Source organism: Haemorhous mexicanus, chromosome Z, assembly GCF_027477595.1.
Source record: "Haemorhous mexicanus isolate bHaeMex1 chromosome Z, bHaeMex1.pri, whole genome shotgun sequence".
NCBI classification, from domain to species: domain Eukaryota; kingdom Metazoa; phylum Chordata; class Aves; order Passeriformes; family Fringillidae; genus Haemorhous; species Haemorhous mexicanus.
The window spans coordinates 27,686,378-27,830,556 of record NC_082381.1 but is presented as its reverse complement, the minus strand read 5'-3'; the positions used below and the strand labels follow the sequence as shown (position 1 = coordinate 27,830,556).

The window sequence follows — 144,179 nt, the reverse complement described above, 5'->3', positions numbered from 1 at the left end:
ATTTATACACCTGCTAGCATTCAGCAAAATACTAACTGCTTCTGGAAACTTACATCATTTTCAGTCTTTACTAAAGAAATGGAACCTGCTTAATGTTCACATTGTCTGGCAAATGCTGTGTTAATTCTGATACACAACATCAAAAATTCCTTATGTGTTCTTTGCTTAGATCTGCTTCCCTGTGCCTAAGCAGGGCCACACACAGTAGGATTTTGGTTGTGATGGCAGAATCTCAAAGCCATCATATAATGTATGTAATATTCATTAAGTTAAAATTTTATCCCAAGTGTAGTCAAAGTCCAGAATGCATACTGCACGTAAGAAGACAGCAGAATTGCTCAAAACAATGGGCTGGGAAAGGGAAGAGCCAGACCTTCAAAAGCACAAAGCTTCCAACAACTGCTGAATTCTTTTCTGAAAACACCTAATCTTTAAATAGCTGCAGTTTGTAAGAGCTGTGCTCAAACACTTCAGAATGTTTTTGGAATGTTTGTGTTAGGAAAAACAATTGAAGTACAGCAAACACCATGGTTCATGATTCACCAAAATGCAGTCCTGAAGTAATCAAGGCTTGTAATGAAATAAAAGGACTTTTTTGTAGGCAGCAAATAAAAAGAAAAAAGAAAAGAAAAAAATATAACCCACCAAATGTTACAAGGTCCATTCACATTAACCCTTCATTGAGTATTAAAATATGCAACGCATCCTTTGTTCCGTATTTTCCTTCTTACAAGTGTCATGTTCTGAATGACTCACACCTGCATTTCCCAGAGCATTACTCAATCAAGCATAAACCTGCAAATCTATAAATTCCTGCTCTCAGATGAAGAGCTAATGGCTTCAGTCCAACATATCCATATTCTGGATGGGGATATTCCCTTACATGGGCAGCCTTGGTGGCAAATTAATGAAACTGTCATGAATCCAGGTTTATGGAATATGTGTAGAGAAGATTTGGGAAGATTGGGGTAAATTTTAGGAAAGAAACAACAGCTCATACATGGTGCAGCCTTTGTAACAGTGAGGTGTGGGCTGGGATGGATGCTGGGGATTTCTGACAGCCCTGCTAAGACTTCCAGAGCTCTCAGAAAGACTGGTCCCACTCTGTGGGGCTCCTGCTATCCACCACCCTCACTGGATTATTAAGGAATCAGCCAGCAAGATTAGAGCTAAGTATCAGCCCTGGTAAATATAGTTCCACCTGCTGCATTTCTCCCCAGATGCATTTCTCACTGGGCAATCTATTTTTTTTTCTGAAACTACCTATTTATTACCAGACTTTAAATTTTAATGGCACAAAGAACTTTGTTCCTCTTGTTATAAGTAGGTGAGCACTGGAATTAAAACAAAAAAAGCTGAAAAATGAAGCTTTGCTTTTCAGCAAGTGTAATTTTGATTAGCCCCACTGGCCATGTGCTAATGGTGAATGGGGCACAAAGAGAAGTCTGTGTCTCAGTACACACCCTCTGCAGGCCCTCCATGGATTAGGTACACCTGATGCTTGGACTCCACAATGTCTCTAATAAAAACATTCTCAAGATGTTTGGTCAGGATAACAGCTAGCAGTGATACAAAAAATGGTCCAGGGACTTTTCAGTTGCTTTTGGTGGGTTCTGCTGTGCACAAATACTTTTCACCAATCGAGCTAGGTAATGTAAAACACCCTAGGAATAATTTCTACATCACTAGGACTTTGGTTAGATTAGGATTATTTTATTTCAACCTAGATGCATTACTTCCTTTTGCAATTGACAGTTAATTTCTCTGCATATAAAGGGTTTAAAATACTCACCATTCAGCCTAAAATTAACTAACTGTAAGAAAATCAGGGGAAGTAAATATCCAAGTAGCCTTGTAGCAGAGATGTTGGTGTGCAGGAGTACACCACTCCCTCACATCAGCTGACCCTGCTGTAGCACATCCATCACCCTGGCAGGGGACACAGATTTCTACTGCTTTGGTTAAGCCCAAGGTCAGGTCTGCTATCACAATTTTCGAGGGATTTAGTGGAGTAAAACTGGATAAGAAGAAAATATCCTGAGCTTTCCACTGTGACCAGACAGGAAATACATTCTCATCCTACTTCAATCGTTGTGCCTGAAACTCCCTTTGCACCCAGGCTCAACATTTCCTCCTGAAACTGCTCCCAGAAAGGCAGTTATGGTGAGGGATAAGGATGCCAATGTCTAAATATTTTGTTTAACTCTTTTCAGCTAAGTGAAACAATATCTTAAAAAAAAAAAAGAAAGAAAGAAACCAAAAAAAAACCAAACCACAGAAATAGCCACCTGGACACTCTGAAAACAATTGCAATTATACCCCTGCTACACCACAGACTTCCTAAGTTAAAATCCATGGTTTTCTCTTTGCCAAGCCATCTGTGATGTTCCATTTTTTTTTAGTGGTTTTCATCTGAAAGTGATGGCCTCTGGAAGAGGACAGAAAAGAGAGCTGAAGGAAGAAACCTCTTAATTTCCTGCTGCAAATCTGTGGGAAATCTTCTCTTAGAGTCCTTGAAGACTTCTGCATTGTGATGAGAACTCACCTAGTGAATCAACATAGCCTGAAAGGAAGGACTGCTCTTTCTCCCCTGGGAAGGTTTCACTTCCTGGTAATATTCAGAAATGCCTTATTTCAAATCTACCTCAGCAAAAAACTACCTACACTGACCTGGTCTTGGTCCCCTCACAGCAGGCAGCCCTGTCCTGACCTGATGTAATATTTCAGTCAGTTTTAACTCTTCTTCTCAATAAATTTTCTACTCTTCAGTTCTGAGGAGAGCAGCCAGGAACATACCAAGCACCAGACCATGACAAATTCAATCAGTGCTGAACTGCTGTTCTGGCCTATCTGTGAGGGCAAGTCATCCTTTTCACATGCGGTCAAGCCTGGCAATTACCTTAACAAGGGCAGCACAGGAAAACCATGAAGAGCTGCATACCAGCAGGATCTAAGCTTATCAGGGACTAATTCAGCACAGCATGCTGAATAACTCCTCTGATTAAACCTTGTGACATCAGAGATGGACTTGGCTCACGGCAAAGAAAAAAGAAATGAAAAAAAAAAAAAAAGAAAAGAGGAAGAGATACTCAGAAATCACTAGGGTAATTCAGCACTTGATACAGGAACACTTTCTCTGGCAAACAAAAATGATCCCAATGTTTTGAAGTGCATCTAGACACATTGCATATGCCAATTTAGAAGTCGTATATAGGGCAATACTTTCAAAGGCAAATATGAAACCAGTGACCAAGTTTAAATTGGGAAAAAGGGTTGCATGAAATAGCAGCAAATAAGTCCACTAGAATTCCTTGCAATTATTCTCATGCCATGTCTCACTCCATTTCCTAGCTCTTTAGAGCTATTTCCTACAAGACAGAATTTCCACAGAAGTCTTTAGAAAATACCTGTTTGCCTCAAATGCTTTTTTCCCACAGAAATCTGCAATGATGCATTGGTTAACTTTCATTTTCTCACTTCTATGAAGAGATACCATATGTAAGATTAAAGAATTTATGTTCTCCTTGCATTTTTATCAAATTTAGAGCTACCTTAAGGTGCTGGGATGGAAGATTCTTGTCACCCAGGTATCTGCAGGCAGAAAAAAGAGATACAGCAAAGGCAACAAAACTGGCAAGATTTCACTCTTTTTTGTGTACAGCAACAAGGTTTAAAATTCTTCAGCTGACAGCCATGCAGAAAAGATGCTGAGATGTCACATTTTTATCTTTCATATTCTCTGATCTTTCACATGGATGTACAGAAGCAATTATATTCTTTATTTCCAAGTCATTAACATAGTTCTATTTATGACAACACATATGTTCCTTACAGGCAAAGTGCTTGGCAAACGCAAACAAATTTTTTGGAGATACACAATGCAAAATCTATTGCACTTGTATGAGTAAAAATATGGTAAAAATAATGGACTGATGCACATCAATGTGCAGGCCTTCCAATAATTGTGTGAAGGCATTAGTTGTCTTAAGTCACTTAAATATTTTTACTTCCAATTTGATTAATATTTTTTTTCAGAAATAAAAAACACTCAGGTGAAAAAGAAAATTTTTTAAATATTTAAGAAGTAAAGGACCAGATTTATAAAATCAGAGAAGGATGGCATAACTCTACAACACTGATTTTTAGACTAATATGTAAAATAAAGAAACCAAGTCCTGTAAGTTGCTACAAAAGCAAAGAGCTTTCCTTGCATTTTTTTTGCAGCCTCCAAGAAGAGTAAGATTATAAACCAAATTTACAGTTCTCTGCAAATTACTCGTTTCAGTTTGTCCTGCTGAAGTGTTACACACCTGCTGGACCTGAAACTGAAAAAATAACTCAGCCTCCAGTAGGACTCTCCATGAGAATGGAAAAACTAGTTTGCAATTATACTTTCAATGTCTGTTTGACCTATCCTGGAACAGCCCTGCCCTGAGATTTTTGGAAAGTTTTGCTCCATAGCTCTTCACATTCTGCTTAAGGCAGTCACTAATGATGTGTGACACTTCTGAGCCAGCTCTGCTGAATCAGGCAAAAGAGGATTTGTTCCAAGACTCCCATATCCCAGGGGAGCGTGTACCTGTTATGCTGTGACACTTCTGCCTCTGCTCTAAAGGAGGTCACTTGAGCAGCTCAGTGTTCATTTGGATCAGTGATGCACTTACTGCCCCTAACTGCACAGATGATTGCTTGTCTGAATCCTGTATAAGCCATTCACCAGAATATTTTCCATGTCTTAGTTTCAATAAAATTAAGAATCAAGACATTTACTGGGAGGACCCTAATGCTATCTGATATTGATGTTATGTCAAATAAGTGAATGGGAAGTGCAAGATCAGCCTGAGGTACCCAGCTGGAGTTCTGCAGTATTTGTAAATCTCAGAGGCACAGCAGAGTACCAGAGTCACGCTCTTAATAAAATATTCTGGATGGTAAATTTTCCTGGCTAAATATTAAAACAAAAACCTAAAATGGGGATAGGCAACAAATCAATACTGTGTCTATCACGAATATAGACAAAATGTGACTGTCTTCAGCCTTAAAATAAGAGTTTGGTTCTCTTTTCCTAAACACATGTGTTTATTTCTGTCACTGAGCATTTGGCTATGTACAAATTTTCCAAACAGGTAAGCTCCATTTACTGTTATTTACTGCAATTCAACAGCCATTTCAAGATATCATCTGCAACAAGGGCTTTGTTAACAGCCCTCCAGGTACAAACAGCTGCTAAAGTGAGAAATCAGAAACGTGTGTTTGAGCAAGTAGGACAGAGCCCTGAGGGCAAACAACCACTGCAGCTTCTAAGCCCTGTATTGAACCCACAAGCCACAGGTTTGTCTTATTAAAAGTTAAAATTGCTTGGCATTTTTCCAGTCCTTCTGTGGCCAGAAGGCAATGCAGCTGGCACCAGCGGTGACATGCTGTGCACACAGCTGTTCTCCTCCCAGGTCATTGCAGGAAGACCCACTGTCAAACCAGTGAGAACCTGCACTTGGGTGAGGCAGAGAATACACAGAGCCAGGGAGAAACTGCCCTGGAATTGTCACAAACATAAAGGGTGCATCAGTGCAGAGACCTGCACATCAGCAGAGACACCAGTATGGTGAGCAGTAAATAAAAGGAGGGAGGCCTCTCTTCCTCAAATATTTAGGTAGTCTACAGTCCTCTTATATTCTTGACCCAGACTGTGATGGAGATTCTCAACCACATCCATGAAACAATGAAGAAAGGGGTAGCACACATAAAAACTGCTTCTCCTGTACTCATGAGCAGAATGGAGCCCACTGCCTCTGCATTTTAAAGGTTAAAACTAAATTAAGATTAAAGAATGAATGCAAGACAACAGTTGAAATCATGTACTCTTTTTCCAAGCCAAAGGTGCTAAAATATGGCCCCTGCACCACACATCATAATGTGTTGTACACAAGACCCATAGGTGTGATATATGTGAGCAGAGTGAGATGAGAGTGCGAAGAGCAGGAAGTGGAAAAGACTCCCCAGAAGCATATTAAATACATCACCTTGCAGGGAAACCACAGAAGGAACTCATGTCCACAAACTGTGGATTGAGATAACAATACCTTAATAACTGGGGGGTGGGAAATAAGAATATGGTGGTAAAAAAAAAATAAATAAAAACAACCACAATAATAATAATATCAATTAAAAATTGATTAAATAAATAAACAAATAAAAGGTGGGGAGAAAGGGAACGAGAGAGGGAGACAAAACCCAAGAGAAAAAAGTGATGCACAATAAAATTGCTCACCACCCACTAACCAATGCCCAGAAAATCTTCAAGCAGTGATCAGCAGCTCCCGGCCAACTCCCTCCAGTTTGTATCCTGAACATGACATTCTGTGGTGTGCAATATCCCTATGGCAAATTCAGCCCTCCTGGCCACATTCCCTCCCAGTTTTCTGTGCACTTCTTCACTGGCAGGGCAGGGAAACTGAAATGATTCTGACTTAAGGTGAGCACTTCTTAGCAACAACCAAAACAGCAGTGTGTTATCAACACTATTCCTGTATGAAATCCAACACCAGCATTGCACCAGGTACTAATAAGAAAATTAACTCTATCCCAGACAGAACCATGACACCATCTATTCTGAGGGTGTCACCATGGCACTGCTGATTTCTGTGTGATTAATCTGGTATTCATTGATGGTGGATCGGGTTCAAAGAACCAAATGGATTCAAAGAAAAGCTTCAGTTGGGAAGGGAGATTCAAAATTCACCTGAGAAATAAGTTCTAATGAAGAAATAGAAAAGTGGCATGAAAATGAAGTACCCATTACACCAGCAATGTTGTCCACTGTTCCCGAAATACAAAATGGAGAAAGTCCAAATCCAGCTTTTGAAGAGGCACTAGTTTCTCTAAGAGAAAACCTACCACAGTACTTACAAGAACTGGATTTGATCTATTGATTATTGAAACATCTGATAATGCAAGAAATAAAGGGAGGAGGGGAAAAGTGGCAAAGGAGGCAAGGAGGGAGGGAGGCAGGAGGAGGAGAAGGATGTAGGAATAAAAGAAGGAAGGAATAAAGAGCCAGCATCAAGGTAAAGAGATGAGGGCCTTTGCAAATCAAAAGCACTTTGCAACAGAGACGTTTCTCAAGCCAGACCAGATTATCTACACAAGGAAAGATTGACTTTACCATGTGCAAAAACAGCATTGTTTGTGGAGGTTGAAAACCAACCCTGTTAAAAGATATCTCACATCACATTTTCTCATAGTTTTACTTTCATGATCTGCAAGTTTGGTTTCCTGGTCTTAATCAGGAAAGCAGGAAAGGCTGTTATTTCAGAATATGCCTGAAAACTCTAAAAGAGGGAGAGCTTACCCACCTGTACATAGTGTGGGAAAGTCTGTCTCACTAAGGATACCACTCTGAGTCCGGTTTCCTCCAGTGGGGAGGAAACCTTGTGCAAGAACAGAATCTTAAGTACAGCTCTGCTTCTACACCAAAACCAGAGAAATAACCCCACAGGTAAAAAAGCCCTGTACCCTTCTCCCTTCCTTTCATTATGCAGATGGTGAAACATCTGACTGTCCATACAACGATCAGACTCTTCAAGTAAAAAGGAAAGAATTAAGACAAAGAAGCCATCATGGAAAAACTCTATTTCTTCCGCTTCAAGGACTGTGATTTGAAATGAGTCATAGCTCTCTGCCACTGGGTATGTAGAGCAAGACAGCAATTTCACTGCCTGCATACAGAGGGAAAGACAGCAGCCTCATCTCTTCAAACCATTTCTCCCCCAGCACAAGGAGAAAAGGCACAGATCTCCTCCCAGCACCACCAGCAGCACCAGGAGAAGGATGAGCTGGGGCTCACAGACACGCTGAGTAGTTCAGTGGACTCAGTGCCACAGCTGGATCACAGTGGGGTGAGGAGAGCAGCCAGCACCAGCAGAGTGAGTCCCACAAGCACTCACTCCTCAGACCCCTGCTCAGCTGGCACCTCTCTACAGCATGACATTTGGCAGAGATATCATGTGCCCCTCCAGAGCACTCAGAGTGCCCTCCCTTCCTCACCCTCCTTTGGCTTTCAAGAGCCATTATGCAGCTCAAAGTGTTTTGTGAATGCAGCTTCCTTTCCATCTGCTGGTGTTGCAAAAACATCAACATCACCACAAAATCCTTTCTCGTGCAGATTGCAGCAGCAGCAGCCAGAAACTGTTTCACCCTGCCAGAGCAAGGAGCATTTCTAAGATGCACCACAAACAGTAGCAAAAGAAATCCGTTTGGATGGGAGGAGAGTATAAGGGAATGAAAATAAGGACTTGATTGTCCCAAGGACAAAGATAAGCTTCACTTAGGAAAAGCAAGCAGGTTGTTAGGAACAAAGGATTTTGAAATGTTGGGGGTTAAGTTCCCACGATAAAGTCATAGCTTAACTTTTACTTAATTACTTGTAAAAATATCTAGTGTGTTCTTACATCTATTGGAGGTAACTAGCGCCTTGCAGATACTGAATGATATCTTGCAAATCATCAAATATCTGACGAATCCTCTGTTCCTCTCCCTCTGTGAAAAGAGGAGAGTTTTCTCTTTTGAGAAAAGATATCTCCTCTTTGGTCTATACAGAGAGAAAATTGACATTTTTAAACCTTAGTAAAAGAGGAAAAAAGCATTGTATAAAAATGCCCTTGAAAAGAAGCATAAAAAGGCATAACAACAAATTCTGTGAGCTAAGTTGTGCAAGTGAAAATAGATATGGCCTGTGAGAATAAGTAACATGAAGGAGTCTTCATCCTGTGAAGTCTGTAGGTGAGTGCTGGATAACTTTCTGCTTCAAAGCAACAGAAACATGATGACACTGCAACCAATTATCTGGAAAAAAAAAAAAAGGAGAAATAAAAAATTTCAACAGTTATTGCATTTTGCAATTGTGTTAGCTGGACAACTTTATTCTTCTACACTTGATAGGCAGAGCATACCAGATGTCTAATAAGACTTTTGAAAGGTCAAGAGCAAATGAAAGATTGTTTGTGTTTCAGTTCTTAACATCTGGAAACTATAACTCCAGAAACATGAATGTTAAAAGTCCTTCTGTGTACCTTGAAAAGATTGCAATTTAGTATAGGTAGGAGAGCAACTTCATCATTTACTCAGCTTAATGTTCTGTTCATGACTTTCAAACCATCTTCAATCTCCAGGTTGGTTCTGTAAAACATATTTGTCACCATCTCAATACTGCGGCAGAAATGACACACTGGAGCCTCACTTTCCTGAATCCCAGTCACCCTGCTGCAGGTTTCAGCAAAGCAGAGGTGGGGCGGACTTCAGAGCTGTGACACCAGAGGATGCTGCAGGTCCAAGTGACCCTGGATGCTGCTCAGGCTCCTGAAGATGCCCTCCCACCACAGTGATGACTCCACATTCTGGCACATTGCCCCATAACACAGGAAGATGTCACTGCAGTTTTTAACCCTCTCCTGTTTTTACCAGGGAAATCTAATTTTAATCACTGGACCAAAAGTAACTTAATAATTACCTGGAACAGAGTGGGGCTGCTTGATGGGGAAGTCCTTATAGCCAGTTAGGCTTTGGGGCATGAGTTTCTCAAGCAATTTCAAGCTGAGGCTGCTCTGCAAATCCTCTGCAGAGTTTTCTTTTCAGTGTCATTATTCCTCATTACTTTGAAGGCAGATTAGACAAAATCCAGCTCATCTGTTATCTCACCCTTTTGATGGTATGAGACTAATGGCTGTGATAATAGCCTACAGTGCATGTCAAAGTAAGGAACTTTGGAGAGCTCACTCTCTTCCATAAATCCACATATGGCTGGTTTTTTGTAATGAATGCAAAGGCTGAACACCAGGATGAAGTTGCAGTGTCCTTGGGGACCCATCCATCCCCAGCCTGCAGCTGAGAGGGTGGAACCAGCAGGAGATCAGTAGGTGAGGATCAGGTGCCTCCCCAAAGTGCTGGGATAAGGAGCTGTAAACCCTTTGGTGAGGGAAGGAGAGGGCTGGAGAAAGGTTCCATTTTCAGCTCTGACCAGGTCACCCCTCACAGCATGCAAACCAGCAGCATGTCTTGGTTCTGCACAAACAAGACAGTAATATTCAGGACAGTCAGAGCACTTTGGTACCCAGTCACACTGAATTTTAATCCAGTTCTAAAGCACTGCTTTGTGGAATTATTCAGAAGATCTCTCCAAGAGGAACTGATCAGGAGGTCCGATGCTTCCTCCTCACCTGTGTCCCTCCATAGAACACTCTGGTTTATATTATTTTTGAGACTTAGATAGAAAAATAATTGTTGCTTTAATGTGCTGAAGAAACACATATGGCACTCATACATTGTGTTTTCACATAGTGCTTTGTTCTTTGTTCTTGTCTAAAGATGGTACAGTGGTCAGGAAAACGAGCTATTACCTTAAAAGCAGTTGAATTTGAATTATCACGCTGTTTTGCCATGTCTTCCAAGTACAGTATGCAGCTTACTCAGATTAATCACAAAGAGTCTCAAATATTCAAGCACACTGCCTCTGACACCAAAACAACAGCAAAAAGAATATAAACAAAGAAAACTCTATAAACAGTGCATCAATTACAATGTCAGAATTAATAGCTCCATCTACCTAGAAGGTTTAAACTATTAATGCTAATTCCCTTTTTTTCTTCAGTCATGTTCTCTTATCATTTTCAAGTCGCAAAAGTAATATTATTTCCTTATTTTCAGCCCCTGACCTCAAGCCTTTTACCATATTTTAAGAGGCTAAACCACATAGCATACATAAAGTGGGGATGATTATTCCCAGCAGCAGTTTGGCAAAGACAGGTTACAAAATGTTCAGTCTGGATTTATCCATTTATTCAATTAGACAGGTAAACAGACTATGAAAATTCTATTATACATGCCTATTCTAGTAATTTGGTATATTAGCTCTTTTGACATCTGCGTAAAACAAAGAGCAGTTTCTACACATTAGAGCCCTGGGGAAGGCTCATTTATGATTATTATGGATTGTTTTTTTATGTTTTTTATGCTTCTCACACAGAAGGAAATAAATGTGTCAAATTTGTGCCCTTCAAGGCTGGTGGGGCCCACTGGATTACATGTGTGACAAAACTCCTATCTGTATGGACTGGTAAAACTAATCTTACAAATATAAGGTTATACCTTTTGAGATGGAAAAAACAAGTGGGTTTTGTTTGCTTGGTTCAAAAAACAGCAGCTGTGAAGTGAAGGAAAGAACAGGAAGATAGGAACAGGAAGGCAGATACCTTGTCCATCATGAATCTTAATACCTATTGATTTAAATGTGTTTGTCCATGAAAATTCAAGGGGTCATGGAAAGACTATAATTAGTCTCCTAATTGGTCCCTAGGACACCTCAGGCCAGCAGCTATTGTTAAAAAATCAGGCCCCAGGCAGGTGTCCTTATTTTCCCTCAATTAGGTGCAGCATTCCATAGCAAACTGATTACAGGACATTCTGTATGCACAGCTTCAGTCCTAAATTTGGGAAATAACAGTTACTTCATCTTTCAGGCATGCCACTTATCTTCTTGCTTTCACATGGGTGCTTCATTCCACAAAAGAAATGAAATCAGAATGAAACCATAAACCACCACTAAATCTGGTATCTCAATGTGTCACAAAAACTCGGGAAGAAAACAAAAAACCCTGCAAGACTGTATTTGAAGTGATAGAGAGCCAGGCATTAAATTATTCTGGCCAGGATGTGCCACTGAAAACACTCCATACGCACATAAGTTTTACTAGATTTTTTCCAAACTTTATTTTGTCATAGAAAGTCATTGGTTTTACGTTCATTGGTCCCAAGCTGAGTATTTCTTTGTGTTTGGTTTCCTGTTGGACCCGGATTTCTTCAACTCTGATATTAATTAGTTCACACTCCTTGATTTCCTTATCAGCCTTTTCCAGACCAGGTGCCTCCAGGTGTGCCAGGGGGCAGTGTAGATGGGGTAGCTATTCATTGATGTTTTCTGAAAGTCCTTGATGTTTTGTTGATTGTCGTTGTCTTTTTTGGTATCTATTGGGCTATTTCCAGTCTGTTGAGATGTTAAGGTCATCTTCGTTGAGTGGTGCAATATTCTCTCCCCAAGGCAAAGGCAAATCAAGCCTGAGAAATAAAATTTAAATTTTTTAAAGTTATATTACTTCCAACAAAAGGATGAGATTATAGTCCTCTAATTAAGTCAGCTACGGCTGGATTTTATCTTGACAGGGGTTTGGATGCCAGGGCAGGAGCGTCTGGGCTCCTGAGAGGCCTTTAATCTTTTCTGAAGGTCACTGCCAGGGCTGAAGTTCTTCCAGCTGTACCTGCTGGTGTCACTGACACAGCTGCTTTGGGAGCTGGTGGCTCCTGGACTTGACAGGAAAACTCCATTTGTGTTTGTGCTGCCTTTGGGCTGGCAGCAGTGCCCTGGGATTCACTGCAGTGCCCAGAATTCCTGTGAGGAGAGCCACAGCTGCTGCTTGCACTCCAAGAGAGTGGAAGAAACACCATTAATTGCAGGAATTCTTTAGCATCTTGCTAATATTGTCAGCAGACCCTTTATGCTCCTTCGAGGATATCTTTTGGGAAAGCCCCAGCTTTTTTTTTTTTTCTTTTTTTCCTTTGTGGCAGATCAGTGGCCTACTTGTCTAATAATCCCTGTCTCAGCAGAATTCACTCATAATTTCCTGAACACAGGTAGATCACGGATATCTTTAAAGTTCTTTACAAGCCAATAAAGGGACCGATTCCTTTCATTATTATGGTACAGATTTATGGCACTTGATTCTCCAAAAAGGATATCTAGCATAAAAAGAGGGATGTGAAATTCCATTACTGATTTATGAGAATAACAAAATAGCCAGATTTATTTCTGTGCATATTAAAGAAAGAACAGGAGTGTACTCCTTTTTCTCTCTTAAGCATGGATGCATGGTCAGACCAGACATTCATTTTGTCTTACTACTTTCTACCTCACATGATGCCTTCATAACAGCAGCTAAAGAGGAATTTTCCCTTTTAAATGCACCTTTCAAATTTTATTGATTTAACCTTCTAATCCAATGTTAGCTGCAGTGTCAGTGTGTGAATGCTACTTTGCTGGGCCTATTATTATCAGGCATTATGCTAATTTATATCCAGCACTTGCTGTAGTAAAGTTCAGCTAGGAGAAAAATCAGAAATCAGACCAAAAGAAGCAAAACATTTCCCTTTATTAAAAGACCATTTTGAATTGAATTTTCTGTTGTATTTCCTTCATTGTCACAATCAGAAAAAATTTTCTCACAGTTGCATCTTTGGATTTATGTTTTCAGTATTTTTTTAATTTTAGGTTTTCAGGGTAGAATGTATGAACTTAATACCATTCTTTTCTTCATCCAAAGTATATTTGGGGCAGATGAAGGTCTAACTGCTGAATTTTTAGCTGATGCTTCTTTTTGCTGTCACACTTCAATTACTCAACCGCCCCCCACATACCCACTATTTAAACAACTGAAGAAACATTTACCTTTTATTAAAACTGTCAAGAAAAGTGCTTGATGTTCTTAAAAACATTAAGAGATTGATGGGATAAGGCAAACTTACTTTTTTGCTTTGTCTGACAATGAACCAGAAAAAACAGTCTTTTGACTAAAGCTTCGTGACATGCAAGTATAAAAAACAAACAAGCAAACAAACAAAAAACAGGGGAAAATAGCTAAAAACTGTAAAGAAAAAAAATGCTACTACAGATCATCCGTAAGTGAACTACAGAAAAAAATGAATTTGTTACTAATTTATTTTTGTCTTTCCCATCCTTCTTAAACACGACTTCTAAGATTCCTGCATCTCTTGCCACAGTCCCTTGCTCTATTAATGAATGTTTCTGCACGACCTTGTAAATAGAATAACTTATGAATATGTGTTTCTCTGTTACTCAGCTACTCAACAACCCACTTCCTCAGTCTGAGCCCTAATAGCAAAGATTGGAATTAATAAATCCTGTTCCTGAGCTCTATTTTACCTTTTAAGAGCCTGCTGTGCAGACACAGCTATGACTGAATTTTTTGCAAATAGAGGAGTTTGTTACTTTTAATTATGTAATTAGATTTGCTTTGGCCTGGCTGGGATTGAGGATAGTAACTCAGGAAGATAAGGAAGCGCTCTGGGTCTTGGCACATCATAAAGCAGAGAATACAAAAAAAAACCCCAAATTCTTCTCTGTGGCAGGTGGAAGGTGTCAGGTCAGGGTTATGAGCTGCAGGAGTGACTGCTGGGCACAGACATCCTTTGACAAAGGTGAAAACCTCTTATTATCCCCCCAGACAACTCTGTTCTGAGCTGCTTGATGGAGCTGTGCCCTTCCTACAGCCAGGCTGCGCCACAGGCAAAGCTTCTCTGTCGGTGAGAACCTGCAAGACCCACAAGGGGGAGGAAAGCATCAAAGAGTGATCCACAAAATTACCATAAAATAACAAATCCATACACTCCTGCTAACATAAGCGAGCAGGCAGATTGTGGGGAAATAATTTCAGGGATTTTATCTCCATTTTTCTTTGTTTAGAAAGAACAAACATCTTTGCACACCACACCAATCACTCATTTTGTCCTAAAATAAAAATACGATGATCCAAGGATTTCAAAAGATAAAAAAACTTGTCTGCTAAAATAAAAAAAGAGGATTGGTATAATTAGTAGTAAATAAATTGAATTATCTTTTTTTCATATAAGTCCCTATGCTAAGGGGACCATCCATATAAAAATGTCCATCCAAAACTTTCCATGATGACTTGCACAATTATCTGAGTCTGCAGAGGATCTCTGGTTAGGAAAAAGGTGCAGAGAACAGCGAGATAATTTCACTTTCTCTAGACATCACCACTTTCCTGTCAGTATTCCAGGTACTCCCCCAGAAAGGTGTGGATTTACCACCACAATCATTTCCTGTTGTATAGGAAAGTGTAAAAGTCCATGAGCTCCTCCCTGCCCGAAAGTGTAGGATAGGCTACTTAATTCCATGAAAGGAACACAAAAGGTCATTGTTTTCAAGGAGGTTGCCAAGAGATGAAATTTCTCTTTTTCACAGCTCTTTCCTATTTAACAAAAAGAAGATCTTTTAAATCTGCCTTTAGAAGAAGATGAAAAGGTCTGATTTAACTAATAGAAGATCAAATGTTTCCTCTGCCAGCCTGGTAGAAATCTGGAGTTCTTCTGAAATTAGAGCTTTTGCCTGGAAAGTTCACAGAGGAAATTCAGCTTACAAAAAAAAGCAGAGCAGAAACTATTTCTGACACCTTGTCTTTTCACTGTCACTACCAAGTTAAATAAGAAAATTTAACAACTGTACATTTAAAGAGATCCAAAAATGTAATTTTTTTTAAAACTAATTCAACCGTTACACTCTTCTACTGAAAGAGGAGCCCTACATGGAAGTAGTGCTCGAGGAATTAATGTTGTTTACTCCTTCTGATTAACAGTTAATAACTTTTCGAAAAAGGAAAACATAAAAGGTTCAGTGAAAACTGGAGTCTCCAGCCCCCTATGTGTCCTGAGGCACTGTTGCAGAAGTAATTTTCCTCTCCCCTATAATGTAAACCTTAATTGTGTTGCTTTACTTTCTCCTGTCACCTTTCTTTTATTTTATCTTTTTTTTTTTTTGTTTTTCTTTTTTGACGAGGGAGTTGTAATCAGAAGAAAAGCAACATTTCCCCTGTCTTTTTCTCTATTTAAGCCTAAAATCCCACCATGTTGAACATGGAAATACCAATACATCTCTACTGTAAACCACATGCTCAGGAATATTCTCTGAATTTCTTATGTTTGAATCATGAAAAGATAAACATAGAATCAGTGAAAAAGTAGGGCTGGAAGGGATTTCAGTGAAGTTATCCAACTGCAACCCTTTGCCTCAAGCCAAGAACATCTTTCAGGGTTTAAAAATCCATATTTTAATTGTGATCTATTAAAGCAGACTTGTAAACCACCAAAAGGGAAAAGTAAAGCTTTTTCTGCATGAAAATATTGCAGATAATGCAGAGAATGGAAGAGCACAGCTGCCAAAAGATTGAATACATCTTATTTGGACAAGTCTTTGGTGAAGAAATGCAAGAATATAAAAAATGTGATGGATAGAAACTGCCTTTTACAGGCTGTCTTGCTACTACCCTCATTGTAAACATCAGCAATTTCCTAATGAAAAAGAAAATAATTGACTTTTAAAGCTGTATCTATCATGTTTATCTGTCGACATTTTCATTACTTTATTACTTCTGAACACCTCTACTACATGTTTCTGGCCACCTGAATTCTCACTTAATACAGGAAAATATTCCTTAGCACGTAACTGATGCACTCTGTCTCCAGAAAAGCTAGAAGACCTGTTGAAATGCAAAAGTTCTTTCAGAAGGACAGAGGCTATGGATCTGTACACTCAGCTTCTAGTTCCCTGATCCCTAGATTTCTGCAGGAGAGGATTACTATTTCCAGGTAGTCCCTTCTCACTCTCTCCTGAGGTATAATTTGGTAATTTTAGACTCTAAGTATCTACAAAATATTACTCTTATTTCTCCTTAAAACATCCAGAAAAATATATTTCTTAACTTTCCTAGGTAGCTCCTTTTATTGATCACCCGTCCTTAGCATAAAAAAATTCACCCAGCCTCTTACTTGATTTTTTTTTTTCTTTTAAGCTGGAAGATTCTTTTCACTTTCCCCAAGCAGAGGTCATGCAGAATGGTTTATTGCTGTCCCTTATGTGAATATTTTAGTTCTAAAAAACAGCTACTCTTCATCTCCCTTCAGCCTTATATTGCTAAGGTGAACAGAGCTAATTCATTCAACCTTCCCCCACAGGCCCTGTTCCATAAATCTGTCCTCACTCCTTGTGTTCCCTCCTCCAGTCTGCAAAAACCATCCCTGCACTCCTGAGCCTATGCTGGGACACAGAGCCTGGCCCTGGCCTCACTGGTGCCCAGGCATTATTTCCTTCTCCATCCAACGTTTGATCTTCCTTTGAGGAGATATTTAAATTAAAAGTGCCTTCCCCTCCTCCATCCTCTCCAACAGCACAGCTGACACAGACTCAGTCTGTGATCTCTGCATCTCTGTCACCCAAATTTTCTTTGTTCACTTTTTTTTTTCTTTTAATTTAGAATAGTACATTGCATTTGCTCTTACTAGATTTCATCTTGCTGATACCATGCACTTTCTGCAATTAATCAAAATCATATTTAATTTTAAACCCATTACCCATCATGCTCGCAGACCTTCCCAGCCCCACACCATCTGGATAGGCACAACATTTCCATTTTATCATTTCAGTCTTTAAACAAGACATTATCTCCCTGCTACAATTGACCCTCATGACATCACTTGCAGCACCTTTCCAGAATAAGACAGCAAATAGATTGACATGCCCTAATTTTGCATCAGGCTCCACGGTGCAGTTCATGTGAATGCCCCACAGCACTGTGTCAGGAATCAATCACATTTTCTTTTCTCTTGCACACAGCAAACTGAGTACCCTGTCAGGAAAAAGCTTTAAATTAGACCTGGTCTTATCATTTATGGAGCAACTTTAGGGCTTCAGCCACAGCCCATGGAAGGCTGCAGAGAGTTTAGGAATGATCAAACTAGCAGGGCCTGAAGTTGGTTTGGTCTCTGGAGTGGTTTAGGTTTATTTGGTTCATTGTGGCTCCTGTATGCTCAGCTCCAATTTTTTTTTTTTTTTTTTTTTGCAGTTGAATTCAGAAAACTGAAACATTCTTTGCACCTGAGACTCAAAAGGAAAGCTCAAGACAGAACTTCAGGCAGGTTCCCCAGGAGCAGGAATTTCAGTCCTTATAGGACATCTCTCTTTCTCCTTACTCTTCAAAATCCCACTGAAGCTGTCAATACCAACTTGTAGTTCATGTCGTTGCTATGCTGAGCTCAGCTCTACTTTTCTATCTTCTGCTCACACATCCTTCCCACTGGATGGCAATGCAAACCTCAGCCACCTGCATGGGAGTGTACACACAGACACACAAGCAGATCCAGAGAGTGAAGACAAATTTGAGAGGGAGGAAATGATCAAAGATGTCATTTACCAGGCCAGCTTCCTGAGGTGTACTACTAAGAGTAAACATTACTTTCCAGCCATTGCATCTGAAACACTCTCAGGGTTCTAAATTCTCCTAGCAATTCTCCTAGGGCCTGGATTTAAAAAGCCACAGCACCAGAGTAATGATGTCCTGATCTTCCACCACCAAAACCAGCAAGAGAAGTGTCTGGAGTACATTGTGTGGGTTGATACTGTCCCTTTCAGAGACAGGTACCCAAACACTCATCCTGCAGCCTCTCTGTGCTGCACAAAGTGCAGGACAAAAAGGTAAATAAATGTCCAATCTAAAAACAAGCAGGAATCGGTGATTTTTTTTACACTGCGAGTGCTCCTGTGCTACTGAAGCAGAAGGACGCTTGGTCTCTGTCCCACACCTGCATGAAAATTCTGTGTTCATCCCTGTCTTCTGATTTTCCTCATCCCAGTCGCCTTAACACAGACCCCAGACTCAGCAGCCTGTCACAAAATTGTGTATCTCTACTTCCCCATGGCCCCCAGCACTTTGATCCAATTACACTTCGGTGCACAGATAGGAAGCATCAGCAGGAATTGGTTTCTAATTCTGTCATTTGTGACAGAACTGCTATTTACTGCATTGTGTGCAGCAAGCAGCCTTGCTTTGTTGCAGCTCCTTTTTATGACAATCTAAAGGAGCTTTATCAACAGAACAACTAAATTTCTGTTCTGTGGCCTTTCTTCATGATCTGAAAGAAAATTGGCACTTGATATATCTAAAATAAGTTCCATAATGGCAGCAAAACTGCCATTCACATTCAGTGTGCTGAAAATATCAGATAAATGGCAGGCTTGGCTCATGTTAACAAGCTTTGCACTTCTTGTGTTCGTTTCATCTGTGGCAAAATTCAGCACTTAGAAGCCATTAAGGCTGCATTGTGCAAGTCAGAAATGCAGACAGATATTCTGAGAGAATTTTAATCATGTAATCACTGTACAAGACATTCAGATATTATATGTCCAGATTTATTTATTTATTTATTTATTATCCTCCTTACAAAACACATACATAGACAAAATAACTAAATCTAAGAGACCAGCTTTTATTTATGCTCCTTGAAAGAGCTGTTTTGAAGGTGGCAGAATTGATGATGCTATCAGGGACCACACCGAGCCAAAAGGTCATATCCTAAAGCAGAGATGAAAAGACATGTTCTGATGGGATATTTTCAAGCTCCAGAAATTTACAAATGGTGCCAGAGGCCTTTGGAGCAGCAGGAGCCTGCACAAGCTGTCCCTGGATAAGTCACTCTAATTGATGATACTCAGAACAAAGCCTGCCTGAAGTGAACGTGGCCATTGTCCCCTCTTGCTTTTATTGTTCCTGTTTATCTGTTCAGTGTGGTGATAGGAAGCACCAGCACTTCCTTTCCATGAACCTGGGAATGGGGCAGTAGTTCAACATGTCAGAGCATTTCACGGGAGAACAACAAAGCAGAGCCTTTAAAACTGCTCACAGAGCCAAAATACAGGGAAAGCAGCAGAGGGGCAGCTGCAGGAGGTCAGGAGGAGCTACACACAAGGTTGCTCAGCACATCTCAGCCTCTCAGCTGCCTGCCCCTCTGTGAAGTCTTCAGCTCTTTAATACTGTGTCCACAAAAACCATGGGAAGGGGAAAAGGAGTGCAAGGTGAGTAGAAAAATGCTTTGTCTCCTGCCATCCATCTCCAGTCCTGGAAAACTTTACCTTTACAAAGAGCAAGGCTTCTCTTCTGTTTTAACCTGTCTGTCACCATACAGAACACATGGAGGTGACATCCTCAGGTGCATGATGAAGGGATGAAAATTAAAGAAGAAGGGTTCATGGCTTCCTGCTGGTTTCGCTTCTGCCACTTCAAGTTTTCTGTGGGTTTCTGGTCCTGCCAGTTCAAGGCAAAGTTATTGCTGAGAGTTTGATTTCTGAAAGACAGAAACAAAAGGAGTACTTTTTTCATGGTATCCATATTTGAAATTCAAAGCAAACAGAAACTACATTTAGGCTTGGTGAAACGTAAGAGAAAAAGAGAGAATCTTTCACACCATCTGCATTTTCATACTGCAGAAACTGGAAAGACTAAACCCTCTCAAAAAGTTCTCAAAATCCACAGCTACGCTTTTTCTCAATAAGCAAAAAAAAACCCCAAAACAAGCAAAACAAAACAAAACAAAACAAAACAAAAAAAACCAAGCCAACACTAGAAAGCTCACAAATTAGGCTACTTTTCATATCCTTTTCATTTCAACAAAAAAATGTAAGTAAGCTTCAGAAAAATCTTGGTTTTCAGTGCTCTCAATCTCCTACCCCTAAGGAAGGAGCCCCAATACCAAAATAATTCTCAGAGAATGGGTAACTTCCAGCTTTTATTCAAAGCCTTTAAAAGGCCAGCCACTGTATCTATTTTGAGAGCAGAGCTCCTCAGAAAGGCTTTCTAGCAAAGCTTTGGCTGCTTGCTGAGCTAAAATGGGTGGGCTTAACAACCTGCAGCTGCAACAAAAGCAAGAGTAACCTTGTGTTATCAAAATGACATTTATGAGACAAATTCCTGCTAGGGATCAGACGGTCAGAAAAGCAGAAGTGGACCCCTGTTCTGGTGGTGAGTTTATTTGGCTTTTCATCCTGAGGTCTGAGTATTTATCAGCCTTAACTGATCATTACAACCATACTACATCCCAATACTATGACAGGGAAATATTATGAGACTGAAACATCAAAGGTGAAGCCGAAGTGATGAGAAATTCCTTTTCTCCTATGATTTCAGAAGTTATCTTTGGTTCCTGGGTTGATATGAGCAGTAAGACAGAGACATATTATGTCTGTTGTGGGAGTGTATATATTTTTTTTTATTCCTGTCAGAGCACTGCAGAATTTCCTCATAGGACTGCATTTAGCCAATGGCATGGGTTATAGCAGGTGTTAGTTCCGTCTTCATTTTCTTTAAACTGGATGATTTTTTACCATAAGGATTCCTAAGAAGTCTGTTCACATTATGACAAATGTCAGTGAACATCCATGAGTCACTGCTCATTTCTCAGGCCAGTGGCCTCTGGCTGTCTCAGCTCCTGACATATTAGCCACATGAAAATATGTGTTCCCATTCCTAGTGCATTTCTAGAAACACATCTTTGCCTGACTCTTGTGGTTAACAATCCCACATCTCATTCAGGAGCTTCATGAAAATCATGGGAATTGAAGAAGATTTTTCACGTGGAAGGTGTATCTCAACTCTTCCACTTTAGTCCAGAAAAAAGTCCAAAGAAAGACAAATCTAGCCAAAATCTACAAAAAGCATATCTGAAATGAACAGTATGAGGGTTTTTTGTGTCTATAGCCAAAAGGGTAAGGAAATAAAGGCAGTAAAGGGTAAGGAAATAAAGGCAGTGAATCTGTGTATTCACTTAAAATCCCATTCATGAGGCTGGGAGCTCTGAAACAAGGGCAACAAGCTGCACCACATTTTTTAGTTTTCATTTTGCCTGAAAATCCTGCCTGAAGGATCAGGCTGAAAGAATACAGGAAGTTCTATCTTGCATGAAAAACTGTGCTGTAAATTCACAGTCCAGCTTTTCCACTTAAGCCACACATGTGCAGGGTGTTTACTTAAATAGACTTTAAAAATGAGATGCTTCTATTGTGTCTTTGCCTCAGCATGAAATCTGAATGAAGCAGCACATCAGTGGTCAGAAGTTGGTAAGCTTAACCAAGGCATATGCTGTGGAAAGCTTCCAGTAAATACCACCAGAAAGCTCCCTAAACCACCATGGCCTTAGTTAGCTTTACCAGAATATCAGCTGAATCACAATCTTTCCTTTCCTTGAGTCTTCAGAGTCTTCAATTTGCAATCCATAAAAACATATGGTCACACTCTCTTCTTGGTTTCCTTCAAACAACACCAGTCTCTGTCTTGTGCCCAGTCTGGCATTTGACCTTTCGCAGCACAGAGAAGGTGACAAATAATTTCCACTGTTTTCTCTCTGAATGTCAGAATTTGATGTTTTATTTATTTTGTGTATTCTGGTTTATTCTTTCATGTATTGCCATCACACTTTGTTACACCTGCTCATGACTGAGTATGTACTGCATTGCTGTTTTCCCGTTTGATTTGTTATGAACACAGAAGAGTTTTCTTCAGTCCAGGTACACTTGATATATTAGGTATAGGAAAGCATTTTAAAGTGTAAGAAAGGCATTTGATTCTAATAACAGATGTCTCAAAGAACCAGGATTTATTGTTTAGCTTCATTTTACTTGGTTGTCTATGAAGGAAATAGGGCAGGGAAACAGCAGACACAAAATTTAGGTCCAAATCTGGATGTGAATTGAGGTTCCTTTTTAACTTTTGCTGTGATTTCTGATTCCTAAGTAAAACTCTGACACAAAAGCTGAAACCATATGCTTTCAATTGCTCATAGCAAGCTGGACCCAGAATTACCCACACAGGCATGATGTGCAACATTTCCACCAGTTTAGATACTGCCATGGAACTTCAAACAAGTCGCATTTAATTTGCATTAGAGTATATTTTCCAAGCAGATCCTGGATTTACCCTCCCCCACAAATGGAGATGTTTGATTGGCAAGCAGAGTGGCAGAGCTCACTTTCCTACCAGCCTGGATCACGTGGTGGAGCAGGATCATGACAGGAGAGGCAGGGAAACAAAAGAGGTTCCCTGTCACACCGCAGGGAAGTACACAGCTCTCATTTCCAAATCCTTACAGCTGCCCAAGTCAGATCAAGAGCCTAAAGGAAGTAACGAGACCTCAGCACTGTGGCAATTTTTTTGTAGTCAAAGAAGGAAAGATAGATCCATCTGGCTAAAATACTGTATAGGAACTAGATTTCACATGTAGATGCTGTATAGGAACCAGATTTCACTGCTTTATTGTGAGGAATTCATTTATTTTCTAACCATGATGTTCTCAGCCAGTTCGGACACCAGGAAAAAATATGTAACTGGTTATTTCATGCCCCACTTATTTAGATTTTACTAAAATTGATCAGGACAATGGTATGCTATTCAAGCAAGGAGGAAAAGAAATCCACCTTTCTACTTTAATAGTAAAGCTGGTTTGTCCCTGGATCTGTGCAAGATGCAAAAACAATATTGAATTACTGCACATCCAGATAAATACTTTTTCTGGGAGGGAAAATGGAATTATTAGGTTAGCTACATTATTCAAGAATGAAAAAGAAACAAGAAAAGTAAAACTGGAATTGTAGGCAAATTTTCAAAACTTCTGTTTTTTTAGTATTGCAAAGTGTCACATAACAAGAGAAGTCAGGTTTTCCTGGCATGGATGGTGTGCCAGCTGTATGAGGCATCAGTTAAACCAGAGCAGTGTGGCAGCCACCTACAGATCTGTTATTTCATGTTTTCCTTAACCTGCTGAGGGTGTTCACAGGGTTACAAGACCTGAAATACCTCTTTGCTTTCCCATTCAGGGATCTGTATGGATCTGCTAGGAATAGTCTCAGACTAATTAGTCCTCACTAATGCCAGTTTTGATCCTTTTGTTTCCTTTAATTGGCCTGCCCAGATCCACTGACCACCTGGGACCTGGGGAAGCTCCACCACCTGTGAGAGCCTCCTGCTCATCACACAAGTGAAACAAACTTTCCTGCACACAGCCCTTCCTGCTCGTCTGTGCTGCATGGCAGCTGCAATTTGAACCACAGAGAGCTCTGAGAACTCTGAGAATCCCGGAGTCACTGGGGTTGGAAATGACCTTTCAGATCACTGAGTCCAACTGTGAATTCAGCAATGCCCAGCCTTCCACTAAACCATGCCCCCAAGGGTCACATCCACCCGTCTTTTAAATCCCTCCAGGATATTTAAAGCCCTCCCCAGGACTCCATTCATTTTGGTCTCACCTTCTCCAGGTGCCAGCATCAAAGCTGGGGTTTATGCAGTTCAGTTCTTCATCCTTCTCACCTGCAGCCTCTTCCTACACTTGGCACAGCACAAGGCTGCAGCACTAACAAGGACCCATGTTTGCATGTGGTTCTGCTTTTCTCATCTCAAAAACCCTTCCTGGGTGTGCTTCAGAGAAAGCACCTTATCAGTGAGAATCATTCTATTTATCTTAAACCTTACTCTTAAAGCCCACTGCTTGCTAAGAGCTGAACAGACACAAATGTTTGACACTGAAAAGCTGCACTCAAAGACAGCATAGATTTTTCTTGCGTGTACTAGTTTTTGTCTGCTTTGCAAATCAGCATCCTGGCAATTGTGCCTAGGCAAGGACAGGAATATTTAGTAGCAATGTTACTGAGCCTTGAGTACCTGATATGGTTTAAAATATATTTGGCTGGCTGTTGGCTGTCTTGTCCAACCAGCAGCTCAGGAAAAATGGTAGTGCATCATCACACAAGTCAGTGTATTTAGATGCATCTTATTCTTTAATGTCCCTGCCTGTTTAACTAAGGACTAACTAAGGGATTTCAGTCTTTTGCTATAAAAAAATGTGTGGAATTGTCCCATTACATTCCAAGAAAGTTAAATTATTATTATTATTAATCGCATCTCCATCTCCAAACTATGAGGCCTTCCATAAATTGCTACAATTCACTAATCGTCACACAATCTGAATACTCTGGCTTTTGGAGGCACAATCTGGGTCCAGGCAGCACTGACTCGTCATGGAGGGCTCCTGCAGCCAGAGCTTTCAGCATGCTGCCCACTGCCCACCTTTGTGGGGTGATGAGAGAAACCCTTCATTTGGCCCAGAAAGCCACCCTGTCCTCCAGTGCTCAAGTGACAAAGAGCAGGAAACCTGTGCCAGGGAGAAAGTGCAGAAGTGGAACATCCTCTTAAAAATAAACTCATGGCACCAGGCAGTGCTGGAAGATTAGGAGGGAGGCAAAGAGAACCCATTGTGATAACTTACTGTTCATTTTTAGTACAGGAACTGCTAATTTAAAAGATATTTTGTCCTCTGGAACAAGTCCCTCCTAATCTGAACATGTTATAGTAGCCTTTACTACCATATTAGTAATACTTTCAAGCCCCTTTTCCTATCATTGTTTAAACATCTTAATCCTCTTGAATATCAAGCTAAGCACAAAACATCCAGCATCCTTCATGAAATATCCCTGTAATGGATTGGAAGAGAGGAAAAAAAACCTCAAGACAATTGTAGGGGAAACATTATGAGCCTGAGTTTCACCACATTCTAACCAATCAAGGAAGAATAAATGGTCAGTAGAGAAACAACAACAAAACCTCTCAAAGGAAAGAGGGCAAACTGTGAGTTCATGTGAACTGCAGCTTCATTAAAGTCAGTGTATCCAGGCCTGTGTACACCAGGAGAAAATATGGCTCTGGATCTCTGTTTCTTCTGGTGGGGACCATATGGCAAACCTTCACATGACTGAGCTCTCTTCATAAATGAACGCCTGTGTCAAGCTGACTTTTTACACGAGTTTCCTGTTTGTGACTTGAGTAACAGCCATGAATAATTCATGATGGAAAAATACAGATTTACAGTGCTTTTCCATCATTTTGCCACCAGGCTTGTGCTCAGCACACTCAGGCAGTACCACTTCTGGGGATTTTAGTAGGCAAGGCAGCATGCTTCTTGTGGAAGGAGTACTAGTTTGGGTAACACCTGATGTCTGCAATGCCTTTCTCACATAATTCCATGAATTATGGCAACACAGTAAAGGACAAAACACTGAGAATGAAGACAAGGATGTCAGACCATTAAATGTACTGTGGGGGCGTTTTGATTTACAAGCAGTTTTTAGCATGGTGAATGCAACAGGTCATCATCCTCTAAATTATCTGAGAGTTGTTTTTCACCTGCTGTCTCACATTCAAGATCACCTATGGCACAGGGCAAACCTCAGCACTGCCCAGAGGGCTTCCCCTTTGCCACAGAACCACTTATTTCACTCAGTTAATCACAGCAGACAGAGCAATCCTCAGTCCTCGACTCTGAACAAAAAAGCAGGAGTGCCCGCCCTGCCTCTCCAGTTGCAGAGCATGCCATTCCCCTGGTGTCCATCCCTTTTGCACTGCTAGCACAGGCAAGCAGTCAACCCCATTTCTGGCTACAAAAACTCCCCATGCTTATTCTGAATTTTTAAACTTGTGCTTGACTGTTTGCAAAAAAAGAAAAAAATAATTTAAAAAATCTAGATGTGTCAGTGTGCTATACAATGGGAAAGTTCAAATCTTATTTTTCTTTTTTCTTTTCTTTTTTTCTTTTTTCATTTTTTTCTTTTTTTTATTTTTTGCTTTTGCTTTTTTTTGGGGTTTGTGCGGTTTTGGATGCTTATGGTTTTGTTTGTTTGGGGTTTTTTTTCTTGGTTTGTGTGGTTTTAGGGCTTTTTTGGGGTATGAGGTTTTTTTATTTGATGGTTTAGTTTGGATTTTTGGGTTTGGGTTTGTTTCACTTGGTTTGGTTTGGGGTTTTGGGGGGTTTTGGGGTTTTTTTTTTTTGTTTGTTTAGTTTGGGGTGGTTTTTTGGTTTTATTTTTTGGGGGGGTGTCAGTTGGTTTGATGTGGGGTTTTTCTTGGTTGGATTTTGTTGGTTTTTTTAGGCCCTAAGACGCTGGCCTTTTCAGCAAAGATCCAGTTCTTCAAAATCAATTAGTAATTTTGAACTCTCCATTTTAGTATGTCCCACATCAGATGCATCAATATTACCTCATTTTCTGAAATAGCTCAGTATTCAGACTTGGAAAATTGGACCTTCAGGTTAACCAGTCACTAATCCTCAGTTCTTATTTTACTCCCTAGCCCCTCAGCCACAAATCTCTTTTTCGATGAGAGAGAGAGAGACTGGGTTTGTTTCTTCACTGATATACTCATTTACTCATCAAAGGAAAAAACGTGGCAAATCAAGACACAAGAGAAAAAGCCAAGAAGCAGCGATGAACCATGAGTCAGACTTGAGTCTGCAAGGAATGACTGTCTGGAGTTAGGGCTCCACTAAATCCAACCCATCACAGATTGATGAAGAACACCCTCATCCATTGCCTACAGGAATTTTTCTAAAAGGATTTCAATGCAAAATTCAGTTTTGAGAAGGAAAAGGAAGCTGGTGAGTCATAGGGTTGTAATGCATCAACTTTTGCTGTGTATTTGCAGGATGATCCTCCTTTCTCTTGCTGTGGATTAATGAAAGGAACTGAGCTATCCTTGACAACAGCATGTCAGGATGTTGTCACTTTTTTCACCTTCAAAAACTACCTTAAAGTTATCTTTAAATAATGCTTTGCATTATTTAGACAAATTAAACTAACATAGACTATTAAAAAAAAAAAACACAAAAAACCCACTAAAACCTTTCAGAGCCTATTTTATGTCCTGCTCTGTATCCTGAAACATGATCCATCATGAAGAGCAAAAGTGCCTGAGTACGACCTTCAGGGAAGAGCTGATGCTCAGAGATCAGCATCCTTTCCCTCCATTTGCCAATGTTCCACGAGGCAAAACATCAGAGAAAAAACCAGATTACTTGAGACACATGGATATTAGAAGAATTCTGTGCAGTGGCCGTTAGGATTTCCTCCCCAAGAACAGACCTGGGAAATCACCACCTGGCAGATCCTCCCCAGAGGAAGCAGTAGAGAGCTACCAGAGTGTTTGAAGAACTCGATCTGAGTATTAATAGGCAGACTCCTCCTGCAGTGCCAAATCCAGACCCAGCGTGCAGGAAAGAAGGGTGGGAAGAAGAATCTGAGATGAGACCTTCTTAGAACAGGGCAGGATATGGAGGAAATGGAAAATACTGAAAAGTGAACGAGATTTGGGGTTTGTCCTACAAGCTGGAGCTGTTGCAAAAACAAGGAATTAGAATTTTCTTTAGAATTCTCAAGAAGAAGGAAAATTATAGTGATTACCTCTGAAGGCATTATAACAGATTATGGACCAAAACTCATGGTGAATATTATATTCTCTAAACACTTTCTGATTCTCTTTGAAGACCCTGGTGTCTCTCAGACACAATCATTATCATACTTCTTCAAAAGGTTAATGCCATTGATAAGAGTTCTAAAAGAGCCTCATGTTTATGAAATCCACAAAAGCACAGTTAAATGAGCCTCACATTTTGTTTGCATCTGTTGCAAGTGAGTGGTTCGAGTGACTTAAAGAAGGACAAGCAAGGGATCAGCAGTAGGAGGTTTAAAATAATTTGCAAAAGCACAAAAAACTTGGATGGCAAAGTTCACTCTGTTACTTAATATATATGGAGCCCACAAAGAAAAACTGGAATGAAAGACATCTACAATTATTTATGTGGATGCAACACTACGAGAAGTTAGTGTCAGGAGACCCAAATAAAATTAGATCTTCAGGTAATTACCACAGACCCTGCTAAGTACCTTTTTTTCACTATGAGCATTCTAAGCTGCAAACTTCACCCTTAAAACAAATTCAGTTCTTCCCACAAAAGTGTTTCTCTCAACAGATTAAAAGGACTCCATGCAAAGAAGCATAAACCATTTTCCCTTATTCAGAGAGTTCTATTCAGAAGGAAGCCCTGTTCAGAATCTCTTTATTTGTTACAAACAAATAAAACCAGTTTATTAGTTTCTGTCATCTGATGGTTAATAGTGTTGAACTCGCAGAAGCTAAAGGATCATGATGATTTCCACACCTACAGATGGAAGGAATTACTACCTTTTATCATCCCTGTTGACAAAAGGAAATAGGAATCCATATCCCGTTCATTCACAATTCCCAAGAGAACAGAGTTCAGATAAAGGCCAAGTAGTTAATTAAAGCTCAATGCAAATTACAACATAATAAATTTCCAAACTTCCTTGTTTTGTTGTTTAGAAGAGAATAATTCAGCAATCGTCACATATTATTAAAAAAAAAAAAAGAGAGAAATAAAAATCAACAAAATTATATGAGTGTCTCTTTAAAAGTTCACCTGAAACTGGAAAAGAAATCCCGCTTCATAATGCATTATCATGATGATTAAAATAGCTGAAAAAATTTTATAAGGGGATAAAACCCTATACCCTATACGGAGGATTAGGCTACAGTTCAAAACTCAAGGTTTTGAAAACCCTTCCTCTGCACACCTCCTCCCTTGGGGCGGGATTAGAGGGTGATTGAAGCCCACAGGACTACTCATTTTCCAACTTGTGACAAGGATAATCACCTGAGCGAGCTGAGGCTTCAGGTCCAAGCCATGATCAAATCAGCTTTGATGGTATTTCTTGCCTACGAAATAGACATAATCCTCTCCATTTCAGGCTCTGTAAGAGCTAAATTTACTCAAATAACAAAGGTGAACCTAACTCTCAAAAAGCCCTAAACTTATACAAGGAGTATATTTAGAAGATTCCCGACTCCAGTCAGATTCTGAGCAAATCTAATCTACCCATCAAACTTGAATTCTGCCAGCAGTGCCTGTGCAGGTGGTTAGAGAAGGACTAAAGCATATAGGTTGGACAGGAGTAGGACATAAGACAAATCCAAACAAAAAAATGAAACCCCAGACAAACAAAAAACCCAAACCAACCAAAACATATCTTGGGGATTTGCAAGTTTTCTGTTTTTTCTCAGAAGTTGAATGATTTTGCCCTCCTTTCACTCCTCTAGCTCCAGGAGCTAAAACTCCTGGTCTTCACATGGTCACTGTGCCCTTCACCAGTACTTGTTTCCTTCCTAAAGTCAGAAATGCAGCATCTGCTGCTCTTTCCTTGTCACTAGAACCAAATACCTCAGCTGAAAAAAAGGAATCAGGGTTGTCTAGATAAAATTGCTTTGCATTTCATAGTTTTCTGTTGCCCACAAGTATCTGTTGTCTTCAAGCTTAGGGTAAAAAATATCAGCTTATTGTAACTTTCTCAACTGGTTATATTCTCACCTTTTTTTCTCACTCTGTTTTTTTTTTTTATTTCATTCCTCTTTTGATTACAAACTTATGTTTTCTCAGTGTTCCACCTTGATTCTTGAACTCCTTGGGGGGATTCCCCTTTTTAGATTAGAGGCTGAATGTTATCCCTTAGCTACGCTGACACTAAACTCGAAGACAGGAAAGTGAAATTATCAGGTCTGGAACATAAAAAGGTAAAAATAAAGTATTGTAATATGAATCCACTGCAAACCTTTCATAACTGGGAAATCCTTCCACAAAGTGCCATAAATTAAATAGAAAACATTTTAGTTAAAAAAAAAAAAAGCCAACCCAAAACCCCCAAACTAAAAATCTCAAATCTTCAGTGTACTAAATCCCAGAAGCTCTGATGTTCTGATGTTTTAAAACATTTTTCTGTTACGAAATTCCAGACATTAATATTGACATTTTTTCATCTGAGTGTCTGAAAGCTGACTTTTAAGTAAAAATCTTTTAGCAGTTGGAAAAGGTTCTATCCAATTCAGAAGCTATTGTGAAAAGATGTGAAGTTTTCTAAGGGTTTATGTACTTAACAGTAAATTCAAAGTGTTGCCTCGTCAAACTCCCAGGTGTGTAAATTCTGATTGTAATCTCTTGGCTCAAGGCTTTCTGTTCTCATGACAAACCCTACACTCACAAAGTGCAATGTCTAATGTTAGCATTTGCAGCTCTTTTCTTGCTACTAAAGTACAAACCTTATAAGTCATATTCCTGCAGAGTCATTATTCCTCTAATTAATTTACCGATTAAATAGGCCTGCTCCTATTAAATAACCCAATATCCACTATTGCCTCTCTATAATGAAGGAAAATATCTTCATCACCCCAATACTGACAACCATCAGTCATCGGTTTTTGTCATGAAAATGAGGGAAAAAATGTCTTCTGGGGACACTAGAAAGCTGGTTTTGAGACTCTAATTTCAGTCCTAGCAATCATGACTAGGTGACAGTCTCTGGGGATGTAAGAGCTGCACAAGTAACTCGAGGCACCTTGGGGAATGTGATCCTCAGTCCCTTGAATAACCCAGCACAAGGAATACACTCTCAAGCAGTTTCTGCTTGAAAATAAGGAGTGGGAGAAATACATTCAAGGCATGCAATTTTCCCATTGGTTTCTATGTTGTGAAGATCATTAAATAAAAAGAGAAGCAGTGAGGCAAAGGAAAAGTACTGGAGTTTTAAAGAAGACTCTGAGATAGCATGGGGAAAATTGCTTAGATAAGCCTAACCAGGTCCCAGTATAGGCTGGAAATAAATAATATTTACATCAGGAATCCAATCTTTTGCCATTTTGTGAGGCAATAAGCTTGGGATCGATTTTGCTCATATATCTTTTATGGCTAACACAATGTGTTAGTAGACTGCAAATATAATTTGTGTGGTGTATTTCAGACAAAGAAATACTCCAGAACTTTTCAGGCGTACCTCACAGAGCTGCAAAATTCCACTGTGCACATACTCATCTGTGCAACTTCACTCTCATGTCACTTGGAGTAGGATTACTAGCTCGCTCAAGGCTTGCCGCGTGCTAGAAAATGGATGTATGAATTACAGAAAGGACAGAAAAAGAAACATTACTGTCTGAGGGGTGACTGCTGATGGTGCTTGGAGGGGGCAGAAAGTTTTTAGACAAAGTGCTGAAAGATCTCAGGGTGTGGAGATCTAGACAGTGAAAGAACAAGGCAAGAGAGAGAAAGAAACAAGGAAAGGACACAACTGTCTGACAAGCTCAGCTGCAGGAAGCCTCTACTGTGCTTTGACTGCTTTGACATACTTTCTATTAAGTGAGAAGATAATTGCCCACCACCAGGGAGTTACTGAGTTACCTGAGGTGGGGTAAAAACAAGGCAATATCCTGAAATGCCTGTGAAACCAGTGATTGATTGATTGATTGATTGATTGGCTCATTCACTCATTCGCTCATACCCCTGTTCTTATTTCCATTGCTGAACTGCAAACTCTACATGTCACGTTCAGACATCTAGATGCAAAAAACTGTCAACAGAGAAGAATTATGGAAGAGTTTGGGCTGGAAGGGACTTTTAATGGTCATCTCATCCAAGCCCTCCGCCATGGGTAAGCACATCTACAAGTAGACCAGGTTTCTCAGACCCCTGTCCAAGCAGACCCAGAAGGTTTCCAGGCATGGAATCAGCTCTTTGGGCAACTTGTGCCACTGTTTCTCCATTCTCTTCATAAACAATCTCGCCTGGCTTAGATCAAAAACATTAGCTCTTGTCCTAGCACCACAGGCCCTACTAAAAAGTCAGCTTCCACCTTTCTTGCAGGTCCCCTTAAGGCATCAAATGGCCTCAAAAAGCCTCTCTGGAGCTCTCTTCTCCTGCAGGACTTAGCAGCAGGAGACAAAGGCATAACCACCAGCAGGGAGAAAAACTATCTATTCTACTTCTGTGTGAAGAAAAACAGACTAGGGGATGAGTACATTTTTTTACTCTTTCAGATTTGTGGGATTTTTCACCTGACCTTTCTTTGAGCCACATGGGCACACATCGAAACATCAGGCTGACTAAATCAGAACGCTGTGCATTTACCAGGAACTCCATGGCCCTTCCTCAAGGAAGCCATTCCAATTAGAAAAGGGATGACCTAAGAGCAACTTTTCCTTTAATTTGCCAGCATAGGCTTGGTTCAAGGTCATCATGGTTTGCAGCATTTGCAAACTCTCGCCCTTTAAAATCTTTATGCCTGTCACTGTGAGTTTTCAAGTGCAACAGCAGCCCCCAGCAGAGTCAAAGAGCCTCTCCCCAAAATGCCACCTGTTTCCAGTGATGTAGGAAAACCTGCAGTCTTTTGGAAGCAAGCTACTTCTAAAGCTTTTGAGAACCTTCTGAATCCCTAATAAAAGTTTATCTCTTCTAAACTCCTGATCCTCACGTGGACATAAAAATAAATCTCCACCTTATTTATAATTGTTGATTGAGTTAGAAAGCTGCTCCTTATCTAATAAAAAGAAAAATGGTATTTAAAGCACTTCTAATTCATTTGGCTTTCTGTTCATTCATTAGCTGAATACACTTTTCACCTGTATTTTTCATTATTCACAGTAAGTCTATTTTTAGAAGAGTATTTTGACAACTTTTTAGCAGCAAATGCTCACTGATTTTATGGCAGTCCTCTGCAGAATGTTCTACATTATATGCTTCCCTGGCATGGTACCAGCAGAACTCAATGTTTGCTCTTCCTTCTTAATTCAGTGTATGAATACCATTTGGAGGGTTCTAATATTTAAAACTACCCAGTCCCCAGCAGATGCCATGAATCTGTAGGATCACATGGACCACAGGAGAGCAGCAAATAAGCCATCATGGACTCTCCCCACTTTGCCTAATTCTTCCAGGACCCTGCTGCTAGTACGAGTTATGTGGTTGGATGACAAGGCCTTCAGCTGAGATAATTTAATGTGTTCAGTGTGATTAAAGCATTACTACACTCATATGCTTATTCCTCCCACAGCTGATGACTTCTTGCTGGAACAGTCAAAGGGAGCCTGGTTTCTACTGAATGCTTATTGGCTTTGTATTCAAAAACTCATTTAGGTCTAGTATTCCATTAACATATGATTCATCTGTATCCAAGCTAACTTTAAACACACAGAATAAGCTCAGTCACACTCTTTGCTTTCCTTGACTCTTCAGTATTCAATTTGCAGCTCACAAAGACACAATGGTCACACTCTCTTCTTGGTTTCCTTTGAGTAACACCTTTTACAGCAATCTCTGGCTCATGACCAGCCTAGAATTTGACCTTTTTCCACACAGAAAATGCAATATATAACTTCTCTGAAAAATGTAGTTCTGTGTTTTTTTAAAATGCTGTCATTGTGGCCATTTTCATCACAACCTCAAGTATTGTGGATTAGCTCACAAAAGAATATAAGCATTGAACAAGGAACAAATAGCACTGTTTTAAACAAAAATGTGATTTTCTTTCTCCCTAAAGGACATATTGAAGCCAGTCTGGAGCACTGCATAGAAGCATTCATATTTTAGTGTGAAGAGTGCTTATTTTGGATTATGATTGTTTCCGTGGGTGTTTGGCACCACTGTAACTAACAATTCCTATATCAGGCTAAAGAGATTCAACTTCTTCCTGTAGACAGGTTCAGCTCCTTGAGAAGCTTGCAGGGCTCCTTATCAGCTGTGGGCTGCTAGCAAGGCAGGGACAGCACATCCAGACAAATAATTCTGAGGGTTTTAAAATATTATTAGTCATCAGTGAATAACTCATGGCAGCCTCAGTGAATCTTGTTTATTTTATCTTCTGCAATCGGCTTATGTTTCTTTCTGGAATATTTGTTGTTGCCCAAAAAAGTTTGTCAGAGGCAGTCTCAGCTTGAAAATCTAACAAAAGGAGCTTCTTGTAAGTAGCTGCTGGACAGAATTCAAATTCATGGTAGGTTTCATCAGGCACACAGGGCTCAGGACAACTTTCTTATTCTATTAATTGCAAAACTATGACTGGAAGACACGGATTTGAGTTAGAACTTATTCATTTAATTAACCAGGGGGGAATTTAGCAGGGAGACTAAGGGAATGTTAGCTTCTTCTTCCCACTCTAAGAACACAGGACACAATTGTGCAGTTTCCAACTAATCAATATTGTTTAGGACTCTGATCACATCTGAACCGATGAAATACTTACTTTTTAAAAATGTATTCAAAGAAGCCTAGTGTCCTTATGGAATTTTTTCTTCTTGATTTGGTAGGATATCTGAAGAACAAAGCAAACCCAAGACAAATAAACTTACATTTGTAAGTAATTTCAGAGGACAAAATGCACATAATTCACTCAGTTTGGAGTACAAGAACTCTGCTACACACAACTGAATCCACGCTTGTAAACAAACCAGTATCTTAGTTAAAAAATAAAAAAAAACAAAACAAAAACCAAACCAAAACAAATGTTTTCTCAAAATACTAGCTGCAGAAACCACCTGTTATTTTTGGTAGACTCAGATCCTGTCAATTTGTCTTGAGGCTGTTGAATATTGGATTTCCTGTGCTCACTTTTCTCCACCCCAAAATACTTATGATTCCTCATCAGATGGATATTTTATCCAAGTCACATCAGATACTCCTTTTTTAATTATTATTTCTTTAGTAGGTAAATTCCTGCATTTGTCTTTTCCCTTACTTCGACTCCTAGCCAAATCAAGCAGCTGTGTACTCCCAGCTTACAGATCCATAAGAGATATTCCCAACAGCTGGGGACTTTGGGACATTTAACTAATGTGTGTGGCTATATTATAGCTGTGCTGTCATCCTTAGATATTTATTCAGGTTCAGTTCATGAACAACTTGTGTGCATGTGGGAAATAATTCAGCTTGCAATTAAAGATGCCTCCTCCACGGCAAAAATGCCTCTAAGAATCTAGAACATCTTTCCCATTCATATTGAAATTCAGCAGCTAAAATAATATCTCCCCAAGTGATGTTCCCAAGGAGTTTCCTGCTGCCTGCAGAAAAACTCTGAGGTAGGAAACCCTGAGCACTTAAAAATTATCTGCAATCTGAACAGACTCCAAAATTTTTCTTTCACTTCAGCCTTTGTCAGCTATAAAAATGTTTCTGCCAATAATTTAGGAGCCAATGCCCAGGTGGCCGGCTGTTAATGTCACTGACAGACTGCTTGCTCCTGTTGAGTGGTGCCTCACTCCACCCCTGCTCCCACTGAGGTCAATTTGCTGGGGGCAAGCAGTGCACAAATTCAGCAGGATTGGCCTTTGTTGGGAGTCTGAATTTTTTTATGAAAACTGAGTAAAGGACTCTGCTGGTTTCCTGCCCAGTCAAAACTTTTATGTAACGTAGAAAGGGATAAAGTTCCTGCAGCACACATTAAAAATATGCTGGGGAAAGCAGCCTGGGTTATTCCTGCCTCAGGCAAAGACAAACCCATCTGTGAGACTGATTTTGCACAGGGACCTGGCTGTACTTGGTGGGTAATTGGGGAGGACAGGGAACCCTGGTGTCTGCCTCAGTGGGGTTGATTCTGGGTGAGAATTGTCTTCCTGCACCAGCTGTACATCCATCACCAGACTGGCACCTGGCAGTGCCCATCTCTGCCACTCCACAGCTGGGGACCTGAGCCCAACCACGCTGATGGGGAAGGAGCTGTGGCCAAACTGGACAAGTGCTGCAGCAATGGCGCTGGGGCTGACTTCAGCAGGTGACAATCCACCAGCACACACCACCTCTCCTGCCCTGAAAGCCGGCTGGACCTTCCCAAGGGCGAGGTCTAAACCACAGCCTGTTCTGAGTTAGAAGGGACCCACGGGGATCAGTGGGGCCAGCCCTTCAGGGAATCCCCCACACAGGGATCAAACCTTGGTGTTACCAGCACATGAGCCTATCTCAAATCGTTTGCTTCCTTCCTGAGTAAAATAATTCTTATTTCTTGCTCTAACAGCCCCAGCCAGAAGCAACAGCCTAAAAGGTGCATGGGGGAGGGCTGACTGTGTGAAATGTTTCTATCTCTGAAATTAAGTGCTGGTTACATTGAGACCACAGGCAGTTTTAAAATGCCCTTTGCAGGCATATTTTGAACATTCTGGGGTTTCAGGTTGTTTTTCCTATAATTGTGGAGATGGAGGTGACTCAGAACTGCACTAATGGGATGTTTGCATTTACCTTCCCCACTCTGGATCCTGGTTGCCTTTGCATGCTCCAACTCTTCCTGTGACCCCCAAGTGCTACTCAAAATCAGCCTTCTCCCACACGCTGCTGGCACTTGTTGGGTCACAATCTGGCCAAGAGAACCCCAGGTCTGGGGTTTTGTATGTGTTTTGTGAGTCTCTCTGCAGGTACACACATTTTTAAATTAATTTTAAATTAAATTAAATGCCAAGTATGGTTCAACTTAAATTGGAAAACACGGAGCAGCCTAGCCTTGCCTCCTATAATTTTTTTTACTTTTTTTTTTTTTTTTTGTCACTGTACTGCAGCAAAAATCCTGGGATTTTTAATTTTGAAACCAAAATAAGCAGTGCATTCATAACCTTTGTGCTCGGGGAATATCACAGAAATGGGCACTAGTAGATTTGAGGGTTGTTGAAGATGAGAAGGATTTAACAACTACACCAAGTGAAGTATTAAAGTACTGGGGGGTTTTTACAGTGCTTTATTTATTGTGCCTATGTGATTGTCATGCTAAACCTGCACACTGCTGTGGGCATAAAGGAGGATTTTAAAAATAATTGGAAAGTTGTATAATTTCATTGCTGTGGCTGATAAGAGTCGTGAAAGTGTTGCCTTAGCCTGAAAAGCTAAAAATTTTGTCCAAGCTTCATATTGCATATATTTAAACCCTGATGTTTGTCACTTTTCCCATGATTTACTGCGGTTCGGACTGGTTTTCAGCCTGAAAATTACAAGCTGTTGCATTCAGTCTGCCAAAGCTAGACTTACCTTAATCTGAAATAAGTGTGCTAAGTGTGAATTCTGCTTTGTGTAAAATAGCATTAAATGTGCTACAAACACAAGTTTACACAGGAATAACATCAAACTGGGGCCACTAAGAGAAAAAAGAAGCCCCTGATTATCCACTTACTGTACAAACTCTGCACCTTAATCTTGGATTTTCAGGATGGAATGGCAATATTTTAATTACAGTAGATTAAATAAACTTGAGTAGGAATTAAATATTCTGGGCATTTTAAAAATAAAATCAGTGGATTTTTATAGACTAATGGAAAGATAGCTGTGAGAAAATCTATCAAAAGATCAAAAAGTTAACAGTGCAATATGAAGTGTGAGACCTGGCGTGACCTAAATGGTGCATAAGGGGTGGGAACTGTCCTGGTTTCAATTATTAAACAGCTCTCATCTCAGTCCATGAGGTGTTGGGGGATTTCCCTACCCTGACTCTCCTCCCCATCCAACAGGGCTGGGAGTGAGCAAGGAGCTGTGCGGCTGTGGCTGCCAGCTGGGGATAAAACACACCAAGGACTGACCATAATTTTGCTTCTCTAGAAGTGAGAGAAGCAGCTAAGCTCATGGTACCAGTAGTCTGCAATCTCTTTATTCCTGGAGGCATGTAGCTGATTCACTCTCAGCTCAGATACAGAAGCAGCTCTGCTGCAGAAACGACCAGGAAAACTGCTTTCTTCTGGAGGTCTGGCATCTAAACTGCCCATGGTCTTACCCACCCAACCAAATTCTCACATAAAAGTCCTTTTAAAATACAGAAGACAAAAGGGTGAGCTCACTGAGGAGCCTTATTTAATAATTACAGAACCACAGATTAGTTTGGGTTGGAAAGGACCTTTAAATGTCATGTGGTTCAATCTCCCTGCAATGAGCAGGGACTGCTTTATCTTCCTATTCAGAACCTCTAATGAAAACCAAAAATGCAGGTTTTTTCCATAGCCCTTTGTCAAGGGGTAGGGACACCCAAGCTTCTCATAAACACACAAAAAATCTAAGTTCAATATGTTATGATTATGCCTTATTTCTGACGCTCTGGGGGTGTTTCTGGAGATTCACACATTAGCATCTCCATCTATGAGCTACAGCTGACATTTAGCTTTTCTTCAGGTTTGCAAACAAGAGAGAAAAACCTTGACTTCCTTCCTCTTCATCACAGAGCTCCTGGGTGCTTAAAGCAAATTTCCAAGAGGATGTTGGCTTCAAGATTCTCTGGCGCTGCAAAAGTGGTGATCTTTTTTCTCAGATGTGTTTGATTCCCAGTGACACCGATGTGCCTCCCTGTGATGGGCCAGAGGAGTGCTGGGCTCTGCGTTTGACAGCAAGAAATGGAAACTCAGAAAGGACCCACAGAGTGTATAAGAGAGCTGGAAAGCACTCTCACAATTTCAAAGCCCAGGATTGCATCATAAATCCATACCCATCCTCTGCTATCCAGCACCACTTTAAAAACACCAGAGCTTGCTCCGAGAGAGCACATTTGCACAACAGGAATAATCTGACACCAGTATTTGTGCTTGGAAATTCTGTGAGTGTGTTGTTAAAGGGGACTTGTGTTTTCCAAAACAGACTTTATAGAGATCAGGCTCTGTTTTCATTGGGCAGCTTCTGTAAATTCTTCAGTTCTCAGGTTTCTTCTGGAGTATGACAGAAACGATTTGTCATATTTACATGTCTGGTTGCTTCTCCTGCACCACCTTACCAAGAGAGCATCTAGCCTCACATTATTTAAAGGCTCCTTGGAACAAAAGCCACATATCCAGTTCATTTATTTCCTCCTAAAACCACAACCTTGGGTGAGTGCCATTCTCACTTGTACTTTATCTCATGTGTCAGCATTTTACACATTTTCCTTCTGCCAGCATAATCTCCTATGTGAGCCTAATCCTGCCAAACTTCAGAACTATTTGCCCTTCTAAGACATTTTCTTTGTCACGTATGCTTTTCTGATACCACCTTGAAGGGGATTTAGTTGTAATCTAGACCACAGCAGACAAAGCAAGTTATTGAAGAGATCAGCAGCCTGCTCCTCAACATCATAACCATATAGGACTCAATCCACATTTGGCTGGAGGCTAGAATGGACACGCTGGATTCAAGGGGGTGTTTTCTGCTGTTGGGAGGCTGGGAGAGAGCTCTGCACGAGGTTCAGATCCTCACAGGGACACACATTTCTTTGCAGGTGGCACCCCTGGCAAGCTGCATTTTCTGCTGCACAGCTCCAGACAGTGCCCAGAGGCACAAGAGAGCCCACAGACTTCCAAGAATGGGGCTGACTCCTGCCCAAATCCATTTTTTGCTTGTACCAGAAATCTTCATTAAAGCCAGTAATTTAGGTAAAGTCACTCCAGGTGTTTTGAGGAAGGGTTGACAAAGTCAGTTTCTAAAGCAGCAAACAGAAGGGTTAAGCCCACGTTGCCTCTATGCATCTGCGAGGAGATGAAGCAATTTGCCAATTTTGCAGCCCTCAGTACACTTGACAGAATTATTAAGCTGGACAAATTGGGTAAATTATTTCTTAAATACGTGCTGTTGTGGCCTTTCCCTTAGCTTGCTTGTTCCATCTTTTCCTGTTTTTTTCCACCACTCTTATATTTCAACTTTGATAAGCCCTTGTGATTTTTTACTATTCCCCCGCCTCGTTTACCCCCACCTCTAAGACAGAGGGAGCAGAAGGGGACAAACAGTAAGAAGCCTGTGATCCTGCCAGAGTGATGCAGCAGTGGGGTGCCCTCCCAGCCTTGTGTAAATTGAAGCCTTTCCCTGAAAGTTAAACAGTCTTTATTCATCTTTACTGAGTGTTTACACCAAGTGGCCTTTTGAAGACAACCAGAGCAGTGCAAGGGTTGCACACAGCCTATAACAATTTTATATTTGCCACAGATTTTGGAGCAGGGGGGAGATATAATGCAGAGGCACCATGGTGACAGCAAAACAGCATTGATATTTTTTTCAAAATTCTGTGTTTGCTCTGTCAGGTACTTGTCTGACCTCACTACTCAAATGACATTGATGCTGGTAACAATTTTGACACTGACTTCAAACAGATTTTTTATTTTTCTCTTCCCACCTCCCTGAATTTTCACAAGCACTAAAACTGTCATCTTGAAATAACGAAGGAAAAACATACAGGGAAAGCTCCATTAAATCCAGTCTGCTCCTGGAATGGCATCCTGTTTTCATGGTCCTGAGCAGGGCCATGATATGGGATCTCCTACTGGAAAAAAAAAATTCGGGGAAGTGATCTTTTTTTTGTGAGCCTGCCTGCTGAAAAAAATTCAGGTAAAAAAATTGATGTGCTCACAGCAAAGACACAACCACATGAGCACACCACTCCAGGAACCAGTTCCATGCCCTGGGCCAGGGCATGCCAGCTCAGGGAATGAGCAGTGGGGATGACTTTCCTTCTTAAACAGCTCACGATGGATATTGGGGATAGCACCTTTCTGGCATAGAGCTGGTTCTTCCTCGGCAGGGCTCTGGCCTGGTCTTTGCTTTACCTTCAGGTCTGGAATATCTGGACAGCTCTTTCCTGTACAGTTGGTTCCACAAGACTTCAAGACCCAAGAGAGAGCCTTTATATGCAAGCATCTCCTGGGTTCCCAGATCACCATCTGCCTAAGACCAGGACCTTCTAAAGACTCTCTGTGCCACCCACCACGATGCTGTAAACCTTGCTGTGACCAATCCTATCTACTGGAGTTGCTTCCATCACTGTCACATGAATAATCAAGACAGAAGATATGACAGAATGGAATAGATTCAAAAGTAAAAACAACTAAAGGCACAGACAGAAACTTCACACAGAGGATCAAGGTACTAAGCCAGATGCTTACTAATCAATCAAGTCACTATAGTGGCTTCTCTTCCAGTTTTTCCTCTGGCTGGGATTAATGTATCTCCAAGATGAGAGCAACAGGGAGTATTAAAAACGACTAGCAAGGAGGAAAACATGACTAAGCGTCAAACTCAAAACACACAGCATGAACAAAATATGTGGCAAGTGGGGATCTCAAGAGGGTTTTACAGCTAGTTGTTTAGAAAAATATACACTGCCAACTCAGAGAGCAATAAAAACAATCGACTGGATCACTCACACTGACAGAGAGAACGGTGCCGTCACGTGCAGCTGAACACTTCCTCCCTCATCCTGGCAGTGGAAACAGGGCTCACAGAGTATATTTCTGTCTCCTTTAGGCATCTTCAGTCAGTCCCAGTGGTAGAATGAAGCTGTGACTGAGTACTAGTGACATTCAGAGTTTTGGGGTTTTTTGTTTTGAGGTTTTTTTGTTTTGGTTTGGTTTTTTTTGGTTTTGCTTTGTTTTTTTTTAACTTATGGGTACTTGGAATGTATGGAGGTCTTTCCATGGTACCATTAGATTTAGAGAGGAGACTATCAAAGCCAGAAGGGGTGGTGAGCTCTGTGTCACTTCCTGTCAATGTTACAAGGTTCCCTGCTGCTCTTCCAGCCAAAAGGGACCACAGAGACAATGTGGTTGACTGCCTGCTTTCCTCACTCACTTCTTGAGCATCGTCTTACAGGATCAGTCTGTCTGGATTTATACTGCCAAAAGAAACAAAGTGGAAGTTTTGTTCAGGTAGCAAGAACTGTCTCACCCTCTCTTGCAAGGCAGTAAAGCTGCACACAGCCCCCACTGGTGAAAATCCATTTGACTTCAAAGCAGTTGCTTGGATTTGACACCAGGCCTGCCCACAGAAGGATATTTACAGGCATTAAGTGTTAAGCGTATGAATTTTGGCAGAAAATAAACCCTCTTGCAGATCAGTGGGGCTGGGTGTGCCTGGGCTTCAGTTCTGGTTAAAAGCAATTCTGCACACTCAGCCTGGTCACGTTCAGTAGGAACAGTCACGATCACCGATTCACAAATAGTGCAGTTTATTGAAAGAACTGAAGCAGCAGATTCAGAATTGCCATGGATGAACATCCCAGCTGTGAGAGAACTCTAATAAGAACCATAATACCATATTAACCTGGCTATTAGTAACCCTACACAGAAGCTTACCAAGAAGGTGTCCTCCCCTGAGAGAAGGGAGAGCAGAGTAACCATCATCTGCCTCCATCTGGTTTGTTTTGGGGCTCCCTCCTGGCTAGGTGAAATTTCTACCCTCCTGATTACAGCCCAAACTTAACCCCCTCCTCCATCTTACAAACAGCAGGATCAGGGTGGACAGCTGAGCAGTTTACTCACATATCTGGTAGCACTTAGCTCAGAGAGATTATTAGCGTATGCAGGGATGAGAACTTTAAAAGACAGGCAAAAGTCACTTTTTGGCTGTGCTGTCCTTCAAATTTTCAGTAGCACAGCCTTGTTCTGTTCTTCACATCTTATCTTCACAGGACGTCCCCCCACAGCCAGCTCAGCCTTTGGTGATGTCAGCCATGCAGATCTCCATCTGCAGAGATAACACAGAATGAGCACAGCATGTGCTGCACGCAGTAAGCCTCAGCCCTTCCCTGACTCCTTCAGGGATCAGCATCCATCCCACAGGAAGGCTGGAGCAGTCAGTGCACTGATGATCCACCACAGCAACGTGAAGGTTTTCAAATATAACACTCAATTTCCTTAATGCAGTTTTAGATATCTGAAAGTGTTTGCAAATTTATTTTTCCTGGCTGGTGGAAGAGTGTAGAGGACAGAAAGTAAGGAACATCTAGATTATTATTTTTTTCCCTTCCAGTGGCAATTCAAATGAAAAACATACCATTTTGAAATCTTGGAAACTGCATTTAGATAAATTGGAACATCTAAATAGAAACAAAACACACCATTCCTAGTAAATGAAATGATTAACTTTATTTGAACAGTTTATTTTTCCCTCTCATTTTCTAACTATGATTATGAAAAGGGGTGGGGGGGAATCATTCCAGGCTGACCCAAAATAAGTCTCTCACCCACTCCAAGGCTAAAGAGACAGTGTGAGGTGTCCTGCATCTCAACTTGTGACTTGGGCCTTTTAGAAGACCTGAGCCACCAAAAAAGAGGCAGATGAACATGAATTTAAATAATATCATGCTCTGCAAGGTCTTGGGTTTTTTTTTTTTCAGCAAAAAGCAGGAGAACACAGAGCTGGACAGAAGGACTGTGATAACCTATTTCCAAACAAGCCCAGTTACTCAGAGGAAAAAAGCTTTGTAGAAGGTCGCTGTGATACACACAGGACAAATGTTCTGCAGCCCAGAAAGCAAACAAACCAACCCTACTTCAAAGAAATGACAGTGAGCCAAGCAAGCGGAAAGAGCAGCAAGAGAAATACGAGTGGTGATTTTAATCACATTTCCCTGCTGCATTTTTTGCTGCTGAAGGGCTTTCACCAGCTCCAACTGTGATGCTCAGACACAGATCAAGGATGGATAAACTCTGTGGCCGCTGTTCTCCAGCAATCAATGCCACCAGCACTGCTCTGCTCATGGTTACACAGGGTGACAACCAGCTCAGAGGAGGTGAATCCACTTGCCTGAGTCTGCCTGGTCTTGTTTCAGTAGAATAACTAACAGTAAAAAAAAAAACAACTAAAAAAAAAAAAAAAAACCAAAAAGAGCAGAATGGACATTTCTGTGACAGCAACCACTGTAAGAAGGCAAAAATGAGGGAGGAGTATTGAAGGCAGCCAATCCTCAGCATGAAGCTGAAAAAAGTCAACAACTCTGTCAAAAATTATATTCTGTATTTCATTTGGCCCTGGAAGAGGGACTGCAGTACTTCTAAAAAGCCGGGTGCAACTGATAGCAGTCTCCAACTATTTTATTAGACTAAAACAATTGTGCTCTTTTGCCCATGAATATTTATGAAAAAAAAAAAAAAAAGCCGAAAAAATAATGACACGACTTCTCAAATATATAACTTTGGTGGCATTTATATCCTTTCTCAGGGCGCTTTCTGGAAATATTCCAGCCTCTCACACAGCAGTACTTAAGGAGTACTTAATGTCTTCTGAAAAACAAAGCCTGTGTTCAAGCACTTTGTTATATCAGGCACATTGCAAAGTATTTTATTAACAGAACTATTTGATCAAAGAGTAAAAATAAACACTAATGTCAGAGAAAACAAATCCATAATTTATTTATTGCTATAAATAATCAAGCTGAAAAGATACTTTGAAGATGTAGAGCCATTTGAGTCACAACCATTACAAACAAAAGTTTGACCACTCTCTACTGTTCAGGTTTCTAACAGTGACAACTTGCTATGACTTGCTCAAAACTGAATCCAGAGCAAAAATTCTTCACAGCCATAATCCCCAGAGCAGCACTGATGACCAGAAAAAATTATAACACATTCTGGTCATAAATTATCCACAAATGAAAAACAAACAAGAAAAAAAAAAACAAACCAATAAAACAAAACAAAACTTAAAATAAAAACTCACTAGAAAAATGGCAAGCAAACAAGAAAAATATATACACTGAATGGTTTCACTTTATTAATTGATTTCTAGTGTAATTTTCAGAGTTCTTTCAATAATAAGGCTGATTACCTTTCCTGAAGCATGTGCTTTTTTAAATTAGTGTCACCTGTGCCCAAAAGCCAGAAAAAGATTTCCTCATATAATGAAGCTTTAAATGAATGACAATTTAGGACACAGAAGAGTCACCATTTCTTATAAAAATTATTCTCACATGAAAACTAGTAATTATCTAGCTACACAGCAGAAAATTTATGTGCTTACCGGTTATTTTTTTTCCAACCTGACAAGCAGGATGCAGATAAAGACAACACCTCTGGAGCTGTACAAATCTCAAATGATCTCTTTCTCACTACCTGAAAGGTAACTACTGTAGCTCAGGAAAAAAGACAAGTTTTCTACACACTGCTTGAGATTTACTACACCCGAAGACAATTCTCCCAGCCAATAATTCCTCATTGCTAACAGAGGAGACTTGGAACACCTGTGTTAACACAATCCCTCCATTCCTTCAAAGAAAACGAGGAAAAGTGACAGGAAGAAGCCAGGCTGACCAGACAAGAAATAAAAATGTGATTACAAGACTAGAAGAAAAAAAAAAGGAAAAAGAAAAGGGGAAATAGGAAATTGTCGCTAACTATTAGACACTATCAGCTCACCTCTACAGGTGGAACATGGTGCACTCTCAGCCTGCAGACCACCATGCTGCCATCTGTATTTTCCATGCTGGGAACCGATTTTGCAACCTTGTAGCAATTTAGAGAGAGCAGTGTGAGAGAAGCACTAAGCTTCGCAGGGCGCTGGGAAGGTAACAGCAGGCAGGTGTGATGTCAGTGCCCTGGGGATAAGGACATGATGGGGAAAAGGACAAAGACTAAGACACAGCAGCACGACTGCCCAAGACCTAGGTAAGACCTTGGTTTGAAGACTTTGTACACCTCTGGTGACTCCCACTCAAGAAAGATGACTTTAAATCAGAAAACACACAGTTCAGGCATACTGGGGGGCAGTGACCTCCTCTTTTATGCAGCATGATAGGAAGTGTTTATTTCTATCCAGATTTTGTGTACACCAATGGAAGAAAAACCAGGGGAGGACAACAGAGTTTTTCAGCAAGGGTAGTAAAACATTTTCAGAAGTCATCCAGAGATGTGGTAACTACTCCATCCCTGGGAACACAAGGTCAGGCTGAACGGGGCTTTGAGCAGCCCAATCTACTTGAAGATGTTCCCCTTGTGCCAGGACGGTTTGAGTAGACAGCCTTTAAAGGTCCTTTACAACCCCAACCACTCTGTGATTCTATTATTTTCTTTTTCTTCATAAATGTCTCTGAAGATAAATCTCAAAGAAAGGGGAAAGAAAGTTAATATTCAGAGAAGGTCTTAAGTTAAAACACTAGGTCAGGGTAAACTGCTGGAGGAGCTGCCAAAAGACTTCTAAACACTCCAGGAGTAAATGTCCCAAACCACCCTCTCATGCAGGACAGCAGGACAGCAGGACACTGCACTGCACCTAGCACTCAAACAGGGAAAGAAGACAGGAGTCCCACGGGTAGAAAATACATCCAGGTGTACTCAAGCCGGCAGCCACGCCTCGCTGCCGAGGAGACCCGTGAGATGATTTCCCGCGACGGCCAGGGGGGCTGCGGAGAGGGCTTCCTCTGAGATCCTGGCGGTCCACCACAGGAGTGGAAAGCGTTAATGCCCCAAGCAGAGTATTAGAATCTCAGACCTGGGGTCAGCACGGCTCCGACAGCCCATGATTAAACCCATCTACCAGAACTAAGACAAGGACGGGGATTTCCCCAGATCCTTTCAAACGCGCACACAAACGCCCATCTCAGCTCTGCTCTGTTTTTTTCTTAGGACTAGGGTGTTCTGTCCTAAAAGCCATGTTAGGCAGTGCCCCATGTTTGCCGAATCAGGATCTCGGGTCCCACGTGTCGGAAAAGCGTTCCCTTTGAAGCAGCAACGCACGGGAAGGCACCGGGCACTGCCAGCGCTGCTTTCCACAAGCGGCAGCGGTAGACACGGCTCCCCCTCCACCCGAGGGGGAACCGAAGCCCCACCTTCGGTTCGCAGCCCTTGGGTCACGGAAAACTGCTCCGCCGCTCGGGCGGGTTGAGGAGGGTGGGGCGGAGGGTGACGGCGGCAGCACCGGACCGAGGGCTCCGTGGGGGCCGTCCCGGGACGCTCTCCCGGCGGTGCAAAGGGGCGGCCCCCCCAAGCCCCTTCCTCCCCTGGGCGGCCCGGGGAGGAGCCGAGCGGGGCCGACGCTCGCCGTCCCTCCCGGCGGGAGCGCAGCGCAGCCCAGCGACCGCCCGCAGCCGCACCGGCAACTTTGCCCGGCTCCGGAGCCGGAGGGGAGCGCTCCGAGGGCTGCGGGGGGACAAGGGCAGGGGGCTGGCGCAGGGAGCCGAGTCGGGATTACAGGGTGGAGACGCTGCGAGGCGGGGATCGGAGCAGGGAGCGCGGAGCAGCGGCGGGGAGCCGGGCAGGGACGCGCCGGCGGGCTCGGAGCGGGGAGCGCGGAACTGAACCGCGTAGAGCCCGCCCGGGCTGCGGAGGAGCGGCCGGGCAGGGGGAGCCGGGCAGGGCAGCATCTCACTGCCGGCGGGGCGAGCGGTGGGGGTCGGGTGCGTCCCCGGCCCCGCGGAACCGAGGGGGGCGGTCCAGGGGCTGAGCCTCCCCGCAGTCCCGGGGCGGGGGCGAGGCGGCGGCGGCCCCATGGGCGGCGGCGGGGGCGGCTCTGCGCGGGGCTCGCCCGCCGCGGCTGATGCCGCTGTCGCCCGCCCGCGGGGCGCTTGATGCGGGCGGCGGGGCCGGGGGAGGCGGCGGCGGGGGGCTCCCGGCCATGTGTCGGCCGGGGGTGCGCGGGGTCCTGGGCCGGGCGTGCCTGCTGCTGCTGCCGCCCTTCGCCCTGGTGCTGGCGGCGGTGCCCGGCTCCGCGTCCCACCCGCAGCCCTGCCAGATCCTGCGGCGCATCGGGCACACGGTGCGAGTGGGGGCCACCCACCTGCAGCCCCGGTCCGGCCCCCCCGCCGCCGCCTGGCCCGGGGAGGCGTCGGGCGGGCGCCCCGAGGGGCCGCGGGGCCGGCGGGCGGGGGGCGGCGGGGGACAGCGGCGGCCGCCCCCCTCGCCGCGGGACGCGCTGCTGCTGGCCGTGGCCAACCTGAACGGGATGCCCGGGCTGCTGCCCTACAACCTGTCCCTGGAGGTGGTGATGGCGATCGAGGCCGGGCTGGGCGACCTGCCCCTCTTCCCCTTCTCTTCAGCCAGCGCCTCGTGGAGCAACGACCCCGTCTCCTTCCTGCAGAGTCTCTGCCACACCGTGGTGGTGCAGGGGGTCTCAGCCATCCTCGCCTTCCCGCAGAGCCGTGGGGAGATGCTGGAGCTGGACTTCATCTCGGCGGCGCTGCGCATCCCGGTGGTCAGCATCGTGCTGGGCGAGTTCCCCCGGCGGAGCCTGGTAAGGCGCTGGGGACACGGCGAGAAGGCGGAGGGCAGGGCAGCGCCCCGGGGACGCTGCGGGGAAGGGTCGGGGGCCGGGCGTCGGAGCCGGGCAGGGGTCTCAGCAGGAAGATTCTGACCGAGGGAGAAGCGCTCGGACCCCGGGGCCGCCGGCGTCGCTCTTCGGACCTTCCCTCCTTTAGCCTCGGGGTGGCCGGAGAGAAGCGTCCTCTCTGTGGAAAGGCAGACAAGAGCTCGGTGGCACAAGCGAAGTTATTAGCCCGAAGCCATATACTGCGATAAGTCGCAGAGCCGAGAGCAGGAGAGGGGTCCAGGACATGCTTGTTAAGGGGGAAAGAAAGAAAAAAGGCAAAGAGGAAAAACCCCTAATGGCTTTCAGAGTGTTTGTTTTGTGTCTTAATGCTGTGGTCCGTGTATGGGCACTGCAGATTGGGCACCAGGTGACACTTCTCGGGGAAGTTGTTCAGTGTAACTTGACTTTGCATCGAGCTGAGCTAAAGCGCCAGGATTTTCTGTAGCTCAGTTTCACTTGTAGTTCATGCGTTGGTACTAGATCAGATTTTTTGCTAATTCGAGTTGCGTAACTAAAGCAGTGGAAACTGAAGCCCATCCTGTTCACTTGATTGTGTAGCTAAAATAGTAGAAATGGAATTCTTTATGTTTGGCAAAACTCTTAGGCATAAGCAGAAGTAGCATCAGGAGCTAAACTTTCTGTCACACAAAGATGTGTAACAGTGTTACACACTCTGGAGGAAGGTGATAGGTGCAGTATTTTGAAACTGTGTTTGGTGTCAGGAATCATCTTCAGGTAAAAGAGCTGGAAGAAAATGCTGTATTCTGTAAACCCTGCGCGAGGGAAGAATAAGTAAAATGGTACAGCTGCCTTTTAAGTACAGGATAAATAGTTGTTTTATGTAAAAAGAGGTAGCTCAACTTTGCTTTCAAAATGTAATTAGAAAAAAAAAATGCCTAGTGAATTTGCTTTGTAAAAACAAGTACAGACCACAGCTTGGATCTAATTTCTGTGTGTCTGGGGTTTTTTTTTCCAGTTTTTTTGTGTTTGAATTGTGACAGAAAAGGTAGAAAAAGTCTGTGTCAGGTAGTTCCTAGTCTGTAACTGAAGATGTGACTGCTGTATCCTGGTCTGAATCACAGAATGGTTTGTGTCAGAAGGGACCTTGAAGACGATCTCATTCCACCCCTTTCCACACCTTCTACCAGACCAGGCTGCTCCAAGCCTCATCCAGCATGGCCTTGAGCATTTGCAGGGATGGGGCAGCCACAGCCTCTCTGGGTAACCTGTGCCAGGGCTTCATCACTCTCACAGTCAAGGATTTCCTCCCAATATCCCATCCAGCCCTCCCTCTGGTATTTTGAAGCTTCTGCCCCACCACCTGTCATTCTATGTCCTTGTCAAAATCCCCTCTCCAGCTCTTTTGTAGGTCCTTTAATTCAGCTAGGCTTCTCTACCTCAGCAAAACCCATGTAACTCAGGTCTCTCTAGGTTTAAGCCAAAACTCAGGGGTAATCAGTGCTGCTGAATTCTGCTATTGATGGTGCCAGTAGCATCCCAGTTTGCTGTTACATCTACCAGCCTTGCAGCTGCAGTCACAATGGTGCTGGAGGCAACAGCCAAAGCCCCCTGAGGGCCAAATCCTGAACCCAGGATTTGCTCTGGCTGTTAGTATTATTTTATCTTCCATCTCAGAGAAGGGTCTAAGTTCACCCAAAGCTGCCTGAGTTCACAAGATATGTTCAACACATGCGGCACAGGGTTAGAATTCATGGCTGCTTTCCACGGACATCAAAGCTCCTGCTTAACTTTCAATTTGTTCTCAGCAGGGAGCCCAGAGGATGAGTCTGTCCAAATCAGGACTTTGTTCTTAGGCAGACTTTAACTGGCATTGTCTTCAGTGACAGTGAATCCAATGCCTGGCGCTGCACCTGTGCTGAACAGACTCAGTTTTTCCTTTGGGCCGAGTTTTAAAAAAATTACTTTTCAAGGATATGTGGATTTAAAAAAACAACTCAGACTTACTCAAAGGCCATCAGGCACTTACCTGTATTCAGATGTGTTAGTCTATCAAGGCTGTCTTGGAAGGGCTGACATCTTTCTGAACACTGGTTTTTTCATCTTTTCACTCACTACATACCATTTTTAGGCTAATGCTGGAGGCAGTGCTACAGCAGCCTTGCCTTGCATACTTGTAGAGTTACAGGATTTCCAAGAGCATATTGGACCCAGGAGTCCCTGGAGTTGTTGGCAAACTCTGTTGCAGGCAGGGATTTTGTGTTGCTCACAGTCCCATAGCAGCACTGACATGAAATGAACACGCCACAGACCTGTCACCTTCCTGTCTCTATAGACCTGGAGCTGCAGATTGGCTTCTTCTACCAGCTGGCCATCCTAGAGGAGGCAGTTGTAAATGACATCGTTGTAGACAAGGCGGATTTTACTGATAGGCCCAGCATGCAGGTATCCAGAGAAGAAAAGACTGATTTCTAACCCTGCTTTTGAATTGGCACCCTTGGTGTCACCCCTCCTGCTGATGCTTGGACAGAGCATCTTCCCTCCCACAAAACCACTGCAGCATGCCCTTAGGAGTGCCTGCAGGTATCTTTCTTCCACACAGGCACAGAAGCAGACCCAAAATTTGTTTTGCCCTTGGAGAGCATTTTGTACTGCGTACATGTGAAGACCATGGCAAGCATAACAAGCCCAGTATTCACTAGATGCTGTGTCATAGTGCTTCTCCTCAATATTGAAAGCTTTTATTAGGGTGATCTTAAGGTAGTAATGTCTAGCAAAGTCTCATTTTCCACACTTCAACAGAACAGGAACATAGACCTGTAATGTCTTGTGCTGCTGCTGAATGTCATTATTTCGTGCAGAAGTTTATAACAGGCAAATGTTCACTGTAATTGAAAAGCATGTTGATCTTGGAGCAAATCTCCTCTAACATGGAAAAAAGCAATGCTTAGAATAAAAGGGAAGGTAAAGATCCAGAAATTAAATACATTTCAATAATACTGCCTGTTGTCTCTGTAGTGTTTGATGACAGTAATGCTTCAGACGTCTAAGATGAGAGGAAATATACAGCACCACAGATGGTCAGCTGCAGTCATGTAAGATACCTAGACATTGTTTTTAAAAGTTCTGTGGTTGTTCAAACGTATTTAAAAATCAGTTTCTCATTAAATTCTACCACCCTGAGGATAAAAAAAAGAGAGCAAAGTCTTTCCCCATGCCATGAGCGATCGCAAGACAACAGCCATCACAAGGTGTGGTACTACACTCGTTCTCCCACAAAGCAACAGCTTATTCTGGAGGTTCAGGAGTGTGTTGATTTCAAGGGAGGCTACAGAGAGTAAAGTGTGACACACTTTCTCATTTTATATCTGTGATTTAATTGTTAATGTACACTAACAGTATATCCAAGTGCTGTTGTGACTTGAAAAAATGCTGTTTGCTTTTCCCACTTTACTGTCATTTCAGTAAATTTTCACACTCAGTAAGCAAAAGTAACAATTTAACACTGTCATTCAGGAAGGCAAAAAACCCAAACCACTGGATTTCTTCACTACTAACACGAATGCAAATTGCAGTGAAGCTTTGACAGCTCATTATTTTGGAGGAAGCATCTTCACAAGCACTGATGCCACTGAGGCAAGGCTTGTCACCTTATGTATGTTTGTTTCAAGAGAAGCACTTTATCTTTTGTTTCCAAGATTGCCAACGTCATTAATAATTTTCCCATGGATGGAACAGGGAAAAGATCCAGGGAACATGAAGCATAAATAAATACAGTGATATTGCTTCTAGTAGTACAGCTCAGAGCTGAGTCTGGGAAGAATAGCCCGTAATATCCATTTTGTTGGTGATAGTGATAGTATCAGAAACACAGGGGAGGTCATGTTTGCAGCAGTGTTCTCTGAATTCAAAGGAGATTTTATAGTGAGTTTCAGATAAATCAGGACCTCTGATGTCTGTTAACATGAAAAGGAATCTTCGCAGAGTAACTAAACTGAACAAAGTAATTGCAAATCATCAGTCCCTGCCAGTCTGTTCTTTCCCTAGTTTCTTTAAGGAACTGAAACTGTAGTGCTACTGATTACTGCTGTGACTTCAGAAGGGGTCAAAAGAATAAATAAACCAAATCAAAGTTCCAGATTAAACTGAATTTTCCGGTGAAAAGCAAGCTCAGCCTCAGAACAGCTGTAAAATAAACTGCCTATAAACATTTTTTATTTTGTTTTTAAAGGAATTATGCACTTTTTTTTTAACAGCTTCCTAATTTATAGATATTTCAGACCAGCCTGGGTGAGGAATTACAGGTCTTTTTGGAAATAGACAGGAATACCACTGTGAACACCGTGTCCTCAGAAGTCATACTGACGTGCAAGACACAGACTATGCATTGCACCAGTGAGGGCACGCAGAAATTACAGCAAGGGATGGAGATGTAGGAAAGCTTCTGCCCAGCTAAATGACCAGAGACACTTTTTTCTTTCCTCCTCAGAGACAGGATCTCATTTTTGCAGAAGAGCGGGTTTGATTTTGGAGAAAGTTTTAATAATTCCATTTTCCAGGGAGGGAATGCAACACACACGTTTGGCTGCAGGCTCTGGTCATTCAAGCTGCCACAGCTAATCTGTCTTAGTCCAGATATTGGAAGCTTGTGCTAGTGTCTGTGTAGATGAGGAATATGTGTTCAGTCTTTCCCTGTGGCCAGCGACCCTCCTCACCTGACACTGAGTAAAGAGTGTGTAGCACTTGCCTTTTGTCTGCTTCAGGAGGGTTTATGAGAGGGGTCTTGGGAGGAATCGAGGACAGAAATTGAGAGGATGTGCAAACAAATGCCCAGTTGCTTCTCTTTCAGCCAGAGAACCCAGTGATATTTCCTCTATCAAAAATCTTGGCGTGGAACAAAGAAAGGGGGGAAAAAACCCAAACTAGTCTTTTTATTGGAGTTAAAGAGTTTAAGGAAGATCCAGTTATCAACCCTGTAGAAAATCCCTTTTCAGAATGCAGGAAAGTGGTGGGAATGTTTAACTTCTCTTCTCCTCTGGGTCTTTAATTTTAAAGTCCCTTGGAGACAGAAAGAGCCAGAAGTCTGCTGGGATAGCACTCATTCAGAACTGGCCAGTAACAATTCCTTATCTCATGCCGATTCTTTGATGCAGAAAAGATGAGTTAACATCAAATTCAGTGCCATACATGATGTTTATTTTGGGTTTGGCTCTTTTTTTCTATTCTGGGTGTTCACAAAACAATGTCTTCCTTGCTGCTAGGTCTTTCATAACGCACTGCATAAACTCCTGTCAGTGATGAGTGATTAAAATATGACAGCGTTAAATCATTGATTATTACTTTGCTGAAGGACAGGCATTATCAGAAGAACCATCAAAGAATACTTGGCTTAATCCTCTAAGTAAAAATTATAATTTTGCCTAGAATAGGCAAATTTGAAGACAACCTGTTGTCAGATTCTATATGAGTACATAAGTTACTGTACTGAACAGATTGTTAACAAAGAAAAATAAGAGTATTGGAGTATTCAGTATATTTTTCCCCAAAAATTTGTCCATGAAAGCCAGTGGAAGTAGAGCTCTAGAAACTAGAAATCAATAAAAGATCTTGCGATGTGTTATTCAATTTATTTATTGTGATTAAATTCACATACTACCTAAAAACGTTCTCATTTAGGGTATGTATAATAAATTGTTTATTCTTTAAACTCATGAAATAATGAAAAGACATTGTTTTAGGACTTAAGACTGTGCTGGATCTAGTTAGAGTTTTAAGATCTTAAATAAAGTGTTTATATCATGTTCTATTATTTTCCTCTCTGGATTTCCAATCAATTTTAAAATGTTAAAGAAAACCAGGCATAACATGTCTAGAATTTACATATTTACTGTAATCAGCAGAAAACTGGAAAAAGCAGTTTCTTTTAAAAAACCTAAATTTGCCTTCCAACAAAGATTCAGACTGTAAACCCATGTTTCTGTAGGTCTCACTGACGAGCTTTTACAGAGTGGAAGGGTTGTCTTCTCAATTTGATGGAATGATAGAGTGCACCAGATCTCACTGCAATACAAATAGCTGTGCATTGCAGAGTTTGTTCTGAGGAGCTGAAAACAGCCAGAGAAAAGAGGAGGAAGAAACAAGAAAAGGAAGCAAGAAAACTGGAAACATCACCTGTCACTGACACAGGGGAAGAGAAGGAGAAAATAAGCAGAACTGAGAAGAGAAAGAAGAGGTGCCCTTCCCTATGTCTTTACTTTTTGTAAAGGTTCTAGCAGCACAAAGGAAGGGAACTGAATTTTGTAGGAAAGCACTGGACAAAGAGCTGGAATCACCAAGCACAGAGAAGAATGGCTTGCCCAAATGAGGGTTGAATTCACAGGGCTGTCTTGATCCTTGGCTAAGAATAGTTACTTCCAGTGAGTAATGCTTGCCTAAAAAAGCATTCCCCCCCACTACCCCACCACCCCAAAATGCATTGTCTTTCCTGCAGACTTCTCAGGAAACTGATTAAGCCGGGATCTAGGATGCAGTGATGGGAACAGGGATTAATGTGAAAGGTAGATAATGGTTTATTGCTGTTGCCAGAGGGATGTCTTGCAAAGGGTGTGAGGCCTTGGTGTATTTAGGTGTGATTAATGGAAGCATTTTTGCAAACTTCATACTGAGAGTTATGATTGGAGTCCCTCATGATGGTTTGGGACCCAGGGTGAGACTGGTTGGGACTTCAGAGCACCAGGTTACTGGGATGCACGCGGCATCATACCAATAGGTACCCAAAAGGGATTTCCTAGTAAATGGGAGCTGGTTCAGGCACAGAGACCTGAGGATTGGAGCTTTGGACATTAGTGACTATACTTTACTTCTGGCCCTGAAAGACTCCACATTTTCCCCAAAACCCTGTCAGTCAGCCAAATTGATTCTCACCACCACAGGGAAAGGATGTGCAGATGGAGGAAGTAGCAGGAGAACTGGGAGAAGGATTTAAGCTCGAGTAGGCAGCGCTGATAGATGATTCATTTATTAAGGGAGTCACACTTGAGCAAAGCTGCTTGTTCAAGGGGCTCCTCATCAGTGTGACTCAGAAGTTCACAGCCTGGCCCCAAGTGCTTCGCAGCTGTCACAGCAAGCTGATAACACTGCTCTTGGTAATGTTCTTCATGAAGAACTGAGACAGGCATACCACAGCCATTGTAACATTACATGCTGCCCTTGTGGGGCATTGCAACCAAAAGTTTGTGTGCAGCTGGCCTTGAGTCTTGGATTTGGCTGCAGACAGAGCTCCAGAGCATCTCTCTGTTCAGGCTTGATGTTCACCCCTCAGACCTGAGCTCTGTGTGTCATTTCTCTGCAGTGTAGGTCCATGCAGGCACTGATGAGCATCCTTCATCCCTGGAGCACAGGAATACCCTGCTGGTACAAGCAGAAAGCAGGGGCCACCCCCATGCCAGGCTGCCATCCTGTGCCTCTGTAAGCTCTGAGTGCCTTGTCAGTGAGAGGGGAGATGATGCTGAACCTCTCAAATGCTCCCTGCTGCAGGAATGGTGAGCTGGGAGAGCCCTCAGAAGCTGATGGGAAGGTTTCCAGTTGGCAGCGGTTTGGAAAGGTCTGGTGTGCAGTTTAGTGCTGGGTAATTAACTTTTATCTGAAATGCTCTGGCCGGGTGGCTGCAGGCTGCAGATGGGGGGTGGAGGAGGAGGGCACAGGTGGGCACAGGTGCCCCCTCAGCTGACACTGAACCACAGCAAAAAGGGAAATTACTGTGATCGTTTGATTCTTATTATTATACAGGAAAAATCAGATGTTGGGGAGCTCAGAAGAAGCAGCCACCATTTTTTTCTCTTCTTTCTACGGTATTTTTATTACTCTTTTTTCACTCGCTTTCATCTATGATGATCGTTTCCGAAGCCTGTTTTACAATGTGGAAAGTATTTGAAGTGGATTATAAAAATCTATGAATGTGCTGCACAGGCATATTTTAAACTCTTAGTATTTCCCTAAAGGCATGCTATCCCACTTCCAGCTTCTTTAAGACTGTGAAGAAAATGATTGCCCATGCTGTCTATACGACATTTTACAAGACTTTCTAACTTTAGACAGAGTCAAAAGACAAGACAGATCTTCAAGCATCAACTGAGATTTTAAAAATGAAATTTTGCATTTGTTGCAAAGAAAGAGCTATTAGACATAGCAAATAATAACCAGAAAGAGCAGCTGAATTATGCACCAGCCTCTCTCAATGATGCTACTGATAAAGCCGTTGCATTACACTCATTTTAATAGCACACTCACTCAAACTGGCTTAAAAAGATCTTTTTATTTTGCAAATCAGATGAAAAGTTAGTATCATTGAGTTCACAGTTTGATAATTTTCCGGTGCTATTTTAGGTGAAAGCATAATTATTTATCACTTTCTGAGTGTGTAAGGCTCACTCATACGTAACTGCTTTCTGTAAGACAGCAGTGGTTTTTAAGAATTTTCTGTACTCAGTGTAAGTATCAAAAGAGGGAAAACCAGATCTGACCAGGAGCTGCCCTCCTTTGAGAATATACTGAAAGTTTTTTAGCTGTGATTTACATTGTTTTAGTGTGCTAATACTATAGAGCTGATTTTACCCCTGCCTCAGAAGAGCAACAAGATCAAAGGTTTATGTGCCTGGGTTTCTTCTGCTTAAGTTTTGTGTGTGATAGGTGATGAACTACAGAGGCAGCAAATAGATACCCACTGACAGCCTTGAGGCAAACACAGGTAAAATAGTTACAGCAGAAACCATTGGTATTTTTTGTTGAAGTGTCAAGGCATAACATTTTCAGATGTCTCATCTTCTGTCCCTAGAAGTGTGGAAAGGCCAGGTTGGATGGAGTTCTGAGCACCCTGGTCTGGTGGAAGGATGTCACTGCCCATGGCAGAGGGTTGGAATGGAATGGTGTTTAAGGTCACTCCCAGCCCAAATTATTCTGTGGTCTGTGAAAGTGTCTGCTGCAGAGTTCACAACCAGGGAAATGGTAAAATGTGACATAAGTGTTTCTTCCTCAGAGATAATGGGGAGAGAAAAAATACCTATTAATCACCTCTGTAAAAGTTCCTATCACAATGTATCAGTATAGAAATATCCTGGGTAGGCTGGTACAGTTAACAATACTCCTGTGGAATCTGATTAGGAATCTTACATCAGCAGTCAACACAGGGAAACCAAAATGTTGATTATTCAGTCATCCTTATGATCATCTTTTTATATACATGAATTATTTACAGAGTACAAGATGCTTACAAGCTTGTTAATTAAAACCTCCTTTTTCACTTCAGTTATAGCCCTAAGATTTCTTCAGAGCATGTCATCCTTCTGATGACTTTTATTTCATGTTCATTAAGCCATATTTTGTTTGATGTTTTCTTCCATTGTCTAAACTGAAAATCCCTTAGTGTGGCATACTCTTGGGAAAGGATTCCTTCACAATGAGAGTTTGTTTTTTGAGAGATAGATGGGTGGTGGGTCTGTTTTGGATATTGATGCCCAGAACCCCCTGGAATGATCAAATATTTTTCCAGATGCTCTGTTATCTATCTACTCTTCCATTTTCAGTGTGGCATGCCCATTTCATCCTTTCTTTATCTTGCCCACTGGTCCTTGTTCTGAGGTCCTGTCTTCCACTCGAGGATACTACAGATCCTGAACTTACAGAGTCTGTGAACTGCAGAAAAAGACTGCAAGGCTCTATTGTGATACAAATGATCAGCAACATAAATTGCTCATCACTCACTGTTCATCTGCACTGAAGAGCACCAAAAATAAGGCACTTATTTATAAATAGCTCAGCCTGCTGGATTCCAGTGAAACACAGTTTTGTATCTTCCCACCATTTTGACAGTGCATATAAATATGTAACATGCAGTTATGTGGAAGTGAGCTGTGCCACGAAGTCCTCCTGGGGTGTTCACAACCCTTACAGGTTTATAAGTGGCAAATTTAGACCCATGGTGGGATGCAGCAGTGCCACATGATTAGCAGAAGACAGATGCTCTGTTTGACAGGGAATAGGAGCTTGTTGACCACCTCATGCTGCCGTTGTATTCCTGCCCAGAACTGTACTTTTGGAGGAAAATGAAGTGAGAATTCACAGTGAATAATACCTCTGATAATCTCTGCCTGAAAACCACCTGAAATTTCTGGAACAAGCCAGAACAAAGGAATGGCAGCATCTCAGAGCCTTACAAAACACACATGGGAGTACTTCCTTTTACTTCAGTCTTTTACTTCAGTGGCTTTGAGTAAGGACCAGTTTGAGATACAGTTTTGGTCGTTTAGCTAAGCCCATTATTTTTTTTTTTCTCCAGTCCAATAAACACAGGAATTGGTGATATACTTGGAATCTGGAACTTGCAAATACTTCAAGTGTTTGGTTTTGCTGTGCATTTTCTGTAAGCATTTGTCCTAGTGTAATTTGATTACTGAAGTGTTCATGGAAAGGGGAAAATGTTCCTGTTGAGGAGAACAAGAACAGCTGAAGTGAATCTTTTCAGCTGTATGAGTGCCTGCATGCTGTTTCTGATGCAGTTGACATCATTAAAAAAAAAAAGTATTCAGACTTCATTTAAGTGTGGTATTGTTTTGCTTTGAATGAGGAACTAGTCCAATAGAATCTGTGGTTTGTTGCTGTGATACTAAAAATATATTCATAAGCAAACTTCGGACTTCAGCTCTAACCTTTAATTTTACCTGAATTTGGCTTATTTTCACCAGAGAGTTCCCACTTTGCCTAAAATCTTATAGAAAGCAATTCACTAACTATGATCGAGAATAACTCAGACAATCCATCTTTTTGTGGATCCATATTATGCCAGCACTGTGGGAGCAAAGGCACATCTTCTGAGAGTCATACAAAATTATTGCAATTTTATTGGAGAATAATAAGTAGCAAAATGGCTTATTATTGTCAGTAAGATCAGGAGAAATGAGTCTGCAGTCTGACCACTGAACAGGGGACTCAAATGGGAAATTAATTCCTCTTCAATACAATTAAAACCACAGGGCTGAGTACTGGAATAGCTGCTGGTCTACCAGTGCAGGCATGAAGAAGCGCAGATGAATTCCTGTGCTTTGTCAGAAGTGTCCTCTGGAAGATGAAAAGTTGCCAGGGAATTACCCATGACATGTTGCTTGTCTGTAAACAATGACTGCCCAGTGTGACACTGATGTGGCTGCCAGTGAAAATGTTGTGTGGTGCTGTGGTATCTTTTAACAGAAGATCCTCATTTCTTGAGTCTCCCTTTGTTGCTTTTCTTCTCACTGCTGGCTGACTGTTCCACTCCAGTTTGCCACATACCTCACAGAGCACTCCTGGGGTATCAAAGCTTTATTGCAACAAAATTCACCTCAGGTTATAGTTTTGCACCTTCTTTAGTTCCGTCCCAGGTGACTGAAGTGTGTGGAACTGTAGTTCTGCACATTGCTGTAATAACTGAAGTACATTCCCCATCCCTGGAAGCGTTCAAGGACAGGCTGGGCAGGGCTTGTAGCAAGCTGATCTAGTGGGAGATGTCCCCGCCCTTGGCGGGGTGGTAAGGTTCCCTTCCAATTCAAACCATTCTAGGATTCTGTATCTTAGACTGACCAAGACTTGCACTCAAGTGGTAACATCATGTAAACAACGAAAGCTGAAATGTGGAAAGAAATAAAATCCCAGCATTCCTGTGTCTTCTGGGAACATACTTTCTTTTGGTGGCAGTTTTTGCCGGAGGTTCTCTCTCCCTGAAGCAGTACTGTTTCCTGCGGAGAGAGCGACAGCAGTTTGCAAGCTCTTGCCAAACTCTTAGGAGTGGTGATCTGTCATCCCTTCCTCTCAGGTTGTCTGGGGGAATTAGATACTCCTCTGCAACACTCCCCCCTGTTCGGAGCGTTAAAAAGAATCGCGGTGCCAGAAATAGTCGCTGCGAATTCCTTGTCCCCAGGCTTTGGTTCACCAGACTCTGCAGAGTCATCCTGGATTATTTGCATGGGGATGGAGAGACGCAAACATCTTGCAGAGATTAGTGAGACGTGACGCTCCCGTATTTTGTCGGAGGCGCTTATCCGTGTTAAACTCCTGGGGTGCGCCTCATTTTCGCTGGTTCTTACCCTCTCCTTCAGGAGGATACAATCACCCACTCAAGGAGCAGAAATAGTGCATGACTAACTATGTCACGGAACAAATGATTAACACTAAGTAGTTTGTGCAAGCTGTTTGCAAACAATCCACGTGCCGACAATTACGCTGGAGCAATTTTGTGAATACCTAACTCAGTGTGTTTTGCATAACTCAAGACTGGCTCCCAGATCATTAAATTCATAACTTCTGTCTCGTTTGCTAAATTCATGAATGTCATTATTTCTTCTAGCCCGTAGAACTTGTGGTGTTAGACTTGACTGTGTTAATTAGTCTTGGACTAACACCGGACTGACAAAACTGTTGGAGTGGTGGTGGCTCTGATGACTGAGGAGCTGTTTAAGAGGAGTAACAGCTGCTGTGTTTTTAGAGTTGCTAAGTCACTTGCAAGTTAACGTACAAGTTTTTAAGTGCAGAGGAGGGCAGGCTACACTGGCATTATTAATCTGATGCTCTCAGACTCTCAGTGACTCAAATAAAGATGCCGTTTGCCCCAGCTAAACCCGAAGACCCACAGACCCAAACACTGGCTGCCCAAGTGCATCAAAACACTCTCAGAGTTCATTTCTGAGACCCGAGAGTCTCTTTGTCAGCTGGAATAGTTTATTAGCTGTCTTCAGGGTCAAAAGCTGACTTGTAGAGAGCGTAGCATCCATAGGCATCATCCCATGGATCAGGGCAGGGAGAGCTGATCTTGTAGAAAGATCTTGTAGGTCTGTAGGAATCTCAAGCATAGACAAGAGTTTATTGATTCATTTGGTTCAGAATGTTTGGGAGCCTTTTGACTCACAGAAATGTGCAGCCCAAGCAGATGCTAAAACTCTTAATAAGTTAACTAAACGCCCAATGTTCTTGGGTAATTGGTGCTCTGCAATGAGTGTAGGGGCTTTTCAGCTGTCACAGGGTTTTTTCAACCCTATGTAATTCATAGGAGGAGGAACGTTAATTTTTAAGGGAGATTATAAGGTATTATTTCATAATAGGATATGGAGGCAATGGAAATTTTAAGGAATTGCAACAGAGAAGATATAGCCAGCATCAAAACTAGATTTTGTAGGCCTTTTTCATAATTTCCATGCTGCAAAGCATTCTTCCCATCACTAACATCCAGGCTATTAAATTGTTGCTGTTACTTTCATTATTTTCTGATAAACCAGGCCAACCCCTGTTAACCTGCCACAACAGTTTTTTTCCCCTTTCCCTTCAAGCAATGTAAGGTATCAGTACACATAAGTTTTTACATAAATGGGTAGGTTGGAGAACTTTGTTTACAGAGAAGTTAAATTGGCATTTAATTGTGTCTTAACAATTTATCCACCTTCTTCTGATATCTTTTTCCTACAAGTGTACTGGATTTCCCTACCATGAAAGGTCTTGCCTGGTAAGAGCACTATGCTGAGTTATTTATGGATGGACACATTGCTTAAAGCCTCAGTTACCACTGCTCCAGTGAATCTAAACATGATTCAAAGGGGGGATTAATATGTATGATTCATATTTCGTCGTTACTTACAAATCTTGTGCAGTCACTTCATTCTTGGTCCAAATGACTACGATAGGTGCAGAGTGAACCCAAACTGGTAGCAGTAGTCATGGAAGTATTTGTGTGTAGTAGGGAGGTGAAGGTGTTGCGTAGTTTCTGTCAGGCATTTAGATGAGCCTAGAAGATTGAGTCACAACTAGGAGCTGTAAATGCTCACTTGATGATCTTGCACATTATAAATCCAAGAGTGAGACAGGGATGGCTGATGGTTTTTGACACATTCTCCCAAACCTTCCCATAATACTGGCTGTAAACCATTTTCTGCCCTCTGAGGTACCTACTACAGCAAGATCTTGTTTCGTGGCTGTACCCAGGACACTTTTGAAATACTGTGGACCCTTAGTTACTTGCTTGTCCCCTTTAAAATAATGAGGAAGTCACAGTACCAAAATACCCATAGACATGGGATCCTGATGAGGGGATTTTCAGTGGGATGTTGGGAGGACACACCAATGCACCAGAGAAGTATAATGGTGCAAAGGCCCAAATTATTTAACAACATATAGAACAAATAGCTGTTACTTCCGTTGGTTTTATATATTGAGGCAGTTGTGTCTAGCACAGGAAAGAAGTGGAGATTTCAGCCTTAGATTTCGCTTCTGGCAAAGGCTTGATGTATTACTTAATCTGGTTTTTTTTCCCCTTTTTCCCTCTGATCAGTGGCTGTGTAAAAGGCTTGAAGTATTTATCTTGCTGTAAGCCTTAGGAAGGGTGAGAAGCCTGGCAGTGATGTGTCTCCCTGGGGCACTGTGGAGGGGGTTATCCCCACTTTCCAAAGGGGTTTGCTCCCTGAGATTAGGCAGGGAACTCAAACTGGATTGCTCAGGTTCTGTATTCAACAACCAGACGGTGCCTCTTCCTCCTCCTCCTCCTCCTCCTCCTCCTCCTCCTCCTCCTCCTCCTCCTCCTCCTCCTCCTCCTCCTCCTCCTCCTCCTCCTCCTCCTCCTCCTCTCCTGTGTGCCTGGTAACAGGCTCTGTGCAGTCACACACTTTAGTGGGTCGTTGCTATAACACTTTATTGGAAACTCAAATGCTTCTGCCTTTGGGGGCGGGGGGTGGGCGCCTCTTGATTACAGGATCTTGCATAATTTTGTGCGCATTTTGTGGTTTGCACGCTCAGAAAAGGCAATTTCAAAACACGGCCACAAAACTTCTGCAGGCTGGCTTGTCTTTCAGGCTTTTGTTTGTTTGTTAATGACAGTGTTTTAAGTCAGTATTGGGAATTAAAAGTAGGGAGCAGTGGTTAAAGCATTTGCAGTGGGTAGAAGCCACTAGGCTTTGGTGCATTTCCAAAGTTCAGATTCCTGTCTTTTGTTGAAAGGTAGTAAGTCTGCACCTTACAAACACCACAGCTCCCAGTTTATTTGGGTTTGCCCCTTGCTGAGGAAGGGAGCATCCCTGCCTGATTAGTGAAAGGCACCCAGTGAGCTGAGGTTGCCTGTGCAGGATGAGACCCCCTGACCCTGGCCAGCACTGTGGGCTTCAGGTCAGCAGCAAGAGGCATTTCAAGTCCACTCAGGACAGCACATTCCAGTGACCCATCCCCTTTGTCAGCTGTCTGCATCCCATCACATGGAGAGTGTATTTGTTTTTAAAAGAGATGTTTGATTTTATTTTTTCCCTGCTCATCCTGTGCCCTGAGAGTCAATTTTAACTTTTTTTTTTCCTAATTTCCCATCTTTCTAATTAAATCCTTGGTGTATTAAATAAGAAACCTCAAGTGAAGCCGTTTAAATTCTGATCCTGGTTTTAAGCCAAGCCACGTACACCCAAGAATTCACCTTAGAGCCATGTTTTTAATGCCTAGCCTCAGAAAGATGAACTACTAACTTAATCTACCCTGGCCTCATTTAATAGAGTTAAGAGATCAGGCTTTGCAAGCTTAATTCTCAGCTTTCTTTCATACAAAAAAATCAATATAGAACAAAATGCCCTTGTAGCTAAAATTAATCCTGTGAAACATGCCTGGAGCAAGGCCCAGCAGAAGAGGATGCAATGATGAGCTGGTGCTGGCTTTCTGAGGAACGGGACATGGGTCAGCATTAATTTCCCCTGCTGTAAATTGCCATATACAGCTATCATTCCAGGGGTGCCCTGTGGATCACTGCATGGGTATTTCTTTGACAGGCAGAAGAAGAAGGATACTGTAGAGAAGAAGGAAACTTCTTCTCAGGGACACAGCTGCTGAGGGTATGGGGAATGCAAATGCTCAGGAGAGGTTGAAAACACTTTCAAGCCATGCTGTAATTGCACTGGTGAGTGAAAATGGTGCTCCATCAGATTTTATTCCTTGCTGCAGGTGTTAATGGTGGATATAATTTACTTGGATTAAATGCTGTGTGCATACACCAGGTGCATCTCAGAAAGGGCAATAGCTGCTTTTGTAAAATAGGACCAGACTTCTTTTACCAACACAGCGTGAGTCAGTCTTCTCCATACCCTCTCTTTTATTCTCCATTTCCTTCCAGAATTAATTTATTCTTGTTCAGTCACTGTTTTGCTTATGCCAAAAGAGTTAAGTCATACAGAAAGAGTACTCACAGCCTGTCATGCCTCTGAAAAAGCAGGATTTTCCAGCCATGTGCTGCAGGATGTCCATCTTACTGATGGGAAGGTGGAAGCTGCTGAAACAGGACAAAGATGGGAGTACTGCTTCAAGAGCCCTTTATGCTGAGGAGCCTGGCAGAGGTGACGTGCCAAGGAACCCAGTGTGGAGCAATGCTTGGCAATGTGCATCATAATTACAGCCCTGGTTGCCAAATTCCCTGTCAGCTCTTGTGCTGTGTTAGCAGGGGTCCTCAAGAGCAAGGCAAGCAAGCAAATATTGCACTCAGCTAATGTGAGCTTTAGAAACCCTTTCTATGTGCAAAGCCAGGAATTCATTGTTAGCCTAATCGAGGTCTCAGCACTCTTAGCAAAGTGATATTGTTGGTCTCAGTGATGCAGGGGAATTATGCAAGTGCCACAGCTCATTCTCAGTAACAACACAGTTCAAAGTGTTGTAGTCAGAATCCCTGCATCTCTGGGATCATCCTCTGGGTTCCCAGATCTTTAGAGAGACAGAGCACGTGTGCCTGTGTGGTTTTGGGGGCTGGGGGTTGTGACTGGCCAGTAATCTGTGTTCCAGGATTTCTCAAGGCAGGAGCATCATGTTGATTTTGGGAGTTTCTCCCACTTTTGGTCTCTTCTCTCTATTTGTTAATGCTGCCTGCACGCCTACTCCATTTACTTGCCCGTTCCTCATTTGTTGGCAGTTCTACCTTATGTCCACATTTGTGGTATGTGGTACCTTTTACACACTGGGTAGTTGTCCTTTGTTCTGTGTAACTCCTGTTCTACTCAGTTCTTAGGGTTGCAATCTCCTAATGACCAGCAGCTGACCACTGGTGAGTGGTGATTTTTAGCTCTGGCACCTCCTGGTGCCATTCTGTGCTGGCAGTGGTGTTTTTTGCTATTACCTTGTGATGTCACTTCTGGGGACCTTCAATACAACCCTGTTTGGTTTTTATTTCATCAGTCTTCAAACTCTTATTTCTCCATAATCCAACTCACATTTTATTCCTGCAGCCTGGTCACAGCTATATCTTTGATCTGGGGTGGTAGGTAATCACTCTAAAAGGCTAAGGAGAGTTCTTCCATTAGCAGACACTCACACAGAGCAGCCTTGTATCTGCTTAAATAGTTTTCTTCAAGTTAAACCAGCAGTTACCAAAAATTTCTTTACAACAACAGAGTCTTCCTCTAGCATACCTCAGATGTGAGGAGCAAGGAGACAAATTTCAGCCAGCCCAAGGAACTTGTAGTATCTGCTTCAACCTGCTGCTACTGTTTTGGCTCTGCTGCTGTCAAAAGCTGAATTGCTCGAACCAAAAATGTGGGGGGAAAAGCCCCTCCCCTGTGCATTGCATGAATAACAAGTGGGAAAACTCAAGACTGCCTGCTTTTGAAATGAATCCATTTGGATTGGAAGTCAGGATGTGCAAAGCACTAGTGCTTGTGAGATGCTCCTCCACAGAAAAGCTCAGACATCCCTCAACAGTCTGCTGAAGGCCTTTGATTCAATAGAATGCTGTTTCTTCTTAAGGGTAGGATTAAATTCTGCTCAACACCGTTTTACAGCTATCCAGTCCCACAGTGGCAATCAGAATAAACCCCAAAAGATGCTCTTAGTGGAGCAGCCACTGTGGTTTGTATTCTTTAAGGGTGTGGGAAGACTTGTAGTGGGGCAGCTCCTTCTGGCAGATCCTCACCCACTTCAGTAGACCATTCTGGCCTCCACACACAGCAGCTCCTGGCAGCTTTTGCTCCAATGTTTGCAAGGGCTTTCTGGACTCTGATGACAATTCTGTGGCAGCTGGGAGTGAACACCACAGATATGGACCCACCACTTCCTCCCACCCGAATTGTACTGCCATTTTAAAGAAATGTCATGGAGAATCAGCACAGCTCCCCCTGGTCTGTCTGCACATGCCCTTTTTTAAATTATAAAGGGAAATTTTAGGGAAGGGAAAACTGTTCTCTCTCTTGGATCTGTATGAAATGTTCTTCATTGAACTTTGAATGTTGGATTTTTTTTTTTCCAGCTGAAGCAAAGAACACCTTGAAGTTTTTGAAGTAATATTACTTAGGATAATTTATAAGTGGCTATTCAGATAAATAATGGACCCTACTTTCCAAGAGCAGTTGAAACTTCATATTTTACATTGCCTCCATGACCTTGTAGAAAGCTGTATATATTCAGATTAGCTTGGAGTATTTTTGTGTAGCATTAGAGAAAGAGACCTCAAGTCATGTCTGTCTGGTCTAATAAAAGAAATAATTTTCATGACAAACTAAGTCAAAATTTAAATTAAGCTAACTCCTGTGGTATAGTGATTTTTAAAATCAACAGTCAGTGCATTTTTAGGATTTGCATGTAAGCATTGCCTGGATGGATGCCAGGCTTCTTTTGCTGCAGGAATCAGGATAGCTCTGGCTAGTCTAAGAAAGCTTTTCTTTCAGAGCTTTTAAACCCTCTGCAAAAAAACGGTCTTTAGTGTGGGGACCAACCCACACTAAAGGTCTTGGTCAAACAAGGGTGTATAAGGAGACAGATGGACAAGAAAAGGAAAAAAGGAAATTCTGACATCATCTCACTGGATTTTGGTCCAAAGCAGGTCTGGGATTTTCTTCCCCAGAGAACCAGAAGTCTGCTTAGCAGAAGCAGCAGAGTGCTGAGGGCAGAGCAGGTTTTTTGCTGGAACGGGAGCTCCCCTCCCCTCCGGAGCAGCCCGTGGGCTGGGCAGGGGCTGGGATGTGGTGCAGAGGAGGCACCTCGGCAGCTGGTCAGGAAGGGGGGCAGGACTTCCCACAGTCTGGCAGCTGTCAGCACAAACTCCTTCTTGAAGTGTTGCCATTTCAGCAGAGGCAGCGCACATTAAAAAGATAAAATAGCATTTCCTAGCACCTTTTCTCATAGCATGAAATGAGGAAGTGCCCATAGACTTTAAGGAATTGGGCTTTAGGCCTAAATTTTTCTAATTTCAACCATGGTAAAAAACCAGTCCTCCTGTTTTTTGAATCTGTGGCATCACTTTGCTCACAGCTGCTGTTGAGCTCTGTTTTAGAGCTGTGAGTCCCCACAGTGGCACTGCAAGCCAGGAGGAGTTTTTACTTCAGTGGAACTTTCTCTGATGTGATTACATGCCCTGTTTTCTCTTTTTTGTTTCTTACCAAAAATGTGTGTATATATAGATATGTATATATATATGTGTGTATATATATATATATATGTGTGTGTGTGTGTGTGTGTGTGTGTATATATCTATATATATCTATCTATATCTATATCTATCTATCTAGCTATATATATATATATATATATATATATATATATATATATATATATATATATATATATATATATATGTAAGCACTGCCTTTGCCCCAAGAGTCAGAGGGGAATAATATTTTGTGTGTTGTTTACTTTTACACAGTTAGCAAAATAATGTTCACATCTATGCTTTTAACTCTGCTAATGAAGCTATTAGAATGTCAAATAAAATGTCACCAAGACTATCTCTAATTAGCATTACAAATTCCATTGAAGGGATAAATGACCAGATCCTTGAGGGTGCAAGTCAGCCCAGCTCCAGGCACTTGTGCTCGAAAGATTTACAAGGATGGGTCTGCAGACTGATGAAATGGAGGCCTGGAAATTGCTGCATTAATGAAATGCAAACCGTGTTTCAGCTGTTAAATGAACCTGCTCTCTCAGGTGTCTCAGGCAATGGGAAAAACCTGTAAAAACTGCTCTGGTTGGGATACAAAAAGCAAATCAGTAGCTGCAGTCTCTGCTGATGGGCAGGAGAAGAGACACATCAGACCGTGTACAGCTTAATGTTCCATGAATGGCTTGGTCCAGAGCCCACTGACAGTCAGTGGAAAAGACTGCCAGCATCTGATCCAAAGGCAGTTAGTCAGAAATTAAGGATTCGAGGCCTGTTCTTTACCCAGTAAACAGTGAAGTCAGGTGGTCGTGGCTGGTTTATAAAACAGGAGCTAGTGATGTCCAATAAAAAATTAAGCACTCGTGGACATGGAAGATGTTTCTGCTAACTGCACTGTGTAAACACATTACTAAAAACAGAGAGCAATTAACATTATTCAAATAAAGTTAAATTGTCTTTTTGTGTAGTTTGAAGAAAAACTGGTGTAGATCACCAGTCTTCAATGGCAGCTTTAAGTCTAACTTAAAGATATTTAGACTGAATTTCCATGTTATTTTTAATTGTCGTTTTAACTGAAATAGTCAAACTCTGCTAATTTCAAAAGGAAGTAAAGGAGGAGTTTGCCCAAGAGCTTTAATAAGGGCAGAGCAGAGTTCAATACACAGATGAAGTCTCATAAATCTCTGTTCCTTTATTACCACGAAGTTGTACACGTCTAAATTATCATTTCAGTTGTCAGAAACCTTCTCTGTGAAATTCCACTGTTTCAGCAATTACCACTAAATGATTTCATAAATAATTTGTAGAAGTTCTTCATTAAAAAGCAGTAATTGTTGACTTTGAAGAGAGACAAATCAACAAGAGATCTGTAAAACTATAAAAAACACTGTAATATCAAAGGCTCTCTACTGAAATGTGGCTTCTGTGTATCTTTCTTCAACTGCAACCTACATACAAATGAAAAATAAACCTTTCAAAATATAATTAGGAAGGCATTAAATCCAAACATCTCCAAAGAAGCATTCCCTTCCCTCAGTCCCAGTACAAAGGAAACATCGATTGCTCTTCCTCCCCAACACTTACAGGGGTGTTCTCATGGTGTGCAGGGACAATTACCTGAAACCTTAGCAGAAGTAATGCCTGGTGACTAAATTTTATGTTCGCTATTGTATCAGAAAAATTCTGAAGGCAGGTTTGCAGTCCAGTGCTCCTAGCAGAGAAAAGAGACTCTGCTGCTTTTCCAGGGCTGAATCTTTATCTTTCAAGCATCTTAGCAGGGAATTTAGCAGCTAATAAATCACAGTGATGATAAGTGCTTTTGCCAGTGCATCTGTGGGCTCCTGAAGGTGATGGCTGAAGCACAGATGGTCTCACTCTGAGGAGCCCTTCTACACGCAGGCTCAGTCCAAGCCAGGTTATCCCAAATAACACCCCTGTTCAGGGAGGAGGAGTATCTCAGCATGGGAATGGGCTGTTGGACCGTGCTGACACATCCAGGTGTGCTGCTCAGAGGACAGGGATCACAGTGCTGGAGCTCCTGAGGACTAATGCTGTGGGTGTGGTTCTGTAGGAGAGTCCAGCCCTGCACCCGAGAACTCCCAGTCAGGTGGAAACTGCCTTCACCTGCAATGCTGAGTAAAACTTCATCCATTTTTCTGGCCCTGTGGCAGAGTTCCACCTTCTCTGGACTGTGTGTGCTTGGAGGCCCCAGGATAATGCCCAGTGATCTTTGGGTGTGGGTTTTCATCAGTTCAGAGTGTTCTAATACAGGAAGAATGGTTCTGTGGAGGAGCAGAAGCAGTCTTGCATTTGTGAAACTGCACGTGTGCACTGGGTTTGGCATGAGGACATAGCGATCTTCAAAGAGCTGAACCTGCTGGGTGAGGTGGAGAGACAGTGCTCACACAGTCTTATCCCTACTGGGATATTCTGGATACTCTTACTCCCCAAATGTGCTGGGACCCTGAGAGCCAGTGCAGGTTATGAGAGGTGCCAAAACCAGACCCAGAACAGGGTAAGCTATCCAAAGGCTCCAGTTTTTTTTTTGTTTCCTGGGCTGTTTGATGCAGTGGTATGGACACAGCTGTTACTACAGACATATGTCACTCTCTGGTTGTTTCTCTGCATCCAGTAGATTTCTTTGGTTGATCCCTGAGCCCATCCCATAACAGCCATAGTAGTGTGCTTGAGATGTTATCCTCCTGATATACTGAAGGTGTTTGCTGCTCCCTGCACAGGGATGGTCAGATTGTGTGCTGTCCTTTGTATGTGAACGGAGGGTGTTCTGTGTATCCTGAAAAACATTTCTTCTCACTGGCATTAACGTTCAAATTAACTAAAGCTTGCAGAATTTGGCTGATGGGAGGTGAATCATTGTGTACAAAATATTTCTACTTCTCCCTAATCTTGGCCAAAGAGGACAGGGCAAATCCTTTCTACTCCCATCGATTTGCAGTGAGACACTAAAGAGTAAATTTACCTGAATGTCTCATAACCCCAGAAAAAAAGTTTGTTGTGATTCAGTTTGCAGAGACTAGTTTATTCAAACCAGCTTCCCAAACTTACTATGCACAGTGCTTTATTTCCCTCCTAAACTTATCATGTGCTTTAATAAGTAGGCAATGCTTTCCAGCTCAGAACTCAGAAATTCTGCACAGGTGAGCTCCTTGTCCTTAATCAAAGAATCATCCCTCTTGTGTCTTGCTGGCAGTACATGATCTGCATCGATTGTGGACAGTGTTCTGTTTTATTAGCTTGTTCTTGCATCTTGGAGAAAAAAAAAAAAAAAAAAAGGCCCACAGGTACCAAACCCAAGAGATAACAAAAAGAACTGAGAGCATCTTCAATTACAGCATTCTTTTTATCAAGCTCTGAATTTAAGCTATCTGGAAAACAGATGATGAGTTCATGTAGCTGCAAATTAACACAATGAGGGCTTGCTGCTTATAGCCAGTACATATCTCTTCAGGGTTTGGGGTTTTTTTGTGATTTCAGCCCTTATATATTTGTTGGAGAGCCCAGGGTTTTATTTAATAAAACCAGTGTAAATTGACTCATTATCTTATTATTCTGAATCCAGAATGACGTTTCTAAGATCCATACAAACTGAAGCCTGTTATTATCAGTAAAGTACTTTTAAAACCAAAATTACATTTTTTATTCTTTTTGAAAAGGTTTGGTCCCTCACATAATACACATTAACTACTGAGGGCATAAGAGAAGGATGAACAGACCTAAAGTGTTTAGTAACATAATGGATAAAAAGATAAAATCCAGGTACATGTGTTGGGTAATATTCAATTTGAGTGAACATGAATACAGACAAATGCTGACATAAAGTCACAATGAAAATCTCACAGACCAAAAGGTGCACTGGAACAGACATGACATTTTTTGGACAGTCTCATGGCTGGAATTGAATGCCAGTGTAAAGTGATACAACTTCTTTAGGAAAGCTACAGTGAAGATTGTCAAGTCCTCAACTAAAAAGCAAAAGTTGGAATAATACATAATAGGCTAGCTGAAAGCCTGGTAGAAACATTTTTGTAGGGCAGAGAATTATTTCATAGCAAATGCCAGAAATTGCTTGGATTCTTTAACTTTTTTTGTTTTGTATTAAAACTGTAAATAAAAAATATTTTTAAGACCAGGGAAAGGAGAGGAATGAGAGTAAGAGAAAAGAATGATCAAATAATAACTACTCACTTACTTAAGAGAACAGAGGAGTTAGCTTCAAAACCTCCTTCCTTTTCTGGAAAAGATAAAGCCAAGGGCAATGGTGTTGGGAAGCATAATGGGTCAAGTTCCATAGTAGCATCAATGACATGGCAAAAATTAGTATGAAATGCTTATTTATCAAACGTTTTCCAGCTCAGAAATCAGAGACTGCATATCTTAGCCTCTTGTGCATTGAGTAACTTGTCCTTTGTTTTTGGCAGTACATGATGTGCCTTGGTGGTAGACTGTGATCCATTTTATTAGGTTACTCATATGTCTGTAAAAAATCCCCCAACAACACAAACACAAAAAAGAGCTACAATCAAAACAACTGAGGGGTTTTCCTTACATTTTTAAATTGTTTACCAATGAACCTTTCAGCATCCATTTGTAAATGGGTCAGTAAATGAGCTGAACTTGAGCAGTAAGGAAATACCTTTTCATATCCCTGTTAGGGGTGCAAGGAAATCTTTGCTTGAGAATGCTTTGAAATCCAAAAGGACAAGTGGGTAGAAAGAAGAGCATATTCTCAGAAACAGGTTCATTGATGACTTCTGCAGTTGAGTCAAACCAGCAGAGGAAGCCCATGAATCACGGTCCATTTAAGCTGGCTGGGTGTAAATTTTCCTGTTGCTCGCACAGTTCTATTGTTTGGCAGGTGGTTACTTTGAACCAAAGGAATATATAAAAATGAATCAGACTCATTAGCTTGTGTCCAGTACATTTCTGATCATTGTCTTTCATTTTTATAACCACAGAACCCCCTTCACCTGCAGATGAGCTTAGAAAACTCACTGAGTTCTGACGCTGATGTCACTTTCTCTATCCTCACCATGAACAACTGGTACAATTTCAGCCTGATGCTGTGCCAGGAGGAGTGGAACATCACAGATTTTCTCTTCCTCACACAACAGAGCTCCAAGTTCCACCTGGGGTCCATTATAAACATCACAGCAAACCTCACTTCAACCAGTGACCTTCTGAACTACTTGCAGTTTTACCTGGAGAGCATCAAAGACACGACGTCGACCATGGTGATGTTTGGGTGTGACATGGAGAAAACGCGGAGGATTTTTGAGATAACCACCCAGTTTGGTGTGATGCCTCCAGAGCTGCACTGGATTATTGGGGATTCACAGAATGTGGAAGAGCTGAGGACAGAAGGTTTGCCCCTCGGTCTCATCGCTCACGGCAAAACAACTCAGTCGGTCTTCGAGCACTACGTGCAGGATGCCATGGAGCTGGTGGCCAGGGCTGTGGCAGCAGCCACCATGATCCAGCCTGAACTGGCTCTCATTCCAAGTACGATGAACTGCATGGACACAGAAGAGAGGAATATCACTTCAGGCCAGTATTTGTCAAAGTAAGTTTTGCCCTTTTTTTTTCCCTTAGGTAATATTTGCTGTACTGCAAGAAAAATAATTTTCTTCTCCCTCCCACCATTCTCTGTGGGTTAGCTATCATGCTGCTCACCCTCCCTCACAAACACGTTTGTTTCAGTATTTTCTCCTGCTTCTTTACTTCTGGGCAGATAATGAAATTTTAACTTTGCCACGGTGGGAAAGAAGCCAGAACTTCAAGATTCTGGTAGAAGACACTGTTCCACAGAAGTAGAGATCACATAGTAAACATAGGCTAGGTTACAGACTGTGCTCTTGCAGTTACATTTATTTATGTAAGGTGGGCTACTGTCAAATTCTCTGAGATTTTGAGGTACAAAGCACAGAATATTTGCACTGTCTAAGCCCTCAGACAACATAAAGATGTGTAGTAGCCCTTGATAGTATGCTTCCGTGGAAAAGACAGGAAAAAGATGCACCTTCATCTCCTCAGAGGGTTTCTTCTGGTGAGAGCACTCAAAAGTACAAAGTGCTGTCTCTGCAGCATGTCACTATGTAGAAGCTATTCCCAAAAACTACTTGTGTGTTCCTGTTTACAGTTTTAACATATGAGTGGAAAACTTGCATGGTTCTTTTCAAAAATAAGCAAAAATGTCTTGGCTAACTACATTAATTCATCACTTAATCTACATCCAGCAGCTGTTGCATGTTTTCCCCCCATTACATCTAGTTTTCAATTTAAAGATTTTTTTTTTGACAGAGTTAAAAAGAGTTAAAAGTTCTTGAGGCTTTTTTTGAAAAACAATTTTTTCTTGGATATGTCTGCACAATAATGAATATTAAATTAACAGCACTGCTCAAAACACAACCATTTGAGACCCAACATTTCCTTAGTCCCCCTGTCCATTCAGAGTCAAAAACTCTCTGTTTCCAAAGAGTGGAAGCGGGCTTGGGAAATAAACACTCACAATACCCCAGTGACTTGTGATATTTATTTTGCCACATTATTCTGGATATTTTAACTGAAAAGTAAAAGTCAGGAGGAGCCTTCTTAGAGTAACAAGAGGACAGCAGTTTTATGAATAGGGTTTTTGAGGCTAGAAGAAGAGATTAAAAAAAAGGAAAACAAAAATAAAACACTTACATGTATTCATGAAAAAGAATTCATCATTGATGCTTTCTTCAGAGAGCCATAAGCTTTTGTTATATTTTGAAGACAATATGCAATTTCACATCTGTGAAATTTCTTTTTCCTTCATATTGGTAAAGGTATTGTGGAAGTGAAAGAAAGAATTGTATGCTTAGCCCTGTTTTTTTTTTTTTTTCCCTATACATTTGCTTGTGAATACTATTAAAGGGAAAATAGCAGGTTAGAGAAACCCTTGTCCTAAATCAGTGCAGCTGTTTTTGCAGAGTTTGTGCGAGACAGGTACCTGACAGCCAGAGCTGATGTGTTTGCGTCAGCAGCACAACTATTAACTCTGAGTGGTGCCATTAATTTCTCAGGCATGACATGCTGATGAGTGGCTTCACTGGCCCATCTCACCAGGTGATTTTTAGGCGTTTTTAGCCCCCAAAGATGAAAGTTTTGTCTGGTGCTTAACTGCTTTTTAGTAATGAGTGCATTTTTCTGTCTGAATGAACCCATATGTCTCGGTGGGAAGCCTTGTGGCTGCCGTGCATGGGCATGGAGAAGGGGATGAGGGAGAAGAAGCAGTTCCTTCCCCTCGCCTCTCTGCAAAGGGTGGATGAGCAGCAGCCCCACTCTCTGGCATAGGCAGAGCTGCTTCTGCCAGCACTGATCTCATACCTTGGCTATGCAGGCATTAAAGGGAGCCCAGGAGCAGAATAATGAGCTAGTGCATGGCAAAGCATGCTTGTGTCTGCATGGATAGGGGTATAGATGTACAACCCCCTGAAGATTTCACTTGTAAGTCACTGTCCATTATTCCTCTTACAATGAGATTGATTCCCTCATCTATTCTTGCCTGCTCATGGGAGCATCCTTGTTGATGGAGTAAGGCATTAAAATTTCAAAGCCTCATCTGGTCTTACATCTTTAATTAGTCTTACAGCTTTAACTCAGCTTCTTGGGTAATTTCATCAACCTGCTATTTCATAGATCCATAAAATCACAGAATGGTTTGGGTTGGAAGGGACCTTAAACATCACATCATTCTACCCCCTCCTATGGGTAGGGACACCTTCCACTATCCCAGGTTGCTCCCAGCTTTGTCCAACCTGGTCTTGAGCACTTCCAGGGATGGGGCAGCCACAGTTGCTCTAGACAACCAGCGCCAGGGCCTCCCCACCCTCACAGGGAAGACCTTATTCCCAGTATCCCATCTAACCCTGCCCTCTGGCCATTTGTAGCCATTTCCTCTTGTCCTATCAGTAAGAAGTCTCTCCAGCTCTGTTAGAGTCCCTTTAGGGCCTGCAAGGCTACTAAAGTTCTCCCCAGAACCTTCTCTTTTTCCCTGCCAATCCTAGTTCTTGTCTCCAGTGAGCTTCCCAAAAAGAGAGGTGGAATGACCCAACCATCAAGCTTGAGAGAAAATAATTTCATTAAGTCATTCTTAAATATACTACAAAGGTACTGCTACTGGAGAGTGATAGTACTGCTAAGGGTCTAAGGAGTATTTGTTGTAACAAAGCACATGAGAAACAAAGCTGAAATGAGCAAATGACACGCTTTGGACTCATTGTTCAAACTGAATTGACTCTGATAAAGCTTTGATGCAGTTATCATAGACTGTCAGTGTGAACGTCAGCTCCCATATATTGACACAGCATCAAGAAAATTCATTCAGCTGTCAGACTTGAGGATCTGGCCCTTCACCTTCTGAAATTTGTGCAGGCTGTCTTGCCATGCAGATCTGTCAGTAGCCCTTCTGAAGCAGTGCTGCTCAGATACTGCCAGCATGTCTGTGCAGTATCCAGCACTTGTAATTCCCAGAGATTCACACTGGAGATTTCTAGTTTAAGTAGTGTAGTCAGAACCTCTTACTTGTTTCCTGGAGTTATTGAGTAAAGGAGTTTTCACTTGAAGTTGCTGGCATGAGTTTCACTGGTGCTGCTCGCAGTGCATGCAAATGCTCAGCAGCCGCAGCTGCTTGCGTATAAAACAAAGTGCTGTTAAAATGCTTCTCCAGCTTGGTTCCCATCATCTATTTTGATTCCTGTTCTGTCACTACAAAAAAATGCAGAACATGCAAATCAGCAGCAAAGGTAAGCCGCTAAATCTATGAGGTGGTGAAGTTGGACGTTCAAATGCTGCTAAATCTCTCTCAGGTACCTGCTCCTAAGAGAGCCACAGCTCAGGTCCAGAGGGCTGGTTCTGCCCTCCTGGGGGTGCTAACTTCTACTGCACGAGTCAGGGAACAGCATTAATTCCAGTGGTCTCCTTCCACCTTCAGAAAATTAATGTAATGCATTGTTCCGTGGCTCCAGTTACTCCCAAAGCACGTGCTCTGCAGCTTTCTCATGCCCAGTCATGCTGTATTAGCAACATGGGGCCAAATTCACGAGAACTTTGCAAGCTTATTCCACCTGAGGACTTGTCTCCCTCCGTTTCTGGCATTTTTGTGAACTGCTAAGTCTTTTGAGCACATCTCCTAAAAAAATTTTCACGCAGGTCCATCTACACACATGGAATGGTTTTACTGTTGTCACAGTGATGGCTTCTGCCTGTATGCCCAGCAAGGCTTGTAAAGAAGTTGCACAATTTTTTACAGAGACTGAGGGAGATAAAAGTAAGAGAGAGATAAAAACCAAACAAGTTTATGGGCACATAAACCTTCCTTTAGTGCTAAAGATTGCCTGCTCCCATAAACTTTGTCTTGATAGTGTTTACATACACAAACAGGGAAGTTATACTATCAGGTAGGAAGCATGGATTAGGAGCGAAGGAGTGGGCAAACAGTGGCAGATTCCACTGATAACTGGAGCTATGGGGTTCTTTAACAGTGGACTAAATAGTAAAGGATTTAAATCATGAAAACTGCATTTATGGTTTATATACATTTATATTTATAAACACCTTGTCTGCGTTTTTAGGCGTGATTTCCAGACCCAAGCTAGCACATGTAGAGATCATCTGCTTTTGAGAGTATTGTCTGTGTCATCTTTCTCCCAACTCAACTTACTCAAAGGAGACTGAGCAAGAACTGTGAAGCTGCCTTAGAGAAGGCTATCACAGACACAACCACACTCAAAACTAAAGCATTTACTTTCATAAACTTACCTTTGCAAAGGGCTAAAATTTATATGACCTTGAGACTTAAACAGTGCAGAGTTTTAACTGCTGAAAGCCCATCAAAAATCATCAAAAGTCATCAAAACAAAGTGTAGAAACCGGACAGAAGTATGGATGTACACACACTTGCAATTGATTTATCGTTTTCAAATCAATTGAAGGTTATTTTTTATCCTCTGTAAGTATTGATAAACAGTTAACTCTACTTTAAAGTTTATGTCTTCCTTATTGAGGCTGGAATGACAGGCTTTATACTTCTTCCAACGCTTACTTTCATCCAATTCTCAGGATTAATGTGAAGTGCTATATTCTGCTAAGACAGCTGAGTAGTCTGTCTTCTGAATGCCTCTTACTGAAAAAATTGCACGTGACTTGCCTTGCACCATATTAGCAGCAATTTAACTCGGTTGTTTTTAATGGAACCAGTGTTTTAAGGCTTGTGCAGCCCCTGCCAAACGCATAGCAGCTCCGCTGTTAGCAGCGTGCAGTTCAGCTAGTCATGGTGCTCATACTGAAAGGGATTTTCTGCCTCAAACACTTAATTCCTACTGAGTTCTCAGCTCCTTTATCCGTGTCATTTTTAGCCTCTTTGGTGATGTCTTGCCAGAAGCTGAATTCAACAGGCTCAGAGGACAACTACTAGCAAACACTGCCTTCCAATGCAAAGGAAATACACGACTTTATTGTCAGTGTCTGGAATAGTAAAAGCCTGGAATTCTCAATGCAAAATGTGCAGTGCAAAGCTGGCACATTTCATGAGTTCTGCTTCAATGGCAGCACTGCACTTTTAAGAACATTACTTTTGCACATTTTTTTAAAAAACTGCTTTTTCAGTTTGTTTTTTTTTTTTTTGTAGGAATTAAGACTGACTGTCCTAGAGCAACCATCTTTCACTTTCTTCCCTTACTTTATTCTGAAGTGTCTAACAGTGATTTACCAATGACAAATTTGCATTTTGGAATCCAGATTGGTTCACTTGAGAGTGCTTGAAAGCTGTTGACAGCACTTCAGTAGCCCCTCTTATGTAAGCTAGATCTTACTGAGATTATAGCATTTTTCTTGGAAGGACATTTCATACATAATTTCCACTCTTCCATTTTCATATGTATTTTTATCTAGGAAAGTGACTGCAGATCTGGTGAGTTCAGCTTAGAAGTAACCTGTGTTTCATCAGTTTGTGAGGCAAAGGTAACTGAAAAAATTACTGTTCTTGTACTCATTTTTTCTAGTAAGTAAAAAAATACATCTCTCCCTAGGGGTTTTCGTTTGCATTAGGTACGTCGGGGAGCCTTCCCATATAATTTAGTCATAAATTATGTGGCTGGTTCATTGTACCATAGAATCTATGTTCTATTAATGGTCCTGGTGTTCAGCAACATCCTCATCTACTCTCTTCAACATAAATTCATGGTTCACCTGTATGCTTCTGATTCCCCTGCTTTTTTCTCTCCAACAGGTTTTTAGCCAACACAACTTTTGATGGTCTCAGTGGCCACATTAAGGTGAAGGGCTCATCCATTGTCAGTTCGGAAAATAATTTTTTCATCTGGAATCTGCAGCATGACCCTGTTGGAAACCCGATGTGGACGCGCCTGGGGAGCTGGCAAGAGGGGAAGATCATCATGGACTATGGCATATGGCCAGAACAGGCACAGAGACATAAAAGCCACATGCAACACCCTGCCCGGCTGCACCTGAGGGTGGTGACTCTGATTGAGCATCCCTTTGTCTTCACAAGGGATGTAGATGATGAAGGTCTTTGCCCAGCAGGGCAGCTGTGCCTGGACCCACTGACCAATGATTCAGGTGTGCTGGACAACCTGTTTGAAACCCTCCAAGGGGGCAATGACACCGTGCCCAATGAGCTGAAGAAGTGCTGCTATGGCTACTGCATCGACCTGCTGGAGAAGCTGGCTGAAGATATGAATTTTGATTTTGACTTGTACATTGTTGGGGATGGAAAATACGGTGCCTGGAAGAATGGACACTGGACTGGGCTGGTGGGAGACCTTCTTGCTGGTACAGCTCACATGGCAGTGACATCATTCAGCATCAACACTGCCCGAAGCCAAGTGATTGATTTCACTAGCCCTTTCTTTTCAACCAGCTTGGGGATTTTGGTGAGGACCAAAGACACTGCAGCTCCTATTGGAGCCTTTATGTGGCCACTTCACTGGACTATGTGGCTGGGGATATTTGTTGCTCTTCACATCACAGCCGTATTCCTCACCTTGTATGAGTGGAAAAGTCCTTTTGGAATGACCCCTAGGGGAAGGAACAGGAACAAAGTGTTCTCCTTCTCCTCTGCCCTCAATGTCTGCTACGCAATCCTCTTTGGAAGAACGGCTGCCATCAAACCGCCAAAGTGCTGGACTGGAAGGTTTTTAATGAATCTCTGGGCTATTTTCTGCCTGTTTTGCCTGTCGACATACACAGCCAACCTAGCTGCTGTCATGGTGGGAGAGAAGATCTATGAGGAACTCTCTGGAATACACGACCCAAAGGTAAAGCCTGTCTGTTGTTATTGGCTCAGCCTTTTCTTCTCTCCACTCAGAATTCACTGCTGCATAATTTATTGTTTCTAACAAAATCAGAAAGTAATCTTTGTGTAAAAGTGTGGTTGCAATTACTTACAACCTGGTGGCATTTCAGGAGGAAAGTTTGGTGAGATAGGACTTTTAAACACGCTTAGGAGTGTAGAGGGAAGGATTTAAAAGGTTGAAGGTGAAGAGACAGATGAAGTATTCTGGTACTGTCCACTGCAGAGAAGAATAGTGGGTTCCACATGCAGATTAAGGATTTGAGTTCAGTTTCAAGTTTCCTTTGATTAGACTTGTTTAAATCAGTTGGATGATTCAGGCCATCATGAGGTCTACTCAAACAAAACAACTGCACAGAACGAGACGAAACCATTGATCCTCTCTAGGCAGGATTTTTCGGGTATTTCACTGGTCATAATGCTGCTGGCAAAGGCAGTGCTGGCAAAATTCCCCGTGAATGCTAAATGAAACGTAGCAAAACTGAAATATTTTGAGAAATCCTGCCTTATGCTTCAAAACAGTGGAATTCACTTTACAAGTAGTCAGGCATTTGATTTGTAGTGCAGTTTCTGCTGGGGAGCCATCATGGGAGGAGATGAGCCTGTTGTAGATAACCCATCTGCAAAGAGCTCGGACTTGCCAGAGCTCCCTCCACCTGCTCTCTCTCCCTTCCCAAGAGGTCTTCAGTTGGAATTTTAGTCCAGTCCTTTTCTAAGACTATTCTTAATTTATTTGTCACTAAGTAGTGATCAGGAAAACAAGGGGCAGAATGTCTTTTAGAGAGAATAGATGGCTGCAGGTGACACCAGATCGTCCCCTGCACTTGACAGCCACTCCAGGGGACACTATGGCAGCAGCAGATTTCCCTTGCTCATGTGGCACTTTCTGCAGTGAAGGTGTGATTGTATTACCCACAGTTTTGTACTCGTGACCTAACTGCTGGTACAGAAACCATCCACCATGTGTTTGTCTCAAGGGACTGAACTGATAGATTGTTCCACTATAAAAAAGTAACTTTACTAACATAAGTACAGGGCATAGATCTTGCTTTTGTAAACTGTGTGAATAAATGGTACATATGCCCCTCCAGACAGCAAAGGCTAGGCTCCACCTGTTCCATTAGTGAAACCTCACAGCCAGGCTGATGACCAGACAGTTTCAACTGTGCAAGTGCAGAGCCTGACTCACTCCCTGAAATGTTAACTAGATGGTTTCTACCAAATATGTTATAAACAATGAACAACAGTTTTGTGGCTGACCCAAGGTGCTCTAAAATTGATTTGTGGCTTAAAGCAAATTGCTTCTAATAATCTGCCATTCTCTTCCCAACAAAAAATATCGTAAATATTGCATTAATATCTTCATCAATATAAGGTGTAGAAGTCCATTATATATGGTTTCCTCAAAGCATTCTGAAGAAGCAGATGAGAGCTTTCAGCTGAATTTCCCCAGCTCCATGGATATCTCTGTTACACTGTTGTGTGAAGCCACAATGTTGGTTTGAAAATGAGGTTAGCCTTCTGCTCTTTGCATGGGCATCTCCTCATCCATCAAATCAAATTGCATCAGATTAGATCCTATTTTCCAGCATTACTGCTGTGACCACCTGCAGTGTTTGTAAAACATGTTGGGAAATTCCTGCAGCTCCAAGGAAAATTAAATTATTCTAAAGCTGTGCTGTTGAAGCGTAGTGCAGAACATTGAAGCATGTCAGGTGCTGCAGACACAGATCTTGGTCCAGAACAGAAACAGCAATGACTTCTGGTTAGCAGCCTCGGTGATTCCATTACATCAGTGGGATTACTAGCCTTTCCTAGAAAAGCACTTCCCTGCTTTATGGAATAAATCTAAGCCTCTGAGTAGTTACCCGCTCCCATCATAGGAATAAGACAACACAGATTTTAGGAAAGAAGAAGATTGCCTGCCATTACATGAGCTGCAGAGTAGTTTTGTGTGTGTCATTCATGCATTTGCCTTCAAAGTCTTAGTCTGAAAGAGTAGATATAATAGAAAGTACTGGTTTAACCTTGCTCACACAAGAGCCTGAGCTATGGCTATTCAAAGTTCTCTATAAGAGTTAAAGCTTAGGTTTAGGAAATATTTGGGCCACAGCAGTCACGCATTTACAGGCACCTCTTTAGTTAGCTACTTAAAGCATTTTTTATGTGACTAAAAGATGTTATGCTTGGGTTTTTCTTCCCAGATATGTTTACCTCTCTCTTTTTAGTGGTGGAGACTCATTTCAAAAAGAAGGCAGCAGGAGGGAGAAATAACCTTTTTAATTTAAATATACTTCTAAACATCCTTCTGTGCTTTCTGTATGCATGTGCCCTTTGTACTGTGCCTTTGAAATTTATTTAAGAAACAAAACCCAAAATAGAGAAGCAGTTTTCTCGAGGTGATGTAAGACATGTAATTTCTTCAGGCTGTCAGCCATAAATGGCAAATCCCATCTAAGGTTGTGAACAGTCAGGAAGGACAGAATTAGAGCTATCTCAGTTGGACCTTTAAATGCACTAATGATATAGAAGAGAATATAGAAATATCATCAAGCTGCTTAAAGGAGGAGCAGCCAGCGAGACAGGAACCAGAGCAGAAGGAAAGCAGTGTGAGGAATGAGAATTAATTTACTGGAATATGTCTAGAATTTGGGGAACTTGCCATGTGTTTTGTGTGTAAGAATCTTAACCAGGCCAGGTCACTAAAGCCACACTCCTGCAGTGTCCATCAAAGGTGGCTGCCCCCTTTCCTAGGAGGTACAACAGGAGCCAATAAGTTGTAGAGATCTTAAAGCAATGTCCTGCCACCTTAAAATCTAATTCTTCTAAGAAAATGGGGGGGTTTGGGCCAGAGCTGCCCCCTCCCCACTCATTTTCTAACTGTACAGGTTTTAGACATCATCTCTTGCTAGTGGAAATTGGCAGACACAGCTTTTGTGTCCACTGGAACACGTTCTGCCTCCTGTTTGAGGACAAGGAGACAGGATAGCTACAGGATAAATGTGCCGGCTGCCCAGATGGATCATGCATCCATGTCCTGAATCTCTCTTAAGAAGCTCTCTACAGTATATGGCAAAGAAGCTTAAAAGCTTGTCTACAGACAGAGGACATAGAGAAAAAGCATTGTATTTGTATCATTTCCTTTACTTTTATCTCTTCCCTCATCTGAATCACACAGGCTCATTTCACTTTTTCTCCTTATGTCACCTCTTAGGTTGCACAAAAATATTATACAATTATTCTTTGTCAGAGTGCCTGGCAGCCAGTTACTCAACCAGAGCTGAGTTCTTTCCAAGGTTCAGATATTCCTCCTCCAGGCATGCAGGCCAGGAGCCTGCCTTGGGGATGGTCTGATGACAGAATCACAGAATGGTTTGTGTTGGAAAAGACATTAAAAACCACCTGGTTCCACCCAGCTGCCATGGGCATGGATGCCCTCCACCAAGTTGCTCAGTTATATATATTTTACTCTTTGGTACAGCCAGGTGTACATCCTAGAAAGAAGATATTTTACTCAGCAGAACAGCTCATGGCAAGGGATTCTGCAGGATCCCCCTCAGAGTGGAGTTTTTTTTAGTGGCAGAGGGACCTGAATGGCTTTTGGGTATTTCATGCAAGAACACATATTGGAGATGCACCATGAGGTCCTGAGTGTGTTGGGTTGTTCAGGTTATCTGAGGCCAAAGAATTCTGGAATCCCATAGGGCAGAAGAAATATTTCAAATGTGCAAAGATGGAAGCAAAAAGCAGCAGAAGGGAGAGGAGCTGGGCAGATTTTCCATAAGGCAGTCCGACATCTGGCCTTCCTTTCTGAAAAAAGTGTTGTTCTTTCAACAATTTAATGAGGGTTTTGGGTGCTATCCACCTGTTGTGACTTTTGTGACACCTTGACAGCTTTTTTTTCCCCATCTTTTCTACACACTTGAGTAGCCATTTACTCTGGTTATGTTTTTACTACTCTGCATCACTTTACCTTCAAAAACACCGCTGTCAGTGGCAAAGTTCCTTTCTGCATTATATTTTGACATAAAATATGGAAAGTATTTAGCTTCATTTAACAAAAAAAGGGCTACTCCTTTGGGTCCCATCACCAGCAATTTCGCTGCATTGTCTCTCTTAACTTTACATGCCCTCAACAAAGAGATAAGATATTATTAATCAGTCTACTATACCTTTGCAGTTATATTTTGTACAGGTAGGCTGTTGTTAAGGAACTGGCTTCAGGACAACATCACCTAAATCATTCCCTGGAAGTGCCTCCTTCTCTCTGCCATTAATGATGGTGTTTCCATCTCAACTCACCAATAAAATAAAAGTGCCCCAAGAAATAGACTGCAGACACCTACAGTCACTCTGGCAAGTTCCACCCAGCAAGTCCTTCAAACAGCCTTGGTGTGCATTGGGATTAGTCCCCAGAAATCTCTGATCTTCTCCTGGTTCAGTGCCTGAAGACTTGCTCTTATGAGGTGGCCATATTTTTATTACAAAACTAAGCACTTTGAGTGATCCAGGCAAGGTATTTCTGGTTGGCAAGGTCTTGTTAATCAGGAATTCCGTATGTTCAACCACCCAGATATTTGTATCTCCATATATAAAACATGAGGGTGCAAGCTCTCATTTCTGATTTATGAGCATCTCAGTTAATTTAGAGGCCTTATGGCCCTTATTATATCAGTTGAATACTTTGTGTTATTTGTATTGAAACTGACCAGAAATAAAACTGGCAAGCAATTGCAGATGAGCTTTAGCAACACCAAATCACAGAAAAAGAAAGGTCAAGCCTCTGTATAGGTGGTGCCTCATTAGAGGCATGATTCAAATACTCCTTCTTTTAATGATATTTTCCATCGAGTTCAGCAATTTCTAGAGTGAGGCCAGAACTGTTGTGTGTTTATTGGTAAATTTTCTTCCTTAAAAAGGAATTTTTGTAGGAATTACACTAATGGAAATTACTGCTGTGGTCTTTCACTGCAGCAGCCTGAGATGAATCATTATAAGGGGCACCACTTGAACTGCTATGTGTTAAATAGATAATAAAGTAGCATTTATTTAAATATGCATTAAATGCATTAAATTGATAGCAAAAATCAATTTACAAACTCAGTGGAATTTAAAAAAATCTTATTGCTGCCATGCGGTTTAGTATTTGTACAGGGCCACAGGGTTCTTTTTACAACTAAAAGAAGAAACTACAGAGCATGTGTTTCTGTGGAGGAAGTTACTGGGCACAGGAAGGTCATGATTCCCAGCACACACCCTGCTAATTAATACATGGTGCTTTTCTGAGTATTAATGAGTCAGTGAAGGATTTGAACTCAAAAGGACTTTCAGTGTCACAGAGAGGAAAGTGAAACACTCTCAGACAAAAGCAAAATTGAGTATCCAGCTCCAGCCAGAATAAAGAATTGCAGAGCTGTCTCGTACAGGAATGAAAGGCACCTGCAATTTATGGAGGTGCAGTCTTGACTTCTTTAGCTTCCCCATGCAATTTATAGTGTGAACACTTGACTTGTTTAGCTTCCCCATCACCTCATTAAAGATTTCTTGTTAAAGTTACAGCTTGGGAGGTTCAGAATCTGTCCAACTCAGATCTGCTTCATTCTGCTGATACCCATTTTATCAGACAATGCCTGCAGTGTTCTGCAAATCAAGTTTCCTTTCCCAATGAAACATGTCTTTATGCCTTCTTGCCAACAATTATCTTTTTCTTATCTTTGCACGTTAACCCTTACTGCTTGAGGGCTTTACCTACATGCATTGCCTCACTCTGTCACCAGCTGCCCTGGCCACTCTTCACCTCCCCTCATTGTTTCAGACAAAGATTTTAGGGGTAGGTGTGGAAGAGAGGAGGTCCTACTGTCTTCATTCCATGTGGTGCAGGTTCTGAAGGTTGTTCTTCGAACACCAGAAGGAATCAATGCGTTCTAGCATTTTCCCATCTATGTGGGTGTCAGTTTCTTATTCTCAAGCTAAATACCTAAATGTCATGACATATTTTGGAAAAAGGAAAATGAGTCCACCACCAGAAAAAGCACCTGCATCATAGGTGGGGTTCAGACCCTTGCAAGAAATAATGCAAGTGGAGAATTACAAGAAGAAGTCACTGAAGTAACTGGCAAAAAGTGGCAGAGAACAGTGAAGGTGCACAAGCTGATCCTACCACCTGACAGGTGGAAGGTCATTGTGTAGCTGACTTAGCAGCATGGAGAATGTTCATTTCTGTTCACAAAAGTCACAGCCATGGTGATCTACAGAGACCAGAGTGCAAGTCTGGCTCGCCCTCCTGGAGACAGAGGTCCTGCACTGATCCACTGGATTTCAGGGATGACAACAGTCCAAGTCCTCTGGAAGAAATAGTGGTTTTCACTGAGTGCATTAAGATTTGACTGAACACCAGGTAAAGTCAAATACCAATGTCTATATTTCACCGTGCAAGGGGCCAGGGCATCCAAATATGGCCAAAATTTTTCTTTTACATCACATGCTTAGCACACCCTTCACTGATTCCAAGAAGGAAAAAATCCCTTTCTGTTCCCATGTTGGATCTGTCTGTAACACAGGACCCCCTCTGATTTACCTTCATTTGATGCTGTTGACCCAAAGCAAATAGCAAATAGTGTGTTGAAGAAATGAGGGCAGTGCAGGTAGACAGTTCCACCACCTACAATTGGAAACCTCTTCATCCTGGTAACTCACAACCCCTTTACAACACAAACCCATTGTTAGTTCCTTTCCTGGACGGCACAGAGCACTACTCCTGCCTTACAGGTTTAGGCAGAGCACTGTTTCCAGCTCTGGCACCCAGAGGACCGTTGCCACATGGCCAGGGGGTAGGAGAACTGACCTTCACAACCAGCAACAGCTGCAGCAGAAGGATTTTTTAAGAAGAAGGATTTTAAAGACAATGGTTTTGAGGATGGTAAACTACCTACACTTAAAGTTGCTGCCACATTAGATTTCCTCCTTCAGCCCTCAGATGCTTGTAGAAATCTGTGATAGCTTTTCATCCAGAGGCTGGAGACTCAGGATGGAAGGACAAGAGGAATTCTCTAACCAGAAATCTTCTTTGGTATCTCTTTGGTAGCTTGAACGTGTTCTCAGCCACACAGCTCTTCTTCGCTTGCTTTTAATTTGAAAAGGATTTCACCTGCCTAACAGCGCATTAGCCATGTTTTACAGGGAGCAAGCAGAAGAACATGCTGGATGAAGTGAGTCCATCTGGAACATCGTTACAGCTGCTCTCTGCTGAAGTGGAATTGGAAGTGGTGATCTGCTGCCTTTTGGGAATTACATCCCTTCTTTTCCCTCAGTCTACCCTTTTTTTTTCTTTTCTTAAAATATTTTACACTTTCTACCTTACAGTCCTCAGCTCTCCCAGAATAAGTCACAGCTTAGAGATACCTCTGTCCAGAAAACTCTTAGAATGCTATTAAGAAACAGGGATAAACACACCTGCAAGTTCATATTCTCCAGAGTGCTCTTCTTACAGAGCTTTCTTCACTGCCCAGCACTTGAATCATCAGGGCAACCCTCAGAAATTAACCACGGACTTGAGTCCCCAGTTTCATCCCTGAGCTGAACAGCTTTTCCAGCACACGAAAGAGCAGAGGAGATCTTACATTTAATTATCAGTGCTCACACAGGGACCATGAGCACAAAGATTCATATTTTCGAGCAGAGACCTAAGTCACAGTTTCCTTTCAGGCATTCCCTTGTTGCAGAAGAGAATGAACTGCCAGCAGTGGACTCTGCACTTGTGTCCACATTGAAGCTGCTCATTGACTTCAGTGCAGCTGTCAGGTTTTATGCCAGCTAATGACCTGTCTGAGCTGGATTCAAAGTGACAGAATTTTAAGGAAATCTGTCATTATCCTGACAAGGAAAGAATGAACTCCGCCGACACTTTTCGCAGCAGAGAGGCGAAAGCGTTGATTCAAATGCATTCTGCAAACACCCTCTCCTGGAGGGCCTGGGAACGTCTCAGCTTCCGCAGCCTGAACACGTAGGACAGTTCCTGATCAAAACCTCCACTTCCAGAAGTTGAGCTGTGAATTTTCATCTGCTAAAATCTGAAATTCATGTGCTTCACTGTGAATAATTTTCTTTCATCTCCCTCTGCACCCCATAAATATTCACTAGTTAGTTTCACTAGTTAGTTTTCAACAACTCCTGCAGATAAGAAGGGAAAGCCCATGAATAGTTTTATATTGGTTTGTGGTTGGGATTTTTTTTTATTACTATTATTTCTTTTGTTCATTTTCCCCTGAAATTTTGCTTATTTCTTCCGATTGCTTATTTTTTCTCACTGGGCTATGGGAAATCTATTGGTGGCTGGAAAACCACCTAAATGTGTGGGTTACATAAGATGAAGTAAAATACTATTGCTTTATGTGTAAGAGACAGAAAGGTCGTTGTAAAACAGAAGATTTCTAAAACCACGTCAGTCCTTTAACTAATGCTGTCTTTCTCTAGTGATTAGGAGCTGAAACTGAGCAGATTTTTAAGATTCTGCCAGGCAGCAGTTGCCTGGCAGAGATCACGCTGGCAATTCTGCTGATACACAAGGTGCCCATTAAACACTGCACTTGGTGTTATGACAGGTAACCAGCACTGTTGAGGAAGCAAGCTACTAAAACCTTTTGCACCATAGTTTTTCCTCAGAAGTTGTTATAAAATTTAGGAAAGTGCTTTCAGCCATGTTTCTCATTTCTATATCCTATTTAAATTTTAAAACACCTTTATAGGTAGTGGTGAAAGCTAAATCCACATTAGCTCTGTCACTGAAGTGAGTGGTCACTGGCACTGCCCTCAGCTACATGCTGGGTTGCCTTTTTCGCATTTCCAGCAAAAAAATAGTTCATGGAGTTGAATTTGGGCACTGAAGAGACCAAGAGAATGAATGATGAAATGCTTCTTGTCAGTTGAGATCATGATTAGAAATGGAGTTCCCAAAGCATTTTTCCTGCGGTCCCATCTCGCAGAACAGTTCTCAGCCAGAGTCAGTGAGGCAGCTGCTGCACCCCATCAATCAATTTTCTAGATTTCAGTTACATCATTGCTTGTAGAAAACAGCCACAATTTCCCTTCCCAATAGCTGCTCTGTTTAGATGTTCCTTGTCTCCTTGCAGGTCCTAGAAAGCTCCATACGCAGGCAATATTGTACTGCCTCCTTTTGTGGACCTGAGACCATAATTTTCTGTACCTGGGTTCTTATTGCAAAAATAAATGGGATGTAAACCTCAAAATTATACTAAACGAAACCAGGGCATCAAGGGGGGGAAAAGTCCTTGGGGTAAATAATTTGGTTTTGCCAAACTGAAATGTCATACAAAAGCCAGAACCAGCTAGAAAGACCTCAAAACCCCGCAGTCCCACAGCCTTGAGTGTGCTAAAGTTAATTGCTGCATTTTCAGTTTTAAATCCCAACCTGCACTGGAGATTTCTGGGCCTGTTTCCTTTCAAGTTGGCATCTAGGTGTTCTCCCCAACTGACAGCATTGAGTGCAATGGCAATGCATTACATAAAATGGAATGTGCCAAGTTATGCAAAACCCCTGTCATTCAGGATTGTGTTTTCCTGTTTCTGCTGCTGTGGTTTCATCACATTGATGTTTATCATGTTGGTGTTTTCATGCATAATTGGCACCCCAAGCCATAGATGTATGCAGATGCCCCATTCGTCTCAACATCTTCCCAAATAAAACAAGTTCTCCACTTCCCACTCAGCAGATGTTTTAACAACAGCAGACAGAAACCAAGGAGATCTGGAAGTAAGGGGCCAAGCTGAGGGAACTGGTTGCTGCAGTGTTTGCTTTCAGCAGCAAGAAGCACAAACATCATTTGTCTGGGAGCACCATGTTATGCAAGGCACAGAAGACTCTGAGAAGTCCCAAAGCTTGTCCTGGCACTGTCAGAGAAGTTGGATGCACTGTAAAGCTCTGGTGTTTTCTTAAACAACCCTCCCTGTCTCAAGGGACCCAACAGCCATTTCACCTCCTCAGTGCTTGGCAGCATTCACATTTCCCTTTGTTTTCTTAGACAGTGCCTCTTGTTTGTTTCCTTACCCATGATACATTTTCTTCAGCAGTGAGACTCCTTCTTGGAAATGCTGGGCACAATCCATGTGTCCTACAGTAGATACTGTCCTGAGGAGTCACAGGGACAGCAGTGTTCACAGGGACACCAGTTCCAGAAATCACAGCTCTCTAGCCTTTCTCCTGCATCTTCATCCTCCACTTCCCAGCAGCATGCCCTAGTCCTTCCTCTCAAGATTGCTGCCTTCACAGAAGATGGGACATGCTCCTGAGCCATCCATCCCTGTCCTGTGCAGCAAGATCTTCTGGTCTTGGCATCCCACAGCCCTGAACCTGTAAAATCCAAGTACTCAGTGCTCAAGACAAGTCTTCAGGCCCCTCTGGCTCCATGTCTCACTCATCTCTTGAGTCTGCCCCAAACTCTAAACCAGGTCCAAATGGGATATCACCACGTGCATCATCACAACTTCACATGCAACAGCTTCCTCACAGTAGAGTATGGAGCTGGTTCTAAAAGTTGGGGTGCACCTAAAGAATGGCCCCTCATGGTATACACCATTGCTTCAGGTATAAAACAGTTCACTGATACGAAATCCATGATCTCCAGTATTTGAGATGCAAAAACTATGCTGTTGTCTGCTGGAGCTGTCACCCTTTTTTTGGAGAGCCGCTAACCCAGCACTAAACAAGTTTTTAACCCCTTTTAGCTTCTAACAAATAAAATATTAAAATACATTAGCAGTTAATAGCTTTTGTCATAGCTACTCAATCGACAGGTTCTTACCCTTGCTGTTGTACTGCCCAGGTTGTTGGTGTTTCCCTGCTGAGCCTCACAGCCAGCTGCAGCTGGCTGCAGTGGCCTTGCCAGATAACACTCAAAGGGCTGGTTGCTTGATAAATGCTAATGGATCTTGAGAAGAGAGGTCCAGGGAAAATCTCACCAAAAGAGTTGTCAGGCATTGGAACAGGCTGCCCAGGGAAGCAGTGAAGTCATGATCCATAGAGGAGTTTAAGAGACTCGTGGATGTGGCTCTTGGGGACATATTTTAGTGATGGACTCAGCAGTGTTGGGTTAGTGGTTGGGGTCTGATCTTTAGGGTCTTTTAAGCCTTAATGATTCTGTGATTCAACAATCTGATAGTTAAAGAAATTTAAATATCCTTATTTGACATGCTGCTATTTTGCAATATCTGTACCCATGACAATCCTCACATCTCGTTCAATTAATTGTCAAGCCAGGACAATTGTGGTGATGATTTTCTCGGGACAGAGAGTGCATAAACCCCACTTCAGTGTTACCTCAGAGCCTCGTCCAGGTCTGAACAAACCTTGTTCTTTCCACCTCTTACAGCACAGATGTCCAAATTTGGAGGGGCTTTGTAAGGCTGTCAAAATCAAGTGCCTAGAAAACTCATGTCTGGAGATGGATCTGCAGCTATTGCATTCATTTATTTTCAATTCTCCTTGAGTCACCAGCAAACCTCCAGGTGCTCTGGATACAAAAGTGTCAGCATTTCCTAGTGCCCTTTACCAGCTTTGTGGTGGTTATTCGCCTCTGACACTGAGTGTTGAATCAAGAAACACAGTATATACACAGAAATAGAGAATCCAGATAGCAGAAATTACTCTGATTTATACCGCTGTTTCTTCCAGTAAGCTGGTCTTTATATTTGCAATTACTGGTATAAATGAAAGTAACTGCCTCCCCTGAATTACAAGTTTTTTTTTAAAAAATGCATAGAATCCATTCTTGATTCTTCAAATGCTGATTTTTCAGACTTTATGATTTCTCTGAAGCCCTGGGTATTAACATTCCATTTCTGGTTTATAGAAAACAGAAAGACTCTTTCAGTATAGGGCTTTCAAAGCATAAGACAAGAGATAGAGAGCATGAGAAACAGAAAAGATTAGAAGAAAGAGACAACTAATAAAGCAATATTCAGAGCAAGACTATGGTATTTACCTATCCTGTCAGGACTCAGATATTTGTGGTTTCCATCTTGTCACATAATCTTCCCAGGAGAGGACTACAGAAGGTAAGAAAGCCGCAATGACAAGTGATGAGTCTTGTTCCCATCCTGAAGTTTTTGTCTTCTGTTGAAGCAAGTAACCCTTAGCACTCTAAGCAAATCATCAGTGAAGTACTTTTGGCAGAATTTTGCACTGTCAATCCTCAGAGCTGCAAGCAAACCTTTTCCTCCTGTGGGTAAGCAGCACTTAGAAGAAAACAGAAGTCCTTGAAAGACATAGTGGGTTAAAACAACTGTTAACATTGATCCTTTGTGAAAGGAGTTGATCAAATACAAAGCTGCAGACACACAATGATGCTTAAGAAAAAGCAGAGATTACCAGAAGCAGGTAGAGCACTGGATACAAGGGATAGCTGAACAACCCCCTTGTACAGACTTCCCAAGACTTCCCACCAGGCATATGGTGTTGGATATTAAGCCAGATGGACTTCTGATCTAATGAACATTCCAGTGTTGTCACCATTTGGGGTGAAATTTGACAGCGTGCCCAACACAAAGCAAAGCGTGGGCAGTTCTCAGCAAAGGATTTAGGATAGAAAATTGCATGGAGGTGCAGCTTACAGTTTTTGTAGCAGCCTTTCTCATTCAGGCTTAAAAGTTTAGCCAAATGCAGACATTGGTGACAGTCTGAGTGAGAGATGCATGCCAGTGAAGACTTTATCTGCAGATCAGATGTTGCACTGCAGTTGGCATCACTAGGTGGGCCACTAACTTCACAACAAGCACCTAAGTTGATTTGGAAAATGCCAGTGTGATTCAGTGTTGGGTCTTAATGGGGGTTTCAGTCTCTTCAGTGAAAGTGCCAAGAAATAAAACTTAAAAAAAAATAGTCCTGGCTGTGGCGATGATCTTCTTGGGACAGAGAGTGCACGAACCTCACTCCAAGTTCCTTCTTTAAGCAGGTCATCTTCAGTGTCTCAAGACTGGGGCTGGCAGCATTGTGCTGGAAGTCTCCACGATGTATTGCCGAGCCCAGCTCCTGTTATTTATGTCTTCTGGCACCTGAATGCTGCTCCCACACTCCCAGGCAAGAATATTTCCCTCTGTGCCCACAGTCCTTCTGGCACAGCACTATGGCCAGCTCCAGATGGAGGCACACCCTGCATTGCTTGTCCCACAGCCATCTACACCAGAAAACATTAAAAAAAAAACAAAAACAAAAAACCCAAAAACAAAGCAACAGCAACAAAAACCCAAACAAACAAACTAAAAACCCAACAGGACTCTCCCTCCATACCCACAGACTTGGAATTAGTTGCAGGTCTCATTCCTGGGTTGCAACACAGGGACCAGATCAGCAGACCACAAGGTGGTAAACACCTACCCACTTTAATTTTCAATTTCAGGTAAAAATTACCAGAAATACAGAATGTTCATAGCTTCCATGACAGCAGAAACACCATCCAAATGACCTTCTTCTGTTCCTTTTCAGACTAAACTGGGTGACAGTGAGTTTGCATCCTACCTTTGCCATTCTTAAACTACAGACACTTTTATCCATGGGGTCTTTGAAGAGAAGACTGGGAAAGGTTTTTTTATGGCTTTGTGCTGCCCTGCACTCTGTTCTGCTTAGATGATAATGCAGAGGCCAGATGGACTGACAGAATGCTTCTTTGCTAGGTCTTTGCCAAGCAGAGCATGGCTGTGGTGAGATCATCTTTGCAAGCTGCTGTGATGTCCATGAGCTTCCTGGGAAGCAAATACATCATCACTGCTTCAGCCTTAGCTCTGTTTGGCTTCCTGTGCTCTGAAAACTTGGCCTGTTAGAGGCTGGTGGATTGCTGAAGGCTTTTTAATTAGTGTGGCTTGACAGCACTTGGCCAGCTCAAGGAAGTGCTTGGTGTAGTGGAAGATGCTGCATGACTCCTCCATGGTAGCTTGAGACTTCCCCCAGGAGTCACTAGATGCTCCAAAGGCAAACAGAAACTTCATGAGGAGGGGTCTGTGAAACCTGAACTGGGCTCCTTGGGGCTGCAGACTATGGAGTCAGTTCGGAGAAATGCAGGGCACAGAGCTGCAAAAAGACTCTCTGTGTGTATATCCATGGGCCGTGCAAAGGGGAATTCTCCCTCCTCCCTGCCAGGGGAGACTGAAAGGTGACTTTTTGGTGACCTTTCAGTCCTCAGTTTGTCTGTGAGCATTGGCAACCAAAACTGTGATGTGGTGTCTAGACTTCTAGAAATGAACTGGGGAGGCTACCCTTCTGCAGAAGGATAAATTTTGTCCCTAAGGACAAAGTAAAACATTCTGACAAAACAAATCTAGGCTGTGTGTCCTTCGCTGGATACCCAGAGCCCACAAAGTGGATTCTAGCCAGCCCAGTGGCTTCTCATAGCAGTTCCTGAAACACTGTCTGTTCTAGAGACAAATAATCCCAAAAAATACCTACATTTGGGTGTTCAGGGTGTCTCATGGAGATTATTTTCAGAATTTGAAGAAAACCCTGAGTGTACACAGACAGGCTATTTAGCCACCTGGTAAGTCTTTCCAGGCTTTTCCTGGGGGGTGGGAAGCTGCCTGCAGGAGAACACCCAGAGAGGCAGGCCCACGAATGCCGAAGATTTCTGAGGAAGTGTCGGCACAGTAGGGCCGAGACACCAGATGTGAAGGGAGGCAAATGGCTCTGCTAATCCTCTCCTGTGCTCCCCTCAGCTCCACCACCCGTCCCAGGGGTTCCGGTTCGGCACGGTGCGGGAGAGCAGCGCCGAGGACTACGTGAGGCAGAGCTTCCCGGAGATGCACGAGTACATGCGGCGCTACAACGTCCCTGCCACCACCGACGGCGTAGCCTACCTGAAGTGAGCCCCTGCAAACAGCACCACACCTGCCCCCGGGCCCCTGGTCATGATCTGGTTATTAAAATTGTTAAGGGAGATGCTCGGATTAAGGGAAAACGAGGCTAAAGTCAATAGTAGGATTTTATTTAACAGCAAATGTGTGTGTGAGAGAGAGAGAGAGAAAGATAGTGACAGAGAGAAATTTGTAGAAAAGATCACCACTCCATGGATGCCATGTCCCACCGATCCTCTCCTTCCCAGTGCAGAGGGTCCCACAAAACACGGGAGTTCAATGGATTAACACACATTTATGGTGTTAAAACCCTTACCACCTCTTTAGGCAGGTCTTGTTCTTATTTCTGCATTTGTCCATAGAGGGTAAAAATCATCAGCTTTGCTTCCATTGGTGGTACTCTCTAGTATTGCTTGTGCCATGATACTGCTTTGTCTGGCATGAAGCAAAGTACTGATGATCTGTGCTCTGCTTGAAAAGACAAAAGTGTATCCCAGCTGCTTCTTGTAGCCTTTGTCTTTGTATAGAAAGAGAACTGGGGGAAAAAAATGCAGTGTAGACCATCACCTTGAATGGCGATGTGGAGGAATGCCCACCTGGGTGTGGGGGTGCCGTCAGGTGAGGGCAGTGTATAAACCCCTGGCAAGTTCCTGAGCTTGGGAGCCCTTCATCAGGCAGGGAGAAACATTCAGAAAAAAAACATCCAGTCAAAGCAAAAGCTGCCAACGAGGTTCCTCAGTGTGGTGGGAGGAAAGGAGGTTCTCAGAGAGGAACCTTAATTTATCTTTAAAATTAATAAAAGAAGCACTAGACTGGTAAAAAGTAATAAAAGTAATAATAAAGTAATTACTAAAAAAGTAATTAGGGAATCGTGGTGTCAGTGTACCTCAGAGTTATTTGTGCTTAACAGTATGGGAGGCACACAGCTCTTCCAGGAAACATGGGAGGTGGTAACAACCCTGAAATCATTGATTCATTTTATCTTAAAAGTTGCCTGGCAGATGGCCTGAGAACTTTTCACCAGAAGTTTTTTCCTGCTGTTTCCTGTTCATATATTTTCCTCCAGATCCATCCTGTTGATAATTAAGACACATGTCAGTTCTTTAGGTCACACTGGAGTAAATGGATTGAAATCAATGAAGTAATCACATCGGGAGAACACTCAGACTTTTAAGGGGACAGGAATGGAGGGTGCAGTCCTGGGGTCAGATGAGAAGAGGCACTGCAGCTGTTCTTTTGTGTCATTATTTTTATCCAAACATGCTGTTCAGAAATGATTATTTTAGTAAAATTCAGTCATTGTGTTCATGAAGACAACACAAGGAAAAGATAGATTTCCTTCCTTGGGTGAAGGAAATAATTTACCTCATATTCAAGGAGAAAGGAGGAGAAATACCTTTGAATAAGTTATCCTTCTGGGTTTTTGTTCTAAAATCGCCCAAGTTTAACATCACAAAGAAAAAAAGACAGCAACAGTACTTTATCAGTTTTTGATCTTCTCCATTAAAGCCTTGTGCCACTTTCAATTGAGTAAAAGTCCAACATTTTGCAGTGATTTTTGTCTTTCAGAACAATAGTATTTTGTGGGAGCAAAACAAGTCCTAAACACACTAACTGCTTTTAATGCACAAAGTTTGCATTTCATGCACAATTCCATCCTTCAAAATACAAATCAGTTTTCAGTTTAAGTGCAGATGTGCAAATAGCAGTCCCTGTTTTCATACAGTAATTTTCCAGAAAACTGCATAGACAAATGTTCAGTGTCACTTAGGCAGTGAAGTGATTGTGTTTCTGACTTTGGTGTTGAATACAGGCACGATCCAGAGAAACTTGATGCCTTCATCATGGATAAAGCACTGTTAGATTATGAAGTGTCAATAGATGCTGACTGCAAGCTCCTAACTGTGGGAAAACCCTTTGCCATTGAAGGTAATATCCGGTTTTATAACGCACCGCTCTGTTCCTCATGTGCTGAATTTGCTTTGTTGTGCTGTGGTATTCTCAGTGAAAGTATGGAGGTGAAACTGAGGACCCCTTGAGGATTATGACAAAATCCTCAGTGACTGAGCAGAACAAAAGCTCCAGCCTTTTCTTCCGTTTTGGGTTTTGTTGTTTGGTTTTTTTGGTTTTTTTTGGTTTTTTTGATCTTGTATCAGTTTTACCACCTGTTTCCAGGCCAGGTTGAGTGGAACTTTGAGCAGCTTGGTCTAGTGGAAGATCCCCACGGCAGGCATTGGAATGAAAAGTTGTTTAAGGTCTCTTCCAACCCAAACCATGCTGTGATTCTATGATCTGTTGCCATGCTCTATATAGAAATTATTCCAAGTGCTCAGACAGTGTGTCTCCAGACAAGTAGGAGGCAGAGTCCATTTCCCTGCTCACCATGAAATAAAGAGGACCCTGAAATGAAGCTTCTTTTCTGCCGGCTCTTTGTTGACTTGTGTTTAAAACCCAGCTCAAAATGAGGTTCTGCAGTTTCTCTCTCATCTGAAACAGGCAAATACTGTTCTCATTTTAAAGGTCAGTTCAAGAATCCCACTGAATCTATAGGTAATTGAGAAGGGAGCCTGCCCTAGTGCTTGGCCTCCTGCTGCCTTGAGAAATTAGCAAGGACAGCCCAGAAGGCAGCCTGCAAGCAAGGCTGATGTGAAGCTGCTTCCAGGACGGATAAGCACATGGGCAGCAGACTTTAGAAACCACTTTTGTGATAGATGGACAGTGCAAAGGACTGGTGCTTCCACTTTTCTCCCCTCCAAGGGGAATAGCTCCAGCTGCTCCCATCACACAGTAAAACAACCTCCTTCAGAAACCTGATAAATCCCTCTCAGAAAGGTCAGCTCTGCTGAAATAAAACCAGAAGCTTTCACCATTTCAAATCAAGTAGATTAGATTTCAATATAGAAAAAGAAACAAACAAATAGACACTGAACTGTATGATTTTGGATGAGTGGACTTTCTTCACATCACCCAATTACAAAAAAGTATGCTGAAAATGTGATATTTATGAGTCCTAGCTGTGCTAACTCTGAAACAAGTCCTCTGATGGGAGCAAATTTATCCAGGTGGAATTACAGGCACAATGTAAAAAACTCAGCAGCAAGGGAGAAGCATTGAAGGAACAGTTATCACCTCATCACTCGTTAAAAAGTGAGCCACTGTCCTGGAAAATTCAGCACTTGTCTGCTTGTGAGAGTTTTTTTGTTTCTTCCTCTGTTGTTGTGGGTGGCTTTAAGGAGACAGTCTGAAATTCTGAATTCTGAACTGAAAAACAAAAATCCACAGTGGACTAGAAATTAATCTCTGCAGGCAATTGGCATGCAACTGCTTGTCTTCGAGGGAGCAGTTGTATTTGTTTAGAATTTCTGAAGTCAAACCCCAGATTCTGCAAATAAAAGTAGCACATTCAGAGTTACTGAATTCATTTTCACTTACACTAAGTCCTTTACCCGCACTTTAACATGGTGAAAGACAACACAGTGCTAAAAACTGCATTTATTAGTATCTGAAAGTCCCTGTCAGTGCCAGAGCAGAAGTGCACTAACTGAAAGCATAGCCCCCGGGCTTTAAATTGCTGTGTAAAAACAATGCAGATGGCTCCTGTATATATTTACATGCATACAGCTCCTCATCAGAAAGAAAATGTCACATCTGACACCACAGTCACATCCACTGCTCTAACAATGCAAGGGGATCACAGAATTATTTATGTAACATTGAGGCCCTTTTGCATTGCTGAAATAATCCAAGACAAGGGCATGAAAAGGTCTGTGTTTCTAGAGAAAATGTTTATTAATCCATTGTCTCCATTTTACGTTTTTGGAATCTCCAGTTTTACATATTTCTTGTGTGGCCATAATCATGTTGAATTTGCCTATTCTCTTTATATTGGGTGACTTTATTTTGCACCAAGAAAGGTCTGGTCTCAGCATTCTCAGACCACAGTAAGCCAGGTTTAAGCTGGCCGGGTGAAACAGAGTGCCAGCTTGCTCTTCCATGCTGAAATGAACATACTTCAGCAAAAACCAAACAAGAAAGAGAGAGATGATTGCACTGTTCTCCCTTCTAGGATATGGCATTGGTCTTCCCCCTAACTCTCCACTCACCTCAAACATCTCTGACCTGATCAGCCAGTACAAATCCCACGGCTTCATGGATGTTCTGCACGACAAGTGGTACAAGGTCGTTCCCTGTGGAAAACGAAGCTTCGCCGTCACGGAGGTAAGCAGTGAACTCGGGTCACCTAAGTGAGGCTTTGTGCAAGCTGACAATTACTTCTCCTCATTCCCAATGGCATGTCCACATGGCAGGGATGGCTGGCAGCTGAAGGGAAGGAGGAGGCTTCAAAGGCAAGGGCTGCTGACCCAGGCAGCAGTCAGGGCAGAGCAGGAGGGGGGCTGTGGGGGTCAGTGGGGCTGTGCTGCTGAGTGAGGCACCAGGGAGCTCCTCTGGAGACAAGCAGGGCATGAAGAGGGCAGTAAAAATCATGATCTGGTATATTTCATAGCAAACCTGTCTGATTCTGATTCCACTCAACTGTGTGTGGATCACCATCCACAGAGAGAGGGGGAGCTCAGGACATCCTGAATTTTTAATGCACCCTGACCACTTTCAAACATGGGTGGCAGCTACCTGTACCAAAGATAGGATTCCAGGCTAGAAACGGTCTGCTAACACACCATGCCAAGAAGGGAGGGAAAGTAGGTCTCACTTCATGTAGATGTATGAGAAAATGGAAGTAAATCTTCATGGATGCCCATCCAAGTACCACATCAGAGGACTTACGCCATTATTTATGAGAAAAAGATAACTCTTACCAGAATAGCAGTTTTTCCTCAAGTTCCCTAGACTGTCAAGTGAAAAAATAAGATAAAGTATTGAAGAATCAAAAGCATCAGCAATGTGTGAAGCTCATAGTATACTCTTTTAGCTGAAGGTCTTCCAGGAGGGATAGGTTATGTATTCTCACAGGTACAAGACACTTAGAACTCTCCTGTCTCCTTCTCAGACTGTTCAGCCAAATGCCAAACACACACTAGATGTTCCCTAAGGAAGTGGCAGCATTCTCCTATTGAAGAGAAGCTCAGTTTCCTGGGCTCTGACTCCCACTTTTCAATGGTCAGCTGCAAGCCTCTGGCTGCTGACTAAATCACTACAAAGTTAGCATTTTTTAGAGATACGACAAAGCAAATCTTTATTTGGCATTTTTAATACATAATTTGTTGGGGTATTTCTGCAGGTCTTACTACATTCTTTACTTTTTCATTACAGTTGTGTCAATAGGAAATAAATTATATTTTAGCATCAGACATTCATAGAAGAAAATTCAATTTATTTTTATCCAACTTACTCATTTTTTCTTTCTTTTTTTATGTGATTAATCCAATACATGAAAGCAAACTTAAACAGAAGTGTGTATTCACTTCTCTTTCTGATTGAGCTTATCTGAAGATTGTATTATCACCTAAAAAGGAAATTGTCTTTTTAAAATAGCAGTTTCTTCAATGACTTCTTGTTACTCTACATTTTAACAAGTCTTTTGAATTAAGTCTCAGAAATTTACAAGGTGGTAATGTTATAAATTACCTAAACGTTGCTTAAATCTCAAAACTCTTACAGCAGAGAAAACTTACCTTCCTGATAATTCCCTAGTGACGTGACACAAGGAGCTTCTTCTGATCATGTCTTACCCCACATTCATCTGGGGCTGTATGCTCTCTAATCTTAGTCATAGATTAAATTCCAGTCAAAAGAACAATTTTATTTAGTACTGGTTTACTCTCAGAACATATGGTTGCTTCTTTAAGTCTGTGGAGTGAGGTGCTTAGATCCCCTGGGAGGGGCATGAAATGATAAACTGGGCTGCAGAAGTATTAGAACCTGAGCAATACCTACCTACAAAAATTGTAAATAGATGTACATATATGGGGGTCCTTGTTTAAAATGTTACCAAGAGAGGTGCATGATCAACACAAGATTCCTCAAGGCCAACCAACAAAGGGAGAGGAGGTGGGGCAAAAATCTGCTACAGTCTGAAAAGAAAATTCAGGTTTTGCCCTTGAATAGTCCCATGGAATTCCTTTGGGGTTTTTTTTCACTATCGAATAGGTTTTAACCACAGGATTTATGGGAGGCCTTAAGCATGGTGTGACAGATGGAGGACATGTTATGCTTTAACACAATTGAATCTTTTAGCATCACCTCCCTGCGAAGCCCAGAAAGAAGGCCAGGTGTAGCTGCTCCCAGGCTAGTTGTTTGACCATAGTCCTTATTCCATCTTCAGTTGCACTAACTCAACATGCACAGCTGAGTTTTTTGTTCAGAAACTAAAGTCCAACAAGTTGGTTCAGGTGTGTGAACTGAAGGACTCAGTTCATGGAGTCCAACAAGGCCAAGTGCAAGGTCCTGCACCTGGGTTGGGGCAATGCCAAGCACAGATACAGGCAGGCACAAATACAGAACAGATTGAGAGCAGCCCTGGGGAGAAGGACTTGGGGCTTTGGTGGATTAGAAGCTCAAGATGCCTTGGCGATGTGCTCTGGCAGCCCAGAAAGCCAAAGATGTCTTGGGCTGCATCACTAAAAGTGTGGGCAGGAGGTCGAGGGAGGGGATTGTGCCCCTCTGCTCACTCCGGTGAGACCCCACCTGCAGAGCTGCATCCAGCTCTGGGATCCTGAGCATAAGAAGGATGTGGCAGTGTTGGAGGAAATCCAGAGGAGACCACAAAGGTAATCAGAGGGCCTCTGCTCTGGACCCAGACTGGGAGAGTTTGGGGTGCTCATCTGGAGAAGAGGAGGCTCCAGGGAGACCTTAGAGCCCCTTCCTGTGCTTAACTGCGATCCAAGAGAGCTGAAGAGGGACTTGGACACGGGATGGAGTAACAAGATAAGGGGAATGGCTTTAGACTGAAAGAGGTAAGTTGAGAGGAGATAAAAGTCAAAATTGAAACATTTAGGTGGTGAGGCCCTGACAGAAGTTGCCTAGAGAAGCTGCAGCTACCCCACCCCTGAAAGTGTCCCAGGCCAGGTGGGACAGGGCTTGGAGGAACCTGGTCTGGTGGTTGGTATCCCTGCCCAGGGCAGGGGCTTGAAACTAGATGGTCTGTAAGGTCTCTCCAAAACCACACTATTCTAGGATTCTCTGAATCTAAAAAGTCACTGAAAGACCCTTATGCAATCAGCAAGTGAGCAGAAGCAGTCTTTCAAGTCAGTGCCACTTGTGGTGTAAGCTCTGCTAACTCCAGATCTTAATTTTCCTGAGTTGCCTCACTTTTAATGCATCTCCCACATGCACCCCCTCTTCTTCATCCATTCCTTTTGGCCGAGAACTTGCAGATTTTAGAATGTGTGATTTCTTAGTTGGGAGAAATTTACTTAACAGCCAAGCAGCAAACCCTCTCCAAAGTACAGGTTCCCCACTGTTAAAGCAAGAAGCATGGGAATTAGTCTTGGACTTACCTTTATGTTGGTTTGTGTCACTTACTCCTGTACAGCCCAAAAATCTCTGTAACTTTACTCCCTGCCCTCAGTCACAGTAGTATTCTACAGATTCACCGAGGAGCAGACAATGCTTAACACAGAAGCAGATGATTCATTTTTTGAAAAAGTCTCAACTTCTCAGTGGGTAGTCATGCACATGGATTATATACCAAAGTGAGACCCAGCAATTGCCTTTTGACAGCAAGAGTAAGGCTTTGTATTCTTCTACACTGTTTTGATAAATTTGGTCTGTGACATGCTGCACCTGCTGACCAAGAGTAATGATGCCAAAATGGGAATATATGTAGGTGAAATACTGATCAGTATAGCCTTTAGATTGGGGGATATCCATCATCCATTTTGGTCATTACCTCTTTAGCTGTGCCTGATTCGTATCCACCTGCCACTCCTGCCCATTGAAGTTAATTTTTCTGTAGATTTGTTTTGAGATCCATCTTCCTACTCACCATTTTTTAGTAATCTTACACTGGGAAATTATATTTCCTGTGGCAGAACTCAACACTAGCTCTTCCCATCTCTCTCTATCTGGCAGTGGATGAACACCTTGCTTATTCTAAACTGCATTTCAAAACAAAGTTGTCCTCAAAAGAAATTATTCAGCTGGGGCTGGAAGGTTTGCAGTGAAAACCTTAAAGCTCTTCAAGCTGGGAAACCAATAAAGATGGTTTATTTTCTGATATTGCAGAGGTCAGAAGTGCTTGACTCTGCTGTTTTATATCAACCTCTCCAGCAAAACCACTTACCCAAGGTATCTGACCCTGACCAGCACCCACTGGATCATTTATGGGGCATGCATCAAACCCAGTCTTGGAAAGAACACTGCAGTGAATTGCACTTTGCCCTCTCCACTCCAGGTAATTGTGGGTGGCAGTGGCTGTTCTTGGTGAGTGCTAGCCTCTTGCAATATTCCTTGAGTACTCTTGGTTTGAAATTGTCATGTTTTAGTTTCAAAGGAATGCCTTTGTGGCCAAATTGCTGAGTTCCCTACTTAGGGTGAAACATGGTGCAGGAGGGATGAGGGATTGACAGAGCTATGTTTGCACATCATATCTGGGCATAATCAATATAATTTGTTTTTATTTTGCATACAGTACACTCAGCTCTTCCTCTACCCTACTGTTATTCTTACTGATGCCTCTTCAGAAGGAGCCAGGCTCTTGGGACTTGCCTTTCCATCCCATTAGCTCCACCCAAGTTCAGAATAGACTGCAGAGAGAAGGTTTTTACAAAGAAGGTGGAAAATCAGAAAGTGAGCAGAATGTTTCCCAGAGGGGTGGTGGATGCCCCATCCCTGAAAGTGTTCAAGCATCCCTGGAGGCATCCAAGGCTCTGAGCAAGCTGGTCTAATTGAATATGGCCCTGCTCATTGTGGGTCAGGTGGACCAGGTGGCCTTGAAAGATCCCTTTCAACTCAAACCAGTCTATGATTCTATGATTTTTGGGAACCAAATATTTCGCAATTTGTGCTTCTGGCAGCAAAGAAGCTTTGGAACTCAACCAGCAGGGCAGCAGGCAGAGTATCCCTGAAAGGCAAAATGCCTGCAGTCAGTGGGTTTGGCTGCTCAGGCCAGGCAGTGATGACCAGGGCAGGGTTTATCAAGACAGTACAAAAAAGAAGAGCCCTTCCTGGTCCATACTTTGGGAGAAGCTAATTAAGTGTACACAATCTTTCACAGCTTTTTAGCTATGTTTTAAAAAATGTTACTGTTGAAACTGTATCTTCTGTTTCACTTGAAAGGTTTGTATTTCTCCTTTTATATTCATAATGATCACAGGACAGCTGGAACTCTAGAACTTAGACTGATTTCCATGTTGACTGGCAGTTCAGTCAGATAACAACCAACACGTGGAATAAAAAAATATATATTGCCACATACCATTATCCCAGCTATTAATATCAAGAACTTGCTGATGCTTCACACAAATGGTATCTAACCTGACATTTAAAATAACAATACCTGGAAGAACACAAACCCTTGCAGCCCAAACTGACCCTGACAGTGGTGATGCTGGGGAAGGCAAAGTGCTCTGAACCTCCTCCCACTGCCTGACAAGTCCATGCTAACAGTGGGGATTGGTCCTTGACCACAGCCTTCCTTCTGATCCAGATGGAAGCCACACAGGAAAAAAAAAAAAATCCTTTCATCTTAGAATCATGGAATAATTTAGGTAGACAAAGACCTCTACAACCAATGAATCCAGCCATTAATGCAGCACTGCCAAGTCCGCCACTAAACTGTGTCCCTAAGTGTCACATTTGTAGGTTTTTTAAATCCATTCACAGATGGTGACTAACCCTCTTTTAATCTCCCATCAGTGGTGGGATCCATTGATGGCTGTTAGCTCTCAAGTTTCTGAAGGAGCTTGCTCAAACTCGCTGGTCTTTGATGATGATCTTGGGCTCAGTATCACTCAAGAGGCACAATCAGACAGTGCCTCATTCATCTTGCCATGATTTCACCCAGTTGTCATCCAGAAAATTGTGCCTTTCTGCTCTTTTTTCTAGTCCCCTTAAAGGTAAACCAATAGTTTCCTCTTTTGTTACACCCATCACCTGACAACTCAACAGTGACTTTTCCAACCTTGAAATTCTGGTTTATGTTTGTCCCTGGTGCACTGCAGGTGTCAAGGGAAGGCCATGCAGACACTTCCAAAAAGGAAAGAAACTGCCCTGTGCTCATAAATAGCAGCTACCCATCAGTCACCTTTCACAGCACCTTGTCGCAAGAGCATGAAAAACAAGCACAAAGAACAGGGAAAAAAGGTTCTGCTGTACCAAGACACTTTTCTCAGTCTGCACATGTGCTGTCTGGGGGGAGAGAGGTGGCCCCTGCCCAAAGGAGGAACTGGGAATGTTTCCAAAAAGGGTCTCCAAAGTGACAGATGTTGCATTGAAAAGGGGTTATCTCAGTGTGGGAAGAGACAGTGTGTTCTGGACTTGCACTGTGGAAAAAAATACTGTGCACAACAGACCTGCAGAAGGGAGAATGAGGATTGACTCTGTCAACAGAGTCAGGAGAAGATGCGTCCTGCAAATGAGTAAAAGATTTAGATTCATCCATTGAAACTGAAAACAAATGAAAGAAAAAGATGACTGTTTGAAGAGATACTGACAGGGCTTGGAAAATTGATGAGTAGAAAATAAAACATTTATTACAAAACAGTGTTTTTCCACCTCTGTGCAAAAGCCCTCACAACAAGCAGGGAAAGGAACTTCTCTTGCCAATATGAGACAGTATTTACAGTATCTTGAAATTTGTCACTTGAAACTCTAAAGCCATGGTCATCACTCTTTGCTAAGGATAATCCCTCTGAAGAGATTAAATATGTATTATTTTTAAGCTGCTACTTCTTTGAGAGCACAGAAAGACATAAGAATGAAAATCAAGTCTAAAAAGAAGTCTCTCTGCAGCTACAAAAAATGCCACAATATGGAGAAGGGGACACATTTTAATAACACTTAGCTGACTAAATAAATGCATCAGAATCAGTAGGATTTTGCAAGCCTACTGAGATGTGTAAATGAGTTTAGAATTCTACCCTTCATATCTATTTATCTCTACTAATTCCTTATCAGCACAGGTGCTGCAAAATTGAACTTCCAAACATCAGCAAACCTTTTAAAAATCCTTACAGGGAAAATGCAATCAAAAAAATACAGCTTATTATTATACTTAAAACACACATGATACCCCTATTTAGTATTTGGGTTCAGCAGTGTGTAGCACCAATATCTGTGCTGCGCTGCAACTTGCAAATTATCCACAAGAATCTTTTCAAGCTTCTAGTTAGTCAAAGTAGGACCACAGGAGTATTTGATGACTTATTCAGTGCAGCCAGGGAGAGTAAAGCATTTACAGTCTCCTGTAGTAGGGAGTAAAACAAGAGTTCTTCCCATGAAAACAATTGCTGAAATCACTAAGTGCTGTTTTTGTCTCTGCTGCCTGCTCCAAAGTGAACACAAATGTCAGACTGGCTTCTCTGTATCCCTTTACTTCTATTCAGGGTTAAAAAAAGAAAAAAAGGCGCATAACTAGAGTGGAAACAATAGGAAGTATTCAGATAGCAATTGTATATATGGGTTGATAAACTGGAAAAGTCTCTTCAAGGATGTATTGTGAAAAAAAGCACATGTCTTCTGTGGTATTTGTTGGTGTATAGAAAATGCCAATTTCCCAATTTGCCAGTGGGAAACAACTTGGAGGCTGTTGCAACTGTCGTGCTTAGCACCCATTAGCAGTAATTGTCACAGGATTGACTACATTGCTTATTGCTCCAGAATTATTACATGGCCATAACTGAGTTCATTCTCCTAAAATGCAGGGAGCTACCTCCTGGATTTGTGATTACAAACTTGGAGCAAGGACTGTATTTTTATCCTGGCTTAATACAGAACACATCACACGGTGGGCTTTTATTCCTCAGGAAGACAATAAAATAAAAGGAAACAAAAATAAGATATTGCAGTAGAGAAATCCACCACAGTTTGTTTTCTGTTGCTACCCCCAACCCACACACCCACTCCCCTGGCCCCTAATCTCTGAGCAGAGAGGAAAGCAGTAATGCAGAGAAACCATTTTTTTCCTGCTCTTTCTGCATATATTCAATGTATGCACCTAAAATACATAAAAGAGCCAAAAAAAAAAAAAAAAAGAAAAGTATTAGAGCTTGCTCCTCTAATGAGAGGATCCTCTATTAGAGGCCGAAAATGAGAGGTGCCTCTATTAGATGGTTTCCTTTACTATTTAACATGGGTGTCTCTACAGTAATTACAGACAGCTGATAAATAGCCATTTTACAATGGTTTGTGAATGTGCTGATATTGCTGTGTATAATCACTCCATACACTCTGATAATTATTTCTCCCCTACCTTGTTTTCCCCCTTAATTTAGTCTCAAAAATTTCCTTCTACTGCGCAGCCTTTATCACACAGCTCTTCCAATGTATTACCTTCTTCATTGCTAGATGAAATATTATTGATGCTTTGTTTTGGCACTTCCTTTGCTAGGAAAAGATGTCCTGTTTGGGACAATTTCAAAAGCCATCCATTACAGGTGAAAAACTCATCTAGGATGACAGTGCTGGAATTTCTTTCACCTGCTTCCAGGGAAGGTAGAAAACAATTCTGCAGAGCTGTCAGGACAGGGAGCCAGACCCTCATCAGCATAAATCAGAGAGGCTTTGCTGAAGACGAGGGAGTTATTTTTCATGTAAGGAGCTAGCCAAGTGTGCTTTCTGTAGCAGTGCTGGAGTGGCATCAAACACTGACCCCAGGCATTCAGGAACCCCTGAATGCAATAGGGCTTTCTATTATTGTTTTGAATGGCTAGGGTTTTATGATATTACATTAAACCTAGTTCCCATGGCAAGAACCACCCACAGGCTGTTACTCTGTGACATCCAACAGCTGGAGCCTGGGAGCATTGGTAGATAAGTGTATTCATCAGACGACTGAGCAAACACATAACCTTTTAATTATTGTTCTGTTTGTTCTCATGTTTACTGTTAGCTCTGCATCTCTAAGTTGTTCCATGCTTGCCGTTGAACACCCTTTCTGGGAAGGGAGTGATTTGCACTAGAGCTTCCTGGAAAACTGGCAAAAGCACCTTTAAACAGCATGTTCAGCTGTTTGGGATAGCAGGTTTTTTTGCTTCTTACAGATACAGATGTGTCGTATTCAAAGATGGGCCATACTGAGGCCTTAGTTCTGAGACCTCTGAGAAAAAAGAAGGTCAGACATGCAACTGTTTATTATTTTATTCTACCTGGGCAAAAAGTTGGGCTACACTGCCAGACCTACAGTCAAACACTTTGGTGCCTAAGCAGTGTAAAGCATTACCATCTCTAATCTCTGTGTCACCCTCCTATGCCCCTAACTGAAAGGACAAACAATGAGGCAGCAGGTCAGTAAGAAAGTGTGATGTGGAGAGGCAAGTTTTGCCTTGAGTTTGAATTGATGCAGTTTCCAGATCAAAAACACTCTTGTGCCAAAATTCTGACACACTTCTACCCCAGAGCCACTTTGCTATGGCTTTCTTATGGTTTCTAGGCTGCAGTTTCTTTAGAAATTGCTTTTACACCTCCATTAGACTCTTCAACACCCTTGAAGTGTTTATTCACTGGAAGAAAAATTCTCGTCTTGAAAGTTCTGCTCAGTGTGCTTCGGGACAAGGAGGTTGATTTTGGCAGAGGATCCCCAAAACAAGAGTCCATTGCCAGTGCCAGCATGGTAAAGTTCTCACTCTGCTAGATTGCTGAAGCTCTGTTTTTGTAAAAAACCCATGATATGCTGTCTCATACCATTGTGTTCTAAAGAGCAGTTTTCTATGCGAATCAGAAATCAATATGCAAACCAGAAGAGAGAAATACAGCTCACAGTCACCCAACCAAAGTACACAGAGAGACTCCCAAGCCCTCAGCTTCAGTGCACTCATCAGTTATGAACTCTGTGGCTTAAAATGACCTTAGAACAAGAATTCACAGATATTCTGTAATGCATCTTTTCACTAATTCCAGTTTCTTTTTCGAACTAATGGAAATACTCATAATAAAGCACAATCCCCACCCCCACCCATGGAGCAAATGAACACAAGGAACACAACAGGTCCAGGGTAGCGGCATTGCAGGTGACGTACAACCCTTCCTAAACTCTGCTCCTTTGCTCCTTTTTTTCTTTTTTTTCCTCATTTTTTTTCATTTATTTGGTGAGTAGCATTGTTTAATAGAAAGACACAACTGGATTTTCTATTCCTGGAAATATTTCCATAGTATTCGGTGGGCAGTAATTTTCCACAAGGGATTTTATTTATTTATAAAGTTAGTTATGGAGGCCTGAGAATAAAGGTACTACATGCACACCTCACCCACACACGGCAGTGCAAGTATCTGTGGTACAGATTTCTGCTCTAGATAGTTTCTTGGTGTTCAAACATGATTAATGCCAATAAGACAAATTAACTAAGGGCTTCCTATCCTGCATGGAAAGGGTAGGTTGGCAGAAAAAGGTGTGAGTGTTGCTGTTCTCCATAGCTGCAGTCAGAGTTCCTAACAAACAGTTTCAGTCCTGTTAATGTAGGGAGTGGAGGGGTGCTATGTTTGTGCTACTTATTTCACATTTTCTCCATGACCTTCCATCAAGGGTAAAGCACGAAAATGGAAAGTTCACAGTCAATTCCCTGAAAATATGAACTCATAGAGCAGTAGCTCACTGCTGATGTAGGACTTGCTTTACAGTTCATTGACTACATTTTATCAAGCACTACTGGCTTTTACAAATGCAAAGACACTGCAAACACCGTATGCTTGTACATGTTTAACACTCCACCTCATTAGGGGAATGGCTCAAATTCCCTGGTTTTTGGCTGATTCTCTTCCCATGACAGATCCTTTGCTCTTGCTGGACAAAAAGCAGCACAGAAAGGCTTTGCTGTGAACTCTATCCATACTATTCTACATTATTTCACCACTCTGTACTCAGTCAGACCACATTTCCACATGAAAAACAAAGCATCTGCTTCAGCACACTAACAACTTCCTGTCTTAACTTTTCCTTTTATTCAGACACTGCAGATGGGGATAAAGCATTTCTCAGGGCTCTTCGTGATGCTGTGCGTTGGCTTTGGTTTGTCCATTCTCACCACCATCGGGGAACACATCGTGTACAGACTGGTCCTGCCACGAATCAAGAAGAAATCCAAGATGAAGTACTGGCTCCATACCAGTCAGGTATGTGTTCTGAAGGGACCCTGTGAAAGCTTTGCCTTGAGGTTGAATTGAGGCAGTTTCCATGTCAAAAACTGTGATTGACTAAGAAAGCCATACTGTGGCTTTCAGTCAGCCAAATGTGTGGCTGACTAAGAAAGCCTGGACAAGAACTAGGTATGAAATGTTGTAAGAGCACTGACAGTTGGCATTTGAATGGTGACAGCAGCTTCTGGAGCTCAAAGAGGCTGGTCTAAGGATGGAATGGGAAGCACAGAGGAAATTATTTAAATATTCGGTTGCAAAGCTTACAGAGGGACACCCCCCGCACCCCCAGCCATTTGCACTTGTAGCCTCACTGCTCAGCTCTTTTGGATGATGGAAGCAACAGTGTTGTTATCCTGAACTGGCAGACCAGAACATTTCATCTCAGTGTTACAGGTTCCCAAACCTGTGAGGCATGCAGGAAATGCTGGGTTACCTCCCTCATTATTCCAGAAAAACTAATGGGACAGAATTGCTCTGGGTGTTTGCTCTGAAGGAAGAAGTTACTTTACAGCAAAAGGCACAAAAGAGAAGAACTTCCATTGCTTTATAAGAGCACAGAAGAAGAAATCTTTTAAAACTAATTTAGCACCAAGGATTGTTCCCAAACTATTAATCAACTTTTCAGTTTGCCCTTCTTTGGGAAAGTATGGGAAAATAAATCTATTGTAATGACAAAGCACAGACAATTGCTTGTATCCTTCAATGTGCAAAATAATTTATGCTCACGTCATCAGACAAAGCCCAAATTGTTTACCAATTTGTGGAACCATTTTAAATCTTACTTTTACTAATTTATGTTCCTCTTTTTCCTCTAGAGATTACACCGTGCTCTGAACAGTTCATTTATTGAGGAAAAACATCAGCCTAAGAAAAAACGAGTAGAAAAGAGGTAGGAAGTTCTCCAAGCCTTAAGACACAAACTATAAAAATTACTTTGAAATTAAATGCCTTCTGTTTGGATATATAGTGATGCCCCAAAGGTAATAGAATTAAAAAAAAAAAAAAAAAGGAAACAAGATAGAAGTGACAAATGAGGGAGGCAGAAATTAATTTTTTTTCCACTATTAAATCTAGAAATCTTATTATTTCATGATTTTGCATACAGCTAATAAAAAAAACTCCCATTCTAAAGAGAGGCTTTGCAGTTGAAGTCCACTTGTGTTTAGGGAAAGAAGTTCAGGGAATGAATGACTCCCGTGCCAAAGCACTGGCAGCTAACTGGGGCTCTGAGAGGCAGAGCCTTTAGAGGGAAAGAGAGATCAGGCACTCACATGCCTGAAACTCCTTCAGCTGGTTTCTTTAAAAAAGCAAGCTCAGGAGAGGCGAATGCAGTCCTTTGAAAAAACATTGTGTCTAACAAGTCCTGAGGGAAAAAAATGTAGGTAACAGCTTGGCCTTGTTTTCATAGCCTGTGTCTTCTGCAGAGGAGACATGGCATGTGCAGCTTCCAGGAGCACAAGGCATTGCATGGAACCGTGCACGTGCTCAGCAACTCAACCCCACTGCTGCACTTTGTAAGGACACAAATAGCAGCACTGCTTTTCTACAGAGAAGTTCAGGCACAGAGTATAGAATACAGAAGGTCTTTCAGAATGCTACTGGATGTTTGGCCTGACTGAAACCTACAGATGTCAATGTATGTTGTGTTTCTTTGATATTCCTCTGCTAAAGGCAGCAAATATAAATGAGTAAGCATCTCTAAGCTCCTAAGCTGCCTTTCTACACACAAGTGTCTAAAAATGCCTGCAATTGATCTCCTCTGTTCATTCCTTCATCTTATCAAAGAGCACCATGTACGGAACCTCCTTGCACACAGCCACTCCTGGCTTTTGATCTGTGAGCAGCAGGAGAGGCCATGAGTGCTGCAAAATGTTTCCTCCTGCTGCACCCTCCTTGTTGGGTGGAACAGGGGGAGATGGTGCATAAGCCCCCCAGGCAATGGCTTAGAAAAAGATCCATGCAAATACTCTTCCAACTTGGGAGAGTGAAGATGTACAGCAGTCCAAAACCTTCTGCCCACACAGCAGTCATCCCTCAGCTGTGTGCATGCACACCCACCCACTGTGCTTGCTCTTCTCAGCATCTCAAGGCTGCTGGTTCCATTGAATTGGGATGAATTGGGATGAATTGAACTCGGCAGAGCCACCAGTGGGATGTCCAGCTTGTCATGAACACTCACGTGGCAAGGCACTGATGCCTTGTGAAGGCTGACCTAGACCAGAGACTAGATGGAGCTAAAGAATAAAGTAGGTATTTATTAAGAGGCCTCAAACAGATCCACTTTGGGCAGCACAAGCCAAAATGGCCACAAAAATGGACCACAGGTCATGGGGTCTCATACTTTTATAGGTTTTGGTCCATTAGCATATTGGAGCTAATTGTCCAAGTACAGCTTTAGCCCAGGAAGTCCCATCCTTCTTGTTTCCTCTCTTCAGTCCACTCAATGTTGTTTGTGCTCTTGGGCCTGAGGTCTGGACTGGCTTTCCTTGGTCCCCAGCTGGACAAGGAATTGTTTTGTCTACCTGTTCTGTGAAGAGAGCTTACAATCCCCTAATATGAAGCCTAGACTTACACACTAAAGCAGAACTGAATCTGAAAAACATAAAAGCTAAAACCTGAGGCACCAGCACAAGACAGACCTCTCAAATCCCTTACATTATCAGACGTGCTTGCATTCCTGCTGGGCCCCTTAGGAACTCTTAAAAGCACCAAAGATACAGAAAAGAGGTGGAAAAAATTGGCGTCATGCTACTGCTGGTATCCTCATGGAGGAAAATCTGTTGGGTTTCTTAAGGTCACCAAAACTACAAAAGCTGCTCAGCAGCAGTAGCCCAATTTGAAATGGTTTTATTGACTCGGTGAAACTGGAGTGCTAACTGTGGACTGGCATTTGTTAAAATCAACTGCCCAGACTTGGAGTCTTCCCATCTTTTATTTTGAAATATGAGAATATAGCTGATCGGCAGAAAAATAAACAACTCTACATACACATCCCTGCTGGGATTCCCTGAGCTCTGTGGAGCATGATCCAGGCAGGGGCTGCTGCTCCTGCCTGAAACCTTCCCTCCAGCCTCTTCTCTCTGCCAGCCCATCTCTTGGAAAACACCCCCAGTCGCCACCTCCTTGAACAAAATGTTCACTTTCCAAGTTCCTTTACTGCAGGCAGGTGAGAAAAGTATCCACCCCTTAAAGCAACTGCTTTCAGCAGTCACAACCCTGAAATATCAACCTCCTTCCTTAACCTGCCCATGGGCAGCTCCCACCAAGAGGCCTTTTGTCCAAGGATAGCCACAGAAGAGCTTGAGGAGGGAGCAGTTTGGAACACAACTGCTTCAGAGTTTAAACCTGCCTTTATCAAAGGAGCACACACCAACCTGTCCCAAAGGGAAAGCAGGCAGGAAAGAGAAGCTCCTCTCCCACAACAGCAACCTCTGTGCTTCCTTCTCTTCCAGCTGGAGAGTGGAGGCCATGGGCTCCACCTCAGTTTGGGAAGGAACCCTGGGAATTGGCCTGATCTGGGAGGGCGGCAAAAGGAAGTTCCCCAAAAAGTAGGAAAAGATTCTCTGGAAGCATTAGATTATGACAATATTTCTGGAGGAAAGCAAACCAAAAAAAAAAAAAAAAAAAAAAAAAAAAAGAGTAATTGAAGTATTTCAAAAAGTCCCCAGATGGAAATTTGTGCCCCAACAGGACAACCCCAAAGTCTCTGTGGTGTGTCAGGAAGTTCAGCAATGAACCTGCAAGGCTTGGATAAACATCACTGGTGTCTGTCCCCCAGAGCACAAGCAGCTCCCCAACGAGACTTCCAGACTAAGGGACAAAGCTTCCCCCTTCAGCTCTCCACAGCAGCTCTAGGGAGTCTCTTTCCTTCTCCGTGAGAGCAAATGCCCAAATCAGGACAGACTAGGAACACGGAAAGGACTAACACTGTAATAAACTTGCACATTGCAACCACAAAAGCTTTCAGAGGCTTTGAAGGACTCAGATTTTCCTGAGCTGCAGCTGAGTAATTTTATTACTGAAAAAAAGTTTTGGGAAAGATTACGTTCAGGGTTCTCTTCTAGCCTCTGCTATGGTTAAATCACAAAAATTTGGTCCTTTAAATTCATGATTTGTGCTTTGCAAGAAAACATACTTTCAGGGATAAAAGAATAATATTTCTATGTAACATGCAACAGCAGCCTTATATTTTCCCAGTAGGACGGCTCAGAGTGGAGGTGTGCACACAGACAAGAACAGGCTCTGATGTGGTGTTAACTCTCCTCTCTCTGTTCAGGGCCCATGTGGGGAACAGCCAGCATGCGGTGTGGAACACAGCCAACCTGGGCAACTGCCACCGCAAAAAATACATCTGCACCGATGAGGGGCAAAATGAGGTGACAATCCATCAGCACCAGGACATCCCCCTGCCACAGGGGAGGAGACAGACTCCGCCTTCCTTAACCACCAACGGGAAAGCAGAGTCTCTCAACACTGCGAGGACCTCGGTGCTGCAAGAGCTGACAGAGCTGGAGAAGCAGATCGAAATCATCAAGCAGGAGCTGCAACTTGCCATGGACAGGAAATCAGAGCTGGAAGAGTATGCATGGACAAACAGAACTGCAGAGCCCTAGGCCAGCATATCTGTGCCCTTGCCCTTTTCTTCCGTTCTCCCCTTCCTCTGTAAAATTTGTAACACACTTTTGTCATGCCAGAAAGGGCTGCAAAAATAAACCAGGCAATAAGCTCTTCAGGAGAGCAGAACTGCAGCAGCCCACAGCCACTGCCACCCTCCTGAGTTCTCCTCCTTTCACAGCAAGTTTCTTCTTCTCCTGAAAAACACCAGCCATTCCCAAGGGACTGGAGAGACAAGGAGCATCCCAATGAGAGTTCCTCGCTTCTCCACTTGACAGTACAGTGAGGTTTTACTTTTTTAGCCCTTTCTGTGCATTAATTAAAAAAAAAAAAAAAAAAAGAGAAAAAGATACCAAAAAAAAGATTTAACCTGTTCATTGGCAGTATGTCCCTTTGTTGGTACATTTTTGTTGTGTTCTGTGTGGATCTAGTCTCTGTCCATGTGAAGGCTCCTCACGGATGCCTCTTGATGGCAGGTGCTGTTCTGTGTCGGCAGTCCCTTCCCTCCTGGCACAGGCTCACAAGACAAATTCCTGGTGGCAAACCCACCACGCACCATTCCCTCAGCTCTGTCAGCACAAACAGAGGTGTAGCTGCTCTGAGGCTGTGGTGAAGGAACTCACCCAGCTTAAAATACCTTGGCAAAACCCAACCCATCACTTCTGTCTGCCTGGGAGCCTAGGCTGGGCTTCCAGCCCCTCCCAGGGAGAAGCCATGCAAATACTGCACTGACAGGTGAAGGGATGGACTCACAGTGGCACAGGACAAGGATGAGAGGGGAGAGGGGGCACTACTGTAAATCAGTATTTACCTCAAAAAGCAAAATATTTGCCAGTGTGAAACTACTCCCTTAATATTCTCTGTCTTAAGATGACAGTAAGGTCCTTTCTCACAGATGAGGCGACTCAAGGGGCTCTGGACCATGACTTATTCCCATAGCAAGGTCCCATCAAAACCAAAAGGAGTCACCAAAACCACCCTGTGGATGAAGAATGAGAATTGTGGTTTCAGAGGCAATGTACTCAATGGAGCTCGCTCCCTTCTGGGTGATGAAGGCAAGGAAGGGTAAGCTGTTCAGCATCTGAATAAACACTGCATCAACCCAACTGACTGTGTTTTTTAAATAGGGTTTCTACCAATTTTTAAAAACCACTTCTCAACACATCCCATATTATGCAGAAAAAGAAAGTTTGTAACGCTGCCTCTTAACTGTGGTCTCCCAGATAAATCACCAAAGTAATTTTTACCCTCCCTGTATCTCCAGGCACCTGCAGGGGTTGCCCGGGGTATTCTTGATTACTTCTGTTGCCTTTCCTTCCCCTCCCTCTCCCCTTTAGATAATCAGATTTCTAGAAAGATTTCTAGCTTTTTCTTTGTGTAGCATCTGGTACCTCAGAACCTCCAACATCACTAGTTTAGAACAGGTGAGGGTTGTTCTTTTCATTAAAACACAAGGAAATAAGTATTTCAGTCCAATTTTATAATTATTTTCATCAAGGCTTTTATGGCCTTATCTCCACACACATGAGCCCAGACCGAAAATGGTAATCATACCTTCAACAAAAATGTTGTTCTTCAAAGCTCCAGACACCAAATCCTTCAACAAATCTGACTTCATTTAAAAGCAAAACTAGAAATGGAAACATGTCAACCACCTAATAACTACTGTTCAGCAAGTGTTATTTCTGGTGGTTGTCTGAGGAGCTTCTCCCATGTCAAATGCAGAACAGGGATTGCTCTGAATTACTGCACCACCAGCTGTGCCTTTTCAGAAAAGACCCAAGTGACTGCTGCCCAACAGAGACATATTTTGGCATGTTATTTTCTTGTTCAGCCACTGCTCCAGCCTGATCCCCTCGGGACAGGGGATTGCTGTGGGCTTCTGTGGGAAGGGGAGTACCACAGGCACACCAGTGCCTGCAGACTGTGGCACAGGGGAGGATCTGAAGCTGCACAGGAGACTGGAGACACGGCTCTTCTTTCTTGCCCAAGACACTGAATTTAGAGAATGTTTTCATAAAGAATAACATCACCGCTTCACTTTTTTGCCCCAATACTTACTAGTCCTGAAAAATTTTAACTGTTTCCATCCATTCTGTTTCTCAGTGGTTTAATTAAAAGCACCGAGAAACTCAGTTCTTTCAGAAATGAGCTTGAAATAAGCTATTACTTTAGAACAAAACCAACCCATTTTTCTTGCTAAGGGAGGACAGGAGTTTCCAAAAACTCCTCTGTGAAACTGATGCAGATTGTCTGAAGCATCCATTTCCTGCCAGGAGCAGAGGGAAGCCAACCCAGGCAGTGTGCACATTGAGTTCAATTTCAGTAGAAAGGGGATACAAGAGAGGCTGGGGATGGACAGAGGGCCTCTGCAGCTCTGCTGGGGCTGTTCAGTTCAGGCTGCTGCTCTCAGCTGTAAAAGGAACTCTTGCTGCTGCAGCAAAGCTGTGTGAAGATGCAGACAGTTTGTTCCTGAGCCAGGTCCTTGTTGAGATGAAGAAGCATTTGTACCCCAAAATCTACCAGCAGCATTACCACACCATTCATTAGCCAACTTGCTGCCAGAACCTGTAATCCCGGGAGCAACTTCCAGGGGAAGGGGAGCAGGTTCTACTCTCATTCCTTCTAACAGTTCTTACACTGGGGCAGGAGCTCTCAGCAGCCCAGGTTCCCCTTGGAAAGGCAGGATGCCGTGTTCCTTCTCACTTTTCAGGATTCCTCATCATTTACAAGGCTTTACTCATATATTCTGAATGTTTCCACCAAGATAATGAATAGTGTAAGAGCATGTGATGAATTCCTTTCTCTTTGTACCTGGTATTTCCTGCAGGGAGGGAATGGAGGAAGGCAGGAGATTCCATGCTTCAGGGAAGGGACATCCATGAGACAAACCTCTGACAGGTGCACCTTCCATGCAAGTAAGGTTTACAGGGAAAACACTACACCCTAGGAAGAAATGACACAAATCAAACTCTTCCTCTTTTGATTTGAGGAGCAGACTTCCAATGCAGCCTCCAGGTCAGGGAGCACTGAAACTCCAAGCCACATGACATCCCTGCCAAAATTCCCAGCAGCCGTGACAAAATGCAGCATCCTGGTGCTCCTGTTGTGTCAGGAATAAGCTGGGGATACAGCCAAAGGGACAAAAGTTGCTCTAGCTGAGCATATTTTGAAAGGAGAGGAAGGAAGAAATCATGTGTCTCTACTGCAGTTTAAAGCTCGTGAGAAACGTTTCCAAGAAGTGGACAAAGGATGGGAGAACAGACAGTACCAGAGGCAGCAGTACCAGAAAAATAAACCAAACAAGAGCTTCAGTAAGAATTTGTACATAACAAGGTTAATCTTTGGGGTAAAGCTGCAGCAAAGGAACCACCAAAAGTCCTTTTCTGAGAAGGACAATGACAGCAATGCCTCAGCCTAGGGGAAGGTGAGCACATCAACCAGGGCTCGTCAGTGGAATGCTATTTTCTAAGGGTCTCCAAGATCTCTCCTTTCTCCTCTTCTGGATATTTAGATGTGTGAGTTTGGGCAAGGGTTTCCTAGTGCACCAGCCCTCAGGGGTTCTTGCCCTGGCTCAGGAAGATACACAGGTACCTGAGGAGTTGCTCCACTGAGTCTACAGATTCAGTTCCTTGGCCTCTCTGGGGCCTGTTAATTGGGAAACTCTTCCCTCCCAGGAGCAGTGCCATTCCTTGATGGGATTTAATTAGCAGAGCCCTCAAATGAAGCTCTCACTGATCTCTGCTGCAGCTCAGCTTCTATCCCACCTAGGCAGCACTTCGGCTGCATGCCCCCACCTTGGCAGTGTGAAAGCAAGGGATGGGAAATTTCCTCTCAGACACAAAGAACACACAAAAACCGAGGGCAAGACCAAAGGGACAAAGCCAAGAAAGGAATCAAGATCCAGAGCTGTTTCTTTCCAGACCCTGAAGGCCCCTCCCAGGAGACACGGCAGCTCAGGCAGCAGAAGCTGAGGGAGGGAAGGAGGGAGGGAGGGAGGGAGGGAGGGAGGGAAAGGAGGGAAAGGAGGGAGGGAGGGAGGCCAACTCGGCACCAGCGGGGGCTCTGAGAGGGCCTCAGCCGATGTAGATCCTGTGGAACTCGTTGGCCCCAAAGGCAGCATTGCACTTGGGGCGGACACACAGAGACACACAGACACACAGACAGACACAGAGACACATAGACAGACACAGAGACACAGAGACAGACACAGACACAGACAGACACAGACAGAGACACACAGACACAGACAGACACGCGCACACACACAGACACACACACAACAGGAAAAGGACTTCCCACTTTTCCTCACCCACCTGCTCTCCATAGCAGTGAACCCACAGGACACTGTAATGCTCATACAGCAGCCTCAGTTTCCTACAGTGACAGGCCCCTTTGAATCCTGATGCATTCCCAGGCTGGTGAGAGGAACACTCCATCCTGGACTGATTCTGGTGAGGACAGTTAATTCTCTTCAGAGCAGCTCCCATGCTGCTATGTTTTGCATTTTGGAGCAAAACACTGTCAGAAACACAGCACTGTTTTAGTGCTGCTGAGCAGTACTTACACAGCACAAGACCTTCTGTGTCTCATGCTGCCCACCAGCAGGTAGGCTCAGGGTGCCCAAGAAGCTGGGATGCCACACAGCCGGGACAGCTGATCCAGCTGGCCCAAGGGGTGTTCCATACCCTACAGTGCTGTGCTCAGCAATAACAGCTGGTGGAAAGGAGGCAGTGGGAAGATGTTCAGAGCTGCAGCATTTATTAAACAACAAGAAGGCCTGATGAAGCTTTGCCTTACTGGAGATGGCTCGACTCCTGCCTGCCCCAGGAAATAACCAATTAATTCATTTCTCCTTTTGCTTGTATGGACATCTCTGCTTTAACTGTTCAGCTGCCTTTATTCAGCTCACCTGTTTTCTCACTTTGTCCCTTCCGATTCTTTCCCTCAGTGGGGGAGAGAACAAACGCTTGTGGGCAGCTGCCTGAAATAGATAACCCACACCTCCATCTCCCCACCAGCTCTCTTGTCCTCTCTCCTTTTTCCCTATTACTTGTGTTTTCAGTGTCAAAACATCCTCTGCCAGCTCCTCCTTTTCCTCTTTCAGCAGCTTATGGATCTGGTTGGACTTGGTACCTTCTGACATCAGCTGGAAGTTGGCATCATCCTTCTCCCGCAGCTGCTGCATCAGGATGTTCTGCTCTTGCATGTCTTCAAAGGCTTGGCCTGTGACATCCATTTCCAACAGCAGGGCCTCTTCCTCCTGCAAAAGCATCACAGGCTCTGGCCAAACTGTGCCCTGGACCCCCTAGAGTGAGCCTGAACATTTTATTCAGAGACACCAAAGCTAGCCAAGATGGAGGAAGATTCTTGGTGTCAGGGAACACCATTATCCCAACAACCAGGAAAATGAATTCCCTACAAGTCTGCACCACAGCAGAGATACCCTGAAGGTGCAGAGAAAAGACGGTCACCTGTCACTTGTCTGGCAGAATCAGGTTTGACACAGTCCTTGCCAGAGCTGGGCAGAAACCAACACTCAATTCCCAGCAGCTGAACAGCTGTCAGGTAACACCAGGCCAAAAATTCTACATGTGGACAGCTCGACAGCTTCCAACTAACAGGCTGCCGAGCTCCTGCAACTCACTTTGGCCACTTCAGCATTGACAAGGTAGAGCAGTTCTGGTCTACAATAACAAGAATCCAAAGTCTGAGAAAGCACACGTCAGTTCATTGACTTGCCTCTATCCTGCTGAGGTGGTCCTGCTCTCTCATTGGATTGAGCCTTTTTTAGCAGAAGGATTGTACCACTTCCATGCAAACATATTCACTAGATGAACTGAGGAGGTAGTAATTCTTAAAAAGAAATTGTAATCTCTTTCCCTAATGGCTGATAAAGCAAATTCTCTTCTGTGTGCTTCACCAAGCTCACATGTTTAACTGTTTATTTAATGCTTAATTGTTATCAAACATTTCCCACCATGGCCTGCCTGTGATATCCCAGAGCTGAGGGTGGAGGAGGTTATTTTGCTGGTGGTTCTTTTGCTTGCTCAGTTTTCTTCCCCTTTGGTAAACCAGCACCAAGCTCCCATCTCTGGCTCACACAGATATCAATTCCTTCTCTCTTCCTGGATGTAACCTGAAGGCAGCTCCTCCAGTTGCCCCAGCCAAAAGAACACTCATCAGGAATTTCTCACCTGCTTAGCCATGGCAAGTTTCTTCTGTAAATATTCAATTTGTTCTTCCACTGCTTGGATCTTGCAGAGGGCATCCTCATCAGCCATCTTCTTACTCTCCTTTTTCTCCTTGTCCTCCAATTCTTTCACCCTCGTCCTCAGTTCTTCAAGCTACAAGAACCAACCAGAAACAACACTAAACACAAGGATATGCAATGAGCATTGTTCAGAGCCTTTTTTCTCCAAAATTCTCTGAAACGCTCAGGACTGCCTTCAAAGCATGGCAAAAAACCCCAGGTTGTTTTGACAGAATAGTACAGGCAGATGTACCATTGAGATGGGCTGCAGGCCCAAGATCTTGACTTCCACACCTTTGAAAATTTCACAGCTTCTTTTATCAGACTAGGAACATCAGTCTTCTGCAATTGTACATGGATGGATATGGGCTCAGAGAGCATCTGCTCCTTTAAGGCCATCTGGTCAAAGACCTTCTTCCATACAAGCAGGAGATAACAGGAAAAGGAGGAGGTAAAATAAAACATACAGAGATACAAATTTGGCAGACAAATGGTAAGGGAGGCAGTGATGAGAATGAAACCTGGTCAGTCACACTAACTGATGAGAGCACACAGGAGTGTAAAAACCCTTACTCCATCAAGGTTACCTGAATGTGGGAGAAGGAGAGAACCCAAAATAAAGTCTACAGAGACACAAACCTGACAAAACAAATACAAAGAGAGGAAGCAAACCTCTCCAGTCACAACAGCTTCCAAGAAACTACAGGAAGCACCTCCAGGAAGGTCAGCTGGGACTTTGTAACGGATGACACTGTAAAGCAGGAATGGCTCCTGAACTGGGACAGCTGTGGCAATCAAGAGCTGCTCAAATCCAGAGCAATGTGCAGGAAAATGGAGACCAAGGATGAACAATTTGGGCTTAGACAGAGAAGGATATAAAAGGAGCCAGTCCCATGGGAAATATGGGCACTCAGTACACATTTGTCTGGCTCAGCCTTGCCCATGATCATCACAGCCTGTCCTGTCTTATCTCCTTGTATCTTTTCCTTACACATTTTCCTAAGTAGCGCCATGTAATTGAACTCTTTACCCCACGTGTGTGTGCTGCACAGAGGAAGTGCTGCCTATAGGTGAGACCTGCTTGTGAAGAAGGCAAGAGGGGCTTGGAACCACAGGGGTCCCAAAGAGAGGGACATGCTGGAACTGAAGGGATCTGCAAATGGGTCTGTGCCAATGAACCTAGAGATTGTTGTGTGAGTGTGCCTGCACTAGCAACTAGCCCCTGTTTATCTCCAGACCATTCCAATAGCTAAGTGACAGAGCTGAGAAGACAAACAATCCTCAGTTCTGAGGAGAGAAACAACACAGTTCTGCTGCAGAGTACCTGAAAAGAAGTTTAAGTACCACATAAAAAAGAAAAAAGGAAGAGAAATCAGAAATACCTCAGCTTTTGCTTTCTCAGCTGCCATGAGCTGCACTTTGTCTCTCTGCTCTTTGGGGGCAGAGCAATACATACCTAGCAACAGTTTCATCTCCTCCTGGATCTCCTGGCCGTTCCTGGAGAAAGGGAGACAGACCACAGCGAGAACACAGCCACAAAGCCGCTGTTACACAGCCAGCACCCCAGCCTAGCAATATTCTCTAATCTCCCACATGGATATGGAGTCATCCTTGGGTCATCTTATCCTGCTAATATCAAACAGCAGCTGAATACAGGCTGGAAATAAAACATGTTCAGACACATGGGTTGAAATGCAAGAAATGAGCTGGAGATGAAATAGGTATCCTAACAATAAGCTATAAACTATCCACCTCTGCTTTGGGAACCATCCACAAGGGGGAACTGCTGTCTCCTCTATTAATAACCTGCTGCTGTGAACTTCTATGCTATTGTTATGACAGCAACAAATCAACATTACTTGACCCACACCGTGAAGTATCTGCTTTGGTAATTCATGCTTTAGGCTACTGCCCTGACCACATCACAATCAGATACAGAGGGTGTCAAGAAACTCTCTTGGTTCCAAACTCCAGTCATGCTGATCCTGGAAAAGCAAGACTACGTGAACACCCCAGGCTTGGGCACTGCTCCCACAGGAAAGGGAGAAACAGCAACTCTTACTTGAGCTCAGCCTTCAGCTGCTGGATCACTTCCGCCTCCTTCTTTCTTCCATCTTCATGCTTCCCTTTCTCCTTCTCTTTGGACTCTCTCTCCTTCTCAGATTCCTTCTGCTTTTCCCGCTCTCGTTCCTTTTCCTTCTCTTTCTCTTTTTCTTGTTCTCTCTCCTTCTCCTTCTCCTTTTTCTTCTCTCGCTCCCTCTCTCTTTCCTGTCTCTCCCACTCCCATTCCTCTTCATCTCACCTGGCCTTCATCTCCTTAACATCTTCAGAAGCAGCCTTGGGAACAGTCCCTTGGGCAGAAGGATCATCAGGCTCCTGCTTGATCTCTGCAGGTTCCTCCTTTGTGTCTTCAGTGCTGGACTGGGACTGGAGAAGAGCACTGCCACCGCGAGAGCGGATCTGGCCTGGAACAGCAAGAGAGATGACCAAGAAAACAAACCTTTAAGTTCTTAGCCAAGAGTCTTCCTCACCCCCTTCTCCCTTGTCTTCCCAGATCCATGCTTCCATGGCCCCTTTTCATGGAGCACCACACAGCTACAAAGGAGGAGCATTTGTTTGGTCAAAGGAAGCAGCAGAGCGCAGAGCTCCACAGAAAATTTCACTGCATCCTGCACAGCGTATCAGAAGGGTTGGTGCTCCTGGCAAGGGTGACAGCATTCTCCCTTCTCCTAAGCACTTTCTCCTCTTTTTTGGCATCTCCTGCTGTGTTACCTTGCTCAGGTCAGACTGGGCCCCTCTCAGTTTGCGCTTGTATCTCAGCACCTCTCCCTTCAGCTGGTGCTTGTGATTCTGGAGGCTGCTGCTGAGGGGACGCATCTCCCGATTAATGGGGCCTGCAAAAGCAGAAACACCTCTGCAACAAACCACACTTCTGTCAACCTTCTTGAGGACTTTCATGGAGATGGAAAACAAGCTCAGTGACAATGACAAAGAACAAAATAAGACTATCACCATTTTGCCACGTAACAGAGCAACACAAAACATTTGCAGAAGGAAAGTCATGCCAGTTTTATACACAACCATAATTCTTTGCAAATTCACAAGCCTTAAGTTCCAATTTAACAATCTTTTTATACCCATGATCCCAAGGGAAACGTGGCCTGTTAACAAAAAAAAACCTCATTTAAATGCAACTTCAGAAGTCATTTATTTCCTCTGATGAAATTTAAGAAATACTGCTTTGCTATCTAGATTGTCCTTACCAACTAGGAAATGAATCTTCCCCCCACAAGTCATTTTTAATAATGCAAAACACCCTGTCATAAACCAAAGCGTTAGCAAAATGTATCTATTATGCAGCATCTTATGAAAGAAGTCCAATAACATGGAACTGGCCTCCCGATAAAACAGGTGAAGAGCTTTGTTTGTTGAGATGGGAAGACCTGCTGGAACAAGTATTTAACAGTAACAAAGAATACAACCACGCATCCCAGTGCACTGTAGCCCCTAATGGGCATTGGTGGCTAGGTGGTATTTGTTTTTAGGCACAGCAGAACACCGCCATACCTGCTTGCTCCCTGGCAGCAAGTGTCTGCTCAAACTCTATCCTCAACATCTCATACTCTTTGTGGACTTGTGCCAGGGTGTCCTCCAGCTGAATCACCTCCGTGCGTAGCTTCTTGTGAAGGCTGACCTCATCCCTCTGAGGAGCAAAAAGGAAACAGAACTCGGTGCTTTGAACCTGAAGTATCTCTCACCTCATCAATATCAGGTACCACCAGAGCCTGACTTATTGCCAGCAGCGTCTATTTCCTGAGCATTTGCAGAGGCACACAGAGCCAGCAGTGATGGCTGGGGGCACGAAAGAGCTCCCAGGCTGGAGGAGCAGAGGTGTTACCTCCCTCGGCTCCACCTGGCGCTGGTGCGTGGCGCGGGTGCCGTGGAGCAGCGTGCGGGCCTCGTCAAGGTGTGCCTTCAGCTGCAGACTCTCCTTGTACAGAGCAGAAAACTGGGACTGCACGCAGCGGTACTCCGGGCTCTCCTTCACAGCCTCTTCCACTGCCCCTCGCAGCTCATCCTGGGTGGGACACAAGAAAATGCCACAAAAAGGAAAATGATCCCCTTGCCTTTGCATTTGGTTTCTGTCTCTCAAGACAGAACAATAAATCAAGCTGCCACAAGCAAAGACAAAAGTAGAACTTGAATAGCACTGCTGTGAAGTAGGTCCAAGTGATACGACTCAGTACCAACCTTAAAAAGTGTCTGTGTTCTCTTCATGCGCTAGGCTGCTTCTCTCGCACAACCATGAGGGAAGTTTTTCACTCTTGGGTCCTGAAACAGTTTCTCTCAAAGATATGAACTTGGAAAACATAGTAAATTGTAAACACCCAGATCAGTAAAGATGGACACACAGAAAAGTAGGAGAGAACAGAGAAAATGCACATGCAAGTAGACATTAGGTCAGCCTTCTACCAGTAAAACATAATCACTGAAAGAAAGAGAAATAAAATAAACCCAGAGGTATAGAACTGAACTCCTAGGAAAAAAAGTTAGCAAATTATTGTGACTAGCAGCAGTGAAAGAGACACATATATACATGCATTCAGCTTAAACGTAACAGCAGGGGAAAAAAACCCCTGTAAGCTAAAGACCACTTCTCCCTAAACAAACTCATGGGGATAAACAGAATTCAGAGGTGCCTCAAGACAGTTTTCAGCATCAGATCTCTGGATTTAAGTTATTGAGACAGACATTTCTTGTAACTGGCACTGACCACTAAGATGACATTTGGATTATTCTCTCCACCATATACTTATTTACCACAGTGTCACAGCTTCTTGTGTTACCACTTTTAAAACATCACAGACTCACAGGCTGTCTCCCATTTATCCATCCCCCACAGTGGGGAAGACAGAAATTCTTTGACTCTTTCAAGAGCCTGTCTCCCCACACAAGTTCCCTGATTGTTTCTGTTCTCTGGTTCCACTTGCACAGGACGTGGGGAAAGTGGAAGAGGGATCACTACTTGTAAAGAGATGAAAACAGTTTTAACCAGATCTGGTTAAATGGACTCCAAGGTCAGAACGGGACACGGGCAGGAAACCATCACAATTTCCAGCGCTGGCCACGCGGTGTCACCAACGCACTGAGCTGCAAGTGGAGCCACAGACTCGCTCAATTGTACCTGGAGCAAAGTGGAACACAGCTCAACAGCAGGCTCCGAACAAACGCTGCAATGAGGATTTCTGCAGACACAGCGCTGCAAAGCTGAGGGCAGCCCATCCCACAGAACACCTTCATCCTCACACACCTACACACTTCTCACCTTGAGCTTTTCATTCTGTGTTGTTACTTCCTCAACATCCTGACCTAGTTCCTCCAATTCATGAAGGTGATTCCCAGCAGACTCTTTCTTCTCTTCCAGCTCTGCGTTCATCTCCTCAAACTGCTGGGATAAACTGCTTGTCAATCCTACTGTTAATGTGTCTCCTGAGAGTGCTAATGAACTATCTGTTCATGCAGTAACAGCAGCTACACCCTGAGCAGTCAGGTAACTTGACCAAGCCAGAAAGAGTCTAATTCCACCAGCTGTTTCTTACATAGAAAACTCATACACTGACAAAATGGCTTGCCCAGAGTCACCCAGCTTTGTGGCACAGGATCTAAAAATTATACAAAATAAGTATCTAAATTCTGTTCAAACTGTGGCCCTTGTTCTCCTTCCATTTATTCTTCCCCTCGCCCACAACCAAGCTCCTGACCTCACCTTGCGGGCATTGATGGTGATTGTTCCCCCACAGAGCATGCTCCCAGCTCCATACACCTTGTAGCCTTTGGAATTTACCTGCAAAAAATGCAAGACATTTCCTCAAGACCCAATGAAACACTGACAACAGTGATGCAGCAGGTCCAAGACCAAAGAAGGAGCACTGCAGATTCTCAGCTCTCCCAGCAAAGTCCCAGAAAGGATGTCACACAGCAAAGTAACAGAGAGGATGTCACACAGCAAAGTAACAGAGAGGATGTCACACAGCAAAGTCCCAGAGAGGATGTCACACACCCGTCCAACACCACCCCCACTTCCCAGGGCTCCTGGCCAGCGCTTACTCCCTCCAGGACGTCGGCCAGGTGGCGGCTGAGCCTCTGCTCTCTCTTGTGGATCTTGTCAATGTCCCACTGAAGGTCATCAGTCATGGTCTCCAGGACAGACAACCGGGATTCTGCTGTCTCCACCCTCTCTTGCAGCTTGGAGAACTGCAATCAAAGGAGTGCTTCAGCCAGCACATTGCATAGAGCCAGCTTTTCCTGCCACTGCTCTGGAGTCATTTTTCTCTTACTCATCATGTGCTTTTCATCTTTTGCTGTGGTGACAGACTTTTCCGCAAACTGAATTTTACACTGGCTAAATCTCAAGACAGCAACAAAATTAAGACAAAACTGAAAATGGAGAAAGAGCAGGAAGCTGGTAATATCTGGCAGAATACAGAGGCAGCCACCTCAGCGGATTCAAAGCCTTTTTTGGATTTTAATCTTTTCAATCCCTACGTCCATCTGCTCTACAGAGCACCTAAGTGCTCAGAGGTCTAATGCTGTGCAAGACCAGCATAAACACAATTTTTCAATCAACTGAAATCTCTCCAACATATGCTGCTACTAATGGGAATCCTGTAACAGCCAGGATCATCCTGTAACTGATATCATTACACTGTCAAATTACACAGAGAAACCAAGGAACTGAGAATAACAGGAATGTCACCTCCACTGTTCCAGGTGTCTACACAGCCACCTCAGCATCACGTGCCCCCAGTTTCCCTGCTCTCCCCTCTTCTTTAAAAGTTAAATCCATTCAGTTCCCTGACATACTTCTATCCTTTCCTTTAGTGATGTAACAAGCAAATCAACCTGATTTCTACAGAAAATCTATCTACAGCTCTCCACAGCAACAACCCTTTTCGTAACTTTCAAACCATGCTCTTCCTGTGCCCCTCCAAGAAAATGAAGTGCCTTCCATCCACGGGAACCATAAATTATGCTAAGCAGGAGCCTAAAGCAGATTTCTTTCTCTCTCCTATTTATACCTCCTGAGACATGACTCTGTGCTTCTCCTGAAGAACATCAGCCAGTTCCTGCAGCCGTCCATTCTCGTGTGACAGGTAGGCATTCAGCTCCACTACTGCTTCTTCCATCAGTGAAATATCTGAAAGGTGCACAAAGAAAAGAAAATTAATGGAAATCAAGCTTTGATTTCTGAACAGCAGGAATTAAACCAATGAAAAATTGTTTTTACTCCTGAACAGCAAAATACAGAGAAATAAGAAAAGAGAAAAGGAGATTTCTGGGTCTAACTTCAGTTTAATTGACCTCTGCCACAGGTGCTTCCTGAGGGCCTGATCTCCATCCACAGAGAGCTTTCACCTGCACTCCATAAGCAAAAGGCTCTGCAGTTTAACAGTGCTACCCTATTTCTCACCCGTGGGCCATCCCCTCACACCAGAGATCACTTCAGCTGTGTCTGTGCCAGCAACCCAGCATGCCCAGGGACATCCGAATGCTGCCCAAATTCATGCATAAACCTGCTGCAACAGGTGGCCCAGGGTGACACACCAGGCCAACACACCATCACACCATGTGACAACCACAGCACCAGGGTGACAGCTGAAACTAGAGCACCTGAGGACAGGCTCACCAGGCACCAGTGTCAAAGCTACTACCACAAAATTTTCGACTGCCAGCCAAGGACAGCAACACTTCCCTACACCAATGCCAGACTTGGTCAGAGGACACAGAAGGCACACCGAGCATGAGCTGATATCCCACCCAAGGTTTCTTTCAAAATATTCAAAATCTAACCTTAAGCTAATGCTGTTTTTTCAGCAGCCATCTGAGTCTAAAGTGAATCTGCTACATCAAGTTTTAGAAGACGGTCATTTGGCCTTCTCTGCAGACTCTGCTATGTTCAAAACTGACAGCTACACTAAGTACACCACGCCATGAGATGGGTACAGTTTTGCTTAGGACTCAGCGGGAACTGAGCAGCTTGTTCTTCCTGCCCGTCCTACTAAACCGCAAAGGAGAAGGAGTCCACCATCAGTTCACAATGCTGATTTCACTTCTTTACTTGTAAGCGTGAAACCTTTTATGTCGTGGCTGAGGACAGCTGCCTGAGAAGGTTCAGCTGTGCTCTCTGACTTCTCAGACACATGAACACAGTACTGGCACAAACAAGCTGCTTCTTAGCCCAACATGCTGGGCAGAGCCCTCAGCATTCAAATACAGAGGTAGATACCATGCACTTCTGGCACATGGTCCTTTAGAAGAGGTTTTGATAACAAGAGTTTGGAAAGACAAACAAATTCATTTTGGAAAATACATGCACATGAGAAGGATTAGACCTTAATGTCTACAATGTAGGATCAGGTCTAAGGTGGGGGCAGATAGGCATTCTTAAATACCTGCCACTTTGCTCATACCTCCACTATTCAGCTTGTGAGACAGCACATCCACCTTCTCCTGCAGCTTGTCATACATTGTCACAATCTGGGCAACAGCACGGCGGGAGGACTCCACACCCTCCTGCAGCTGAGATTCTATCTCCTAGCTGGCACTGCTGGCTAGACTGGCCAGGAAGGAGAATGCTGGCCCCAGTCCTTCTCCTGGGAACATAAAAGGGTTAAAAAAAAGTGTGTTCTAGAAGGTAGCATATCTCTGCTCTTCACAATCACCAAAAAAGTCTCTGTCAGCCTTTAGAAATGAACATCAGCATTGTCCACAGCGGAAATCCACTTTTCCCACTCTCCCCAGACAGGTGCCTCACCTCGTTCCCTCTCATCTTTGCGCTCCTGATTACTGTCAGAGTCTGGTTCAGGTTCTGGCACCAGCAGTGCTCTTCTTTCAGACAAAAGGTCTCCAAGACTTTGGTCCAGGTCGAAGCATTTAAGGATGATGCGGATCTTTTCATCCAACTGAATGATGGGACAGGCAAGGCAAGACAAGATAAAGAATGGGTGTGAACAAAAGGAGTGCAGTGGTACAGGGAGACAAGAAAACTCTATATGAAGTAACAGAGGCTGTTATCAACCTGATTCCAGTAGTGGTGGATGATCAGCAGAGAGGCCTCGTGGGTGGCCTGCCGACACTCCAGCTTCTCAATGTGCTCCTGCAGCTCATCTTCGGTGGCCTGGTGCTGGTCGAGCATCTCCACCAGCTTCCGATTCTTGGTCTGCAGGGTCCGGATGTCCAGCTCCTCCTGGGCACAGGCACACAGGCCAGGTCACAGAAGGGCTCATCCTGACCCCAGATACATTTCTGCCTCCAGATGAAAAAACCAAAAGATGGAGTGGGGGTATGCAAGGAAGACATACCGTTTAAGGAACACCACCAAGTTTAATGGTCTCCACAGTGGTGCCTGAATTTTCAACCCCTGCCTTCTTCTCCGGAGGTGCAGAAGGGCCAGGCTTTCCAGCCGCCCGTTTCTTGCCAATTCCAGACATGGTGGCTGAAGTGCAAGGATTCCCACCTTCTCCAAGTTCTTCCTGAACATTAAAGAACACTATCCAAGAAAGGCCAAAGACACATCCACGCGGTCAATTTGATTTGGGGTTTTTTACATGCTGATGCATCACTATAACAAAGAGCCCAAAACAGAGAAGATCATGGAACTAGAAAGATTTTGAAAAAGATTTGTTGGGAGGAATGGATGTAAAGTGGAAGACAGCTAAGGAGGACTGTAAATGGCTAAAGTGACCTTGCAGCTGGGAATAACCCTTGACAAGTCAGTGATCCTCTGGCACAGGCTGACTTTAGGGTGCCCACATCTCTAATACTGCACCTCTGCCCAGCTTTGGGGATCCCACAAGGAGCAAGGTAACAGACACAATCTACTCCTTGTCTTCTAACTGGGAGATTGTGCCAGCCTGTGCTGACTCACACATTCTGGTCCAACGTTAAGCAGTGAAAGACACCAGCAGGATCTGCACTGCAAGCAGTGACAGGGAAAATATCCACTGCTCTGTAATGCTAAAATTGAAGCACTGTACCTTGTCACCCTCCTTGCAAAAACAATCTTCATCCTCCAGATGAAATCTTCCATCTCTTTTTTGCTGCATTAACAAAAATGATCCAGGTTAGACTTTGGCAAACAACTGAGACAGTGTGTGTGTGCACCAGCTCACTGCACAACAACCAAACTGTTCCTATTGAATCTACACACAAAGCCCGCCGGGCTCAGTGCCAGCACCTTCCCTGCCAAGCTCTGGCGCCTGGCCAACAGTCCCCACGTCCGCTCCATGCACTGGGACAGCCGGGCCCAGGGGCTGCGCATCGACCGCTCCTTCTTTGAGCAAGAGATGCTCAGCTCGGGCAATGCCCTCGGGGCAGGCTCTGAGGAGGCGCAAGCCAGCCCCGGACTCCTTCCAAGCCACGCACTTCGCACATCGGGGGCTTCCTGCGGCAGCTCAACCTCTTCGGCTTCCACAGAGTGCTGGGCTGGGTTGGCTCAGATGAGCCGGGTGATGCCGGGGCCTGGCTCCACTTCAGGAACCTCAACTTTTGACGTGACCACCCCGACCCCCTGCTCCACATCAAGCGCCTGACTGGGGCCAACAGGCAGCGGCTGGCGGCGGAGCTGGAGCTGCGCAGCCACCAGCCCAGCCACTTCCAATGGCTCCACACGCAGCGGGCAGTGCCCTCCTTCCCCACCATGCAGCCGCCCAGAGCCGGTGAGACGGGATGGGAGCTGCGGCTGCAGAGGGCGGCGTGGGCTGTGGCCGTGGGCACTGCCCGGCAGGGCAGGAGCGGGCCCTGCCCGTGCTGGGGCCGCTCAGCACAGCTGCCCTGGCCGGCACAGGGGCTGTCCTTGGCCAAGGCAGCTGTGCCGGCAGGGCCCGGCAGCTGTGCCGCCTGTGCCGGGCTGCCGGGGCTGCAGGACGGTCCAGCCGCGGCTGCGCTCACCACAGCCTGGCCGGCTCGCCTGCTTTTTCTTCCCAGCCCTCCTGGGGAGGCTCTGAGATTTCCTCTCCCCTGAGGGAAGTGCAGCTGCTTCCAAGGGAAACGTCCCCGTACTCACTCAGTGTTCCCTTTGCTTGCCAGATGTCCCATCTGCTGTCCCTGTCCAGGAGAGCTGCTCTGCACGGCAGGAGGAGACCGAGGGAGAGGCTTTGAAGATGGGGCAGCTGGGACCCCTCTGCTTCGTGTGTTCTTTAAAGGTACACGGACTTGCACACAGGCATTGATAATTACACAGATATTTACATATGTAGCTTGCTATATGCATTGGTATATTTCTATACGTGCAATAATCCGTGGGTTTCCTGGCCTTTATATGAGTCCAAATCCGGCTAACTCAGACTCTAGCCCACACTGACTTGCATAGACGAAAGTAAGAGACAAGAAGCACTCTTCTCCACGTGGGAACGAGTACCTGTTTATTGGCTTACAAGATACTCCTTGGTTGACAGAGACCATGCAGGTAGAAAAGAGCACATGGCACGCTCACAAGGGAGTTTCATACCCAGGGGGATGGGGGCGGGGGAGACAGGACCGCAGCCAATGGGATGGCATTGGGGAGGGGCGAGGGGAGGGATACCCATGGGACAGACCACCGGGTATGTATAACGGGGGGGGGCGGGGGGGGGGGGGGGGGGGGGAGTGTGTGTGTGAGGGAGAGACCATGTGATGGGGGAGGGGAAAATGCTGTCCACGTGACCTAACATACTCAGTAAAAATTTCCCATCACCCAGTGCAAAACAACAACTGAATAAATTATTTAGTGCAATGTAACATATACGTATGTTATTATATTTATCAATGTACTCTGTACATATGTACGTATAGATATATACATACAGGTTTGCAGTTGCATATTTGTGTGAATATGTATCTAGGTCTTGATGTATGTTGTAACGTCTATGTTTAGTTCTATTTCCATATGTACACAGTTGTGTCCGTATCTATATGTATTGATGTAGTTTCCAGTATATGTCTTTTAAAATTAGTGTATTAGTATTCGTATCAGTAAATATGCCCATTTTATATTTTTTATGTATATTGATGTATTTCTATTTAATTATATTTGCATATGTGTCCAGATGTATAGCTATATATTTTTATAGATACAGTTGGATTGCTGTTTAGATTGGTACAGTAACATTTGTATATTTGTAGATAGTTGTGGTTTATATATCATTTATATATATAAGGTATATAATCTGTAATATTTAATCTATATTTACATCTGTAGATTGTTATAGTTATATATGTATTTTTTTATATGTGCATATATGTATGTATTTCATTATTTTTAAAGATGTATAGAGGGTTTAGTTGCATAACTCTATCTAGTGAATTCTTAGTTTAAGGCTATTTAGAGACTGGAAGGAATACTTATTTTTGTATTTCTATACGGGGTCTACGTTTGTAGTAATATGTAATAAATTAAGTTGTTAAAAGCCTAATTGATCTTTGTGTATAGTGAATTGTGTATAGTAGAGGCTAGCAATAAATCAAGTTTGGTTAAGTGAATTTGGTATTTGTATATTTTTACATAGACAGGTTGTAATAATCTAATAAATTGCTGGTTTTACCTTAAATTGAGATCTGTTGAGTTCTGTATTGTCAGCATGGGTGTAGCAATTTGTAATGAAGGACATTTTTCAACTGAAATTGATTCTGGTGAATTTGTGGATCAGCAGTGCGGCTGTGGCAACCTGCAAGAAATGCCATTTGTCAGCTGCGATGGCTGTTGTGTGATTTGTGCTACCCAAAGCCATGAGCAGATGGAAATGCTGGAGGATTTTGGCCATGGAAATCTCCGGCCATGGCCAGCACATGCCCCACCTGCACTCAGGCTGGGCAAGGGAAGGGCAGATTTGGGCTGGCAGCAGAGCCACGCCTTGGCTCAGAACTCGCTGCAGAGGCCTGCTGAGAAAACTCCGGGACTCCACGGAGCGCTCCACTCCTGCTCTGTAGATATGCAGGGAATTCAGTCCATGTTTGGTTCTTTTCATACAGATACACACAGAGATATGTAGGCAGCACTTAGAAACCTGTAACATACTCAATTGTGGCAGCTGAAATGGACATTTCTCTGTTTAGATAGAGGGTCAGCAGAGCTGTGATTCTGTAGCCACCTTGTAACAGGCAGTGGTCACTGTATCTAAGCAGTTCAGTTCTAGCAATCTGTAATGTATTCCCTTTTAAACAGACATTGGCTTTGGGGCATTTCTCATGTCCATGATGAGTGACCACGTGTCCTGGTTTGGGACAAATTTGGGAGAAAACCTCCAAAAAAGGGCCCCTCCAGAAAGCAAGGCCACACGGGCCCTCCCCCGAACCAGTTTGGGAAAGATTCCTCGGAGAGAAGTGGAAAGAACCTGTTTACTTAACAGACCAAGCACGCCCCAGCACACAAAATGAACAATACTGGATGACACCACTCATTCACCGCTCTGAAAAATGATGACAAATTCAGAAAGTCTCTCTTGCGGCTGCTTGCTCTGTTATCAGTCCCTCCAGTGCTGGGGTAGCTGCTGCAGCCACCGGGGGCAAACTCTCGGTGTTTCCCAGGTCCCAGTCCGGAGCAGGTTTGAGTAGGTCCAAAAAAGGGGAAAGGAGAAACAGTCCAGGAAAAATTTGGCTGCTTAGCTAAACTAATGAACGAGCAGAAGCAAAAAGCAAGAGCAAAGCAGAACCAAAGCAGAAGGAAGAGCAAAGCAGAAGCAAAGCAGAAGCAAGAGCAAGAGCAAAGTGAAAAGCCAAGCAAAAAGCAAAAACCGCACTATGTACTGCCCTGTCTGTGTGTCCCGCCAGCCGTGGGGGAGCGGCTGATAGCAAAACAAAGCTAAACATTCACTCTTCAGAGCCAGTCTTGAAAGCACAGAACATGATATCCAGCATAAACAGAACACACGAATGGGGATACAAGCATCATAACATCACCCTTGCACACGGGGACACGCAGGGCCCTGCTGCCGTTCTCTTCCCAAGCTGTGTGCTCTGCACGGGCAGAGAGGAACAAGGGCAGCTCAGGCTGCAAAGGTCCCTGTCCTGCTGGTTCAGTTGCACAGCACCATGGAGTTGAGGGTCGTGCTGAGCACGCTGAAGGAAAGAAGGACCCTGGGTTTTGGAAGAGCCAGCTTGAGTATGCTCTGAAGCCAGCTTTGAGGGATTCCCTGTTGGGGAAGATGAAAGAAGAAAGCCTTACAAATATGATTGCCTGGCAAAAGATTTTGAGAATATAGAAACTATAAGCGAGATTGAAATGAAAGCAAGCTTTGACATCCCTTAGTTACTGAACAACAGGAAAACAATGGTGTGGCCGGCTGAAGGTAATCCCCTTTGGATGATACAAGACCCTCTGCAAGCAGGCAGGTCCAAGGGTCAGAGCAGACCCTGCCAGCTTGGCAGAAGGGGTCCGAAGAGTAGGTTTTAGAGTTTAAAATGTAGCACAATATGGTAATGTAGTGATTCTTATAGGCTGTATGTAAATGCTATAGGATTTGTATTCTGTACTAGATTGGTTAGTGAGAATCAGAATATTCAACACAGAAGATGATTTATTGTATTATAACGGGAACTTCGCCTTCTTATGCTCTTGCTTTTGCTCTTATGCTCTTGCTTTTGCTCTTGCTCTCTTGCTTTTACTCTTGCGCTCTTACTTTTCTATGCTCTTAGCTCTTGCCTTTTTACGTTATTACCCTCTCATCCTTTCTCTTCTCTCGGGCCTGCTCCGAACTGCAGCTGGCAGCTCCCAGCAGGGCCCTGTACCCACACCCTTTGCAATAAACCGCAAGTTCCACGACTTGGCTTCAGAGATCTCTCGTCTCCATCCGTCCCGACCGTGCTACCCCCAGTCTCGCCTACAATTCCCTGGCAAGCATCTGTGGAGGGTAGAGGAGCTTGCAATGCTGGAAGTTTTTCACCAAGAGCTTTCTGAAAACACAGCAATGCTCCATCCCTGCACAGGAATAGCAAGAGGGCAGAACCAGAGACTATCATGGTCTAACAGTGAGGCTTGGGTTTGCCTAAAAGCAGCAGCAGCAGAGCGGCTGAGACTCAGAGGCGCGACCGTCCCAGTGGCCACCGCGCTGTCAGGCAGTGCCTGCAGGCTCGGTGTGGTTCTGGCAGCTCTGGTCTCCCCACAAGTGAGGAATCGCAGCCACTGCCTCAGGCCCAGTCAGAAACCAAACCAAGTGAGAGCAGAGGGAGGGGACCCTTCCAATCTCTCTTGGGCATGGCTGCGAAAGAGCTGCGGAGGCTTCCTGCCCTTCTCTTTGGGCTGTGCCGGGCCCAGAGCCGGCCAGCTTGTGCTCTGCTGTGCCAAGCGCCTTCTGGGCAGGGAGGAGAAGTGCTGCGTGCACGGTGGAGCGTCCTGGAAGGGACTCATGAGAGCCTCCTGCGGGAACAGGGCTCTGCTCCCTGGCTGGCAACAGCCTGGCTTGGCTGCCCTGAGCGAGAGGCAGGAGCTCAGGAACGTGCAGAGGCAGCGGGCAGCTCGCCTTCAGAGGGGCCCGGGGCTGCGCGCCCCAAGCCACGCGTGGAATCAGACTCAAAGGAAGGAAGATGATCTCGAGCTGGAGTGCCTGTGCTGCAAGGAGCACAAGCAAGTCAGCCTTTCCAGGGTTTCTTAAGGGTGTCTTGGTGTTCCCCAGGACATGTAGGCATTTGGGGAAAAGCCCTTGGAAGAGAAGGGCTTGATTCCCAAGGAAACTGCTTCCCCAGCAGTCCCCGGCCAGGTAGGTGCAGCTCTCTCCCTTTGACTCTCTGTGTTTCCTTTAGTCCTTGAGGCCCCTTGCACTTGGCAGAGGGGCAGGGGAAGGATGTGAAGATCAGCTTTGGCATCTGCCTGGGCCTGCAGAGACCAAAGCAAGCATCTGCAGCAGGCATTGTTCCCCACATTTGAGCACAGGTCTGAGCCGGATCATTTCTGTCCAGCCAAGAGCCCCAAAGCTCTCTTGGGGAGCTGTGAATTCAAAGGCCTCTATGCACGCATTAATGCCATCTCCCCTAGCTCTTGGCAAGATGTGTTTGCCTCTTTCTTGCTGGAAGCTGCTCTGCTCCAGGGCCAGCAGCGAGCTGGGCTGTGCTGGCCAGGCACTGTGGACAGTCCTTCCTTGAGCACTTGGCCGGTCTTGGTGTGGCCCAGCCTGTCTTAGACACTTGGGACAAGGGATTACTTCCAATCAGCGGCACTTTGGCTTGGGTGGGGGTGGCCCCAGAGCACTTGGCAGCGTGTCCAAGTGCCCTTGGTGACACAGCGCAGCACGGTTACCATGGAATGGAATGGAACGGGGTGTGCAAGGGCCCTTTGTGACATGTGGTGACGTGGGTGCTGGTGGTGTCGAGGTAACGCCTCAGTGCTCGGTGCACGTGAGGATACAGGACGTGCCAGAGCTGTGCTGTGAGGAGCCCCACACAGCCAGCTCGTTCGTCGCTGACCCGGAGCTTTGCCAAATCGTTCCTCCTGCGGCTGGCCTTGCAGCCAGACTGCGGGACTTGGTGACTCAGAACTTTTCTGAGGCATCTCCCATCCCTGTGGCCAGTGGCCTTGTGGCCAGGCCATAGGACTCAGTGACCTCCACTGTTCACGAGGAGTCTCCTGTTCTTGTGGCAGGAGCCCTCGAGAACAGAGTGCAGGACGTGCTGTCCTGTAGCCTTCCTGAGGCTCCTCTGTCCCAGGCACCTGGGAGGCGCTACTGCAGCACTCGCCAATTCAGACCTTGTTTGAGGCACCTGTCTCCAAGGTGTGCTCAAGGTCAGACAACACAATGGCAGGCAGAGTGTTAAGCCTTTTCAAGGTGCATCGGGGGAAGAAAAAGAAAGGCCCTGCAGCCTCCCCAGCACAGCAGCCTGCAGAGCCGGAGCAGGTGCAGTCACTGCAGGACGGTGAGTGGCAGAGCCGGGCCGCAGGGCTGCTACCTGCAGCCGGCCTGGCCCCATCCCATTCCTGCCCCTGCAGACGTGCCCACGGGCAGAACGGAAGAGGGGCTGGGACTGCCCCCCGGCAGCCGTGCTCCGTTTCCTGAGCACCCGGGGGCTGTCCCTGCCTGGGGAGCGCAGGGCTGGGCTGTGTTCTCCGGCCTCTCCCGCAGCCCCTCAGCTCTGGCTGCACTTGCTCTTTGCCAGATGCAGGGAAGGATTGGACACAAGAGCAGGACCCCACTGGCGGCTGCTTCCGCAGAGCAGCGCAGGTACCTGGGGCTGTCCCCACCTGGGCCGGGCCTGCTGGCACGGCCTGGCCCGGCACCGCATTTGGAGCAGCCCATGGAACGTTCCTCTCTTCCCGCCCTTCTTTCTGCTGCAGGCGCTGCGGAGGTTCCTGCACGTTTGGCGCAGAAAGACCAGCGCCACGGCCAACGAGGGCACGGCCCAGCTGCAGGCAGAGTCTGATGTCGGCTCAGGGTTCCCTGACCGTGCAGCAGACTCTGACCGGGCAATGGCTGAGGGCAGGGCGGAGGCTGTCACAGCCCTGAGTGAGAGCATGGCCACCACAAACACCGGTAGGCCAAGGACGCAGAGGACTTGGGCCATCTCAAAGACCACGCCCACTTGCACTGCGATTCCTGCTCCCACTCAGGATTTTTTTTCTTCTCAGCAGCAGCAGGTAAGCAGCCTGGGGCCAGGGCCGAAGGCCTCCCAGGATCGTGTGGCCCCTCAAGCCACGTCCTCTGGGCCCCCTCAGCCACTGAGGCTAGCACAAGGGGGTGGGAAGGCAAGCACTTCTCGGGCGAAGCGGGAGAAGTTGCTCCCTTGGATAGCACTCCAGGACTTCCCCATGCCTTCTCCAGGTGCCAGCCATGGTGAGGGACATTCACCAGACCCTCGTGTCCCGTGTCACCGCAGACGCTGGGCTGAAAGCGGACATCCTGAGCCTGGCTAAAGAGCACCCTGCTAATGTGGTGATGAGCCTCCTGCGCTGTGCCCCAACCTGTGACAGGTAGAGAGCACAACTGCCTCCAGAGCTCAGCGCTGGCCGGCCCATAGGGCCCCTGCCCCTGTACAGCCTGTCCAGCGGGGTCTGCCAGACAGGCAGACAGCTCCAGGACCCTGGGCCCCCTCTGTTTCCTGAGCCTGCTGCAGTGCTCCCCCCCTGCCTCTCAGGGCCCGGGGCTCTGTCACCCGGCCCCACTCAGCCGCGTGGGACACGGTGCTGACGGGCAGCACTGCTCCCACAGAGCTGCTGCCCTGATATGGAGAACCATCGGCTCGTCGGGATACGCAGGGCTGAAGGTGCTTCCAGAGCTGCTGTCTGTGCTGGAGGACAGGCCGCTGTACAGCATGTTCTTCTACAGTGGGGATAACGAGGCCATATTTGCCCTGGCTGTGAGTTTCTGGAAGCGGCCTTTGTTCACCCTCCAGGTCACCTCTCCATGCTCTCTCCCTGTCCTGCAGTTCCCTTCCTCCGGCACTGGGCTGAAAGCTGGGCTAGGGGCAGGCTTGGGGGCAGCAGGATGGGTGTTCCCACTGCGTCTCCCCTCGGGCCCTGCCACACGGACACCTCGGCACTGAGTGCTGCCTCAGGCTGCTTTCTCCTTTGCAGGCAACTGTGGTGCTGTGGAAGACTGCCCACATGCCCGAGTGGCACGACGCAGTAGTCCTTCATTCTGCCCGCGTGTTTGTGGCTCTGCTCTTCCAAGTTTTTGTCACCACAGAGCAGATGCCAGAAGAGGTTGAGAATGTCTGGAGAGCGTGCCAGGAGGAACACCGCCTTCCCACGAAGCCCAGCAGGTCTCAGTCGCCCTGTCCTTCCCATGCCTCTGTGGCCAGGGCCAGCGCTCCCGGCGTGACCTGGCCTTTGTTCTGCACACAGGTTTGCAGCGCAGGCCATGAAGGCTCTGCTCTGCCAACTGGACTTTGAGAAGAAGCTGGTGGCTCTGGAGCGTAAGCGGGTCTGGGACACCCTGCTCTGCGCCGACACCCAGCACTATGCAGTTGGTCTACTGGCCAGGTGAGACCCCCTTCTCCCCACAGCGTTTCTGCCGTGTGCCTGCAGTTTCCCACACAGTCCCCGTGGTTCTGAGCGAGAGCGCCTTGTCACCGAGAGGTGGCCGAGCAGACTGGAAAAGGCTGGGAGAAAAGGATGTCCAGGAGCAGCTGCCTCCCAAAGCACCCATGTCCCCTCGCAGGGTGCTGCAGAAAGATCACACCTCTGTGAGTCAGTCCTGGGAGAGGTTTGCCTGCCTGTCTCAGGGCTTTGCTGCCTTTTTCCCCCTGCCAGGGAGATGCGCCGTAGCTTGACCCCCTTGTGTTCCCGCATCGCCTTGCACCTGCTCAACCTGCTCATGGGGAAGCAGCCCCGCTGGGATCTGCCTGCCCTGGCATTCTTTGTGGAGGTGAGCCTGATGGCCAGCGCTGCCTGGCTGAGCTGCCTCCCAGCTCTCTGGCCTCTCGTAGCTGCAGCTGCTGCTGCTGCCTGGGCCAGGCCCTGTGCGGTTCTGGGCTCCTGCCAGCCGGGTCCCCTGACACTGCCCTGTGCCTTTCAGGTCCTGGAGTGTCTGGACTTGAGCAAACACGGTCCCAGTGCCCTGTCGGTTGTGTCCAGGCACCTGCCGAGCGAGTGCAGGGACAGGCTGCGCCTGGAGCTCAGAGGCCTGGTGGTGCTCAGCCAGGAGCCCTCGCTGGTGAGAAGGGGCAGTGGCTGAAGCTGCGCTGGCAGCGTGGGGCTGGGGAACGCAGATCTTTGGGCTTGGCTGGCCTTTGGCAGCAGAGGCAGCTGCTCCCAGCTCTCCTGCCTCCCCACTTTGGCTGCCCAAGTGCCCCAAGCAGCAGCTGGTGCTGCAGCCATCCTCGGCTTCACAGCACGGCCTCGTCCTTGCACACAGGGCGGAGGAATACGCGGCCTGTATCAACACCTGTTGGAGCAGCTGGCTGATCCCGATGCAGAGATGGTCGGGATGATCCTCTCTGTGCTTACACATATGCTCCAGGAGAAAGACCTCAAGATACCCAGCGGCACCGCCCTGAAGCTGGCCGAGCCACTCCTGCCACACTTTGACAATGTAAGGCTCTGTGCCCCCAGCCATGGGCAATGGATGCTGCCCAGAAATTTTGTGTCTTCTGCAGGTTTGGGCCTCTGCCCTGATGGGCCTAGAGTAGCTGGTGCTGAGGTCTTTTCCTTTCTTCAAGGATAACAGCCATGTGCAGCTGCTCTCCATTAACCTCTTCTGCAAGGTGATGGAGCTGGTAGTGGAAGAGGGGGAAAAGCCTCTCACGAGAATCGTGAGCCGGAGCCTGTTCCCTCTCTTCTTGTGCTGGCACGATGAGAACTGGCGTGTGGCAAAGGTGAGGTTTTGTGTGATGCTGCTGCAGCCCTGGGAAGGGGCTTGGCTGCCTCCGGCCCTGGAAGCTCGCGGGCTCCGGCCTTCCCTGGCCTTGGCACAGGGATGCCCTAGGCTCTGGTGCCCTGGGCTCTGGTGCCATCTGCGGCTCTCTGCTGCTATCCAGGCTGCTTTCGAAGCCCTGCTTTGTGCGGCCCGCTTCCTGAGGAGGAATGACCTGGAGGAGCTGCTGAGGAAGGAGCAGCGGATGAAGTTCGCCGAGCGCCTGGTAAGGAGAGCCTGGAAGCCCCAGCCGCGGGCTGGAGAATCCCCCTGCCGCCGGTGCTCCGTGCGGGGGGCTGGCAGCTGTGCCCCTGCCCAGCGCCGCTCCCGGGGCCGCCAGCCTGTGCCCCACATGCCGCTCCCTGCCCTGGGCCGTGCGGGCCGGCAGGGCCGGTGCTGGGCACAGGGAGCGCCCGGCCGAGGGGCAGAGCCCGCGCCGAGCCTTCCCTCCCGGCGCTCCCCGCAGCTGCTGGAGGACGAGAACCGAGTGGCCGAGCACCTGCGCTGGGCCCTGCCGTGCCTGCAGAGCCCACAGAAGCCCCTGCGACAGGCGGCTGTCAGGTTCATCGGTGAGCCACGAGCCCGGCGTCCCTCCACGCCCCCGGCCCGGCTGCTGCCCCGGCAGCCGTGGCCGCGCCACTGGAGCCCTGCCCGCCCTCGGCGCTGCCGCCGCCCTCCCGCAGCCGTGCCCTTGGGCGGCAGCATGTGGCTGGGGCCCGGCGGGAGCCCTGCCCGGGCAGCAGGAGGGTGTGCAGCAGCAGGGCTGGCAGCGCCCGTGTCGGGCAGCTGTGCTGCCTGGGGCTGCCATGGGCTCTGTCTTGCCAGGGGTCGCCGGAGTGCTCATGATGGGGCAGAAGGAGGAGCTCCAGGTCCTCAGTGAGGGTGAGTGAGGCCAGCTGCAAATCCCAGTCCCACAGCTACAATCCCTGCCCAGGCTGCGGAGGGCTCTGCTCCCTCTGCGGACCAGGGGTGGCGCGGGCAGAGCCCAGACAGCTTTCAAGGACACGGCGGGGAGCCGAGACTGAAGCCCTTGTCTCCAGATCCCTTCTGGCCATGGCAAGAGCCGGCTGGGATGGCCCTGGCACGAGTGTTACCCTGGATTCCTGCAATCCGGCCTCTGACCTTGGCTCTGTTCCTCTCTTTTCCAGCCCTTCAAGCCCTGAGGGAGTCCGAGTGCCCCTCCTTTATTGACCAATTTGTCCAGCTGACGTTCGACGCAAGATCTGCCGAACTTCGTCTGCTGGATCAGAAGAGCCCATGTCCTTTGGCAACCCCAAGTTCCCATCAAAGATGAAACCACCTGCAGAGCAGAGGAGTCCAGCTGGAGCTCCAGGCACAGCTCTTGTGGGTCACAGCTGAGCCTGTGGGATGCTCCAGAAGCTCCTGTCATCTCCCTCCCTGTTGGCAGCTGCCTCCCTCCAGTCCCTCTAGTCCCTCCCTCCCTCTAGTCCCTCCCTCCCTCCCTCCCTCTAGTCCCTCCCTCCCTCCCTCCCTGCAGTCCCTAGGCCCTGCCCATCCACTTTTTTGCCTCCCAGTTCACCCCTTCGCTTTGCCTTCCCTTAATAAACAGTTTGGCTTTTTCACTTTACCTGCATGTCTGTGGAGCTGAAGCGGCAAAAATCTTGAGCCTGGGGTGTCCTGGTTTGGGACAAATTTGGAGGAAAACCTCCAAAAGAGGGCCCCTCCAGAAATCAAAGCCACACAGCCCCTCCCCCCAACCAGTTTAGGAAAGATTCCTCAGAGAGAGGTGGAAAGAACCTGTTTGTTTAACAGGCACAGCACTCCCCAGCACACAAAATGAACAATACCAGATGACACCACTCTTTCACCGCTCTGAAAAATGATGACAAATTCAGAAAGTCTCTCTTGCGGCTGCTTGCTCTGTTATCAGTCCCTCCAGCGCTGGGGTAGCTGCTGCAGCCACCGGGGGCAAACTCTCGGTGTTTCCCAGGTCCCAGTCCGGAGCAGGTTTGAGTAGGTCCAAAAAAGGGGAAAGGAGAAACAGTCCAGGAAAAATTTGGACTGCTTAGCTAAACTAATGAACGAGCAGAAGCAAAAAGCAAGAGCAAAGCAGAAGCAAAGCAGAAGCAAGAGCAAGAGCAAAGCGAAAAGCCAAGCAAAAAGCAAAAACCGCACTATGTACTGCCCCGTCTGCATGTCCCGCCAGCCGTGGGGGAGCGGCTGATAGCAAAACAAAGCTAAACATTCACTCTTCAGAGCCAGTCTTGAGGGCACAGAACATGATATCCAGCATAAACAGAACACACGAATGGGGATACAAGCATCATAACATCACCCTTGCACACGGGGACATGCAGGGCCCTGCTGCCGTTCCCTTCCCACGCTGTGTGCTGTGCACGGGCAGAGAGGAACAAGGGCAGCTCAGGCTGCAAAGGTCCCTGTCCTGCTGGTTCAGTTGCACAGCACCATGGAGTTGAGGGTCGTGCTGAGCACGCTGAAGGAAAGAAGGACCCTGGGTTTTGGAAGAGCCAGCTTGAGTATGCTCTGAAGCCAGCTTTGAGGGATTCCCTGGCAAGCATCTGTGGAGGGCAGAGGAGCTTGCAATGCTGGAAGTTTTTCACCAAGAGCTTTCTGAAAACACAGCAATGCTCCATCCCTGCACAGGAAAAGCAAGAGGGCAGAACCAGAGACTACCATGGTCTAACAGTGAGGCTTGGGTTTGCCTAAAAGCAGCAGCAGCAGCACCAGGGGAGTGGCTGAGACTCAGAGGCGCGACCGTCCCAGTGGCCACCGCGCTGTCAGGCAGTGCCTGCAGGCTCGGTGTGGTTCTGGCAGCTCTGGTCTCCCCACAAGTGAGGAATCGCAGCCACTGCCTCAGGCCCAGTCAGAAACCAAACCAAGTGAGAGCAG

General features: G+C 44.1%; 1 protein-coding gene and 1 pseudogene across 1 annotated transcript; one reads left to right on the top strand and one right to left on the bottom strand.

The window, feature by feature from the left end:
- The first annotated feature begins 47,537 nt into the window (after nt 1–47,537).
- Nucleotides 47,538–115,846, top strand: GRIN3A (glutamate ionotropic receptor NMDA type subunit 3A). Its single transcript, XM_059836481.1, has 9 exons — nt 47,538–48,249; nt 72,652–73,256; nt 78,945–79,992; nt 94,743–94,888; nt 96,694–96,809; nt 98,947–99,098; nt 109,938–110,102; nt 110,942–111,015; nt 114,403–115,846. The coding sequence occupies exons 1-9, from the start codon at nt 47,557–47,559 to the stop codon at nt 114,737–114,739; spliced, it is 3,336 nt and encodes a 1,111-aa protein (XP_059692464.1). The 5' UTR covers nt 47,538–47,556; the 3' UTR covers nt 114,740–115,846.
- A 2,970-nt stretch (nt 115,847–118,816) lies between these two features.
- LOC132322463 (E3 ubiquitin-protein ligase BRE1A-like) lies at nt 118,817–130,499 on the bottom strand (annotated as a pseudogene).
- Between the last annotated feature and the right edge of the window lie 13,680 nt (nt 130,500–144,179).

Bases quoted from the DNA above. Each gene is read 5' to 3' on its own strand.
- GRIN3A (XM_059836481.1), top strand. From the start codon at position 47,557: ATGCCGCTGTCGCCCGCCCGCGGGGCGCTTGATGCGGGCGGCGGGGCC. The intron at 73,257-78,944 runs GTAAGTTTTGCC...TCTCTCCAACAG, and splicing joins TCAGGCCAGTATTTGTCAAA to GTTTTTAGCCAACACAACTT. The intron at 110,103-110,941 runs GTATGTGTTCTG...TTTTTCCTCTAG, and splicing joins ACTGGCTCCATACCAGTCAG to AGATTACACCGTGCTCTGAA.